Source organism: Indicator indicator, chromosome 19 (genome assembly GCF_027791375.1).
Source record: "Indicator indicator isolate 239-I01 chromosome 19, UM_Iind_1.1, whole genome shotgun sequence".
NCBI lineage: Eukaryota > Metazoa > Chordata > Aves > Piciformes > Indicatoridae > Indicator > Indicator indicator.
This window is the reverse complement of record NC_072028.1, coordinates 8,845,123-8,967,018: the sequence shown is the minus strand read 5'-3', so window position 1 is coordinate 8,967,018 and position 121,896 is coordinate 8,845,123. Positions and strand designations below refer to the sequence as shown.

General features: G+C 46.4%; 3 protein-coding genes across 3 annotated transcripts; all 3 read left to right on the top strand.

The window, feature by feature from the left end:
• The first annotated feature begins 838 nt into the window (after positions 1 to 838).
• Positions 839 to 21,386, top strand: CA5A (carbonic anhydrase 5A). The gene is made up of 7 exons (XM_054389617.1): positions 839 to 959; positions 10,240 to 10,437; positions 15,377 to 15,495; positions 17,162 to 17,257; positions 17,411 to 17,473; positions 19,579 to 19,734; positions 21,207 to 21,386. Exons 1-7 carry the CDS (start codon positions 839 to 841, stop codon positions 21,384 to 21,386), a joined length of 933 nt encoding a protein of 310 aa, XP_054245592.1.
• An 8,332-nt stretch (positions 21,387 to 29,718) lies between these two features.
• Positions 29,719 to 67,379, top strand: SLC7A5 (solute carrier family 7 member 5). Its single transcript, XM_054389554.1, has 10 exons — positions 29,719 to 30,325; positions 44,311 to 44,436; positions 57,354 to 57,459; positions 58,142 to 58,186; positions 60,336 to 60,459; positions 62,151 to 62,254; positions 63,043 to 63,139; positions 63,605 to 63,754; positions 65,058 to 65,235; positions 67,324 to 67,379. Exons 1-10 carry the CDS (start codon positions 29,719 to 29,721, stop codon positions 67,377 to 67,379), a joined length of 1,593 nt encoding a protein of 530 aa, XP_054245529.1.
• Positions 67,380 to 92,218: 24,839 nt separating this feature from the next.
• Positions 92,219 to 119,205, top strand: KLHDC4 (kelch domain containing 4). Its single transcript, XM_054389755.1, has 12 exons — positions 92,219 to 92,317; positions 93,718 to 93,809; positions 94,758 to 94,836; positions 95,785 to 95,883; positions 98,840 to 98,976; positions 106,152 to 106,244; positions 107,101 to 107,260; positions 114,251 to 114,332; positions 116,189 to 116,397; positions 117,718 to 118,120; positions 118,594 to 118,710; positions 119,007 to 119,205. The coding sequence occupies exons 1-12, from the start codon at positions 92,219 to 92,221 to the stop codon at positions 119,192 to 119,194; spliced, it is 1,758 nt and encodes a 585-aa protein (XP_054245730.1). The 3' UTR covers positions 119,195 to 119,205.
• Positions 119,206 to 121,896: the final 2,691 nt, after the last annotated feature.

The following is a 121,896-nucleotide window of genomic DNA, read 5'->3' as shown; positions in this document are numbered from 1 at the left end:
AGATAAAGTTACTGGAACTGCATGTGGAAATTAAAGTAACATTCTTCATGCTTTCATCCCTAAGAAACATCGGTCAGGAAAACATTTCAGTCTGTTCTACCCATTGGAAATAAGCAAACACTTCAGCTGGGCCAAACTGGTGTGTGAGTGGGAGAAGTAATGATGGCTCCTCATACCTGTTTCTATTTCTAGTCTATACAAAATTATGGGATATCTAATAGTTCAGAAGAAGAAATTCCTCACCTGGAGGCTGCAATGATGTTAATTCTGGTTTAGGTGCTTGGAGCTATAACTTTCCTCTGCAGGAGGCTGCTCCCCTTCCTGTTCTCCTGAGGAAGCCTTTTGTATCTACAAGATTTCTGTGAAATCCTCAGTTCCAGCAGTGCCAGTCCTCAGAACTGCAGCTGCTAATGACAGCAGTTCTTAGCTATCAGTAATCAACTACACAACTATTCAGATTCAGAGCATGTGTGCTGCAAGAAATGATAAGATATCTCTCCTTGCATACAAAAGAGTGATTTCTACAGCCTTTTGGTGTGCCTGGAGCCAGAAGAGAAAGAACCTGTAAAGCATAATCATCAACTAGCCAGTTCCCCAACAAAATGTAGAGGCAGTGAAGAAGCCAGAGCAGGGACAAGTTGAAAATTAACCACTTGCTTAGCTCCACCTCTCCAACCAGAAAAGGGTGCTCTCAAAATTTTTCAAAGCTAGGTCTGGAGACCCCCTCATCTTGAAGCTGTACGTCCATAGGATTGTTTTACTCTGCTTTGTGTTGATAGGTTGCTAGACTCTGGAAAGGTCCTTTGGCTGGTTGAACTGAAGATTTTTAGAGACAACAATGAATAGTGTGAAGGCAAATGCATTGGTGCATTTATACAAGCAGCTGAAAGCAATCTGGAGTCCACCAGCACGGCTCTGCAGCCTGGCCGCCTGCACCAGTAAAAGCAGGAATGCTGCATGTAAGTGTACTGCATTTTAACCCCCCAGTAGTACTGGATACCTCTGCAAGAGAGAGGCAGAGGTACAAAGAAAGGGGAGTGAAGTGTTGATGCTCTTCTCAGCTAAACAAAAAGGGAAAATTGAGAGTGTGGCTGAAAGATTAAAGAGCGAATGGACTGAGATAAATTAGAGATAGAAATACCTTATGGAATTGCATGATTTATCTCCATGTGCAGGATGAAAACATTGTCCTTCGTTATCTCTGCTATGTTAGTGTTGCTGGGTTGTTTGTCATTTTCATTTGTAACTACAATGAGGAAATAGGCTAAGCAACAATTAATTTTCAGTGTTGTCCTGCAAGGTTTTGACTGGTTTCAATGAAAACAGTATTTGCAAGTGTAATTCAAAGCACACAGAGCAAATTGATTCAGAGTGACTTTGAATTTAACAGACACTACAATGTTTAATTGTGAAAATGAGGCCTGACAGAAGTACAAACCACAAACCCCTCCAAATGTGGTGTAAGGAGAACTACAATTAATCACCCCCTGAGCTGCAGGATATTGCTGGGAGATGTCAAAGATGTAGTTATTTAAAATATTTATTAACTTGTCTACAAATAAGATGAGGACAGCCAGAGATTGTCTACTCACCTGTCTGCAGATAATGTCAGCTGGAGCAACAGTGATTTTTTTACATCTAGGAAATCTTTTTGTTTGCTATTTTTTTTCCCTCAGAAACGTATTCAGCTTACTCAGTTTTCTCAATGAATAGTCAGATCCCTCCTTGAATTCTGAGATCTGATTCCCTTCTGTTTAAACTTTATCAACTGACAAATTTGGTATTGACTTAACTGATGAGAAAACAGATGATTTTGTGGCAGATGTACACCAAAGCAGAATGGAGACAAGCACAAGGCTTTGTTTCTGTTGAAAGCTAGAAGAGATATTCAGTAGCTTTCAGTGTTGAATAGCTCTATACTTGTAAATGCATTTTTGAAGAGGACACCAAAATAGTTTCTGACATTGAGTGACCAGACCTGGTGGATCAGCTGCCAAGTACAGCATGCAATGTTGTACATAGGCCTAGACATGGAGGCTCTATGCAGCATCTAGCACACAAGCTTGCCTCAGCATACTGGGAGCAAGTCAGAGCAGCTCTTATCAAGATGACTGTGTTACTCTAGTTGAAATTGTTTAGTGGAGTAAGGAGGTAAACTGGAAAAAAGCTGAGATCATTCCCCTGTATTCAGCAATGGTGAGGCCACACCTCCAATACTGGGTTCAGTTTTGGGCCCCTGACTCCAAGAAGGACCAAGGAGGTGCTGGCTCAGGTCCAGAGAAGGGCAGCAAAGCTGGTGAAGGGTCTGGAGAACAAGTCTTGTGAGGAGCAGCTGAAGGAACTGGGGTTGCTCAACCTGGGGAAAAGGAAGCTTAAGGGAAAGATTTTCTGTCTCTCTGTAAGTCCCTGAAAGGAGGTTGGAGACAGGTGGGAGGTGGTCTCTTCTTCCTAGTAACAAATAACAAGATGAGAAGAAACAGCTTCAAATTGTCAGAGGAGATTTAGGCTGGATATTCGGAATAATTTCTTTCCCCAAAGGGTTGTCAACAGCTGGACATGGTTTAGTGGTGACTTGGCAGTGCTGGGTTAATAGCTGGACTTGATGATCTTGGAGGTCTTTTCCAACCTTAATGATACTATTTTGAGAGTCTCTCTCTAGATTCCACATGTGACTGTGAAACTAATTATTTTATGGCCACCTATGGTCCATCAGTTCCCAGTAATGGGCTACAAGATACTGTTTTTTGCTGTGAACATGTGGAACTGTACTGAGAAACCAAAACTCAATTCATGGTAACTCACATTCTAGAAAGAGACCACACAAAGCTCTTCCATCCTAAGACCACTGCCGATTAAATTCACTGCAATTGCTATCTATCTCTTTTTACTTGCATTCCTCTTTTCAATTGCTATTTATTACTTAAATCTCTCTCCACTCCCTGACATTCATGCAGGAAATGCCAAAATAAACTGGTGCAGGAAAAGCCTATCTTTGGAATGGCTGGCTTTGGCTGCCAGTGAATAGACACTTGCTCTGAACAAGCCAGTCTGTGGTGGGTTCCTCCATCTGGTCTCTAGACTCTGTACACAACATGCAGCCAAAGAAAAAACACATTCAGTTCAATTCCTCTGTTCACAGCTGACACTACAAACAGCCCTTTCAGTGACAAAAACTTGATCAAAGACATGGACTTTTGGGCTCTTGGATAGTGTCTTCAGTGTAAAGGTTTTCATTTTCCCCAGCTTCATCTCGTTTCCCTTCCCACATGCAGAACTGGTCTCTTGCTGAGCTGGGTGGTGATGCTTTCACTCAGCAGTTACCTTGGCTGTGAGGTTAAACAACTCAAAGGCTGACACTTTCTAGTGGCTTTTCTGGATTTCCCTTGTGTCCTTACAAGGATTAAAGTGCCCTTCAGTGGGAAAGAAGTGTAGAAATCTTGCTGGCATGTATGTAAACATTTCTTGTGATGTGGACTGCCACAGTGGATGTCTGCACTGAGCTCTGTGATATCACAGAGCCTGTGGTTTCAGACACCTTCTAATCCAACAGAGAGGGACTTAGTTGCTGGCAACGGTCTTCATAAGGATTTTAAGTCTGTGGAACATACCCTCACCCTAGTAGTTACTGCCAGAGCAGACCCGAATGGCTTTTTTCTTTCTTATCCTTTCAGAAGTTACAAGAAAAGCAGAATCCTTGGAGGGGTTTGTAGAGCACTGTGCAAGTTCAGCAATGACACACGATCCAGGTGTGCCATCTCCAGGACTGCACGTACAACTGCAGTAACTGCTCAAATTGTCCATGAGATAGCTTCTAAGCCCTCTCCAGGCCGAGTTACTAAGCCTGCATGCATAATTTTAGCAAATGTTTTTATATAGAAAAGATAAAGCCTCTGTTTGCTTTACCTTGCCAACTGGAATTGCCTCCTCCTTATCTGGACTTAGCCTCAGCCACTGCCTTCTCATCCAGGCTCCTATCGCAGCCAAACATCCTGGAAGCAGAGAAAAGCTCAGCAATTCACAATCTGCTGCTGCTTTCCTGTTGAGCTTAGAGCACTCTGTCACTTACATCCGTTTGATAAAAAGCACTGGGCTGTTTATCAATAAACTGGCCTACATCACAGTCCAAATCTGACATCAATTCAGCAGAGCTTTCAACACCTTGTCATGATGGACCTCAGCCAACCATCGCTCTTATCCTCCAAAATCTTGATTCATATTAAAAAGCTTCAGAGAAATCAACCTATCTTGGATCTCCTCTGCAATGTTCAATCCAAGAGGCTGAAGCAGAGCCATGCTCCTTTAAAGTTTAAAATGGTTCATTATTGAGTTTCAGGAATAAGTTTGGTTTCATTTTCTAATGCAGAATATGTTGCTATGGGAAGCACCCCTGCTCAGCTGAGGAAAAAACAACCTTTGCTTCAAGCAGGTGGGGCTTCTCCACTAGTGCCACTATCCTGTCCTCCTTGTTTCACCTCAGAGCTGGGTGAAGCTTTGTTGTGAAGTTTGAAAGTCCTTGTGCAAACAAATCACAGTGCTTTATTCAACAGGTCTTGTTTTTAAAAGATTAAAACCATAAAGAACAAAATCCACTGATGTCAAATCATTTTACCTTCATTCTTACTTGACAACCACCTGAATTAATTTTCATACTCTTAATTTTGTAGCCCACATGTAAGAACTCTCTCCTCCCCAGGGATCCTTACAGGGAAAACTGAAACATTGACAAATGTTTTTGTCAATTTAAATCAAGTTTACAGCAGTGTAAATTGGCAGCAAAATCCTTTCCCTTAACTGAATTTATCTTGGATTTTGACCATAGAACTGTGGCCTTCAAAATATTTTCCTGGAAATCAAGTTATAAATCATGATAATCCAGTAATATACACACCCTGTATTTTCATTTGGATCTTGAATCTCACCTCAAAGCTTCTGATACTTATGTAATGCTAAACAAACACTGTAACAATTATTCCAAAGGGAGGAATTGCACAAAGAATTGTTAAAATAACTATTTAACAATTACTCCAAATTACAGAAAATAATCTAAGACATTGAGACTATTTTGGTGTCTTTATACATCCACTTCAGCTGGGAAAGGTAGGAAAACCCCCACAGTGCAACTGTAAGAAACCCCAAAATTGTATAGAATTAAATGCAGCATCGCTGTGTCTGTCTGGAAGGTTTAAAATAAATCAAGCACAGATTAGGTCTGTTGGTGGCAGATCTCTCTTCATAGCTGACTCACATCTTGGCCATGCTTGTTATATTCCAGTATTTACCACAATGGGCCTGACAATACTATAGAAATGCACATCAAAAAGGGAAACAACAACCAGACCCTTCCTCGGTAAGCTGACGGTGAATGAGGTATGGAGAAAGCACAGGGTGCAACCCACTCGCTGGCTGAATGCTCACTGTATTTGTTTAATGAATTGTAGAATGGTTTGGGTTGGAATGGACCTTAAAGATCATCTAGTTCTAACCCCCTGACATGGCCAGGGACACATCTTACTAGATTGTTCAAGGCACCATCCAACATGGCTTTCAACACTTCCAGGCTTGGAGCCTCCACAGCTGCTCTGGGCAACTTGTTCCAGTGCCTCATGACCCTCATGGGGAAGAATTCCTTCCTAATGTCTAATCTAACTCCAGCTTCTTCCAGTTTGAAGCCATCACCCCTCATCCTGTCACTCCATGCCTTTGTAACAAGTCTCTCTCCAGCTCTCCTGTAGCCTCCTTCAACACTGGAAGGCTGCCGTAAGGTCCCTCTGGAACCTTATCTTCTCCAGGCTGAACAACCCCAACTTTCTCAGCCTGTCTTCATAGCAGGGGTGCTCCAGCCCTCTGATCATCTTTGTGGCCTCCTCTGGACCTGCTCCAACGAGGTACATTTGAAAACAGTCCTATCTGATGAGATTTCTATTTCTCTTTCCACCCAGATTCTGCATTACTTTACCTTATCCAGTAGTAGACCAAGTGCCAGATGTCTGGTTTTGGGGCTCACTGCATGCAGAAATCACTCTCAGTTCAGGAACAAGAGCACAGCTGAAACCTCCCAGATGATCCAGAAACGTAACCACTTTGGAAAAACACAAGAACAACAGAGAGATTGTAAATCTGGCTGCTGTTGTTCCCTCCAGCTTGCTGCATCAGAACCACGTCTTTCTTGCATAAACCACCATCTCTAGCTGGGACATGGCCAAGGAAAAACTCTGTTTCTGGAATGGTCCAGAAAAGAAGATTTTGGCCACAATGGCTAAATGCTGGGAACAAGGTTTAAGGCTTATTTTTCCTTTTGCACAGGTAGGTTTTGCACTCCTGTTTGCAGTTGAAAACAAACCATCTTACTACAACCAAGCTCGTATTTTGTAGGGTTTTCTTTAACCCCCTAGAGAAGAAAAGTTTTGGTTTTTTTAATTAAATGCTACAATTTTACTGAAATGTATGCTCTGTAAGAAATAGCATGTGCACCTTAAAAATGGATGTAGATTTAGTGGATGATTCATAAGGGAAACAGAAGTGTTGTAGGTCATATTTCTCTTTATTTTTGCACCTGAGCAGCCCACCATTTCCGAAAGCCTGCACCATAAGAACTTGCCTTTGGTTGTGCTCTTCAACCCACAAGGAATGACTCATTCTGTTCAGCTTAGTAGTTTTGTAACTATAATAAACTTCACATTTTCAAAATCTCGCAGGATCAAATCCCTAAAAAAGCTTCCCAAAGTCTGGTGATCTTAACGTTTCAGTAGAGTTTGAGGCTTTTTTTTATGGTACAGAAAAGTGGCAGAAAGCAGGTTACAGAATCATATCTGAGAATCATAGAATGGTTTGGGTTGGAAAGGACCTTAAAGATCATCTAGTCCAGTTCCCCTGTCATGGGCAGGGACATCTTTCACTAGATTAGGTTGCTCAAAATCCCATCTAACCCAGCCTTGAACAACTCCAGGGAGGTGTTGCAGTCTGCAACTGTAAGCACCTATACTGTGATATAGGGCATACATACATCTAAGTGGCCCAAGCTTATCAACTGTATTTAGAGGACACATCACAGAACAGAATGCGAAGGAAGGACAGTCCAGTTTTGTTAGTGGATGAACACAAACCCTATTATCCCCTGTTTTTTGAATATTAATATATATGAAGCTATCCCTGCAGTCCCTGCTGCAATTGAGCTTGAGGCTTATATGGGCTGTCCTCATGACTAGGAACTACCTGTTGCTCACAAGCAGCTTCAACAACAGACTGTGTTAAAGACAGTTGCCCAACCATGATCAATAGGCTATTAAACTGTGGTTATGCCTGAATAATGTCTATGGCCAGCAACTGTTTTCCATTTCATCAAGTACCTGTCTCTTCTCTCTAAGTTACAGGAATCTATATGTTGAGGATAGGAAATTAGCCATCCTGAAAAACATTGAGAGTCATGCTAAGAATTCATTATGTCTGCAATTGAATCCTGCCATACAAAACAAGACCATGCTTTAAAGAAGGCCTATCTCGGTGAGGAAGAAGTAAAATGAAATTTAAACCCAGTTAAACACCCTGTTTGTCTTTGTACATCTCCTAATGACCTGTTTTCTGGTCATGTAGCCACTCAAAGCAATTCACTTGCCAGATTTCAACCTCCCCTTATTCAGCTTAGAAGTACCTTAAATATGTAATACTTAAATATGTTATACTTATGAATGCAATGGAAACTTCTTACACAATGTTGTAAGCCTGAGCAAACACTTCTTGGTTGACTCTGGTGGAGTATTTAATCTTGTCTCCAATAACAAGGGTTATGTCAGGTTCCTCATAGAAATTCAGAAATACTCATTCTAACAGGAATGAAAATCCTCAAAAGGTACACACAGATTTGCAAAATGATTTTAAGAGAGTAACCAAGAAACGTGATTCAAAGCAGGTGGCAAGATGAAGGCCAGGAGCTGAGGTGTGGTGTACTGCTCCTGGCCACCCAACAGACCCAGCGAAAATGAGGGTGCTTCATTTCTGTGCTTTCACTGATGCTCTCAGCTTTCTACAGGCTTCCCTTTTTGCTCTGTGTTCCTCACTAGCAGGTGAAGCACAGGAAAGGTGCAAGGAGTAACCAAGGTTTAGTCAATGTCATCAAGGCCTCCCTCAGGTGATGTCAGACCTAGATGAATTGGTCCTTGGGTGGGCCTCCAGCCTTTGGGACAGCTTCAGTCAGGTGACGTGGCCACAATGTTAACTTTTCCTAATTCTTCTGTGGGATTCCACTGCTCTAAGGCCACCCACATTTCTGTGGGAGAGGGATCACGCTCCAGCTGGGAGAAACCAAAACCTCCCGCTTGAGCTAAACGAACCAGACGAGTAACTGCTGATGCCCTAAGGTGCATAAACAATCTCCGAGGCTATCAGTCTGAGAGGAATCCCGTTTGTGGTGTGAGGCGGACGCTGGGACTTTCCTGACCATACGCACCCATAGTGAAGAGGGGTCTCTTCTCTAAAGGTGCCACAGGAGGACAACTCAGGCTAATGGCCCGTCTCTGAGGGCAAGGCTGCCGCTGCCGCACTCCCCGCCCGCTCCCCCGAGGGAGCCATGGCAATGGCAAGGAGGGGCTGTGCCGGAAGAGGCTGTGCTGGGCTGGGCTGGGCTGGGCGGTGGTGCCCGGCAACTCCGCGGACAACTCCGCGGACTCCTCAGCGATGCTGCTGCTGCCGCCGCTGCTGCTGCGCCGGGCTTGGGTGGCCGCTGCCTCCCGGTGGGGGACACGACGATGCAGCTTGGGCGCCTGCTGCTCTTACCGCCTGCGAGACTGCCGTGAGTGCCGCCGCGAGTGCCGCCGCCCTCCCGCGCCGCTTACCCTCAAGGGGGAACCGCTGCCCTCAGCGGCTCCCTCAGGCCGGGGCTGCCTTCGTTCTCCAACTACCTGAGGAGAGCAGGGCACTGTCCCAGCCCCTTTCGCGTTCTCCTCCTCCCCCATCGTTCCCTGGTCCTGAGGCAGCCCTACTGCCCACCCCAGAGCCTGGCTGAGGGGCCTGGGCAGCGGCAGCGCTCCTGTTCCGCGGTCACTTCCAGGCCCCGGAGCTGAGGAGGCTGGTGGTGCCGCAGAGGTCTGTGTAGAAGAAGGGACGCCAAGTTTAGCTTGGCTTTGCCCGTGACAGTTTCTCTGCTGAAGCATCAGGAAATGGCAGCAACAATAACAGCTGTGGCACTCTTGGGGAGTGTTTTCTTGCCCATCTTGGCCTTACCTGCGTGCAGCAGCCTTGTGCTGGTCCATAAAGTTTGCCCCTTGATGTGGAAAATGAGGGGGAAGGTTGTTGAGCCACTTCTCCTGTGAGTGGTTTGTTAAAATATTTAATTTATTATTTCCTTCCTCTTTCAAAGGCCCGTGAGCAGATTAATCTAGTGAAGTACCAGTAACACAGTGCTTCAGAGCCTCTCAGTTTGGATTCGGTGGGTGGACAGGGGACAAAACACCTTCGTCTGTAGGTCAGTGATGTTGGGGACAGCAGGTGAACAGGTCCTTCTTGTCCACAGAGGTCTCAGTTCTGGTTTTAAACAGCATAAACTCATATGAAAACTACATTCATGCACCTGTGTTGCTCATGCCAGCTTGAGATGCCCAAGCTACCCTCAAAATTGGTAGTTTGGGACTTCACAGGTGTAAGCTTAAGTTGTAGGATAGGTTAGGTACTTGCCTGAAGTAGTCAGTATTGGTCAATATTGGTATGAGTGCTTCAGGAGTGGTGTAACCCCTAAGTGCTGCAGGCAAAAGCCACCATTGCAGCAGTGGTGTAACCTCTGACCACACACAGGTGAATGACTGGCACCTTTGACAGACTTTTTGCTTTGTGGTGGGAGTTGTCTTGTGTCTGGTTCCATCTGACATCAGTTGATGCCATGTGAGGAAATCTGAAGTGGTGTGATGAGACTGGCAAACTTGTAAAAATAAAAGCTGCTTTAAAAATCATCTGGTAATAGAAAAAAGACAAATTTCTGATAAATAAATTCTTTTCAAAGAATTTCTTTGAAAAGCATTTTGAAAATAGAAAAAGGTATCAACGCAGTTTTGAGGCAAACTACTGCACTTCCCTGTGTAGCTCTGAGTCATGCAAGTGGAATGTATTATTATTTTACTTGTCATCAGCTGACTTGAATTAGCTTTTGGAGCCAATATGCTACAGCATCTTCTCTTGCCAAAAAGTTCTGAAGTATTTTGTTGGAAGTTCTGTATCATGCATTAGAGCTTGACTCTCTTCCTCATCTTCCAGTGCATCCCCTTTGGCAGAGTCCACTTACGATTCCGGGGGGCACCCGGCAGTCTCCTATCAATATCGAGTGGAGAGACAGTGTTTATGACCCCTTTCTGAAGCCTCTGAAAATCAGCTATGACCCAACAACATGTCTTCACATCTGGAACAATGGATATTCGTTCCTCGTTGAGTTTGATGATTCCACTGATAGATCAAGTAAGCAAAACTCATTTAAAAAAATTCTATTTAATGTCTTATGCATGCTTAGAGAGGAGAAATGTTTGTGTGATGTAAAACCTCAGGAGAAATGTTGAAACAGAATGTATGGTAGAGGAAGATTTCAGGTAAAAGTGGGTTTATGAGGATTGGACTTGTAGTGCAGAAATTCTACCTCCCTTTTCCTATGTGATTTTTACCATGGACATTTTGCCCAAATCTTCGTTTTTGGGTTGAAACTTACTCTTACTGCACAAGTCTTAATGCCCTTCCTTTTGATTAGGTGGTGTAATATCCCAGCTTTGTCTACCTGAGTCAATTTTTAGTCATAATTCTATCTACTTAATTTTAAATGAGATTCCATCATTACACATTAATAAAGTAATCTGCCACTTAATCTCTTTTTGCGGTGTTAACAGATGTATTTAATGCATTTCAGATAATCAGCAGCAAAATGACTTTCAGTAGGAAAGCATACATACTTATCTCAGTCAGCTTTGGAGAGCTAAATAATTCTGAGCTGCTACCACAGGCAGCAAGGTGCCTGTGTTCTTCTTGCTTTAATAGAAGCAGGAGTCCATGCATGTGAAATCCAATTATGTGTTCCAGGAGTTTGTTGTGAATAAGTGCACTGAGCTGAGCAGCTGAGTTTTTTTTCAAAGTGCTTAATAGAGTCAAGTGAGTAAAAATCAAGATATTGCTACCAAATTCCAAATTTCTAGTATGTTGCTCCTTTAAAAGGTTGAGGAAGTACAGGTATGGGGCTGATCTGCAGGAGAGCAGCTCTGCAGAGAAGGACCTGGGACAACACGTGTCTGTGACCCAGCAATGTGCCCTCATGGTCCAGAAGACCTGGAGTGCATGAAGAAATGTGTAGGCAGGAGGTTAGAAGCTGTACTCTGCCCTGTTGAGGCCACATCTGGAGTACTGAGTCCGTTTCTGAGCTCCCCAGTTCAAGAGAGACAAGGAACTACTGGAGACAGACCAGTAGAGGCTACAAAGATGCTGAGGGGACTGGAGAAGAGTAGCCTGGGAGGGGATGGTCTCAATGCTCAGCAAGAGCTAAAGGGTGTGGGGTAAGAGGATGGGGCCAGCCTGTTGTCAGTGGTGTGCAGCAGTAGGACAAGAGGCAACAAATTGGAACCCAGGAAATCCCATGTGAAGTTGAGGAAGATCTTTGCTGTGAAAGTACTGGAGCCCAGAGAGGTTGTGAAGTGTCTTTCTCTGGAGAGATTCCAAGCCCACCTGGACATTGTGATCCTGGGCAACCTGCTGTGGGTGATCCCTGCTTTTGCAGGGGGGCTGGACTAGATGATCTCCAGAGATCCATTCCAACCCCCACCATGCTGGGATTCTGTAAGTTTACCAAAGGTATGTATAAGGAAGGTGTTTCATAAAGGCAGGTGGACTTCAACAGGTATCAGTTGAATCATGTACTTCACAATACCTGTGACTCTGGTGATTACTCAACTTCTCCTGGAGGGCAAAGTTGAGGGACCTTGGACAAGTTGGAGCTTGTTTGATTAAAATAATCTGTGTTATATCTGGTTGCTTATGATGAGAGGTGCTAGATCCTCATAGGGATGTAGTAACACTCTTGGAAAGCTTTCAGCATGCCAATAAACAAATGCTTTGTCTCCACAGTACTAGGATTTTTGGTTGATGTTTGCGAAGAGGCTGATAAAAAAACGGAACAAAAATGGTAGTGGTGGAATGCATGGAGCTTTCAGGGGTTTATGTGGCATTTAGGGAGTTTTTGTTTGGTTTTATTGTTCACCCAGAATATTGGCATCCAACCCAGGAATATTTTTGCCATTGTTCATTTGAGTATTGTGATATGTGAGGAGGAAACCAAGTTGCACCCCGCTGTATTTACAGTTCAAACTGCTGTTGCTTTGGTGAGGTGGGGTAGGGGAAAAACTGAGATGGAGATATCACTTCTTAACTCATCAGTCATTTTAACTTACTAACTTTAGTAAGTTAAGTAAGTAAGTACTAACTTTTAACAATCTAACTTTATACAGTCACACCCCACTGTCTGTTGAGGATGTGTTCATGAAAACGGTTTGCACTTTGATGGGTAACAAAGTAATTGCACTTCCCTGCATGAGTTGATGTAAAGGAGAGGGACTGTCGGGAGGAGATTGAGAAAAAGGCAGTATTTAAATACACAGGGACAGGTTTTATGACACAGGCAAGCATGGAATCATCAGAACTGTCAGTTGGAGGGGTGATGGTCTTTCAGAGGTTGGCTATTCAACTCTGAAAGGTCTTTCATGCTTCATCTGTAAGACTGACCAGGTAAATCTCTTAAGTGTGAGCATTCTTGCTGCCTCTTTCTGCCTTTTCATCTCTGTCATCTTCCTCGAATGAATTCAGGTCAGTGAAGGATTATGATGGCTGATGAAATATGCCGTTAAACTGACAGGGACAGGGCTCCAAAATGACAGACTGAGAAACGTCAAGACAACAGGGTGTTGCTGTGTAAATGGACAGGTTTTCAACTGTGTGCCTCTCTCTTCCACCTTTTTCTTTTTACTGTTGCTATTCCTGATTTTTCTTTCTGCCAGCTTTTGTCTAACAATAATAGAAATCCTGAGAAGGAAGCTTATGAATAAACAAACAAGCAACAAAATTGAAACAGAGGATGAAAAAGACAAAATGAAACATGCATCTGCAGTAGACAAAAATGCTCAACTCCTGAGAGGGGTAAAACAAGACACGGGCAAAAGATGATGGTAGTGCTGCCATGGGGTCCTTGCTTATGAGCAGAGCAGGAGGATGAAGAAGAATGAGGGTGTGGGGAAGGTATGTACAGAACGTGGTCTTGTCTGTGTGCATGAATGCCATCTGCTGCAAGTCTGAAACACAGCTAGAGCTACAATGAAAAGCTGATATCATTCTGTTGATTGGTTGTACTTGGAGTCCCTTTAAAGCTCTGTTTCATTTGCAAATTATCCAGGCTGGTAAACAGAGAGAACATGAAATGGCAAAAATGTTTGTAAATTCCTGTGTGTTTCTTGCCACTTTCTAGGGTCCTCTATAGGACCCTGATTTCCTGCATTTGTGTGTCTGTGCCTAACCATACTCACAAGGCAAACATTCCAGTCACTGTGATTACTGACATCAATGTAATCACTTGGAGGTTTGCATCATCACATAATCAGGATTGGATAGTGTTAGAACCCAGAAACTTTAATTCTGAAAGACTTTGCAGTGGGGGCCACATCTTCATCCCATCCCTCAAAATTGCATCATTTTTTGTTTTTTTAGTGCTAGTCAGTGTTGTATTTATGCTAGGAGCTCAGCAGCAGGGGGTGAAGTTAATTAAATGCCAGTTTGCATAGCTTGTTCTTAGTCTTTTTCTCACAGGCAGGCCTTTCTAGTTAGTTTCAAAACTGCTGGCTGGCTTTCAGGGAAAAAGAGAAAAGACAAGAAAAAGCTCTTAATGCCTCTCATTGTTTTCTCCTTAGTATTAAAGTGATTAAATTCTATTCAGAAGTAGTGATGGGGTTATGTACTTCATACAGTGGTTCACTGAAATATTTAACCATGATGTACAGTTCAGTAAAAATCAGCAAATGGGTCTCTACTGCTATTTTTGTTGATAGCCCTTCAGAAGTGATTATTGTCTCTCATTTACCAGATGCTGTGATATTAACTAGCAAGAAGACTTTGCAGGATGCTCCTGGTTCCATTAGGAGGAAATGAGTACAGCCCAACAGTATGCAGAAAACTAGGCAAAAACTTTGTCATTCATGTATTTGCAAAATGATGAGAGGTCTTCTGAAATCAGGAGAGCAGACTGACTGTTTCCTTGGCTACAAAGAGCATTGTGGCCTGTCAGTACTTGAGAGTCCTATTAAAAAGGTTAGGACAGACTTTTAGCAGAGCCTATAGTGACAGGATGAGGGGTGATGGGTTTAAACTAAAAGAGGGAGATTTAGACTGGCTAGACGGAAACATTTCTTACACTGAGGTTGGTGAGACCCTGGCCCCGTTGCCCAGATAGGTGAGAGATGTCCCATCCCTGGAACCATTCCAGGGCAGGTTGTTTGGGGCTCTGAGCAACCTGCTCTAGTTACAGATGTCCCTGCTGACTGCAGAGGGGTTGGATTAGATAGCCTTTAAAGGTCCCTTCCAATCTAAACCATTCCATGATACTACAAAAGCTTCCAGATGTGGATAATCTCCCCATAGGCAGGTTGTATGTTTAGATATTCTGTCAGCTATAGTTTGAGCAATTTAGAGCAGCCACAATATGAGTGTATTCCTGGCTCTGCAGAAGATCTGTTACCATCAATTATGCAGTCTGAAAGCTGTGTTAAAGCAGAATAATATATTTGGATCTTTGTAACTTGAGGAAAAAAAAAAAAAGAAGAAAAATTGAACATTGGACACAATTTGCTGATTTTTCTGGCAAACTTTGATTGTTGAAGTCTTGTATTGTTGTGGAAATGTCAATGTTTTTCATAATGAGGTTATGCCAAGATGTCATGCATTAATTCCTTTGTCATAATTCATTCTTTCTTCTGGTAAGACATTTCTCATACACCTGCTCCAAGAGAAGAGTGTAGAACATAACACATAATCACCACAGCTCTGCCAAACTGGATGTGGATGGGGAAAAGAACCAATCTCTTGAGGAGAGATGGATGAGGGGACTGTTTAACTTATCTTCAATTTGATAGTTATCTTCAATTTGCTATGGCTGATTCACACTGCAGAGAAAAGCAGTGATGTGTTTGCTTGGACAGCTTTGTCATAGCAAAGTGTTAAAGTAGCTGAGCCACAGGGGACTGTTTCAATCAAGATAGTTGCTCCACTTAATTTTATTTTTTTCCTGGGCAAATTTGTTTCAACAATGATCTTGCTGTGTTGCTTCTCTAGACAATTCTGTATTTATTTATTAATGTGTGTTTCTTGTTTTGTTTTTTAGTAATCGTTGGAGGTCCCTTGGAAAACCAATACAGGCTAAAGCAGTTCCACTTCCACTGGGGAGCTATAAACGACTGGGGTTCAGAGCACACAGTTGACAACAAATTTTATCCAGCAGAGGTATGAGATAAAACTCTGAACAAGGCTAATATTTGTGGGGGCTGGAGACTAGATCTTGGGCTGTCTGTGCTAGAAAACTCCCAGTGTGAGGAACTGCAGCTTAGAACAGACCTGGCTGGTTCACAGCTCATCTCCTGTTTTATTAGTAAGTTCATATTCACTGTGTTTTCTGGAGAAGAACACAGTCTTAAAACTAACCATTGGCCCCATTACTGAAAGCTTCAGGAGTATTTTCTTCTCCCTGAATGACCCTAGGCAAGCCAGTGGCAGGCAGCAAAATATCATTGCTATTCCAGCCCTGCATGGAGTGGCACAACTCTGCTTGCCCTTCCTCCTTTTAAAGGGGAAAGCAGACTGAAGGCACAATCAGATCTTAACATCCAGGTGTGGATCAGGTGGACAGCAAGTACTGAAGTAAATGTGTAAGATTAGATTTCAACTTAAAAAAAAAGTGCTTTATCTCCAAGCTGCAGCAAGGTAATAGTTCACCTGAGGGATCAGATCTGTTCTTGGGAGTGCAGTGCACAGGCTGCATCTTGCCTGCTGTCTCATGCACCTCCAAATCTCCCAGGCCTTACTGCTTTAAAATCACCTGGTTTATTACTACTAAATGCTTGCAGAGAAAGAAAGAAGATGCTAACTACTCCTCAGTAAATATATTTGGAGAGGAAATGGAAGATTATTTAATTCCTACACTCATACCTGTAACTCAAGAAGCCTTGTCCTGTTTACCATGTATACAATAACTGTCTTGTGTGTGTGACCCTGGAGCCTCAGGTCTTGTGTGTGTGATCCTAGAGCCTTGGCTAATGTTAGAAAGCTTATTCCAGTTAGCAACAATTTTTTTGTGTGTGTGTGTTTCTGAAGTCTGTGAATAATGTACTGCAGAATTAGTGTGATTATCATGATCACTTTATAGTCTCTTTTCAATTCTTAAGCTGTTACTAAATTAGCAGAACCATTGTGATTAAGTGCAAAGGCAGAAAAAGTCAATAAAAAGGATGGAGCCAACAGGGAAGAATATAGGTTAAGTTGCTCAGAGAGGAAAATAAAACAGATAGGAACACAGTTATATGCCAAAGATGGGGAATTTGAAAAACGATCAGTGCTTATTTTTGAGAAGATGTTAATCACCTGTTAATGTGTTCATAATGATGCCTGCCAACTTGGCAAAGTATTTATTACCAGCAAGACTGTTTTGGGGCTGGTGCTGGCTATCTATTTAATGCACAAACCCCCTCAGTGGAATTCTCTTGCAAGCAGAGCTAGGGGAGCTTATGTTCTGTGCAGGAGAATGTTCCTTAGCAGAATAGCATGCTCTGTTCCTCCTTTGGAGAGATAGAAGAATCCTTCAGTTCCAGATGTACTAAGCTTATTTTGTGCCTTTAACTAGCATTGCAGTAATCAGTCTCTCACAGGCAAAATGTCTTTCATATGTGTGAAATACCACTGGGGGAGTGCTGGCTGTTTTTTATAAAAACACCTCCCAAACAAGGGCAGTACCATCATTTTCCAGTAACATTTTGGTCCTTGGTTTTTCTGGTGTGTGATTTCTGAGGTGTCTCAAAATTGCCAAGGACCAAATGTAGCAAAGATCAAAAGTGAAGCTTGTTGCTGTCTTTTCTGTGCTCTGTGTGTGTTGGTTTCTCACTCATTTGTATTTCAGTTGCATTTAGTACACTGGAATGCTGTTGTGTACCCAAATTTTGAAGAAGCTGTAATGGAAGGCAATGGTTTGGCTGTTATTGGAGTGTTTTTAAAGGTAATTTCACTTTGTGTGATCAGCTGTAATGACGCCTTTTGAATTTGTTAAAACCAATTTAGGACAAAATACCTCTAGACTGTAGTTTTGAAAAAAAAATCTGATGCAGAATGTCAACTTAATGATTCTCTGACTCCCACCCATCTTTTGCAGCTAGGAGCACACCACAAAGGGCTGCAGCCGCTGGTTGATGCCTTGCCAGCAATTAAGCACAAAGTAAGTACTTTTTGTGTCCCACTAGTTATCACTTAGCAAAACTAATGCAGTCATTCAACACAAAGAATACTCTGAGAACAGCAAAACCCTAATAAATACTTTCTGCCTAAAATGTCAGTATGGGCCTGATTGACACCTTGGGCGAATTGATTATGCTGGAGCTGGGAAACTAGTTTTTAAGGAGGAGTTCTATGCTTTAAACTTTCACAACCTCTGGGTTTAAGAAATTGGTGTTTTTGGGCTTGTATCCCCTTAGAAAAGCATGCACATGTTTAATATTTGCCCTCACTTGAAGTCTGCCCTTCTGCTTCTATGAAAAGAGGTGCCCCTGGATTTGTTTTTGTATGTTAACTGTAAGGAGCTTTTGATGCAGTGTAAAGTGCTGTTTTTTTTTCTTGTGGCATTAAGGCTTACTTATTTTGATCTGCTTTTTGAGGTGGAGATTATTGTTTACTTTTGATTTTTTTTTTTTTTAACCACTAAATCTTCTACTAGGGGAATGGGGAATTTCTTCATAGCTGATTTCTGACTTCTGCCAGGAGAGGGAGTGCTGTGTCTCTGGGAGTGCTCAGAAGCAGCTTCTGCTCCTCTAGGTGCCTCTGTCTTTCTGAAGTATGCACAAAAAATACACACCAAGAATTTTGCTGCCTTGCAAGCACATCCAGATGAAGTTGCTGTGACATTAGTTCTCACAGTAAGGGCTTTAAAAAAAATCAAATCAAATAAATATTTATGGCAGTGCAGTGAAAATTCTGCTATGTATTAGTCAACAGCTGGCTGAAGTTGAACCAGTGTGTCCCAGGTGGCCAAGAAGGCCAACGGCATCCTGGCTTGGTTCAGAAATATTGTGACCACCAGGACTAGGGCAGGGATTGTCCTCCTGTACTCAGTACTGGTGAGGCCACATCTTGAGTACTGGGTTCAGTTTTGGGGCCCCTCACTCCAAGAAGGACAGTGAGGTGCTGAATCACGTCTAGACAAGGGCCACGAGGCTGGTGTGAAGGGTCTGGAGAACAGGTCTTGTGAGGAGCAGCTGAGGGACCTGGGAATTGCTCAGTCTGGAGAAAAGGAGGCTTAGGGAAGACCTTCTGTCTCTCTACAACTCCCTGAAAGGAGGTTGGAGGCAGGTGGGGGTCAGTCTCTTCTCCCTAGTAAAAAGTGATAGGATAAGAGGAAACAGCCTCAAGTTGTCAGGGGAAGTTTAGGTTGAACGTGAGGAACAATTTCTTCCCTGAAAGGATTGTCAAGGCCTGGCCCTGGTTGCCCAGGGCAGTGGTGGAGTCCCCATCCCTGGAGGGGTTTAGAAGATGTGGATGTGTTGCTGAGGGACAGGTTTTAGCAGTCGACTTAGTGTGGGGTTAACAGTTGGATTTGATGACCTTAAAGGACTTTTCCAACCTGAGCAATTCTGTTAGTTTCTCATTCTCAGTGAGAAACCAATAAAACCTGTCTAAGGAAAACCAGGGTCTTCCTTTCCTGCAGTGCCAGTATATCCTTGAAATGCTCCCGAAGTGAAATGTTTGTGTAGGAAATCATGGGCTCTGAAGCCCCTATGTGCTGTCTGATACCTCATTTGTGAGAGTTCACATTCTGGAGACTTGTGATTTAAGTAACATTTTAGTCCTCTTCCCTCTCCCTGCTGCCTCAAATCACATGGTGAAAAGCAAAAGCACTATTGTTTGCAGTCTGTTAAGGGTATCTGGCACAACTACCTTGAACTTATTCCACCATTTATTCTCCTTTTCCTGTTTGCTTCCAGCTCCCACAAAGACATAGTCAGTTGCTCCTTCACACTCCTTTTTTTTTTTTTTTTTCCTCTTCTTTCTGCACTGGATTCCTGATGGCTTGGGGGGTGGGGGCAACAGAAATACTTAGTTTTGTCTACTCATAGCTATCTCTTCTGCTTTAAATCCAGCTTAACGTTTTTGTACAAATTTTGGGGGTTTACATTACTGTTTTCTGTAGATCATTATTAGTACTGACAGCAGCTCTAACACATACAGGATTTTTTTAATCTCATCATTAAGATTTTTTTTAATCTTCTGTCATTCTTTTCCTCAAGATAAGACTTTTAAAAAGATTTTTTTTTTTCCCCTGGGGTTTAGGATGCTGTCATCGAGTTTGATGTCTTTGATCCCACCTGCTTGTTACCTTCATGTCCTGATTATTGGACCTATGCAGGCTCTTTGACTACTCCCCCACTGACTGAATCAGTCACATGGATTATTAAGAAGAAGCCAATAGAGGTTGATGAGGATCAGGTAAATCTTACACTTAATTTTCAGATCATGCCATATTTGTTGGTCTCTTCTCCCAAGTAGCAAGTGACAGGATGAGTGGAAACAGCTTCAGATTGTGTCAGGAGAGGTTTAGGTTAGACACAATGAGTAAATTTCTTCCTCAAAAGAGTTGTCAAGCCCTGGAACAGACTGTCCAAGGAAGTGGTAGAATCCCCATCCCTGGAATTATTTAAAAGCCTTATTGATGTGGTGCTGAGGGACATGGTTTAGTAGTGGATTCAGTAGTGTTAGGTTAAGGGATAGACTCCATGATTTGAAAGATTTTTTTTTCCAGCATTAACCATTCTATCCACAGAGGTAGCTGCTTACCAATAATTGTCTGTGAAAACCTGGAGATCAGTGGCTGCTTCACACGCAGTGTTTGTTTGGAGAGGAATCCTGATGTTATCAGCTAATATTGAAAGACTTAAGACCTCTTCAGTAAGCACTTAAAGATGCTTGCCCAGCTCTCCCTTTATCTTGATGTGTTATAAACAATGTCTTATTCTGGAAGTTACCACTTGAAAACTTTTAAAGCTGTTTATTGGGACACTGCATAAATTTGGTCCTTACAAGGATGGAGCCCAGACAGGTAGTTGAGGCTCCGTTCTTGGAGATATTAAAAGTCAGGCTCAACACAGGTCTGGGCAACCTGATCTAGTGGAGGATGTTCCTGCTGACTGCAGGGGGCTTGGACTGGATGACCTTTGGAGGTCCCTTCCAACCCATCCAACCCAAACCATTCTATGATCTTAATGCTTTAGTTTGCAAGAACAGGATGGGAAGAACTGAAGATCGGTAACAGAGCAGAGAACCAAATGCAGAGTGTTGTTCATTCTTCTTTTCAGCTGAAACTTTTTGTCTCCTTGACTCTTTTTCACTTTTATTCTTTTATGACATAGAAAGGCTCATTGTTTACTTAAGGTTGTAATGCCCTTGTGAGCAATAAAAGCTGATCTGCTGCATTCTCTATTTGAACCCCCAGTTACAAACAGCTGAGAAAAACAACTCTGTAGATTGCTGCTTGTTAAGGTTTCCTCTTTGCTGGGTGCAGCATATGCATGTCTGTAAGAGAAGAGAACTCCAGGAAGAGTGTCAATTAAAAAGATTGGAGAGACTTATTTAAAGATAGCATATGAGACTTACTTAAAGATAGCATATGTTCCAGTGTCTGAATGGGAATCAGTTCTGTCTCAGACATGCCACGTTTGAGATTTAGTTTGCCTAAAGCTGGCAGATGACTGACACTTTATTTTCTGCACTGATAGGGGTGATGGAATGATTCTTACAAGCAGGTGACAAAAGAAGTGCCAGAAGGTCATGCAAAAATTCCCCAGTATGCAAATGCAGCAGTACCTTGGACATACTTTCCAAGCCTGAATGAATGTGTGTTGTCATGAACTTCAATAGTTTTCTAGTTAAAAGTCACAAAATCGGACATTTCTCTTTCTCAGCTGGAGGCATTTCGGATGCTGCTCTTCACGTCAGATGGCGAAGAAGAAAAGAGGATGGTAGACAACTTCCGCCCTCTCCAGCCACTGATGAACCGAACCATCCGCTCATCCTTCCAAAGCAGGCATCTCTTGAACACTGAAGGGCAGCCCAAGGACCATGCTGAGCAGATCAGGCCCTAGATGGCCCATGAAATGTCAGTCCAGACTGTGGCACCTGGATAAGTGACGTTCTTTTTTAATCATTTTTCCTTTTCCTGCAGTGTCTGTGTGTGCTGTACCATTTCACAGCCAGTTTCAGTTCTGCTAAGTGCCTTTTGACCCTCAGTAGAGAAGATGTGGGGTTTTTAATTTGCTTTTCTTAAGAAGTAAATAATATAAACCCTTAACGAATTGACTTGCTTCAAAGCAGGGACTAATAAGGAATTATTTTGGCAGTTAAAGGGAAAATAAGGGCAGGAAATCTTTTCCCTTGCCTCTTTTCTGAATTGTTCTGTGTTTCTTCAAATGCTCTTTCAGTGACCTGCATGAATTAATAATCCCAACTAAACACATGTTAGCAAGCAGCAAGCATGGAGAAGTGAAAAGCATTCATGATGATCAGGTCCTTTTGTGGAATTGTTTCAGAGGTTTGGGAAGAGAATGATCTTCTCTAGTCACATATACAGGGGTATTCTGTCTGGCTTTTTTTCTTGGTGCTTGAGACAACAGGAGAAGGGAAAAAAATTACTTGGAGACTACCCTTTTGCCATTCTGTTGACTGCACAGTCCATGTTTGACGTGGATGCTGCGTAATGTCCACTCTACACCACAAGCAAGAAGCCTATTTCTGAAACATTACATTAAATGTAGAAATGTCTCATCTTGGCAGCTTCTACTGTTCTGTTTCGGTTACGTACCAGGAGGAGACAGCAGAGAAGAATGTCCAGTATCTCAAGGTTGGCAAGAAGAGCAAATTAGGTGAAAATGTCCAATTGATCCCAGGAAACTGATCACATCAAGGAAAGCAAAATTAGATAAACCTCAGCTGTGCTTCCCAATGGGATTTGGTGGGGGGGAAAAAACCCAAACCAAAACCAGTTTCTAGAACCTAATCCAGTGCTAGCAGAGTGTGGACAAAATGCAGCATCCAGGTACTTGAAAGGCTTCTTTGCAGTAAGTCAGAGAGCACCATTCTCTTCAAGGTTTTGTCTTCAGATGTACTTTCCTTTAAAAAATGAGTTTCTTAGCTTCAGGACAATTGGAGACCAGATTGTATTTATAGCACCTTAAGGTAATGAAGTTAAGTGGTGGCTGAAATTTATTTGTGGGCCAGAATTGTTGCATAAGCTGCCAGCGTGGAGCCTTATCTTAGTCCAATTGCCACAAGTATTATCTACCTCTGAAGCATGCTGCTACTAGCCATGATTGCCTCTCAAGCACCTTTTTCACTGGCTTTTTATCCTTTATTGTATTTAACAGTGCATGAAATTCATGTACCAAATGTATGGTCAGACTTCCTGATGAGGAGCAGGTCTAAACTCATGATGTGATCTTGATGTTACTTGGTCTGTTCCTGCCAGTGAGGAAAGTCGCTGGTTGCTGGTGTGATTTATTGCAAGTGAAGCCAGCACAGAGCTTGTCAATACTATATTAAAACATTTTAGAATCTATACTTTTTGAAGTCCCAAGTGTTCCATTTAAAAGCACTTGAACACTTTTTTTTAGTGCGACCCTGATATTTTAAGACTTCTGAATATTCTTGTTCAAGCAATTAAGTGCCCAGGTCCTGCCTTTACTTCCTTAATAGCTCTACCTCAAGCTGTTGCGATGTTGCAATGGCTGTGCCTTTCTCCTTTGGCAAGTTGGAATGTGGCCACTTAATTATGTGGTAAATGTAAGAAAACCTCTCTTCTGTCCCACTGCAGTGTACCTATTTTTACAGTGATTTTCAACATGGCAGTATAGATCTTCAGTTTGATATTGCTTCTGCCAGGCCCTTACTGCTCAGTTGAACTAACACCTTGGTTAACTCTGTAGAACAATACTATCTCTACCAACTTGGCTGCACTTTATGATCTCACTTGAGCTTTACAGTCTTTGGCATCATCAGCCAGGCTTTTTACTGTGTTCCTGGTCTGCAGAACCACATCAGTGATGCTTTTGCTAGAGAATGACAGGTTCCAGAAGAATTTTGGAATGGACATCTATAGTTCTGGCAAGAGGAAAGGAATTCTTTTACTATTCTGCCTGAGTGTACATGACCTGGTCATTGTTAAGCTTCTGCCTGAGTGTACATGACCTGGTCATTGTTAAGCTTGAGGATTCTGTTCAGTGCTGTTCTTGCAATCACTTTTCTGAGGATGACCCCATAGAAAGATGGCAGTGATTCAGACTGGCATGTGTCTTGTCTGTCTTTGAGGTCTTGGATATTATTAGCAGTTAGGAAAAATTGTAATATAAAGTCGTCTTAGTGTTGCCTTTGCATTTAAAAGTGCAGATGACTTGGCACTGAGCTAGCTGTAGGTAGCCCATATCAATCTCCCTGTCATATGTGACTGGGTCTATAAAAAAATCAAAGCTTTTTAGTTGACTTGCTAATTTTTACCAAGTTATTGTGTACCTCTCATTCACTGAGCTTGTTTCACTCTTCATTCTTTCACTCTTTCATTCTTCTTTCCTAGCAGATTCAAATACAAAATACATATTTTGTTCATAGGGAGCTACTGTGGTATAAATATTTAATCTCCAGATTAATTGCTCATCATCATGCCTCCATCAGAGATGATGCTGACTTCTATTTTCAGTGATCTACTTTAAATTCTCATCAAGATTTACTTTGTTAATGTATTATCATGGAAGTCTTATTAGAGAATAGATATCAGTCATACAGTTAACTGTACTCCATGCATATTTAGATAAGATCACATCTAAGTATGCTGATATAAAATTAATCAATTTAAGTATCAACACTGATTGTTTCAAGTATCTGGAAACAGGGTCAACATAAATTCCTGTGCTACAGAAAAAGCTTTAGATGGCTTTTTCTGTTACAGTTATTGTGGTGGTTTGAGTCTTGCATTCTTATGTTAGTGTTTTAGCATCTCTGGTAAAGGCAGGTAGTATCCCAGTTGCAGGGTGGATTGCTGTTGAATTAGCAGTCTGGAAATGAACAAAAAAAGGGATTTTGTTTGGGCTTTTTTTTTTTTTTTTAAAGCTTTTGTGCTACAATTATTTGCCTTGCAAAACCCAACTTCAAGAATTCTGTGTGCCTGCCCATGTGTATGAAACAGGAGCTGGGATATAATTTCCTTTTGCCTTATTCTCTCAGTTGCTTGGCAAGGGAGAAACAATTTGATTGTCAGACTAGAACTAATGTTTGTAATGATTTTGCACAATTAAGTTTAACTCTGAAAGGTGTCTGCATAGGAATCTTTAGGCTCTTTAAGATGCTTAATGGTCACTTCTGTCACTATTGCACTGGGAGGTGTTCTGTGGCAATGAGTACTAGTAGATAAAGACTGGAATAGAAATAATTTTGAGGATAACTCACTGGAAAAGGAGTAGAAGGGATCCATGTTAGTCTAAATCGCAGCTGCCAGCAGTATTCCTGTTAAATGATGCCCTTATCAGAAGTCTTGTTCTTGGTGACTTCATAGTTGGAGAAACTTCATCTGATGTTTGAATGGTTGATGCTTGTTCCCACATACCAGTGCACTTTAGGTGTTCCCCACCATCTGTGCCTGACCAATCACAGAGTCCCTGCACGATGAATGTTGGAAGGGACCTCTGGGGATCATCTAGTCCAACACCCCTGCTAAAGCAGAGTCACCCACAGCAGGTTGCCCAGGATCACAATGTCCAGGCAGGTTTGGAATCTCTCCAGAGAAGGTGACTCTACAACCTCTCTGGGCAGCCTGCTCAAGGGTTCTGGCACCCTTCCAGCAAAGAAGTTTTCCTCCTTTTCAGATGGACCTTCTTGGGTTCTAGTTTGTGCCCCTTGTCCTGTTGTTGGATACCTCTGTAAAGAATCTGGCCCCTTCCTCTTACCCTCCTCCCTTTGTAGCCTCTGCTGAACTCTCTCCAGTAGTTCCTTGTCTCTCTTGAACTGAGGAGCCATGAAGGACTAAGTACTCCAGCTTTGGTCTTACCAGGGCAGAGTAGAGGAGGAGAGCCTCCCTTGACCTCCTAGCCACATTCTTCTTAAGGCATCCAGTTGTTTGTCCTCTGTCATGAGTGGCTTGCATTGGTATTTTTACCCCAAATCTGACATGAGTGTAGCTTTTGGCTTCGTAAGCTGTAGAAACAGAGATTGCTTTGATCTCATAAAAACCTACTGGGGTTTAGAGCACTGGAATTGTACAGGCCTCACTTTGGAGGAAGGGTTCCTTTTTCTGCTCAACTTTAAAGCCAGTACTATTTGCTTGAAAATTTAAATGTCTTAATTTTGAATGTCTTAACTTGTATTTCTTGGCACTTCTTTGTGGTGTTTTTCTTTTTTTTTTTTTTTTTTTTTCCCTTTGTGCCTCTTGGTTTTTGTGGCCATTACTACATTGTGTGTTTTAATGGATGCTATCTGCCTAATCATTTACTGAAATAATTGTCTTTGCAGACAACATATGTAACAGGGAATGCCTTTTGTTCTCTTTGCATCCAGGCCTTTTCCCTCAATTCTTACCTGATGTAAGGAAACTTATAGCTAATGTTACGTTAGTGACTGTGCAATAAAGCCCCACAGAGAAACCTGCGCCTGTATGTCATTTTTTAATTAATTAAGCTCTCCAAGCTAAAAAGTAGATTTTTCTGTCAAGAAAATAATAGAATTCCTCCTTGAGAATGAAGCAGTTCATTATGAGCAGAGTCTAATCAGATGTCATACATTCTGTGATATTAAAAGCTATGAAAGAGTCTCTGCTGAGCTGCATTATAATTGGAATGAAAGAACAATGACCCCTCTGTTGCCGCTGCACTGATGGAAAGATATCTAATTATTTGTTGCATTCAGCTAGATGCAGCATGCCTTCCAAAATGGGATTCCTAATGTTGAGGATCTTTGCTAGAACGCTTCATTTGACCCTGATCATTAAACTCGACCTGACAACTAAACTCCTTTTTCCATTGTGAATTGGTAAACCTCAGTGTGCGTCTGAGGTGTGGTGTAGCTCTTAAGAGTTTCGTGTTCAGTGGTTGTGGCTACCAGAATCTTACCAACAAAAACTTTTCAGTAAAATAAGTCTGCCAATTTTTAATCAATAAAAATAATTGGTAGAAGTGTTAAATTCTCACTACTTAGCCACGCTTAGTGTTTAGATGTCATTCAGCCTAATTTATTATCTGAATCTATTTAAACAAGTTTCTTGTGATGGGAAAAGTAGGAGATGAGCTCCTCAGCTAAGGAAATCACTCCTAAAATAATTGCAGGCAATACTTTCATGTGAGGCCTCCTAAACTGTGCTATTAAATACCCTTTGTTTTTAGGCAAGCTATTTCAGCATGAAGAAAATGGCATGGGTGAAGTGTGGCACAGGTGAAGCATGGTATGGGTAAAGAGTGAGGCCAGCTCCACCTTTACTACTCTAAGTGTTCTAGAAGCTGCCACCACTTCCATTTACCCAACAAAAAAATACTCCTAATCTTTTGCATCAGTATAGCTGAGGTGTTTGCTAAAGAAATGGTGTCTTTGGTTCCAGCAGGCTGGCTTATTTTATTCAAAGCAGCTTTGCTGATAAATGGTGAAGAACATACACATGACTTGTAACAAATGGCCAATTTACTTCTGATACTGGTAATTATTTGTCTTTCTGACAAATAATTCTTTCCCTCTTTCTTTTTGATGTGACACACTCGAAGTGCCTGAGTATTAGCACATGGAGAACTGATTGTATAATCAAATAGTCTTCAAAGATCCTGCGGAATAACTTGGGGGCCTGAAGTGAGTTAATGTTCATGGTCAGAGCTGATAATAATACTTAGCATTTGTGGAGTGCTTTGAAGATACAAAGCACTATGTGAACACACCCTAACACCACAGCTGCAATCAGGTATTTTCTCAGCCATACACATGGAGAAACAGTTGCAGAATTAAATGGATTAATTTCCAAGACAGTCAAGTATGTGGTTGGCTTCAAATATGGCAGTTCAGTGGCTGCTCCTCCACTGCTTCTTGATCCCAGGATTTCCAGATGGAAATGGGTATCAAAACTGAGTCTGAAGTCTGCAGATTCTTAGCTGTCAATCTGTTTTTAGAAGAACTGGTGGAAAAAAAAAGAAAATTTGGTCCCATTCTTGTGGTAGTTAAAAGAAAGTTTCTGCGAGCTAGGTCAATATGTGTTGAAAATTGCCAACCAAGCCATTATTTATCTTAAGGCAAGAACTTAGTCTAGAGCACTGGTGAAGTAAATCCTCTGATGAGTAATTTTCTTCACCTGAGTTTGAGCATTCAGCTGAAAATATCTGAAGCATACGTCTTCAATTCCTGCCTGCTGGATCCTGACGTAATGAGGCCACCAGAGACAATCCCATATGTTGCAGGTACCTGGGGTTTTCTTCTGATTTTATTCTCCTGTGAACATTTTGCCAAAGACAAAGTCAGAAATATTGGTAAATCTTAACTTTGAGAAATAACGGGTTTACATTACAGCCACATAGCCTCTGCAGTGAGGCTAATGCTAAACTAAAGAAAGGCTTTGGGGAGTTCAGGAAAATTGTGTGATAAATGTTTTGCTGTTTATTTATAATTAATTTTCAGTCATTGCAATCTTTTCAGGATCCCGTTTCTCCTTGAAAACTAAGAAAACATGCTCGATAAAAAGGTAATTTTTGTACTTCTTCCTAGATACTGATGCTTACATAAATCGAGACATAAACAGAGTTTGAAGCCCTTGGGCTGTTGTGGCTAACAGCTGACACTAGGTGTCAGGGTCTGATTGGTACTGCAGGAGACCGCTCAGGATTCTTGCAATGGTTGAACGTAGTCATGTCCATTACCAATGTGAGGTACCTGAAAATGCTAAAACGCTACCATTTTTCCCCAAAATGCAGATCTGAAGTTTCTCTGAGGTATCTTGCAGCAAACCTCCTGACCCACCCTACTGACTGAAGCATGCCTGAAACTTGCAAAGAAGAGGATAGTCCAAGGAGGAAGGACACGGATCTTGGGTTTCAGAGCTTGGGCACAACTTCTTGGGTGACACCAACTACTCATATCCTAAGAAAAAGCTCTGCAAAGGTAATGCTTTCATCTCTTAATAGGAATGATTGTTATTGAGAACCAGGGCTTCTAGGCTTTAGCATCTGAACTCATCTCCTGTTCCATAAGGACAAGAGAGAGTCTGAATGTGCAGAAGGAAGGGTTCCTTTAGGCACTGTTGTGAAGTATCCAAGTATCTCCTTGGACACAAAACCATTGGGTTTTGATAAACCAGTGGTAATTGATAAAAGTTGTTCGTTTGCTGCACAGTTGCCAGATTGGTGAATACTTTTTTTTAATTTTTTTTTTTTTTTTAAGCAAACAAGCCTTTGGGGTGATCTTGGCTTCCTAAATGACAGGCAGATTTCTGCAGTGCCTCTGCAGAAACACAAATGATGCAGTGACTGGGCCTTGGACAGTGCTTCTGTGCGTCAAATAGACGATTAGAGTGAGTGGGGATCTTTGGGGATCTCAATGCTCAGCAAGGGCTGAAGGGTGGGGGGCAAAAGGATGGGGCCAGACTCTTCACAGTGGCCTCTAGCAACAGGACAAGGGGCACAAACTAGAACTCAGGAATGTTCTATCTGAAAAGAAGAAACTTATTTGCTGTAAGGCTGCTCAATGGAACCCTGGAGCAGGCTGCTGAGAGAGGTTGTTGGTGTTTCCTTCTCTGAAGAGATTCCAAACCCAGCTGGACATTGTGATCCTGGCCCAGCTGCTGTGAGTGCCCCTGCTTTAGTTGGGGGGTTGGATGAGGTGATCTCCAGAGGTCCCTTCCATCCCCTGCAATTCAGTGATTCTGTGAAGTGGGAGGTAACCGTGAGATGCAGGTTTTGCTGAACTTTGTTTACATACGCAGAGACCCATTCTCCTTTTTATGAAGGGACCTGAGCCCAGGCAGGAGGATGCATGGCACCGAACCTCTCCTCCTGGAAGCTGACAGTGAGAAGCCCCCCCACAACCGGCGACGAAGGAGATGTTGAGGGCCACTTTTGATCCCTTTATTCTCCAGCACAGGGAAGGCCGGAGGGAAGGGGATAGCGTGCTCAATAAGATAAAGGACGAGGAGGAGGGGGTCTTACAACACCGCCGGCTCCCAGGGGCTTGCTGTCGGCATTAGCGCTCCACGCCCCCCTTCCTCCTTCTTCTCTCTCGTCTGCTCCTGCTCCTCCCGGAAAGGAGGCCGTGCCCGCGCTCCCCGCCTCGGCGGGAGGCGCTCGGTGCTCGCCGCCCACCGCCGCCGGAACAAAAGGCGCGGCTGCATGGTGGCTGCGGAGCGCCTGGCCGCGCCCGCGCCGCTGCGATCCCCTCTCCGCTTCCCGCTCCCCCGTTCCCCTTCCCGCCACCATGTCGGGCAGCGGCGGCGGCTGCAGCAACAGCAACAGCGCGGTGAAGAAGAGGAGCCCGGCGGGCTCGGCCTCCTCGCTGGCGCAGGAGGAGGAGAAGCAGGCGATGGAGAAGATGCTGGAGGTGGCGAGCGGTGCGGCTCAGGAGAACGGCTGCGCCCGCTCGCCATCGCCCTGCGGCTCGGCCGAGGGTGAGGGGGTGACGCTGCAGCGCTCCATCACGCTGCTCAACGGCGTGGCCATCATCGTGGGCACTATCATAGGGTCCGGCATCTTCGTCACCCCTACCGGCGTGCTGCGGGAGGCCGGTTCGCCCGGTTTCTCGCTGGTGGTGTGGGCTGTCTGCGGGGCCTTCTCCATCGTTGGTGCCCTCTGCTACGCTGAGCTGGGCACCACCATCACCAAGTCCGGCGGCGACTACGCCTACATGCTGGAGGTGTACGGCTCCCTCCCCGCCTTCCTCAAGCTCTGGATAGAGCTGCTCATCATCCGGCCTTCCTCACAGTACATCGTGGCTCTGGTCTTCGCTACCTACCTGCTCAAGCCCCTCTTCCCTACCTGCCCGGTGCCTGACGAGGCTGCCAAGCTGGTGGCTTGTCTGTGTGTCCGTAAGTATCTGCAAACCCTCTCCATGAGCCTGCTGTCCTCCTCCCCCACGTGGCTCACCGCCGCCTTCCCCAACAAGTCAGCCCAAGCAGCTCGCTGCCGTGAGCCCGTCGCACCACCTCTCCTGTGCTACACTGGTTCCCTACTGGGGCTTTGGAGGCTATTTGGAACAGCAGGTGTAGGAAATGTGGCCCAAACCCAAATAAACTGAACAACAACAACAACAAAAAAAAAAAGCCTCTCTGATTTCTAGCAGTGCAGTGAGCAGCATGCAATAAATGGAACGTGCATTTTGCCTGTGAGCTGGAGTGGGATCTCTCGTGCTCTTCCCACAGGATTCTCTTCAGGCAGGGTAAAATCTCCAGTCCTGCTGTGCTGTGGTGGCTGGAATGGGTGTTTTATATGCAGACGTGAGAATAATGTGCAGTTGGGAAATTATCTCTCACGAGCAACTGGTGCTGAACGTGGCCTGTGCTGCAGTGCATGGCAGTTTTCAGCACCAGTTTGGAGATGAGATGTTTCTCAGCTGTATGTCTACTGATACCATGCTCAAAACCTGTTGGTTGTTGGTTGTGGGGGTTTTTTTTGATAGCAAACCTTATAATACCTCATGAGACTTGCCTTGCAGAGAAGTTCAGTCATGCAGGGATGAATTTAGGGCTGTTGATGTCTGCCATGGCCCAGATCTCTCCCCTATGCTGCAGTTTTTATCATCTTTGGTATTTTTCAGGTCTGTGGGTTTGCTGGTGAAGCCTCGTTTTCCATTCCTCTGGTGACTGCAAAGTCACCCTATCCAAATTCCTCATTCTCTAAACGCAGGACCATTTTCTGCCTTTTTTTATTTCCTATTCAATTTATGCTCTGCTCCATTGGGTGGCTCTTGTGCCACTGCAAAGATGTGTGTTGGGGAAGGATATATATTTTTTTCTGGTGAGGGCTTTACAAAGCATTTGTTTGATGTATGAAGTTACAGTCAGGTGATTTACTTGTTCATTTTGAGGCTGTGAAGAGAAGTCAGCTTGCTTGTGCTGTCCAAAGGGAAATTGTGTTAGATTCCTTCACCCTCTGAGGCTCGCAGGCATTCAGAAGTGGCAGCACATGGTCATTATGGGAAGATAGATTGTCTGCAAATGTCTTCATACACAAACTGACCCAGGCTTTGGTAGATACATTCTATGACTAGCTAGTAGATAGACTAAAATAAATAGCAGGCAGAGCAGCAAAGTGTACTTTCTTTGGGCAAGATTGAAACTTACTCATTCCCCAGATAAATGGTGCAGATCATGAGGGCAAGCAGACAGGCATGTGGACTTCACATCTGAGTTCTTAACAAAGTGGAGTGCCTGTGTTAGGGTAGTGTAGTCACCTAACTGTAGCAGGGTTAGGAAATAATTCTATTGAGGGGTTTCTTGTCTTGAGTAGAGCCTTGTGAAAAATGTTTTGGACCTTTCTTGCCAGTCTGCAATGTGGTTTCTTTGGTCACACAGAGAAAGAGGGGCATGCATGCACGCACGTGGCATTCACATGTTTTGCTGAGAAGCCAGCAGAGCATTGATTAGATGGACTTTCTGACTGGTTTATGGCAGACTTTTGCTGTGCAGGAACATGTTGTGGTTGACAAACCCTTTGGGAACATGTTTCTAATAATAAATAACTCTTCATCTGCAGGATTTTTCCCAAAACAGGGATGAGGTGCCTCTGTTACAAATTTACTGATCAAGAAACAAATGCAGGGATAAAGCAGACTTGCCTATGGCGAGATCTGTTCAGTGACAGGATTGCAGCATAACATTTCTTGATGCCAGGTCTCAATCCCACATGCTTCTCCAATAAGTAAAGGGTCTCCAACTTTCTTTTGCTAGCAATTAGTAGCGTTCCTGAACGGAGAGTTTGCTCTTGAACCTTTATCTTGACATGCCAAGGATAAAGTGTTGCTAGTTCCCCAAACCTGCGTCATGTCCATGTGTTTCTTCTTTAAAATTTTCTACCCCCTGCACCCCTGGCTATTATTTTGTTTATGCTTTGAGTTACAATTTTGTTTGTCTCCTGTCCTACAAAAGGTTAGTTCATCATGCCTTGCCTCCAGCAAGTTAGGGTTTTTTTTCTGACTTTGATTTTTGGAGTTAGCTTTTAATCTGTCTTGTGCCAAAACCACATCATGAACTAGGAACAATAAATGAAGGAAATGTGGTCCAAGGACTTAGCAAGTCACACAAAACTTCTGTGGACTAACAAGTGGCTTTGCTAGGTGATTGTGCCAAACGTACCCCTACCCAGTGAGATACTCTTTTTTTCCAGATTAGGAAAAATGCCCTGTTTGTGCACATGCCCTAGAGTGTATGTGAACAAGTTATCTCAGAGAAGGGACGAGTGGTTTGGGAAGCAATAAGGGAATTTGGGGCCCCAGGCTGGAGCACAGTTGACTTATTATTCAGCCAAACCCCAGCCATTTAGAGCAGCACCAGCTGGGTTCTTTGCAAGGTTTGTATCTTAACATAAAATGCAATTGGCTGCATGGTTTCTAGTAAGAGAAGAAATAACTTATGTTATTTGCTTCCATTTAGAGTGTTACTGGTGCTGAAGAGTTGAATAAATAATGTGGTGGTTGCCACCATGAAGTAGAGGAAATTGAACTCCTGGTCATTAAGATAATCAAAATAGATCACAGACTTGGAAGAAAGGAAAACTAGTTGGAGTAGGGAATTTTGTTCCCTTTAAAGTGCTGAGGAGAACAAGGTGGGTGGCAAGAGGAATTTAACTACAAATAGGTATTTTCTGCTCTCAAGATTGTAATCTACAGGCAGGCAGTTGGAATGCAAGACCTCTTCCGTAAGACAAAGTGAATGCTTGTGAGGGTTGCCTAATAAGTGTGGGAATTCACCACAGGGAAGTCTTCTGTAGCAAGATGGGTCAAGCTGTGCATCATTAGCATGGCTTGCTTCATGTTCACCACAAAATGGGCAGTGCCCTCAGGTGTAAGAATTTGCAGGTATTAATTAGTTTGCAGGCTTAATGCTTTCAGGTTACTTGGGTAACTCAAACTGCACGTTATTTTGCCTGTAAGATTGCATGGCTGGTACTTTTAGAACATTAAATCACAAAAGCAAATGCTGAGGGGTAACAAACACGAAATCTACCTGGTGTCCAAGGAGTTTTGAACAGGAAAAAGCACCTGAAACTGAGAATTTGTGCGTATGCATGAAAACCCAACAGTAATTTAGATTCCTCCAAATACCATCTCATCTAAACCAACTTTACCCCATCTATAGCAGTTGGAAGGCCAGTTACTATGTCCTGCCTTTGCATATTTGATTGCTAGGTCCTGATTTTGCATGGTTCATTAAGGTTGGAAAAGACCTCTAAGATCATCAAGTTGGCCACCAACCCAACACCACCATGGCCACTAAACTGTGTCCCAAGGTGCCATGTCTACATGTCTTTTGAATTCCTCCAGGGATGGTGACTCCCCCAGCTCCCTGAGCAGCCTGCTTTAGTGCTTGGCTGAAATCTGGTGATGTCTACCTAAGAGCATCCTCATTGTACACGGCAAAGAATTAAACTACTAAGGATTCTGTACTCCGTATCTCAGGTGCACATACAAAGCTCCTGCCAGAAGATAAATGACAATCCATGATAAGAGAATATTTAGGTAGCAAGTGTAGCTTGGAAAAGGCTTTCTTATATATGTTGTAGAGCCATCTTCATGTAGCAGAAGGATAGTGTGCCAGTGTTTAATCCTGTCTTCTTTCGTCCCCACTGAAGAAGCGGTGTCCAGGTAGTGGCTGGATCAGTGTCCAGGTGGAAGTTCATCCTTGATGTCTTACAGTGAGAGTAGGCCAGAGTCTTTAGCCACCTGTGTCAACATTTCTTACATTTGAGATGATGAATCTTGCAGAAATCATTAAAAATATCACAGAGCACAACCTAATAGACAATGTATGTTCTAGAGAGAGGCTCCAGGAAAGTTTCTTCTTGCTCATATATATTCCTTGTGTCCACCTGTTCTTTAGCAGATTTTCTACATGTGAGAGGGCTCTGAATTGTGAATACAGTAAATTCCCTGTAGATTAGGGAGATAAGGGATAATGCTGCTTCCAGACCTGAACTGGTTCTTGCTTGGTGTTTCACCAGTTCCTGAACTGTTCTTCCCACACACATTTTATATACAGCCTATGTGCTACATGGCAGGTAATTTACTTGTTTCTTGACAATATAATCTGCTCCAGAGAAGCTTGAGAAACCCTGCCAATTGCATATAATTTTACTCTTGATCTTCAATGTCAAGTCAGTGGTTTGATTGTTAGCTTCTGAAGCCTTTTATCACTTGTTAATTATAAATGCTAATCTGGCACTAATAACCCCAATATTCCTGCAGCAATATCTGCTCCTTTCCAAGCTCTGGCATTTTAATCTTCTTTAGCATTTCTTTAGACTTCCTTTGCTGCTCCTGAAATATTATTTCCCTCTGCAAGTGTGGAATTCCAGTGAAGTGATCACCTGTTCTTCATGGGTCTCTTTTGTTACGAGCAGTCTAATAGTGAAAGAATTGGTAGCAGTCAGTGCAGAGTTGGGTCATACCTAATAGCAAATGTTGCCTGACATTCCCATGAATACACTGAGTTAAAGGAGGAGAATGATCTGAAATCCAGGGTTTGGCAAAAGGGAGGGGACAAATGCCTTGAGTCCTTGCCAAATTACAGCCACAGTCCATTGAGTTGTCAGCACTTCACCCTGAAGTTGCCTGTGTTGAAAGCAGGAACATCTTTATTTCGAATCACAGAGTGGGTTGGGTTGGAGGGGGCCTTAAAGATCGTCTACTTCCAACCTGCCATGGGTAGGGACACCTTCTAGTAGAGCATGTTGCTCAAGTCCTCATCCTGTCTTTGAACATTTCCAAGCTTGGAGCCTCCCCAATTTCTCTGGGCAACCTGTGCCAGTGCCTCACCACCCTCATGGTTTGAAGCCATCATCCCTCATCCTATCACTCCATGCCTTTGTAGAAACTCCTTATTGAGCTGTTCTGTAGTCCATTTCAAATAGTAGAAGGCTGCAGTAAGGTCTTCTCTGAGCCTTCTCCAGGCTGAACAACCCCAGCTTTCTCAGCCTGTCTTCATAGGAGAGGTGCTTCAACCCTCAGATCATCTTCATGGCCTCCCCTAGCCAATTCCATGTCCTGTGGGGAGCTCCAGAGCTGGATGCAGAACTCCAGGTGGGGTCTATATGAGGGCAGAGTAGAGGGGGAGGATTGTCTCCCTCCTCCTGCTGCCCATGCTGCTTTTGATGCAGCCCAGGATACAATTTGGTATTGAGGTTTTTCTTCAACTCTAACAGGTTTGGCTGTTTGGCCAGTTCTTGAAAGTGAGGGTATGGATAGATAGCAGGGATTAGGTGGCAGCAAGGCAAGCACAAAGTACATCTTACCCTTGTCTGTTTAAGGTGGGTTTATTCTGCATCATTGCTGCTTGGAATGTAATCTTCCAGGACAAGCAGGCTGCGAAGCTTTGAAGATTTTTCTTTCTTGCCTTCTCCTCTAGGAAGGTGAATTAAATGACTAAACTGTATCAGTAAATAGAGACTTGGTTGATCAGGGTGGAAGGAAAGGGTCTGTGTAGAATCCCTGCTCTGTGGCTACTGTTGCAAGACTGATGTTGGTTTTTTAAGCCCACATTTAATTAGAGAGTAGCATGAATGAAAGCAGCCTCTGACACTAGCAGGACTGTACTGAAATGGATGAAGGTTTGGAGGATTCTTGAAACACAGCAAGCAACTGCTGCATTTCTTGGCACCCCTCTCTTGGCTCTCACAACAAATGACCCATTGGATTTTATGGTCTTTGAAGGATTTACATGATTTACATGATCCTTCAGTCTTTCTTTTCTGACAGGGACAAATTGGGAAGGCTTTTTCAGAGTAACTCCATCATCAGTCTAATTCAGAGCACCCTCATTAGGTATTTCAAGTATTCCAACAGTCTCATCGTCCCCGTGTCAGTAGATCAAATACAATGGATGAGAAAGCAGTTTCTTGCCAGTCATCATGCAGAGCTGAATTCTGACCCTCTGCATGGCACAGGTGGCATGAATCAGCCTAAAACCTGCCTGGAATTTTTCATTAGGTTCATTAAATTCATGACCCATGACTCAGTGTTCAAGTTCAGCCACCATCTCATGGACTTGTGGAACCTAATTCAGTACAACCATGGAAAGATTCTTCTGGGTAAGTGTAACATCACTGTGGGCCAGGCAAGAAGCTGTGTTTTGCAGGTGCAGAAGCTGACAGTCTCTTTGGCAAGGATGGTGACATTTAGGGGCTTATTGTGTGTCTTCAGGTGTCTTTTTAGTTCGCTGGCAATGGAAGAAAAGCACCTTTTTCTCCCAAGCAAAGTCTGCACTGTTTGTCTTGCTGTGGTAAAATGACCTCTTTTATGGAACTGCTCCATCGTGTAATCTAGAAGCTTCGACAGGAATGATACAAGCTCCTTTCTAAGGAGACAAAATAGGAACTCCTACCACAAGCTAAGAGTTAGCTTCCCTAAAATTACTCAGCTCTTAATTAAGTTTTTCGTGTACCACACAGTTGGAATAGTGTGAACTGTATCACTGCTGTCACCTTGGTACCACAGCAATGAGTACGTCTGTCTGTGCTCGAGATCCAGCCTCTGCAGTATCTACAAACCATGAAAGTCTTCCCTGAGCCCTTCCTTGGTCAGCCCTGCTGCTGCCTTTTGGCCCTGGCTGTGCTGCACCGGTTGGCACAGCTCTTGAGAGAGAGAGGTGGCAAGTGAATGCTTGTGAATTTATTCTTGCCAGAATTCTGGAAGCTTGAGGGTGTGGATGCTTCTGGGATCTGTGCTGCATGATGAAATGGTACCATCACCCCACTCTGCACTAACTTCGCTGGCTCCCAGCTCAGAGCCTGTTTCAGCACCAGAGGCTTCCTGGAGCTGAAATCCAGCAGAGGCACGAAGCTGTGACACCTTCAGGGTGTCTGCAAGCATTTGTTGGAGACATCCAGAGCTCGTGGTCTCAGTCAGGGGCTGGGGCTAGAGGTGATCCCTTTTCTTTAAACTCAGTTTAGGGCAGCCTTTGCTTTCTACTTTCGTCTGTCATTTGTTGATGCCCCCATCCCCTGATTCCTCAGCAGCACTGCTATTTTGGGAAGACAGATACAAAGGGAACTGTAAAATGCTGTCAGGTATGTTTATTACTGGACAGACACACTTGCTCTGGAGCCAAGTGCTCGTTCCAGCAGCCTCATGTGCCATTAAGCATTTCCCTTCTACAGACTGATTGCCCAGGCTGTTAAGTTTCTCCAGGGATTTGTCCTCCAAGAAGTATCTGTAAAATTTTTCCTTCTGCTTAGTCTTTTTAGCACCTTGCAAGGCACAAGTCTGCACTTAAGACCTATAAAGCTGATTTTTCTATGTCCTTGTAGGTTTGTCTCCTGTTAGATTGTGCTATTAGAAATAGACACCTGAGACTATTGAAAGACACTGTGGTGTCACAGCCACTTGAATATAAATTGGGATGTTTTTTGGCCTTAGTGAATTGATTTTTTTTCCCCTGGGTTTAAAGCACTGTAGTCAGTGTAATGTCATTCCTTGGTTTTGTACTCTTTATTTTCACCATGTCTAACCTCTGGTGAGCTTAGGCAGCAGTTCTCTTTAAATCACGTGGACCTTTTGTGTCTGTGCCATGTGCTGCTGGTCATCCCTGCAGTGTGTTTCTTGGTGGCTCTGGGTTCAACTTCTCTTGTCTCTGTGTGAAACCTGGTTGCACTGTCTGTGGTAGAAGAGAAAGATGCTTGTCCATCATCTGCACTTTCCAAAGGGTGAGAGGAGAGCAGCCTTTGCTGCAGGATGGGGAAATGTAAAGGAGGTGAGAACTATAAGTAACTATGAAGAGAAAATTAACATCTGCTAGCAGATGGTAAATGGAAGCATCATCTTAAAATTGTAAGGGTTTAGTGCTTTGGAAGTGTGTAAGTTAGAAAAGGGAATTGTTGCATCATTTATCCTCTGTGTGGACAGTGTTACAGTCCCAGTGGGGAAGATGAAGTGGAGGATTTCCCTTCATTTTTCCTTTCCTTCCTACAGGTTCCCTGTCCTATTACACACTTTTGTTCTGGTCCTGCAATGCCACAGGTAGCAATCCTTGGGTAACTTGTAGCAAGTTAGTTGAGTTTGCTGCTTCAAAGCAATCTGCTCAAGCACACTTACCCTTGTTAGAGAGGTACAGACTGAATTATTTAGGAAACACTACAGGAAACCTATGGGAGATGAAACAAAGGAGAAAAGTGACATTGTGCAAGGCTCCCCAGGTGTGTTACCTCACAGGGAGCATGAATGCAGCTGTGCTGGTCTCTCAAGAATTCCTACACTTACTGCAGACATTTCACCTGAAAGGCTGCTGAAGGTCTTGGGTTGAGCAAACTCCCATCACCCCATCAGCAAGTTACATCTGGTGCTGGAACTGGATCCTTTTTTCTTCTGTGATTGAGAGATGAGAGCTGTGGATCAGCTGTTTGTTTGCTTTTTTTACCCAATAAAGCCTCTCTGAGCACTGTCTTTACTCCATCTCTGATCCTTGGCCACATTCCATTACCCCAGGAAAGCTGCAGCCCTGCCTTTTTCTGTATGATATTTGCCAAGATCATTGCATCATAAATGCCAAGCCTTGGGTTGCTTGCTTTAGGGCTCCATTCACATGCTGTTTGCTTTGGGCAGAACCACGTGCCCACAGGGCAGCTTTACTACATCCTGCCTTCCCTTTGTAGTCACAGGAGCTGTGGTTGCTTATAGTGCTTGTCATGGACTTGTTCTGTGTGGGCATTCTCATGATCCCTTTCAGCTTTGTAGGGATTTATTCCTTGTATCACCTAGAAATCATGGTTGAGAAAAATCTTGGCACTTGAGTTCAAAGGAATATGCCTATACAGTGTGAATTGCTGGGGGGCAAGGTTCTGGGTCTTCTGTTGTATTTGTCAGTTTATCCTTGTCCCTATCAGTAGCAGGGAAATTACCTGATTGTGCAGGTGAGTGCCAACAGAGCAGGTTCAGTGACATGCCTGAAGCCAGCTGGGACTCCTAGGGCCAAGTAAATGATTGAAGCCATACCCTGCTATTCTTTTCTGAAAGCTGAACTTCTCTTTGAAAGGCTTTGGCTTACCCTGTGGCTTCAATATCTTCAACTATCTTAGACTGGATATTAAAAGAAATTCTTTACAGTAAGGGTGGTGAGACACTGGAACAGGTTAACCAGGGAGATTGTGGATGTATTCCCCCACCAGAGGTGTTCAAGGCCAGGCTGGACAAGATGTTGAGCAAACTTGTCAGTGGAAGGTGTCCCAGCCCATGGTGGGGGGGGATTTGAACTAGATGATCTTTACGGTCCCCCCTAACCCAAACCATTCCATGATTCTATGAAATTAAACTCTCAGCCAGGGCGAGCAGTCAGCAGAAGACATGAAGGGGTGAACAGCACCTTTTGAACATGTTCTGTCTATAGCAGCCAAAACTGCTATCATTCCTGCTTCTGCCAGGAGTAAATACAACCACCCCCTCTTACACTGCAGCTTTCTAGCTCCTATTATGCCCATTAATGTAAAACCTTTGGAGAGGGGCTGCTGAATCAGACAGGCAGACAGGGTCACATCATGTCTTGCTGAAATCCTTATTTCTAGAATGATTCCCAAGAACAGCCCCAATGGCTCACTCAAAAGGTCTGCCTGGCTGCAGCGCTGGCTTCTGACAGCAGCCAGTGGCTGTAGCCTGAGGAAAGGTGCTGCAGAAATTAGGGCAGTGCAGTCTCATCTTGCCCTGCATCGTATCACTGGCCTGATTCATAGTAAAGCCCTGGCTGTGCAGCTTTCCCCCGGAGCTGATGTGGAGCAGTTCAGCTGAGGTGACCAGAGCTGTGCCAGCAGGAGTCCCGCAGCCCTGCTTCGCTGGGTAGCATCTTGGATCAAGAATAAAGCTTGCTGCTTTAAGAAGCCCTAGCCCTCTGCTCTCCTGGGAAACTGAGCAGCCACTGGAATTTGTTGTGGAGTTTTCAGTCTGTCTTCTTTCCTCAGTGTCTGGAGGGTTCTTTTTTGGTGGGTGAGACTGGGTTGTTTTTTGTTTTGTTTGGGTTTGTTTTTTTTTTTTAGCCCTTCCTACATTGAAAGCATTTAAGCGTAGTAGTAACTCCACCACACTCCTTTAGGAAAGACAAATATTATTGCACAGTGGGAAAAGCAGAGGAGGGAGATTGTGACTTGAAAGGCTCAGCATCATGACTGGTTTGGAAGAAGCTCTCAGCCTTGTTCAGAGGCTCTACCCCAAAGTGTTTTCTTATTTTTATGGGGCCTGTTTATCTGGCAGTGATGTTTTTAAGGGCTCAGTACAGCTGCTTCAGTTGTTTTTTGGTTTGAACTACAGAGAAAGCTTTTGCCTTTTATGTCCAGCACTGCTGTCCATGGAATCCCTGCAGAACATGAGAAACGGCCCTGAGAAAGTCAGCATTTCATGTCGGGGGGGCTGAAGCAGCTTTTGTCAAAGAAACAGAATGCCTAAATGGGGAAGGGAACATCACTGCCACACCTCTGAGGGCTGCCTTCTCTTGCAGGAGCAGTGTGCTTTTAGATGTGTTAGCTCATCCCTGAAATATCCCTCTGTAAACAAGGGCAGGTTTATTTTTAGTGTAATTGCTGCTCAAAGCGAGTCCTGGATCCTCTGCTCCATCCTTGTCCTCCCCATTAGGATTCACCAGAGGTGCTTTTTGCAGGTGAATTGTGATCAGTGCTTGGTGACAGCTCACTGGGTTTTCTTCTCTCCCCTTCACCTCCCCCCTGTTGCATAGACATTGCCAGCTGACCTTGCTAACCTGTGTGTTCTCCTCCCCTCTCTATCTGGACAATGTCCCTTTTGTCATGCTGGCTGGAGGCAGATACCTCCCAGCCTTCTGCAAGGTGACAGAGCTGTGACCCTGCAAGCCCTCGATAGTGCTGGCCTGCTGCTGGATGCTGAAAAGCCTCCAAACCCAGGCAGGCTGTGTCTTTGCAGTCAGATGCACCATATCTCCCCTGCACAGCACGGGGTGGAGGGACCCTGGGGCAGGGGGAGGTGGTGTGGCAGGTTTGTCAGCTCTGTTCCTCACTGCTTGTTCTGGGCTGCTTGCCGAAGCAGGTCAGCCAAAGCCCAGCTCCTGCTGTCCTGTGACCCGTGTGGGAGCTCATGTGTGTCCTTCCCAATGAAACACCTCTGGGTCGTTTTGAGCTCACCCACTACAAATGCCCCAACAACCCCCAAGTGTTGGGGGTTAGAAAGGTATGACACAACAAAAAAAGTGAATCTGAAATTCCTCCTTCTGCTTTCATTCTTGTAGGGCATGCTGCACCACACGCACAAGCACTTCTTTGTGAAGGCTTCCATCTCTTTCTCCAAACTTCCAATACTCTTGTCTTAAGAGGACACCAGTCCCTGGGGGGTTGGTGGTGGCAGGGGGAAGCCAGGGATCCTGAAAGCAAACATCATATTCTGGGATGTGTGGTCTGCTGCAGCGGGACTGGCTTTGCTCTCCCCTCCCTGAAGATCCCCCACAAGCAGCCTTTAGCAATACAGACGCTTGAATCCTCTCAGCCTGATGCATGTTGCTGTTGTGCTGAGGCCATAGTGGGGTCTCAGACCCCTGTGAATGATGCAGCTCATATCCCTTCTGGCCTGCATGTGCTCTGAGGCACTGGGAGCTCCTGTCACTCACTTGCTTGAGCAGGAACATGAAGTCTATTTGTTGCTGTTGGACCCAGATACTGCAGTGCCCAATGACCAAGCTCTCTGAAGCCAGTCTGTGGGTGCATCTGAGCTTGTCTGTGCCCATATGTTCTGGGAAGGCTATTCCCAGCTCTGACGTGGGCTCTGAGTGTAATTCCTTGAACTCGTACCACAGGCATGGCAGGATGCAGGCTGGCAGTGCACCAGCAGGACCCTTTTAAATACCCAAATACTCTTTGTCTTCTCCCATAGTTTCATTTCTCAGTTTGCAGCTTATTGTACCCTTGCTGGGAGGCAGGGGATGAGATTGCAGGAATGTGCCTTTGCTCTAAGCTGATGAGACGTGGGCAGCTCTGGTACATGGTCCTGTCACAAGCCAGAGAGCAAAAGCAGGCACTGCTGATCCTGCTCAGCTGTCTCAGGTTGGAGGTGAGGTAGTGAATGCGCAGTGTGCTGGAGCCTGTGTCCTTCACGTGCCTGTGTGTGCTCAGGGTGCACCCAGCTTCAGAGTAGGGGTGAGTTGTGCTTCTCACTGTGATGCTCCATGTGTGTTGAGGGTCTTAAGGCACGGGATGCTCTTGCTGGGCAGTACAAACCATCTGACTAATTATCCATCCCTTTTCCTCCACTGTTCTGAAGCATCCCATGTGGCTCAGCCCCACTAGGGCAGGCTTGTGGTCAGAATCTCTACTGACAGTCTCCTGGAGACATTGATGACTCAGTGAAGGTGCTGCTGATCCCCCTCATGCTTCTGGGGGTTTGCTTACAGCTGCAGTATCTACATCAGATGCTCTGGGCTTTAAACTGTCAGTGTAGCTACTGCCTGAAACCTCAGGAAAAGGTGATCTGCCTTGAAGGTGAATATTTTGGGGAGCAGCTGTTTGACTCTGCTTGAGGCAGTGGGATCCTGTGAAAGTGAACTGCAGGATGTGGGGAAGAGCCTTTGCCACAGGGGCAGAGGCCAGCCTGGAAAGGATCCCACAGGGAAAAGCCTCTAACAAAAGAAGAAGGGTTGAGATCTGCTCTTCCCCAAGCTGCTCAGTGACTGGTTGGCTCCAGGGATTGGCGACAAGCTGGTGTGGAAGCAGCAAGGGGTGGCTTGGTGCAAGGGACACAAGGAGAGGAGGGCATCCAGCACATGGAGCACTGTCATTCTCTGTGTGACATTTGCTCATCTCTATAACAAGCAACAGGCTCTGGGGAGCAGGGAGTGAGCAGGACACAAAAATAGTAAGTGATTTGGAAGAGCAAGAGAGGTTTTAGCCATTATTTTCTTCAAAGCAGGTAAAACTTGTCCAGTCAGCAGCTTCAGGGCTTTAGACAGGCCCTAGTTCATTCTGTCCCTTGCCTGGTAAGAGTGCCACACTGCATGGTGGCAGGAGAGGGTGATATAAAAGGCAGTAATGAGGGAAAAGAGGGGGGGGGAAAAAGGAAGTGGGAAAGGAGGCTTTATTAGTTGCATTAACCACTGAGCAACTTGTAAGGAATGGGAGCTTCCCAGCAAGCAGAATGCAGCATGGGGATGCTGCACGATCCAAGTACAGGAGCAGCCACAGCAAACCTGAGTTGCTGCTCTGGCCTGCTCTCTGCATCCCTTTTGTCCATCACTGTGGTGTGTGGCTGTGTGAGCATCACTGAAAGCCTGCACCACCCTCCCTGGCACTGGGGGTCAGGCAGGGGATGAGGGTTACCTTAGATCCAGCTCCTCCTTCCATCTGTGCTGCTGACCTGCAGGTCTCAGCTTCCCAAACGGGTCAGGACAGGGACATCTGTTTATGCAGCAAGCAGCACACTGTGGCCTCCATAGCCTTCTAGGTGCTATTGTTAGACAAATAACTATTTACCAGCTCTGGAAGCTTGGTCTGGCACTTCTGTGGTGTTGTCACACACCAGTGGCATTAAATTGGATCAGCTTGACAGGGATGGAGGCCAAGCACTTTGATGCTAAGTGTTGCAGTAAGCACTTCTATTTGCATGCCCTGAGATGTGTGGTTTGCAGTGGGGCAGGGCAGTTGTCCCAGGGAGTGTATGCACTGCCCAAGCCACCTGTCTGAAGGCAGAAGAGAGAATTGTGTGCCCACAGAGCCTTGCTTTGGAAGGGTTTCTGTTTGAGGAAGAGACTCTTTGTACTTGCTTAAGTTTTAGCAAAAAAGCAAATTCCAGTTTGTTATCCTTTGCTTTCTGGTTTAGGTGTTTCACTGGAAACTGATGTGGCTCTTCTTGTCCTTTTCTCCCCAGTGCTCCTCACAGCAGTGAATTGTTACAGTGTGAAAGCTGCTACTCGTGTTCAGGATGCCTTTGCTGCAGCAAAGCTGCTGGCGCTGGCTCTGATCATCATTCTTGGCTTCGTGCAGCTTGCGAAGGGTGAGTATGTTGCCTTTTGCTTCTGAAGGTGGTGCAAGCCCAAGAGTTCCTAACCCAAGCATTTCAGAGCTAGCAGAAGTGCTTTACAAACTCCTGAGCACTTGGGTGATCTTTCCAGCTTGTGCTTTGCAAAGGGCTGAGTGCTTTTGTGCATTTTCTTTGTGGGATTTCCTGCTTGCCTTGCTCCAGTTACGGTGGATTTCATACTGCTGGAACCCAGTATACAGAATTTCAGGTTGGTTTGGGTTGGAAGGGACCTTTAAAAGTTACCTAATCCAACTCCCCAGCAGTCAGCAGGGACATCTGCAACTAGAAGGAGTTGCTCTGAGCCCCACACAACATGACCTGGAATGTTTCCAGAGGTGTCTCTCACCTCTCTGGGCAGCTTGGGCTGGTGTCTCATAACCTGTGGTCAGTGTGAAAAATTTCTTTCTTTTATCTAGTCTAAATCTCCCTTCTCCTGTCAGAACAGGCCCCAATGAAAGTCTATCCCTAGCTTTTTTCTTGCCCCCAAGGCCTTTTCCATTTAACTCAATCACTGCAGCCTCTCCCTTTGCAGAGCTTCCAAGTCCACAGGTAGTGAAAATTTGGGTGCTGTGGCTCATGGAAGTCTTTTCTTTTAACTGTTAGCTGGTCATGACTGCTCGTTGCTTGAGCAGCATCTGCACATGCAAACCAACCCCCAGTAACTTCCATTCTTTCACACACTGGCCCAGCACATTTACCTTGTTCCTGCTTTGGGTGTGGAAGAGCTTGGTCAAGTCCTTGGGGTCACACAGGGAAGCTGGGGTGAGGCAAGGCTGCAGAAGCTGCGTGATGAGCAGATATTAGGACTGTCAGCTGACACTGGCACACATCTGTCATCTAACACCAGGAAGGAAGATAAAAAAGGGAAGATAATGCAAATTTTGTGGTGGCTTTGCTTGTTTTCTTCATGAACATCTTAAAATCCTCTCAAACCTAGGGGAATATTTTGTTCCAAACCCATCTGATGAATTAATCTGCACAGATAAGCTTCTTTGTGTGAGTTTTGTGAAAATAAACTTTTCTTAGGGAACAGTAGAGGCCCTACTGGTAAAATGTGGGTAAAAGTCTATAGATACTCCCTCCAGTCTCTGCTGGGAACTCTGTTTGTGTGCACACATGGGTCATTATAATTCCTGTCTCAGCTCTGGGAGCTAGTGCTGTCTATGCAGAATTTCTTGCTTTATCAGAGGGTTTATTTTCTTCCAGCTCAGTGGCTACACTCAACAGGACCATTGTTTGAGGCTTATCACAAACTATACCTCCTTCCTCTTCATAACTCCCCAGACTGCTTTGCTAAACTTTTTTTCCTCTCTTAGAAGGAAGAGGATAAGTAACCACAAATCTCTGACAGTGCTTTAGCATTTTACCAATAAAAGAACTTTACAGTTGTTTTTTTTTTTTTTGTTTGCAGGTAATAATCTTAATTGCTTCTTCAGAATCTCCTTCCCTCCCTCTATGCTCTTCTTTTGTCCTCCTGTGGAGGGTGAATCACTTTCTACCATGGTTCCTCAGGTATAAATACACATTATTTGGGAGACCTTCTGTGGCTCTCTTTAAGTCCTTGAAAGGAGGTTTGAGCCAGATGGGGGCCGGTCTCTTCTCCCAAGGAACAAGTGATAGGACAAGGAAATGGCCTCAAGTTGTACCAGGGAAAGTTTAGATTGGACAATTTCTTTCCCCCAAAGGGGAGGGTTGTCAAGGCCTGGACCAGGCTGCTCAGGGCAGTGGTAGAGTCTTCATCCCTGGAGGAGTTTTAAAGCTGTGGAGATGTGGTGCTGAGGGTTTAGTGGTGACCTGACAGTGCTGGATTAAGGGTTTGACTCATTAATCTTAAAGCTCTCTTTCAAGCTAATCTTTCTGAGTCCCATACATATGAATTTTGTATTTCCATTGATTTAAATCTGTAACCAAGAAGAGATTTCAGTCTATACTGAAGCCATCCTATACTTTTCTGTCTCGGAATCTTCTTGCCTCCTGTGATACCAGTTTCAAGTTTTTGGTAGGTCTGGAGAGCTTCAGCTATGACTTGTGTGCATCTTGAAGTAAATGTCATCTTCAGGTGACATTGAGTTTCCTGCTGAACCACCTGGCCTCTTCAGACAGAGTGAAAGATAACAAGATCCAAAGCAACAGTTAGATGATAACAGCTGAGGCAAAGACCTTTTCCTCCTGTCTGTGCCCACAGCACCCAGCATAAAGCAGAGTGGCTCAGAGAGGGAACCTTGTGTGCTACAGACATTCCTTACAGAGCCCACATTTACACCTTGTCCTTAGTGTCACACAACTGCTTGTCTGAGCTCCTCTTTTACCACACACTGCCTGGGATTCTGCCTGTGCTCTAACATGGATTTTATTAATCTCCTTATGGAAGTTGCAAGCTCTCTGATAAGTCCCTAAGAATGCACAAGCTCCTTTTGTTTGCCCTTCCTCAGCTTCCATGTACATTTTGCGACTTTCTCAGCTGTTCTTTACATTCTCTTGGATAACTTGATGCTTTTATCTACCAGGACTACATCAAGAAGCTGTCTTTTTCCTTCTTTTTTTCTTCAAGGGAAGCTTACTAGCATCACTTAACACACACCAAAAATGGAAAGGCACTGCACTGTTCTGCATCTTGCTTAGGGCAAGAAATGATGGCTACAAGCTGCGAGCTCAAAGAGGTTGCCCAGGAAAGTTGTTTCACTGGAGATTTACAAAAACAGGTTAATAAACACCTCTGGGGAATGGTTTAAGTGAGTTGAACCTGCCTTGGTTCAGGGGGCCATACCTGGTGCACCTGGAAGCCCCCCTGTGCCTGTGCTCCCTGGGGTTGTGCTGTGTCAGCAGTGAAGCACTGAGCTGCTGGATCATCTCCAGGGGAAATAGTACAGACCCAGTCTTATCAAGTGCTGATGCTTCTAAATGTGTCACTTTTCTCTGAAGTTTGTGTAACCTGTGAGTAGATCCTGGGTGATCCTGGGTCCCATGCCTCACCACAGTCCCATGCCCTTACTGCTCCTCTGTGTGCCCTTGTTTTCTTTTATACCCGTTGGACAAAGAGGACTCTTACCACTTCCAGCTCAATAAATTCAGTCCCAGGCCAGCAGCTTGGGCTGAAATCCATGCCAAGTGGATTTGTGTAGGGCTGCAGTTTCAGCAGTGAAGGGCTTGTGTGTTCCCATGACAGCCTGGATAGTGCCTGAGCAGTGCTGATTAACTTCTTTAATGGTTACTGTCCCATTGCTGCTTTATGTTTACAGTATCCATAAACAAAGGAGGAGCAATACCACAGTTTCTGGCTCAAATGTGGAAACTTCTGAGACTTCACAGAAATGCATCTGACCTCCTGCCTTGGCTTTCCTTTTTATCCTTTCATTGGGTATTTTCGTTTCTTTTCAGAAGAGCAGTAACATCTCAAGCAGGACAAAGAAATCTGTGGCAATGTTAGCAGACAGCAGACAGCAGAGATCCTTGTGATGTCTGGACAGCTGGTTTACATCACTTCTTTCATGCAGCCTCAAAAGGAGGGTAGAAGTTGGTTTCCTACTTAGAAAGCCTTTCAACTTCTTGAAAGTTTGACTCAGTATAGCTCACCCACTTGGGGTGCAATGATTTTACTAATACAAAGTCACACTTTTAAAAGGCTTTTGGAGGCAAAAGCTGTGTTGCTTTAAAAGTTCAGTGTCCTGATCTTAGTGTTTTGGTGTGTAAAACAAGTGTGACTCAACTGCACGCTCCAGCAGTCTGTAGCACTTGAGTAGTGTGAAGAACTTAAAGCATAGACAAGGTCAGGACTTTTTCCACTTTAGTTTTATAGAAATTAGGCTTAGTTTTGGTTCTGCTGTTTTCCCAGCTCTCACAAATTGTTTTCCTGGGTATTTTGTTCTTGATCTGGTGAGCAGGATGCCTGGGACTATGCTTATAAATGTTAATGCTTATCAATATTTGAAGGGCAGGTGTCAAGAGGATGGGTTTAGATTCTTGTCAGTGATGCCCAGTGACAATAGAAGGGGCAGTGGTGGCAAACTATAACCCAGGAGGTTCTATCTGAACGTAAGGAGAAACTTCTTTGCTGCTAGGGTGTTGGAGCCCTACAGCAGGCTGCCCAGAGAAGTTGTGGAGTCTCCTCTGGAGTGATCCTGGGCAAGCTGCTGTGGGTGACTCTGCTTTAGCAGGGGGTTGAATGAACTCAGTGATCTCTAGAGGCCCCTTCCAAGCCCCACCATGCTGGGATTCTGTGATTAGATTGTGCAGCCAGTTTTGACAGGGGCTATGCAGGTTTAAGGATGTTTTCTGCACACAGAGATCTGTGGTTAGGTTTGCAGCTGTGTTCTTCATATCCCATCACCCTGCACCTCACAGTGCCTTCAAAACTAATCTAGGGATAAAATGGTCACAAGCTGTGCTGATCTTTAAGGACACTTCCATGCTTTTTACATGTGAGGAAATTCAGGAGAGGTTTTGGTGTTAAAAAAAAAAAAAAAAAAGATCTAAAACTCCTGATACCTCAGATATGTTCTTTTCTGTTGTTGATGTCCTAGGATTTCTTAAATATTCATCTGCCCTCAGGCAGCTGTAGCAGTGGGGTGCTGTTCCTGGCTGCTGCATGTCTGGGGAGTGCTGCAGTGCTGGGCTCCAACTCTGACTCTGCCATTCCTCACCTCCAGCTCTGCTTAAAAAAAAAAAAAAAATAATTGGGCATTTGGAACTTGGGGAAATAGAATTTAGCACTCGTTTTATTGAATTATTTTTATTGAACTTACTTTTTCCCTCTTAATGCCTGATTTCTGTTCTTAAATTTCTCCTCTGTGGTGCCTCGAGTGCCTCTTTGATGGCAGCAGCATTATTATCTCTAACTCCCTTCATGGGCTTGTCAGAGAGCAGCAGAGTGGCATCTGCTGAACAAGCATGGGGTGAATTAAGGACAAAGCAGGCAGGTCTGTCTCCAGACCTTTGCTGTGGGGAACTTAGACTAGGCAGAGAATTTTGGTTTAATGGTGGGTTTTGTCTTTAAATGAATGTGTACAATGCCAGCCAGCACTGGCACCCCCCCCACAATACTGTGTGCTTGTTGTAAGAAGGTATTTAGAGGTATAGTGGCTGGCAAATGGTCAGCTCCACACAGAAGAGTTTCTGAAAGGCCTGGAATGAAAATTGGAACCTTCGGTTGTTGGTGTGTGCTTAGCATGTCTGTGTAAGCCTCCTAAAAATGTCATTGAGGTACACTGGGTATGAGGCAGCATCTGGGGGCTGAGGGTGTGTGGGCACATGTGGGTCCTGCTTTTATTTATTGAATCCCTTTGTCCTTTGCTACAAAACATCTCTTTGGTCTCTCCCTTGCTCTCTGAGGATTATTTTACTAGTTCCCTACCCAAAGTTTTCTCTTTGGTCTCTCCCTTTCTCTCTGAGGGTTATTTTGCTAGTTCCTTACCCAAACTTTTCTTTCTGGCTTTTTTCTTTTGAAAAACCCCATGATGAAGAATGATCTGAGGCAGGGAAAGTTTACTCACTCTTCCTTTCCTCTGAAATGTTATTCTCTGCTGCCAGTGGAAAGGTCAGTTGAATATCCCAAAGAAGCCCCTTGAGCCAGCTCTGGAGTGAGACGGGTGCTAAGAGGCTGAGCTCTGCAGGCAGCAACGGCGAGGATGCAGCTGTAAGCATGGGGAGGGCAGGGCTGCTCTGGAGGGGTCCTGCTGACACAGCAGGAAAACTTGATTTTCTGGCTGGTAATCAAAATCTCAGGCTCCATCGGGTCTTGGAGCACAGTGGCACATAGATACCCAGAGAAAAGAGAAGTGACTCTTGTCTGAATTCTCCTGGGTTTGTACCTACACTTGATCACACTCAGCCAGCCAGAGCTGAACGAACACCTAGCATAGCTAAAGAAATGTGCCAGGAGTCTTCCTTTGACTCGTTTTCATCCTTCATGTCCATAAGCTGAACCCAGGAGTGAACCTGATCAGCAGGTCAGTGTTTAGGAGTTTGGGTTTTTTAGCCACATCAGTTTCTGCTAACAGAGGGTAGATGCAGCAGTGCCTTTGTGCACCCTGTGTGGCGTTTCACACAGCAGGGTAGTTGTCACACTGCTGTCTGTGCCCAGAGGGAATGGCTCACCCAAGGGACTCCCTCTAGAACACAACCTGGGATACAAGAATCAACTGGTGGTGGAGCTGTAAGTGTCTGAGAGGAGTTTGGAGGCCAAAGCCAAACTAAACGGGCGTTCACTCAGACAGCCCATGACTAACTCCCACTGAAGATCCTCTTTGGCAGAAAAGAGGCAAAACCTATGGATAGTAAATGTCCCTCAGGCTTTGAGTGTGTCCCTGCACGTTGAGGCTGAGGCTTGTGCAAAAAGGATGGGAAGAAAAGCTTACCCTGCAGCTGCCCGTGCTGTTTCTTGTTACACTGGCATCCAGAAATGCCACCACAATACGATTTTACAACAGTGAGCTTTGAAGGCAAGTTACTGTGCTTCCCTTACTCACCCTTTTGTTCGTGGAGCACAGGGAGAGTGGAAGACTGTGCCGCAGGAGAGCATGAACAAGGAAGCTGGGAAAGCTGCCAGCATCCTGCACCTCTAAATCACATCAGCCACATGTTGGAGATTAATCAGGCATCTTAATGCTGGAGGGTTGATACAACACAATTATGTTTTATGGGCCTCTTGCTCTATAATCTTGCATTGCTTTTGGAGCCAAAGGTGGGTGCAGATGCTGAGGCCAGGTGGGCATGGCAGATTAGTGTGCTATGCAGCTTGCCTGCTCTGGTTTGGAGTCAGCAGCGGTTCAGTTCTGCTCAGACAATTTTTTTCTTGCCCTCTCTGCCCAGAATTTTCTTTTTTGGCAATTACAGATTCAAGAAGAGAGTTCGGCTTGGTGAGGCTTCTGCGTTTTGCAAGTGTGACGTTACCTGTCCAAAAAGAAAAGTAATGCATTTAATAACAGCAGAAAATCCACCCAAAATACAGAAACAGTTGGTCAGTGACCTGTGCTTGTTAAGATCACTGTGTGCACACTCTGGCCTTTAATGATGATGGGAGCTGTTGTGTGTTTAACACTGGGTATGGAGGCTCCTGGCTGTGTTAACTCTTCAGGGTACAGATGTGCCCTGACGTCTGACAAGCTGCTTTAGCTGAGGAGTTGTGGATTGTGGCATGCTGTACATTTTCACTACCCTGAATGAACTGCCAAATGCTAAGCTAGATATAAGGTAGGTGCCTTGCACTAGCAGCTGAGGAGTACATCTCAGACCTGCCAGAGCAGACTGTGCTCACCACTGCTGTGGGCTGAGTGGGTTTTAAGGCAGCTGAGATGGGAGGCTCTGTTGGCTTCTTGTTTTCCCAAGTGCAGCTATCCCAGCAATGCAGACATTTAACTGGAGAGCAGCTAATACTTTGGTATTTGCTTCTTTGGATCTCATCTCTCTAAAGTTTTTGGTTGCAGCAGAAGCAGTGGTTCATGCCTAAGGTGTACCAGTTTAGCTCTGTGTGTGTTCATGTGCTTTTGCTTGTGTTTTATATTGTGATCCTTTCCCACAGCCTTCAGCTGAAGTTAATGGCCTTGCCTGTGGTGCTCAAGGTGTGGGTGACAGGTAGGAGGATCTGCTCTCCCTGAATGTTCTTGGCTCTCCTGCATGTCAAGCAGCTTGGCTATGCTTGTCCTCTCCAGAGAATTCAGGTGGCTCATTCTTTGTCATTCTTAATCATAAGCTCCAATGGATGTGGACTGAACCTGCTGTGCAGATATAGAAAGGAAAAATGAGCTTGTGGGAGTGGCTGGAAACCTCTGGGTGGTTTGTTTAGGGTTTGCACCTTGCTTTTACTCTGCATAGACAGAGATAGAAATGGAGACTCCACTACCTCTCTGGGCAGCCAATTCCAATGCCTGAAAACACCTTTCCATGGTGTGCTAAAGATCATCCAGGGTCTTTTCATCCAGGTCTCAGAGCTACCTCTGTGCTTTCTGTATCGCTGTAGGGTTCACGTGCTTCTGATGTCTGCTGCTTTTGGGTCTGCTTCTTTCTTTCTCTTCAGCAAACATGATGCTGACAGACATAAAAGTGGTGAAAATTGAAAGGTGTTTGCTCAGGAGTGTAAAGTTTTATGGTGATACCAGCAGGATGCAGAGGAGGTGGAAAAGATCTCTGTGGCCCAAGTAGCGTCCTGGTGGACGACTGCAAAAGAAGAAGTTGTGAAGTTTGAGTAGTGTGTAGGGTGGAGTGAATACAGGAGCCCAGACCCTTGGCTTCACCCTGGAGGAGAAGTAATAGTTCCTTGTAAACAGTCTTGGCAGGAGTTCCCAGCACTGGGAGAAGAGCTTGTCCAGAGAACAGAAGGAAGTACTTGAAATGAGTTGATGTGTCACAGCTTGTCCTCAGCCAGTGCTGCCAATTGGGATGTAATCCCGGAGCTCTGGCTCCTCCTTGGATGCCCTCTCTGCTCTTCCAAAGTTCCAGTAGTGTCTTTCAGACTCATCTGCTTTGGGACCCAAGTTTCATAGCTGCTGCTCAGAACTGCAGAGTGACAGTGATTAAAGATGAGCAAAGAGGTTTTGTGGCTGCCAAGTGTGACCTTCCTGGGGAGCCATAGGCTGAGAAGATGTTCTCCTAACCCTGGCCCCTGTGTGTTTCTTGCTGTCTTGTTTTTCTGACTCAGTTGATTGAATTCCCACTGCTTTTCTCAGGAAATGGCTCAACAGCTGAGTGCATCTTCTCCTCTGGGATTTTTCATGTATACAACACATTTCTCCCTGGCTTGGTTTCCTCCATGAGCAAGATGTGCTGAGGGTCCCCCCCCCCGACCCCGACTCTCTTGCTGAGCTCTCTAGATGGCTGTGTTCCCTCTCATCACTGTTTAGGCAAGTTAAAAATATTTAATTATCATTAAATGCTTTCTGCAAGAGAAGATTGCTGTGCTCTTAAAACTGGACTGGACATGCTTGGGGAGCAAATGAACATTTTCAAAGGAAGGGTCTGAACATGCAGCGCTTGGACCCAGGGTAGGTCCCTCCTGCAGGAAGGCCCCAGGTGACCCATCACTTGCTGGCACAATTACCAGAATCTTGGCAGCTGGCAAGATCAGCAAATGGGGTTTATGTCAAAGCTTGTTATCTTAATTTGGTTAATTGTAGAGCAGAGTGCAGCGTAGCAGCCAGTTCAAACCAGGCTTCAGATCACTGGGGTTGCCGGGCATGGGCAGGGCATTGCCTGGAGAGCAGCTGCGTTGGGCTGGGGAGGATGGAGGAGCTGGGAGGGTGGGCAGAGCATGGCACCTAGAGACCTCTTGTTCCATGGGAGCAGTCAAGGCTGTGCTTGGCAGCCTCACCAGCCGATTTGTAACCCTTGATTTGATGCAAACTCTTGCAGTTCAAACCTGCAAGAGGCTGGAAGCGCACATTGAGGTTTGAAAGATGCAGGGTCTGGAGCTAAGTTTCCTAACGCCAGGTTAGGAAGGTCCTCAGGAGTGCTTCTATTAGAGGAAAGAGGTAGGAATGAGCTGAGCCATCTGCCCAGTATCCCCAGTCTCCAGCTGGGGCCAAGAGCAAGCATTAGTAGGTAAGTGTAAGAACAGGAGGGGCATGTGGTGTTTCCTGGACACTTTGACTGAAGAGCATTGTGGTGATGCTGGGGGAGGACAGCTGCTCTGCTTAGATGTGATCTTTGGGGTGTGCTTGTTAAGGAGCCCAGGCTTATCCAACCAGGTAGTGATAAAGCATGAAAGAAGCAAAAGTTGTGGCAAAGGGGCATTGTGGACACTTGAGAACATGAGCTTGTCCCCTTGGAGTGGGAAGAGAGAGATCTCAGCTCCGCTGTTTTTTAATCATGTTCTGATGTGTTGCTACATCCATTGCACCATGGGAGCAAAGTGAAGTTCAGCAACTTGCTGCAAGTTTTTGGAGGGCTAAAGCTTTTGCTGGGTGAGGCAGGGAGAGGGCAGGGAGATGTCAGCTCCTCAAGGATTGTGGAGAACAAAAACACCCCTTTCTTCCTACCTAGTCTCTCTTGGCTGCCTCCACCCTGACTTGCCACTCCTTTGCCTGTAGCTGCATTGTGGTGCTTCAAAGAAATGGGTTAAGTGCATGCCAGGGCGGGTACAAGGAAGAAGGGTGTGAGTAATTAGCTCTGTCCCAGCCACCCATCCCTCCATCCATCCACCACTCCTGCCCACCCACAGAGGAATGAGATGCCAGCCTTTAATTCCTTAGTTTGGGTGCTGGTCCCATAGCAATCCTACTTCCCTCCTCTTTACTCTTGTGTCCTGGAGGGCAGCAATCTTGACACACAGCCAAAGTGTCTCTACAGCCTAGCAAGCCACCAAATTTGGCTCACACCCTCCTTGTCTGGAGGCTGAAGATGCCTGTGCTTCCCAAGTGGGTGGCACATCCTGAGTTGAGGCATACGGTTTCAGTCTGGGGACCACTGATGCTCTCCTGGCTAGCTGGGTGAGGGTTGGCAGCTCAGCCCTTCCTCTGCAGTCACCAGCACACAGTTTCTGCAGGAGGTTTGGGAAGGAACAGAGTGAAACCTCCAGATGCTTCAGAATAAGGAACATTTTGCCTGAGAGCTTTTTGCCTGTCACAAACAGAGGCTTTTGGTGAATCCTGGTGTCCAGCTGTGGACAAGAAATGGAGGTGTGAGGATGCTCCTTGTGTTCTGGCTTCTCCCAGGTCTTAGCATCCTCCTGACACATTGAAGGTGGTGATCCCGTAGCCCCAGTGGGAGCCAGGCTGCTGGCAGAGCACAGGCAGACCTTTGAGGTGTCCCAAGGGGTGTTTGAAATGCCTGGGGAGCTTTCCCAGTCCATGCTGTGCTGTTCCTGTAGCTAATTGCAGTCACTGTTAACAAAAAACATATCTTACTCCCGTAACAGAAGACCTGGAAAGAACTGGACTGGTAATTATTCAGGAGAGGCAGAAAATAAACTCAGGAAAGCTGAGCCTAAGGGATCCAGCAGAATACCATGCACACCCACCTCCTGCTCAGCCTTTTTGTTCACAGCCAGGCCCAGGGCATTAGTGCTAAATTAAGATTGTATGACTGAACCTATAAGCCAGGAATTAGGGTTCAACTCACAGCCTTGTGTTGGTCTTTTTGCATTTCCTGGCTTTCCTCTTACACTCCCAGGTGCATTTTCTAAACCTGCTTTCCAACAGCAGTTGGTGCCTTTTGTTAAGGAGATTCACTGGCTGAAGGGGCACTAAATCAACCAGCGTATCCCGAGGTAGATTCACAAACTTCCCTACTTGCAAGGGGCTGTTAGGAAAGGGGCAAGGCAACACCAGTGGAGAACTGCAACCTGCAGTGGGATCAGGACAAGTAGACCCCTGGAAAATTGGTACTTCCTGACCTGGTTCCCAATGCATGAGCTGCTGTTGTGGTCCTGTCTGTTTTGCGACTCACACCCACAGCATCCCTCTATAAATGGGAGAGCAACCAGGAAGAGAAAAAAGCTGTTTGGGTTTTCTGGGTAATTTTGGGGGCAGAGAGCATCATAGATGCCATGTTAGGGAATTTCTTTTTGTCCTGGTTAGGACTTAGCGGGAGAGAAAGGAGGTAAAGGGAGCAATGCCCAGGGTGGAAAGGATGGGGATAGACAGGGTGAAAGACAAACTGTAGCTCTCCCAGCTGCACAGGGCAGCACTGTGTTACTGACACAGCTTTGGAGCAGTCCCTTCTGAGGCCCTGTGGATGCAATTTGCACCAGCAGATCAATACTGCCATCAGGAAAGCCCTGTTTCACCAAAAAGGTGACTGTGAGCATGCTGCTCTGAAGGGTTTGTGCATCCACATTTGTTACTCAGCCTCTGCAGAAGTGCCTTTTGGTGGCACAGGAGAGTGAAAGTTTTCAGTGTGAGTTTGGAAGAGGCCATCCAGAGGTAAAATGCCTGGTGTGATAGCATCCCTATCCTTTCCCCAGATGCAAATCCTGGGTACCTTGTGCTAAGAGCTGAAGGGTTAAGCTGCAGGCCCTGCTGACTGCCATGTGATGCAGCTGCTGGGCGATTACTGAAGGTCTGTGCCCTAAGAGCAATCACATGGGCCTCCCCTGGGCTCCCTGCATGCAAACGTGCCCTGCTCAATCCTGATCGCTCCCCGCTTCCGTCCTCACCGAGGGGAGCGCTGGGTCTGGGAACGGGAAGGTGGCTTCACCATCCCAGGCCTGCACCCAGGCTCCACATCAAAAGGCAGGGAACAAAACAACTGCAGAGAATTTTAAAGCAAAATAAATAAAGCCTTGGCTGCTCGGGGTGAGTTCTTACCCAAGGTACAATCGAGTTGTCTATTTATGGCTTTCCAGTTCAAAAGCAGATACATAACAGGAACTTTGGATATTCAAGCCCTAAAGAAGCTAACTTCTGGTCTTCCAGCCCCAGAGAACCTGACTTCCCACAATCAAAGGGATTGCCATAACCCTCTGCTTTATCAGGTGGCTGGTGGGACCAGAGGAAATCCTGGGTTTCTACTTTTTTGAGTGGCTGGTGGAAGTGGAGGAAATCCTGGGTTTTATCGAGTGAAAGCAGCTTTCAGTTGAGAGGACAATGTGTGACAATATCTGTTTGCGTAGCATCTTTCAGCAAGAAGGTCCCCAGAACGTTTTCTTCACAGGGTGATGTCTGGGAGATCATCTCAGTGATAGCAGGTTGAAGTGTGAGAAAGTCTGAGTGCTCAGTGTCCACCTGTTGCTTGGGACAAGTGAGTTTGGGGCTGAGGATTTGGTACATTACTCCAGATGAATTAAAAACTGGAAACCTGGAGCAATCAGCCCAACGGAAATATGTGCACATGCTCTCTAGCACAACCCCAAGTGCTTCAGACAATAATTATCCAGAGCAGCTTTTGCCTCCAGGTTTCTCTGGTTTGACACCCACAAAAGTCATTCTGCATCAATCCTTTCTTGGTTTTGTTTTCTGCAGGTGATGTGTCAAACCTGACTCCTCAGCACTCCTTCGAAGGCACAAAGGTTGATGTGGGGAACATTGTCTTAGCTCTGTACAGTGGTCTCTTTGCCTATGGAGGATGGTAAGATGCAGCTTTCTTATCTTCTTTTCCAGTGCTAAATACTGCAAACCATTCCTTTCGTCCCCAGGTTGCGTTTGCAGGAAGAGTGTGGTCCAAGGCTTCCCATCTTTCTTGTAACAGCCATACTTCACACCCCATTTCCAGTCAGGATGCAGAAGCGGAGTGGAGATCATGGGGTTTAGAGGAGGCAGCAGATGATGGGTGATGATGCACCATGGTGCTTGGTGCATCTCCTAGATGTGTTAAGAGAAAGCAGCTGGGGGGGCTTGGCTAGCAGAAAAAAGAAAGTGCTGCGTGCCAGCAGATGACTTGGAGCACCAAACTGAAGCTCCTGGAGGTCTTTTTTATCGATCCCTTTGAACATTTGCAAGTACGAGGAGCCCACTCAGTTTGTTATGAGAAAAAGGCCAGTTACAGACACCCTGGAGGGGTGCTTCTGTCACTCCTGGCTCCAGCTCTTCACCTCCTCTTGCAAGGAAGCTTGCAGCATGGTGTTCTAGATCCACCAGCACCATCCAGGACTTGTGCTGTAGATCGTAGACCAGACATCAGCCACCATGAGTTCTACCACAGGTGTCTGTCTCCCTACCCCTCCTGAAATTCCCCTGCATGGGAGTGAGTTGAAAGGCTTCCTTTATTTCAGGGGCTAACCAAAATTAACCACTTTGCTTTTAAATTGCAGGAATTACTTGAATTTTGTTACAGAAGAGATGATCAATCCTTACAGGTAGGTGTGTGTCCTGTGGTAGCTTCCTTGGGAGGAAAACTTGTCCTTGGGAAGGCCTTTCCTGTGGTGTGTCCCAGGGGTTGTTAATCAGCCCAGAAGCCAAGGTCTTTTTCTGGGGAAGTAGAAAATGAGATAAAATAGTGACATTGTTGCTCCCTGGAACGGGGAGAGGGGAATAACATCTTTGCATGAAAAAGGCTGTTGCTTACACTGCTTTGCTGAACTGATCCTATCAGCATTGTTGGGAAGTGCTGCTTCCTTGGTAGGGCACCTCTCTGAGTTAGAGGTGAGAAAGGAGCACTTGGGACTCCGTTTCTGTCTTGTGTAAGCTCTCACAAGAGAACTTGTTGCCTGCATATGTTTGTCATGTGCTCTTCCTCTTCTGTTGAGCAACAGCTGCTTTCTGCACTGCTGGAGCCCTTCAGGGTTGTGCAGAGGAGCTGGTGAGATGGTCCAAAGCAGGGCAGGGCTGATAAACCATTTTTGCTCATAGGGAAGGTACTTCTGAGGCACTGTCAGTATGAACTTCAGGGTCACTTGTGCTAGAACCTATTGCTGGCTGACCCTGGCAGTAGTTAGTGTCTGCTGGGAAGCACAAGATTTGAAATGCCCTTTCCTTGACAGAGTTCTGAAAAAGGGGGCTGCAGTTTGCAATTATTTTCGTGTCTTCTGAATGCAGTCATGGTATTTGACTCTCTCTTCCTGTGGCTTTGAGCTCCACTAGACCAATTATACATGGCATCAAGCAGGGTTTCCTTTTTCAGTTCCCATTTGCAAATGAAGTCAGACTGTTTGGAAAGGCAAATTTATCCCAGCACAGCCTTGTCTTTGCAGACCCACTCAGCCTGTGTCCAAACTAATTTTCTTGGAGTTTCATCAGTCCAGCCAGCTGCACAGAGTGACAGCCTAAAAACTGCCCAATAAATCCTTGAGCTTTCCACCTCCCACAACAAACCCAGCAGCACAAATGCTTTTTACAGAATCCCAGCATGGTGAGGGTTGGAAGGGACCTCTGGAAATTTAGTCCAACCCTCCTGCTAAAGCAGGGTCACCCATAGCAGGCTGCCCAGGATCACAATGTCCAGGCAGGTTTGGAATCTCTCCAGACAAGGAGACTCCACAACCTCTGTGGGCAGCCTGCTCCAGGGCTCTGGTACCCTCACAGCCAAGAAGTTTCTCCTTATGTTCAGATGGAACCTCCTGGGTTCCAGTTCTTGCCCATTACCCCTTGCCCTGTCACTGGGCACTAATGGGAAGAGTCTGGCCCCATCCTCTTGCCCCCACCCTTTAGGTCTTGCTGAGCAGCTCAGGCTGCTCTTCTCCAGGCTAAACAGCCTCAGCTCTCTCAGCCTTTCTTCCTCACAGAGATGCTCCACTGTCCTCAGCATCCCCTCCACTGGACTCTCTCCAGTAGTTCCCTGTCTCTCTTCAACTGGGGAGCCCATAACTGGACACAATTCTCCAGATAGGGCCTCACAAGGGCAGGATGGAGGGGAAGCAGAACCTCCCTCAATCTGCTGGACTCATTCTTCTTCATGCCTTCCAGGAGACCATGGGCCTTCCTGGGCCCCAAGGGTATGTTGGTGACTCACAGGCAACTTGTGTCCACCAGCACTGCCAGGTCCTTCTCCACAGAGCTGCTTTCCAGCAGGTTAACCCCTCACCTGTAATCACCTCCATGGAGGTGTTAAAGAAACATGTAGATGTGGCACTTCAGGATGTGGTTTAGTGGCCATGGTGGTGTTGGGTTGACAGTTGGGTTTGATGATCTTAGAAGCCTTTCCCAACCTCGGTGATTCTGTGAATTCATGTGCTAGCCCACTGACTAGCAAGAGGCATGGGGGGGTTATTTTTAATTAATTGCAGTGATCTTGGCTTAATGATGACCCAGACAGCCAGGATCACTCCATGCAAAGTGTCCCTTCTGCCATAATCCTTCACTCTGCCTCTGCCAGCCTCCAGGCTGTGTCCATGTGGGCATCTTCTCTGCTAGGGAGAGCACCACGTGCCTGGGAAACTAAGAGCCAAAGAATGCTCCAAGCCAACTTTGAGTCAGCACAGGAGTGCTGCAGCATGAGCCACTGATCCCTGGCAACAGCAGCTCGCTCTGAGCTGCAGCTCTCTTACGAGTTATCTTTTTTCTTCCTAGAAACCTGCCTCTGGCTATCATCATCTCACTACCTGTGGTCACCTTGGTTTATGTGCTGACAAACCTGGCTTACTTCACGACCCTGTCGACCGAGCAGATGCTGACGTCCGAAGCCGTGGCTGTGGTAAGAGAAGAGCTGTTCTGATGTGACTCATCTGATTTCTGGGGCTGGTTGAATCAGGCTTGGATCTCTGCACACATCCCCCTGGTTTGTTCCTGGCTGGTCATGGCTGCTTACAAATAAAAAGGTTGATATTAGACAGGAGATAAAGAGCAACTGTGATGGGAGCAGGGAGGAACAGCGTTGATGCCAAGTGGGATTGCTCACAGACAGCAGTGAGGGTGAGCACTGCTCACTGGCTTTCTAATATTCATAAATATTCAAGGTTGCTGCTGGCCTCCTGACTTGTCCTCAGTTACCAGAGTATGGTATTAATGGGAAAAAGTCATTCAGTCAATACTGAACCAGATTGCTCTTGCTCTGTAGCTTCCTCAAATTTAATCAAGGGAAGGGAAATAATACTTCTATTAATTAAAATGCCACTGCAGACAGAAATCCTGATTGCTTCAGAACGGAGCAGTGTGGTGTGACCCTGCAAGCTGGGTATGACCAGGATCATTTAGTGCTTCAAGGGGAGTCTCCCAGTCCAGGATAAGATGGCCTGGGCCATTCAGGTGACAGTGCTCTATCCTTTGGGTTAGTACCAAGCCTCTGCTCCAGCCTGCATCTACACAGTGCAAGGTTACTTGCATCATAGAATCATTAAGGTTAGAAAAGACCTCTAAGATCATCAAGTCCAACCATCAACCCATCGTGGCCACTAAACCATGTCCCACAGTGCCATGTCTACATGTTTTTTGAACTCCTCCACTCATGGATACCAGCCTGTGCTGCATCACTCTGGCTGTGTGCCTCTGCAAGTCTTGAAATCACTGTGAAAGTGTTGGCACAAAACTGCAGTGCAACCACAATTTGTGACAAACCCCCATGCCTCCAGGTCACTGCCTTCCTGAGGGGCTGTGTCCCAGGTCCTTGCTCAGCAAGTGGCAGTAGTTGTATGTTTGAATAGTTTTTGGCCCACTGCAAAAAGGACTTTGGGGTGCTGGAGTATGGCCGAAGAAGAGCTTCAAAACTGGTGAAGTGTCAGGAGAACCAAGTCTCATGAGGAGCAGCTGAGGGAGCTGGGGTTGTTCAGCCTGGAAAAAAGGAGGCTGAGGGGAGACCTTCTGACTCTCTACAACTCCCTGAGTTTGGTGCCAGGTGGGGGTTGGTTTCTTCTCCTGAGGAGCAAGAGACAGAACAAGAGGAAATGGCCCCAAGTTGCACCAGGGGAGGTTTAGGTTGGAGTTGAGGAACAGTTTCTTCCCCTTGAGGGTTGTCAAGGTGTGGACCAGGCTGTCCAGGGCAGTGGTGGAGTCCCCATCCCTGGAGGGGTTTCAAAGCCATGGAGATGCAGTGCTGAGGGACATGGTTTAGTGGTGAACTGGCAGTGCTGGGTTAAAGGTTGGACTTGATGATCTCAAAGGTTTCTTCTGAACAGAACAATTCTATGATGCTGTGAATCTTGTGGCAATTTCTGTTTGATCCTGAACTGTTTGGGAGAGCTGTTCTGATAAATGTTGTGTCCTGCCCCATAAAGTGTTTTTTTCAGGAAGCAGAAGCAGCAAATGGCAACATGGAAAACTCTGTACCAGCTCCAGCACTAAGCCATGTCACTTGTTCAGATATCTACAAATATTAACTCTTCATAGGTAGCTCTGAGTTCTTTTGGACATTTTGGGTGTGAAATGTCTGTCTTGTTGCTCCTCGTGTAGGACTTTGGGAACTATCACCTTGGTGTCATGTCCTGGATCATTCCTGTCTTTGTTGGGTTGTCATGCTTTGGATCTGTTAATGGATCTCTCTTCACTTCTTCCCGGTAGGTTTTCTTGCACAGTGTTGTGGGGTTTGTTTCCAGGTCATGGTTAATGCTCTTTCTTTGGAGTTGTCCTCCAAAGAGTGGCTGTGGGTAGACACAAAATCTACAGGGTCTGGAGGCCATGTGGGGGAATGCAAGGGGAAAAAAAAAAAAAAGTGGGACTTGAAAACTGTATCCAGTTTAAAGGAAAACCTTTCATTGGTCTTAGTCTTCTGTTCCTCAGGCAAAGTCCTGCTGAAGTTATTAGAATATAAACAAACACAGGCTTGGGGCTCACTCTCTGATGTTTCCTGAGAAAGTGGCTTTAATGAAAAGCAGAAACTTATGAAACTTCAGGGTTGAGAATTCATCCAGAATGGGGAGAAAGGACAGGACAGGACAAGGACTGAGATGGTTCCAATGCTGACACACATCTCCTGGGTTGTCTTGGGACAGTCACTTCATTGCTTTCTCTGGCAAGGAATATTCAAATACATGTTGGCTGGCATTCTTTGATGGCCTCCAGCCTTCCTTCTGAGTCAGGGACTTTCCACTCTGTATGTGCAGCATACCCCATGCTGGGGTCTGATCCTGGAGAGCCCTGCTCCTGAACTCCATTGACTGGCAGACGGGCAGAGCTGGCATCATGCATGTCATCACCAAGGAGGAGAACCTTGCATGGAGCCTGGGCGTTTCTGTATTGCTGCCTCAGCACTGTCCAAGCTGAGCTTGGGCTGGCCACACTTGTGCTCAAAACACAGGGATTGAGGGCTGAAGGGTGATAACTTGCTCTGTCTCCCCCACCTCAGGCTGTTCTTCGTGGGATCCCGAGAAGGACACTTGCCTTCAATCCTGTCTATGATTCACCCCAGGCTTCTCACTCCCATGCCATCCCTTGTCTTTACGGTAAGGACCTGGGTCTGTGGTGATGAACATCAACTTGGTATTGAGAAATGGGTTGTGGGTGTTTGGAGGGGGCCCACCTCCAGACACAGCCATTCCTGCATGCACCCACAGGAGACAAGAGACCCTTCTGTTCCTCATCACATCCTCATACTCCACTTCTGGTTTGAAATCGTCCCAGGCACCAATTAACAACAGCTTGAATGAGTAAAAAGTAGTCAACCTGATTCTTTCCCTGGCTGATAGTTCTTAAATGCCTGTATTTATTTCCCTGGAGGTATTCAAAAAATGTGGAGACATGCATTTTGGGACATGGTTTAATGGCCATGGTGGTGTTAGGTCAACTGTTGGACTTGATGATCTTTGAGGTCTTTTCCAACCGAAGCAATTCTATGGTTCTATAATGTTGTAACCTACATGGTTTCACCTCCTGCCTTTGCTAATGGATTTTTTTTTTTCTGGTTGCAGTGCATCATGACCCTGCTCTATGCCTTCTCCAACAACATTTTCTCAGTCATCAACTTCTTCAGCTTCTTCAACTGGCTCTGTGTGGCTCTGGCCATCATTGGCATGATGTGGCTGCGTTACAAGAAGCCAGAGCTGGAAAGGCCCATCAAGGTGAGAACAAGGTGGTAATTGCACAGTGGGTTCTCCTTGAGTTCCTTCTCAGCACCAGAGGGTTCACCAAGTGTGGCTGCTTGTCCTGTATGGAAGAGGGACTGGAATTGCAAGAGTGCAGGGGAAATGTGCTGGAGTTCACAGAGGTGTCCCTGCTGCACAGAAATCTGCTGGATGAGAATTGGTGCAGGAGGCTGAGGAGCTGCTGTGGATGTGGGCATACAAGAGTGCAGGAGGCTCTGCATGTCAAAGATGTGGGGTAGCCAAGTGGGAAGCTCTCACTGACTAACCCACTGCCCAGGAGAAATCATGTGGCTCTCAGTGAAGCACTCTGTACCACTGTGGAATTCACTTAAAATAGGTTTTTAATAAAGCAGACAAACCCCTGCCTGCAGAGGAGAACTTTGTTCTCTTTGTCCTGTACCGTGTCCCATCTGGGAGGAGGCCAAGATCATGTCTGCCTTCCTCAAAGGAATGCTTCTCACTCATTCCCCCAGCACACTCAGGTCTCTGCCAGCAAGCAGGCAGCCAGAGAAAAACAGACTCCCAGACCTGTACCAGAGGCTTCCCAGGGAAGCTCTTTGCAGGGTGTTTCCTTTGGGGTTTGGTTTCTCTTTCAAAAACTGGGCTGGTGTCAGCAGGAGTCCTGCTCAGAGCAGGGTAGCCAAAGTCCCCTGAGAAACAGCCATGAGGCTTCTATGGCTTGTGCCATGGTTGCTGCTGAATTTGGTGCTCTTGGTAGAGGTACTTTTTTTAAGGGATCATTCAAGGATGGAATGGGAGCAAAAAAAGGCTGCTGAGAAGGGCTTATGGCTCTTGGCAAGTCAAATCTCTGAGCTTTGTTTGCTGCTTTTAAGGTACTTGTTAGGTGTCTGCCTACACCTGTTTTGTCTGGGATTGATGGAGAGCTCTGCCTAAATTGATGCCTTCCCCACGGCAGCTCAGGGTCATCATCCCCTTGTTCAGAGCATTGGAACAGACAGGAGCCAGGGTGGCAGAGCCCTGGATTAAGGCTGCCCAGGAGCCTTCTTCTCTGCAGAGATTCCTAACCCACCTGGATATTGTGATCCTGGGTAGCCTGCTGTGGGTGGCCTTGCTTTAGCAGGGGGGGGTTGGACTAGATGATCTCTACAGGTCCCTTCCAACCCCCCACCATGCTGGGACTCTGGAATTCTGTGAGCACTGTCCATGGTGAACATGGTCTCTTTCCCTCCTTGGGCTCTACAGCAAGATAAAGTTCACTGGGAACTGTTCCATGCTCTCCTGATACAACTTCTAACCTGTTGTTTACGACCTTGTGTAGGTGAACATCTGCCTGCCCATTTTCTTCATCCTGGCCTGCTTGTTTCTCATTGCTGTTTCCTTCTGGATGACACCGAAGGAATGCGCAATCGGCTTTGCAATCATCTTCAGCGGGATCCCAATTTACTTCTTCGGGGTCTGGTGGCAAAACAAGCCCAAGTGGGTCCTCCAAGGCATCTGTAAGTACTAGCAGTGAAGGGCAAGGGTGCAGGTTGGCTTTTGCTCCAAACAGAGCAGTGAGCATGCTGCAACTGGTAGCACTGGCTCTCTTTTGTGGGGGTTTCCAGTGTCTTGGCTCTGATCTGTTCTTCTATAATGGCAACAAGTTTTAACCTGGTGATGACCTGATCTACCAGGCACCCAAAACTCACCCTGACTTGCAATGATTGCAAAGCTTGGGTCTAACATCAGCAGCCCTTGCTTTTTAACCCTGCCAAACAGATTGTTGTTACACAGTGGAGCATAATTCTCTGAGCACATTGCTGCCTTTCTTTTGTAAAAGCACAGGGTCAAGCCTTCTGTCCCTGTCTGGTGGTGTAGGAAGGGAAAATAAGTAGCACCACAACAGTCTGAGCACAGTTGGCCTCAGGCTGGCTGCTGAAAATTTGTAATTAGTCCCAGTCCATCTCTCAGCCAGTGCTAACGTTCCTGATCCAGACAGAGCTCTCCTTGGCATCAAATCATGGCAGCAGAGCAGGGGGAAATCCCTGGGATGTTTTCTCTCAGGAGGTTTATTTTTAAGGTGCCTTTGTAGAAGGTTTTTCAGCAGCTGACACAGCACCACAGTGTGTTCGGAAGGGATGTTGAGGCTCTGCTTGACACATGGAACCTCTGTCTGGAACAACTGAATCCAGAAAGTCACTCCCTGTTGCCCCAAGTAACTGAACTCTACCATCTGCTTCCCAGGTCTCATACAGCAGGCTGACCTAGAAAAGCAGACAAGTAGAAATGCCCAGCCTTAGCTGGGTGCCTTTTATGAGGAAGAAAGAGGCTTTTAACAGTGCTCGGTACTTGTTATTCTTTTTTCTTCCCCCATGTCTCTCCTTCTCTCTTTCTCTCTCTCTTTCTCTCACTTTTTTATTCTGAGTATTAGGCTCAGTTCTTGGAAGAGCCATTTTTGCAGTGCTTGGGTGGCAAATTATTAATTGTTTTCCACCACCAAAGGCTTTTAAGGAGAAGATAGAAAATATTCTGGGAGCACAGGATGATAATCCTGCAGGTGCCCATTTAGAAACAGGGACATCAAACACTTCATCCATTGCAGATAATTTGATCACCTCCAACCAGTCTGAGTTTGTGTGGATTTGGAATTCCCGTTAGTTATACCTGGAAAGACTATCTGGTGATCTTCCAGACATGCAGTGAAGCAGCAGAAAGCACAAGTTTTCCAAATTGGAAGTAAAAGCATCAGCTCAGATTTTTTGTTTGTTTTTTTTTTATGCCCATTTCTGCTGTGATGCCTGACTCAGTGTTGGCTGCTTGCATTTCTGGCATCCTAACGTGGTTACCTTACCACCCTGCAATTAGCAACTGGTGTCTAGAAGTCCTGGAGCCTCTGTCAGGGCAGGATTTCTTCTGTGCTGCAGGAGCAAAGCTCTCAGTGGTACATGGTTTAGTGGGCATGGTGGATTGACAGTTGAGCTTGATGATTTTAGAGATCTTTTCCAATCTAATGATTCTGTGATTCTATGTTTAAGTTCTGGGTATGAGTAGACAGCAGCCAGTGGCCCACTGGCTTCAAGACTTTATTTGTGTTTGGACTAACGTTGCTGAGGAGCAGGGTGAGGAGGCAGATGGGTCAGTCTTTTTGAGGCAGAGTATCGTGAACCCAAGACCAAGATAGATAGGTAGAGGTTGTTTAGTCTGGAGAAGAGAAGGTTGAGGGAAGAGCTCATTGTTCTCTACAACTCCCTGAAAGGAAGTTGTAGCGAGGTGGGGGTCGATCTCTTCTCTCTAGTGTCTCTAGGACAAGAGGAAACAGCCTGAAACTGTGCCAGGGGAGGTCTAGGTTGGATTACAAAATATTTCTTTAATCAAAGAGTGGTCAGGCATTGGAACAGGCTGCCCAGGGAGGTGGTAGAGACATCATCCCTGGAGGTGTTGAAGAAACATGTGGACATGGCACTTTGGGATGTGGTTTAATGGCCATGGTGGTGCCCAGGTGCCCATGCTTGGGCTTGATGATCTTAGAGGTCTTTTCCAAACAAAACAATTCTACCGTTCTCTGTGTGCTCTCTCTGACCAGTGCTTTGCTTTCTTCCCCAAAGACTCTGCCACAGTCCTGTGCCAGAAACTGATGGAAGTGGTTCCACAGGAATCCTAAGCAGGAGAAGCAGAGACATGAGCTCGAGGAAACGCACAATCCTGTTCTGAGATGACACAAGGAGAAAACGCTTCTGACCCCTCGTAAATGAAACCTTAGGCACTGGAGCACCCCGGCGGAGCCACCTCCTGTCTGACACCCTGCCTCTGGCTCTGCCTTGTCTCCTCCAGCCCCTCCATCACCACCCTGTGACCTGGCACATGAGCACCCCTGCAGTGAGAAGTTCTTGGCACGAAGGTGGGCCAGGAGGAGGAATTCCTGCTGGCAGCTTCATAGGGGTCCTGCCTGTCCAGCAGCAGCAAGTCCCATCGGCATCTGTGTGTGTGTGTGGTACTGAGGGCTGTGCTCCAGTTCTATGTAGGCTGACCTGGTTTGGGTCAGGAATCCTCCAGATGACACTAAATGAGCCCAGTGTGAGTGTTGCCAGGTATACAAATGTGCCTGTGTCTGGAGCTGGGACTGTCACAGAGCTCTGCAGGGTGGTCCTGAGCCTGGCCCACCTGCCTTAGCTGGTCAGGGAGAGAGGGTTGGGAAGCAAAGGTTGGCTGATGTTGACTCACACACACACAAACTCATACCAAAATACATGCTGCTGGATGCTTTGGACTCTGTCCACTAGCAGTGACTTAGGTGAGACAAGGCAGAGCAGAATTAGTGTCAGAGAAATGATGTGGGGAGGCCTCATCTGACCTTCACTGCATTCCTGACTAGAGAGCACTTGGGGCCTCTGCCACTGCCTGGCTTGTAACTCTCAGGTCCAAGCCATTTCCCTGCTATTGAGCCAGTCCTCTGGAATGCTCTTCACCAGAATGCCCCTCCATGGCCCTGTGACTCAGGCCTGGGGCAGGTGCAAGCCTGGGGGTTGAATTTTCCTGAGAAACCCAGGAAATTGCAATAAGCAGAAGGCCAAGTCCTTCACTTGCTCATTCCATGTTTTTCTGTAGATCAGCTACTGACCAACATGGAATGAGCAATGTTACACTCTCCAGATGACCCTTTCATTGCCCACAGTATGGTTCATATTCTGCCCCCAAACAATTTGCAAAGAGAAAATGAGGGTGGTGGGATTCCTGTGGCTCCTTCCCTGGGGTCTCTCTGTGCACTGCCTGTCACTATGCTCTGCATTATGCCATGCAGTGGAGATGGGACCAGCTGGGTCTGGGGGTGTAGAAGGGGCAGATGTTTAATCTTGGTCTGCTGTAGATGGTCTGGTTTGCTTTAAGAAGCAGGGCCTGGTCCTTCTTAGTGCAAAACTGCAGCATCAAGTTTGGCTTGGTGAGATGCCCCACCAACATCCTCCCCTTCAGGGAGGGGTCTTGGAGCACAAACCACAGCCCACATGTGAAATCTTGGTCTGCTGTTGTGGGGTAGTCCCATCCCCTGGGCCCACACACAATTCCTCTACTTCCCAAGTAGTCAAAACTGTCCCCTTAGGAAAATGTTACTTTGTGTGGTCAAAAGTGTCACCTCTTCAGCAAAACTGCAGTTCTTGAACATTTTGCTCATTGTGCCTCTGCACTTCAGGTGATAGTTGGAAATCAAAAGCATCTTGTCCTCACAAATGAGCTTCAGTTTCTGCTGCAGATCTTCTTTGTGCTTGTGCTTCGTTCAAATGGGTTGTTGAGCTATTTTTTCTCCTCAGTATTTCTGTCAATTAAGCTGTTGGGAAGCCAGGATTCCCCAAGAGCTACAGCTTTCTGCTGGCTTCTCCTTGTAGCATAGGGTTATGCTGGATGACAAGGCATTAAGGACACCAATGGTACTAGCTGATGCTTTGTCCTTTGAAGAAGTTCTTTAACCACAAAAAGTGTGTTAGAGCAGGTGGCAACTTTTCTTCTAGTGTCTGTGACAATGATCGTGGCCATGTCTACGTGCAGCTCTTTGCCATTGCTTCACCAGCCATGTGTCTGCTTGGAGACAGTGCAGGAGGAGTAGGTGAGACAATCATCACACTGAAAACCTTTGCTGTCAGGTGGCTTATTCTATGGCAGCTTAGTGTAGAAATACCCAAACCAGCTCCTCAGGTGCTGCTTTACCTGTGTTTAGTGTTGAGCTTTCCTGGAGGTCAGTCATCCTGTGGAGAGCTGCAGCTGGTTTGGGTGTATCTACAGTGCAGAAGAACCCAAAGCTTATGGCCAGTGCCTGGCTCTTCAGGGACCTATGTGCAATGAATTGGAGCATCTCGGATCCAGTGCCTGCAGAGAGGTATTCACATAAATAAGGTTGTGACACATAAAACCTGAACTCAGTGTTTTGAATCCTTCTAGATGGAGGTTGAGAAGTTTAGGCAGAGTTGTCATGGGAAATCACTGCTTATGCTGGGCCTGTTTCATGGAGAGAGAACCTCTGTCATCTTCCACTTGATCAGCAGATTTTTGGCTCTTGGACGTTAGGATGAAGTTTTTTACTATGAAGGTAGTGGAACACAGGAACAGGTCACCCAGGGTGGTGGTGCAAGCCCCATCCGTAGAAGTATTCAGGGTCAGGCTTGATGGGGCTCTGAGCAACCTGCCCTAGTTAAAGATGTCCCAGCTTACTGCAGGGGGGTTGGACTAGACCACCTTTGAAGGTCTCTTCCAGCCCGATCTATTGAGTCTGTAACGATCTGTGAGCCAGTTCCTGTAGGATTCAGCACAGGGGCTCCCAGTGCTAACACACACCAGCAGAACTCCTTGGGATGCAGAGGAACAGGATTTTAACTCACAGCCACCTCAACCCAATGTCCAGTCCAGTCCTCAGAGCTCAGAAAAGGACCCAAATCTCCCAAAGCCCTGGGGGTTGCCTGGTTTGGGCACAACTGAATGAATCCTATCAGTGATGAAGACCATCACTACACAATACCCTCTTCGTGAACCTTCCACATTGGTTTTAAAGAGGAAATGTCACACTGAGAATTTTTTTTTAATTAACAGATCTTAATTAAATCCTTAACTGGCTTGCTTGCTTTTTATGGATTTCCATGGGTTTTCATTTGCTGCTCTCTGGTACTAACCTCCTGGCTCTGGTGTTGATGTCACATGTGTCATTGGTGATCTTGCCAGTGTCTCCCTGACAGCAGAAGTGTAGGAAGGAACTGAACCAGGTACCAGCACAGAATGACAGCAATGCTGAATTTGCTCAGCCACAGCTCACATCTCAACTTTTACCGTTCCAAAACCTGATTTCTTTTCTCCCTGATCATTGACCCTGATACTTCCCTCTACAACTCCCTGAAAGGAGGTTGTAGTGAGGTGGGAGTTGATCTCTTCTCCCTATAATCAAGTGATAGAACGAGAGGAAATGGCCTCAAGTTGCAGCAGGGGAGGTTAGGAACAATTTCTGTACTGAAAGAGTGGTCAGGCATTGGAACAGGCTGCCCAGGGAGGTGATGGAGTCACCATCCCTGGAGGGGTTCAGAAACATATAGACATGGTACTTCAGGACACAGTTTAATGGCAATGGTGGTGTCAGATCAACAGTTGGACCTGTTGATCTCAGAAGTCTTTTCCAACCAAAACAATTCTATGATTCCCTTCCACCAGTCTGGTGACATGGCTGTAAGAGGTTGGGTTAGGGAGATGAGGAGTAAAGGAGTAAAACTGACTTTTATAAAGCAAGCACAAAGTCATCTCTTCAGTGAGTGGAACTGCTGCTAACAGCATCTGCTGTCCAGCACCACAGCTTGGAGCTGAGATCAGCAGCCTACAGTGGTATTGCCCACAGGGGCTTGCCATGTTCAGCTGGGTTGTAGTGTGGTTAAAAAAGAGAATAGATCCCCAGGAACGACCTCCCTGCTGCCTGCTTTCCTCATATGTGGAGTGAGACATGTCCTGGAGGGCAAGGGGAGACCTCATAGAAAATTCCTTATAGTTGCCAGCCCTGGATGTGGGATTTTTCTGTTGTTTCTCTGTTTGCTCCTGCTCTTTGGAGCCCATGATCAGGTCATGCCTGTTGTGACCCACTGCAGGAGATAAACCCTTCCCACAAAGGACACTCACAAGTGCAGTGACCGTGAGTTTGCTTTCCTCAACAGCAGCTACAGTTAGCGAGGTACCACATGGATCTGCTTCATGTGACAGTGCTCCAAGTGCAACCAGAGGCCATGTCAATGGGATCAGAGGCATTTAGCTTGGAGAAGACCTTTAGGGTCATGGAGTATTTCTGCAAGCAGTGGCTGTGCTGCAGACGTCCCTTGGCCCTTGTACCAACCCACCTTTCAATTATCACTCTTCTCACCTCATTTTCAAGTGTTCAGGCTCCCAGGCAGTCTGTTGCTGGGGATGTTGATGGAACAGGATCCTGCAGGGATTGCTGAACCGTGGGGCACACAGAGCCAGGTGCTTCCTCACCCATTGGGTTCCTCTTTCTAAATGAGAACCTTCTTCCCAATTGAGAGGGGGACCAGCCCTGCAAAACACTCCCCACCAAAATCTTGGGGGGATTTAAGTCATCCTGGGTGAATTCTTTATTTTTTTGTCTTTATTCTTGTTAACTTTTTTCAGGATTTGCAGGGTTTCCCATCTCAGACCCCGTGTTAAACACACTTTTGTTTTCAGTGGCACCCTCTGTGAATACTGAGTTCAAAGGGACTCTGTCACTGTTGAACAAACTTTAAAGACCCTTCAACTGGATTAAAACTCACAAGGAGTAGCTTTGTTGTTCTCCAAGCCCCTCTCCCTGTGGGTGGCTCAGGCAGGGGAATAAATTAGGCCCCTGCATGAGCTCTTCTGCTGTGGGTCAGCCCAGGAGCAGAGCCCTTGAGAGGTAGGAGCGTTGCAGCCAAGCACTTCCCATGGCCACCACTTCCCAACCATGAAGAGATGTTTGCAGTGGCAGAGTCCTGGGCTGGCTGCAGGGAATGGCAGGGAAGGCTTCGTCTCAGCCTAGGAAGGAGCCTCTGGCTTCAGCCGAGGCTGCAGTGTTCTGGGGCTTTAATAAGAAATAAAAATAAAGAAAATAGAAGGAAACAGCCACATGTCATTACACAACGTTCTGGCTGTTTGGGGCTTCTCCTGTGGGGTGCCAGCTTTCCCATAACTGGCTGCACAGCTCCATTTCCAGTGACATCAAAGGGGAAAGATGACATTGGCCTTTGAGAAAGGGCTGGAACAAAGCTTCCTCTTGGAGCTTGGGAAAGGGCAACCCAGGGCCGAAACAGCTCCGGTTCCCCCTGGGGCTCAGATTGAGGTCTGCTGGCCGGCGCCATGACCTCAGCAGAGCTCCACGGACTGAAGCACAGCTTTGTGCCAGCCCTGGGACATCTCCATGAGCATCCCCAGAATGGCTGGAGCCGGCAGCACTTGGCTGCTAACCAGGGATTGCGGCAGCTGGCTCCTTGCATCCATGGGAATCTGCTCCCATGCTTCCACTGGGCTCCTGCCCCATGCCAGGGCATCAGCAAGACCTCTGCAGTGAGGGATGCTCAAGGGGCTTTCCAGTTCTGGTGGCAGTCCTAAGTTGCAGCCAGCCAGCCTTACGCTGGTTTTACCCATACCTGAGTAGTTTCTTACCAGTTTACGTGGTCCAAACTGGAACTAGCAGCTGGAGTGGGGTGGTGCTGTGTGTCAAAGCCAAGTGTGGTTCAGCTGCAGGTAGGAAACGTGGCTTGGATTAGGTCATCGCCAAGGAATCGATGTCCAGAAGATCCTTTCTTTGCTCTTAGCCCCTGTTCCTTGCATGAGAAGGGGTGTGGCTTCCTCCAGCTGTTGAAGTGTTAATGAGAAGAAAACAGAGTATTTTTTTAAATCTTTAATTCGTTTTTAAATGGCCTAAAAGAGACTTTATAGCTACGCCTAAATTGTCCCCTCTGGGTGACGTCCATCCCAGCACTGGGGCTCTGCGAGCACTCACGGGACATGGTGCTGCAGGGCCTGCCTGTGGCTCCTGTGCTGGGATGAACGCCCCTCTTTGGGGGGAAAAAAAGCCTTATTTGTTTAGAGGACAGGGTGAGGTCTGTGTCCCACCTAAACCCTTGCAAAGGGAGAATTTTAAGTGGTACCCAGACCTTGCACCACTGGCCTGTGAGACAAAAGGAGGGTGGAGTTCACTTCTGGTGAAGAATCTGACTTTCAGAGCCACCTTTCTTCTAAAGTTTGTTGGGTGGGCTTTAGTTTTGTTTTGGTGTTTGTTTTTTTTTTCTTAAACACCTGAAAAAAAATTCTTAACGGACCTGATTGACCATTTTGTTATGTTTGGTTGCTTTAAAACTATTTTACTAATTTAAATGTTGCTATAGATGACATTCTATTTATTTTAAGGGGTTAAATATCTTTTAGTCTTAATACTTCTACAGTCGGCGCTGTCTCTTTACAACGTTTGTGGTCCTGTCCACACAGCTACTCCCACTACTGACCAAGTGCTGGTCAGGCACTAGTAACTTAATCAAATTGCCTTGTAAGACAAGATGTCTCTTGCAAAGTCTGTTGGGTTTTTGTTCTAGTATTTCTTGATTCTTTTACGTCTGTGGTTAACAAATCTGTTACATGTTTGGGTTGTTCTATATTTTTGGGTTATTGTTTTGTTGTTTGTTTTTTTTTTTTTTAACAAAGAAAGCTGGATTACAACTCCTGTGTTGCTGTTTTTTGCCTCTCAAAACTTTTCATTCTCCAAAGGGTCGCCTGGTTTATCCCACAGCCAGCACCTCACCCCTGGGTTTCCAATCATTCCTCCCGCAGATGGCTCCATCACCACCATCCTCTTTCAAAGTCTAGTTACCATTTGTGGGTGTTAAAACTAAGGGAATGTCCCTCTGGGGAGAGGCTGCAAGAGTTGGGGCTGTTCAACCTGGAGAAAAGAAGGCTCCAGGGAGACCTTAGGGCAGCCTTCCACTACCTGAAAGGGCTTGTAGTGATAGGACAAGAGGGAATGGATTGAAGCTGGAGGAGGGGAGATTTAGACTGGATTTGGAAGAAATTCTTTACAGTGAGGGTGATGAGACACTGGAACAGGCTGCCCAGGGAGGTTGTGGATGCCCCATCCCTGGAGATGTTCAAGGCCTGGTTGGATGAGGCTTTGAGCAATCTGCTCTAGTGGCAGGTTCCCTGCCCATGGCAGAGGGTTTGGAACTAGATGATCTTTAAGTTCTCTTCCACCCTGAACCATTCTATGACTCTGTGAAAAGGGACAAGAGGTGGGAGCAGAAGATGGATGTCTTGGTTCCTACAGTGTATCAGCATGGTTACCACAGGATCATTTAACTTTAGATACAAAGTGCAGGAATGAGAGTGCAGTTAGAAGGATAAAGTGTGTGACGTGGCACACAGGAGCTCCACTACAGCGCTGGAGGGACTTCTGGAGATCATCTAGTCCAACCCCCCTGCTAAAGGAGGATCATCTAGGGCAGGCCACATAGGAACATGTCCAGGTGGAGTTTTGAAAGCCTCTCTGGACAGCCAGCTCTAGGGTTCCTGATGAGGTGGAACTTCTTGGGTTCCAGTTTGTGCCCTTTGCCCCTTGTCCTATCACAGGGCACCACTGAAAAGAGACTGGCCCTTTCTTCTTGCCCCTCTTTCGATACTGATTAGCATTGAGAAGATCCTCTCTCAGTCTTCTCCAGGCCATTCTTAGTGGAGGAATTAATCTAAGAAAAACCTCTAAAAGCCAGCAGGGCTGAAGAGCAGAGTGGCCTGTGCCATCAGCCATTTGAAAGAGCTTGTTCCACAAGTGACAGTTGTGGCCAAAGAAGGAGAAGTGAGGAGAGCAGAAACTCCAGCAGATCAAACATAAAACCTGAGTCAGATGAGTTGACAGAACAGTCACAAGCAGGATGCTGGCAGTGCAGGGAAGAGCGGGGCTGTGACCCAAGGAACTCTGCCAGAGGCAGGATAGTGGGCCCCATGCTGAGCTGTGAAGTGCTTGAGCCAACAGATAAGGCAGTAGCAGAGAAATGAAGTCAGGAATGAGTCACTTGCATCCATGTTTGCTACAGCCTTGCTTGGAAAAGTTCCCTCACTGGAGCCTTTCTTCAGAGGGAGTGAGCCCAGGGAACTGCTGCCAGATAAAGCTTTGTGCTGGAAAGCAGCACTGTGGAGATGGACCTAGCAGTGCTGGCAAGCAAGCTGACCCTGAGCCAGCAACGTGCCCTCATGGCCAAGAAGGCAAATGGTCTCCTGGGGTGCATTAGTAAGAGCGTGGCCAGCACGTAAAGCAGGTTCTGCTCCTTCTGTGCTCTACCCTACTGAGGCTACATCTGGAGTATTGTGTCCAATTCTGGGCTCCCCAGTTCAAGTGGGACAGGAACCACTGGGGAGAGTCCAATGGAGATTAGGAAGATACTGAGGGGCCTAGAGCTTCCCTGTGAGGAGGAGAGGCTGAGAGACCTGAGGCTTGTTAGACTACAGATGAGAAGACTTTGAGAGGGGGACTTATAAATGCATGTAAGTTTCTAAAGGGTGGAAGTCATGAAGATGGGGCTGGGCTCTTTGCAGTGGTGGCCAGTGATAGGACAAGGGGCAGTAGACACAAACTAGAACCTAGGAGGTTCCATATGGACAAGAGAAGAAACTTTGCTGTGAGGATGCTGGAGCCCTGGAGCAGGCTGCTCAAAGACGTTGTGGAGTCTTCTTCCTGGAGAGATTCTAAATCCACCTGGACATTGTGATCTTGGGCAACCTGCTCTGGGTAACCTGCTTTAACAAGGGGGTTGGACTAGATGATCCCAGAGGTCCCTTCCAACTCCCACCATGCTGGGATTCTGGGATTTTGTGTTAGAGAGCAAAGCTATGGGGCTCAGAGAACTTCAAGAGCTCCACAGCATCCCAGATCAGATTAAGTGCTACCAGCAAGTGTGTGCAAGCCACTGCACAACATGGCAGAGATGTTTGTGGTGTGGGAGTTGGCAACCAGGATGCTGGTGCAGGTAAAGGGTCCAGGAGTGTCACAGACTGGTTGGAAGAAGATGCTGTAGAGCCTACTGTGAGCAGAGAGATGGTGAAGAGCATCCTAGGGAGAAACATGAAGCTTTCACAGAGGGAGGTGAGTCCTCAAAGAGGACCAAGCTTGTAGTGCTTTTTGTCTTTTGAGTTTCAGCAGGCTCAGGTCTCTCCATGCTTCCCATAGGATATGAAGGAAGGCATTAATCTTGGTAATAATTGTTTGGGAGAGCAAAAACACTGGCAGAAGCAAATAGTGGAGGGAGCCTGTGTGTGGATCTTCTCTTAGTTCAAGCCAGTTCAGCACAAACCATCTGGAAAGGAGATGGACATGGGTGAAAAAATCTCTTCAGAACGAGTGCTTTTCAGGCTCATCAGAGACAAAGTTGGTTGCAGTGAGGGATCTGCTGGTAAGGCCATGAAACTGCAGGTGAGAAGAGTGTTAGGAAGTGAGAATGAAAAGGAAAACTTGCAGTGACACTGTCACACCATCCCGTGCACCTGTCCTGAGCCCTGAGCTGGTCCCACCACCCTGCCCAGGGCTGGGGACTGGGGGAAGAGGGAGCAGGAGAAGACTCCACGGGGTGAGGACTCAGGCAGGTGGCCAGAAACAAAGGCAGGAAGTGTCTTCTCCCATGACAGTACTAAATCATGTGTCCAGTGTCAGGGGATGTTGTTGAGACAACTTTTCTGTGTACACTGGAGTTCAAAAAGGGCTCAGACAAAAGTGTTTGTTATTATCTGCAGGAGCTCTGGTGCAGCCTCTGCCTGCAAGAGCCCTAGGCTGAGTCTGAGGCTGGGATCAGACCTCATGTTCCATGTGAGTTCACTCCCTGATGGCTGATGGGTGCTGGAGATGTGTTCTTTCGGCCATGTGTTGACTCTTGGCTTTCTCTCCATTGTCCTTTCTTTTGGTGTCACTGCACCAGCCATGTCTTTGTGGCTGGAGGATGAACACTGATTCATCAGCCCTGGCAGAAGAAGCCCCATGGTGGTAGAGGAAGCCTCCTGCTCGGCTTTGCCCATGAAGGACTCCCTGTGTGGGAGCCACATGTGGATCCAGCACGGTCTCAAGGCAGCACCAAGCTGTCTAGACACATCTCCCCAGCTTCAGTCTTGTGGCTGCTGGTCTTCTGTCCCAAGAGCTGGAGGTTGCAGTGGTGGTGGGAGGGGGCAAGCATGGGACTCAGCCCTTCTGGCACCAAGACTGACAGGTTTCCACCCTCAAACCCCAAACATGGCATTTTTTCCCCAAACCCAGGAGTGCCTGTGTGTTTGAACAGCACAGAGCAGGGGGAGGTCTGCCACCAAGGAAGGGTGAACCTTCAGCAGATTGAAAGGTCTCTGCAGAGCGGAGGCCAGCCCAGCACAAAGCAATAAACCCCTTGTTTATTGAAGATTGGTGTGAAAGACAAAAGGGTCTAAGTATGTTTGGGTTGGGAAGGAGCCACCGAGGGTGGGGAGTGACATGGGCTGGGAACTGCTTGAAGGGTGCAAACAAATGAAAGCAAGGTGGCTAGAATTGTGGCTGAAGAAGAGAAATGATTGCTCCAAAACCAAGAGACAGGGGTGGGGAAACGTAATCAGAGGAGAACTGATTGGAGTAGATAACCTTAAAGGGTCCCTTCCAACCCAAACCATTCTAGGATTCCACGATCCTACAATCACTTGTCCCTGTGTCCTTCAGGGCTGGACCTCATCACAGGCACACACAGAGGTTACAAAGCAGCTTCAGTGTGTAGGGATACACTTGTCCATGGCTGCCCTCAAGCAGCCCAGTAGAAAGAATTTGTATGTGCTCTGCAACCAACATACCAGTTGGACTCAATGATCTTAAAGTTCTTTTCCAACCCACATGAGTCTGTGATTCTCTGTACCTTCTGCCAGGCTCTTAGCACAACTCCAAGCAAGCTTTGAGCAGGGTCTCATCAAAGACCTCTACAGAGTTCTGGAAATGAGGTACTGTCTGTAACAGCATGAAGTTATGAATCTTGTAGCCTCCAGAGCTGTCAGCAGAATTATCACCAAAATGAGCAATGAAAAGAAGAGGCAGAGGGCTTTGTGCACACCACAGACCGTGAGCGATCACAGGGATGTGGCAAGAGGCCTGTTCAAACCCTGCAAGCACAACTACATGTGTTCTCCACTTTGGACCAGTTTTCTGGCTGGGCTGGTCAACACCTCCAGGAGCCTGGCTCTGGATTTCAGTGAGGTCATTTCTGCTCTAACTTGCCTGGGAAAAGCACAGGCTCCCCCCTCCCCGTGCAGCTCCTCGCCTTGCATAAGCACTATGTGCTGCAAGGGCAGGATAAATGGTCCTCAGCCCTTGGCTTTGCAGAGCTCCTAAGTCAAGTCCTGGCATCTCAGGTATTTGTGAGGTTTTGTGGTGTAACGAGCTGCATGGAGGTGCTGGTGCATGTTGTACCTGAGAGCAATGATGCTGCAAAGACAGCAGATCAGTTAAAAGAAAGAAGCCCCGGTGTCTGGAGGGGATGTGTTACCTCTGCCAGCAGCAGGGCGGGTGGTGAAGCTCCTGCTCGCTCAATAGGGACTAAAGCTCTGCAAAGTCTTTGTGTGATAAAGAATATGCAAAGCATATTTGGGCCTGCAAGGACTTGAAATGAGGTTGGTGCTGGCCCTGGCTTTCATTAACCAAAAGGCAGCAAAGCAATTGCACATGGATAATAAAACCAACAGCACACAAAATCTTTCTACATCGAGTCTTGACAAAATCAAGCTGAACATTTTGTATTGTGCCAACAGCAGCTGGCCATGGGGAGATCTGGCCAGCCAAAGAGTCCTAGAATGGTTTGGGTTAGAAGGGACCTTTCAAGGTCATCTAGTCCAACCCCCATGCAGTCAGCAGGGACATCTGCAACTAGAGCAGGTTCCGCAGAGCCCCAAACAACCTGACCTGGAATGGTTCCAGGGATGGGGCATCTACCACCTCTCTGGGCAACTCAGCATGAAAAATTCCTTTCTTCTATCCAGTCTAAATCTCCCTCTTTTAGTTTAAACCATCACCCCTTGTCCTGTCACAACAGGCCTTGCGAAAAAGTCTGTCCTCAGCTTTCTTGTCAGACCACAAGAAGGTCCTTCTGATTGCAAGGACCTCAGTTTGCAGCTGGACTGAAGGACTGAAGAGGGTGTCCAGACTTGGCAGTGCCCCCTGTCCTGCCCCTTTGCCAAGCACTGGCAGCCCTGAAAGCTGGGACATGGGCACTGCTGGGAGAGACCTGCCTGGATTAAAGAGCTACTGTGTGCCACAGAGATGGAAAGGCAACTCACTTTGGTGAGCACAAGCTGCTTGGAACACTGAGACCTGCAGCTGTTTAGTATGGAGAGGAGGAGGCTGAGAGGGAATCTTATCAACATCTATAAATACCTGAGGGGTGGGTATCAAGATGAAGGGGCCAGGGTTTTTTTTTTGTGGTACCCAGTGATAGGACAAGGAACAACAGGTACAAGCTGTAACACAGGAGATTCCACCTCAACATGAGGAGATGCTTCTTCACAGTGAGGCTGATGGAGCACTGGAACAGGCTGCCCAGAGAGGCTGTGGAGTCTCCCCCTCTGGAGAGTTTCAGTACCCACCAGGATGTATTCCTGTGCAGCCTGCCCTAGGTGATCCTGCTTTGGCAGGGGTGTTGGACTCAATGATCTCTGGATCTAACCCCTACAATTCTGTGATTCTGTGGCACGCTGGGCAGTGCCCCCTTGGCACTGATTCACTCTTTGAAGTCAGCTGATCATTTGGAACTTTAAAAGATCTTCCACATGTCCTCATGATCTTCAGGAATTGCAGGGCCTGGAGTGCTCATGCCAGGCTGAGCTGCTGGCTGTTAACTGCAGTCTCCTAATGCTGCAGCTGCTGTCTGTCCATCTGTCCATCTGCAGCTCCACTCCTGCTAAATGGGTTTGAGCCATTTGCCAGCAGTGTGTTTGCATTAGGAAAAGCAAAACAAATATTCCAGACTGACAGAGTTGCTGGAAACGGGCTTTCCACCCAGGCCCTGGCTTTCCACCAGGCAAAGAGTTTAAGCCCTCACATGACACCTTGGGTTGTACAGAAGTCAGCAGTGGCTCCAGACAGCATGGTCACAGGGGGGAAAGCAGGAACCTGGAGAGCAGCAGAACAGAAGGGTCTGGGCTGAGGAGCTGCTAATTGGACAGTACTTCCTCGGGTGGAGAAAATAATTGCTTCAAAAGAAAAATGCCAGTTCCTGAAGGAAAGCTATTTAAAGCCACAATAATCCCAGTGCAGACCAGACCTGCTCAGTAACCAAAAATTACTATTTATGATCACATTTTTTCTTTAGAAGGTACATTTGGGGATGGAAAAAAACCTTCTGATGCTTGTTCATGTTTGTTTCCTTCATATACCTCTAAGACTTTCTAGGGAAAAAAAAAGTTAGAAGCCTGCTATTACCTACTCAGAAAGCTTGCAAGCCTCAAACCCCTCTAGTTTTACTTTGGTTTCCATGTTAATTAAAATTAACACAGAATCCCAGAATCACAGCATGGTGGGGTGTCAGAAATGGCCTCTGGAGATCACCTAGTCCAACCCCCCTGCTAAAGCAGGGTCACCCACAGCAGTTTGCTCAGGATCACAATGTCCAGGTAGGTTTGGAATCTCTCCAGAGAAGGAAGGTCCACAGCCTCTCTGGGCAGCCTGCTCCAGGGCTCCAGCACCCTCACAACAAAGATTCTTGTCATGTTCAGATGGAACCTCCTGGGTTCCAGTTTGTCCTGTCACTGGGCACCAGTTAAAAGAGCCTGGGCTCTCTCTGCTGGTTCCCTATCCCTCTTGAACTGGGGAGTCAAGAACCGGACCCAGTACTCCAGATACAGCCTCACCAGTGCAGGGTAGAGGGAGAGAAGAAATTGTCCTGCTGGCCACATCCTTCCTCATGGTCTTCTTCCCCAGAAGACCATTTGCCTTCTTGGTCAACTGGGCACATTTCCAGCTGTTCAACCCCTCACTTGTACTGATGCAGTGGTTCATTCTTCCTCAGGTGCAGGACCCTACACTTGCCCTTGCTGAACTTCACAAGGTCCCCCTCTGCCCAACTCTCCAGCCTGGCCAGGTCTCTCTGGGAGGCAGCACAGACTGATGAGGTGTCAGCCACTCTTCCCAGTAATACTTTAAATTAAAAAATAGAAAACTTAAGCAAAAATAATCTGTTTTGTAGCACCCAGTAGAGTCCCTGAGCAGGTGCCATCTCTGCTGAGCAGGAGGTTTTGCCTCTTTTCATCACTAAATCAAACCTGAGAACCTCCTGCACCCAACTCAAACGGGATAAATCCCAAAGTCTTGCAAAATACCCTCTATGGAATTTTCTTCTCCCTGTATGAACCAAACACCATCTGGATTTCTTCCCTGCCCTCAGCACAGAAAAATAAGGCTGTAAAACCACTTTTACACCCGCCTAGCTCTGGCCAGGACCTTCCAGCCTCTGTCTGATGCAAGACCCTACCAAGGGCTGTTGCATCAGAAGAAAACAGCAGGACCCATTTTACAGCCTGCAGGGTGGGAAAGCACCCACAGAGGCAGAGCTCTGCCTCATCCTCCTCCAAAGCTAGGGACTCTGCTTCCTTCCTCACAGGAGGCTCTTTTTTTTTTTTCCCAATTTCTTTTCAGGAAAGGAGCCTTATTCTCAAGCCAGAGAGGCTGTAATAGTGCCTCAGAAACAGTCTGGTCTGCCACAGAATGAGAAACTTCTATGGCAGCTACTGGTGATTTCACCTCCTTCTTGTTGTGGCCTGTTCTCCCCTGCCTGCTGGGCAAAAGGCAGCAGCCTGAGAGCTTTTAGGTGCTGCAGCCAGCTCGGCTGATTCACACAGAGGGTTGGAGGGACACTTTCATTTGGTTCTCCTTGCTCTTATTAAATGGATTCCAACCTTTCTGTGGAGCTGCACAGCATGCTCCGTGTGCCATGGTGTCACAGGCACAGGTCCTGGTGCAAGTCACGGTGGGGCAAGTGCTGTGTTGATGTTTCAGGGTGGTTTGTTCCAAGAGCTGCAAGGGCTGACCTGTTGCATCCTCACCCCTGAAACCCTGCAGGGATGGGGATTTGCAACCAGCAACCCAGAGCGACTGCATGTTCAAACCTTCTCAGGGCCTGTGTTGGAAATAAACCACAGGCATGAAGGAAAATCCTCTCCCATCCACCTCTGAGAAAATAGCATGGAGATGAAAGGGCACAACTAATCTCAAGTCTGGTTAACTGCAGCCAGGTGCAATGGGACCAGGGATTGAGACCTGGAGACAAAGAGGGAAAATGACCTGGAATGAAAAGGGGATCTCGATCCTGCATTAGATCAAAGAGCAAAAGGCACATCGGGCAAAGCTTCCCTGTTGGGTCCATGGCTTGAGGCAGGAGGAAGAGCTGGCAATCCTCTTCTGGACAAGTAATCCCAAAGGGGTGGCAGGAAGAATTGGGCTACAACATTTCATGCTGGATCACAGCACTTTGACACTTGAAGGGCTCTGGATACTGCTGCTCAAAGGCCAACCCAAACTCCCTGCACCGTTTGGGTGAAGTTCTGCAGGTTTTCAGACCGTTGGAGTTATCACCCAGAGCTAAAGGATTTTTCCCAGCTGGGCTTGGTGAGGTTCTCCTTGTGGCCTTGGGCGCAGGTTGTGCCCAGCTCACTGCCTCTCTCCAACAAATACCCATCAGCTTGTTCCAACCTCCCCTGCCTCCGGGTGCAGTGGAGAAAGGTGAGGGATTTGGTAGGAATGAGGAACCCCAGCACCAGCCCATTCCTGTCTCCAGCTGAGCCCTTCACCAGGCAAGTCTGTGCCTGGGGAGAGCTGCTAGCCTCTCCTGGTAGCTGCTCTGCAGTTCAGAGCATCACCATGTATTTGTCTGACACAGCCAGTTCCCACTGACAAAAAGCTGTGAGATGGCTCATGTGCAGAAGAAATGACCTTCCTGGACCTCTTCACTGGTTGTCCCACAGCACTGGTGTGGTACAGAAAGACTCACTGCCCTGTGTGGACTGTGCCTCATCTTTATTTCATGGTGTCTTGAAATATCCATGCTCTTTTTCAAGGACTGGCATCCCCCAGTGCCATCAGTGAGCAGGAGGAGCCTGTCCATGAAGGCAGCAGAGGACAATGGGCATCTTCTGCAGCTGGTGTTGCACAAACACATCCCCTGTGTCCTCCTCTTCATGGTGCCTGTCTTGGTCTCTCACTTTGCACTTGTAGAGCAGGGAAGAGTGATTGTATTAAATCAGAACCAGCCCTTTGCAGAGGGCTATAACCCACCATTGCTGGCTGGCTGCTGGATGGACACCCTGGGCAAGAGGAACCACACAACAACAGGTGTCCTGCAGCCCACCAGACCCAGGCACCTGGCCATGATCCTGTTTCCTGCCTTCTGCTTCTCACCTGGGTCCTGCAATGTGGCAGTTTATCTTGTGGGAAAGCGTGAAGCTGTCCTGAGTGTCAACAGCCACCATAGAAACCCTGCTGAGACTGCTGAGCCCTGCCAGACAGCGCTGCAGACCAAGCAGCAAGTAGCAGAGTCAATATTGGTTTTCACCTAACTCTCATCTGCTTCATCAGCAGAGTGGATCATGTGTGGTGTGTCAAATTGTTCCTCATGTGATTATTTGTTACCTCATGTGGTAACAAAGCTGTGCTTTCCATTCAAACAGCACAGAAGAAAAAAGCCCATTTTGATGTATCACCAAGATCTGGGGCTTGCCTTCCTGTGTGATTCTTTCTTTCCTACTAAGAGTCATCACAGGTCAGGTTATTTCCTAGGGAAAACAGAACACAGTGACAGAGAAAACTCTTCAGGGATACCACTTTCACTGGGATTGCAGCTTGAGGCTGAAATTAGACCTTTTCTTTTAAAAAGACTCAGTCATGGATAGAGAGATATGGGACAATCACCTCCTACAGCACATCTGCAAAAACATCCCAAAACGAGTTCAGAAGTGGGTGTGATGTCATCTCTGAAAAACTAATCATACTAATTGCTGGAGTTTGAATCTAGCCAAACAGCCAGTGCAAGAGAACAGTATTGTGTGAGGTGGTGGGCTTTGTAGATGACACATGGTCTTCTGCTAGAGGGAACAAAGAAAGTCTGATCTGCGTTTTGTGGTCCTTAAATTGCTAATCATCTTTAGAGGGGCTGCTATGCTTGCAGGGGTTCAAAGGGAAGACTGACAAACAACTCAATTTAACTGCAATCACAGAGCATGTTTCCCATGTCTCCTCCTCCATGCGTGGTTTCTCATGCTCAACAACAATCTCTCACAACCAACAAAATCAAACCAAAGGGCAGATCCTACTACAGCATTGCCACACTCCAGCTCCTAAAGGCTAATGCTTCAGCAGAACATTTCTGCTCAAGAGAGTGCTTAGTACACCCAAGTGTGCCTCTTCAAGCCATTGAGAATGAACAAATATTTTCTTTTCTTTTGCAAAACCACAAGGAATCTTGCCAGGGTCAGCATTTCCTGAGGGTAAACGTTTAGCATGATAAGGGATGTATGGAGTCATCTTTCTGGAGTGGCTAACAAAACCAGACTGAACTGGAGCAGGAGAACACACCAAATCCCTCCCCAGTGCATTGCTCAGACTGGTAAAGCCTTGTCAAATCGAGGTGACAGCAGCAGGGACAGCAGTAAGTAGATAATCTGACCTCAAGAGCTGTCACAGCACTACCAGGAAAAGCAAATGCCAATCACTTCTGGAAAAACCTACCCACCCATCAGGCCAGCATCAGTGGGGTTTTGTGAAGGTAAACCAGGATTCATTTCATTAATGTCACTCTTACCAGGACTGAGGTGGTTCAAAACCAAGCACTAAGGGCCAGTCCTTGTCCCTTCTCAGCTGTGAAAAATGTAGAAGTTAGGCATGGGAGAACAGTGAGAAATGAGCCATGTCACTCTTGCCACAGGGCAGGTCAACTGGCTCCAACCATCTTTGGCCACTGTGGTCTTACAGGGTCTGAGGCATGTCTTTGGCAGTTTCACAGCCATCCCAGACAGTCTCTTCTCATGTCTCACTCTCCTGGCAGTTACTGAGTTTTCTATAATGTCTAAATGAAACCTGTCTCTGCTGACATACAAATCTCACCTTACCTGCCATGAGATGACCACAAGGTCTCCCTCTTTGAGAGCAAGCCAGGGGAGCCACCGAGACAAGGTAGATGTGCTCCCCTGTGAACCAACAGAGGTTGAGAGCACCTGAATGAGAGCTTTGTATCCAGCCTGGTGGCTGCAACAAAAGCCAGGTGAGAACAGGCTCTGCCAAGCCTGTTCTGCCTTCATATTGCTGGAATATCATCTACCCCTAGTATTCCTTCTCTGTTAAAGTGAAACACTCCCCTAAAATATTCTGAGGTCCTGCGAGGAAGGGGTTTGTGATGTGAACTGAGTGCTGGCTAGGTGTTAATAGAGCACTGATTGCTTTCAAGTCAAATCGTGTCTGCCTGCCGAGGGAAAGCAGGGCTGATAACACATCCCAGGGAAAGCAAACCCCCTGCAGAGCTGCAGCTCTGGAGATGGTGTGGCTCAACAACCAGGGCTGCTCAGGTACCTGATGGCAGGAGAAGTGTCCCTGGGTGAAACGAATGTGCTTGGGCTTGTTCTTAGGCAAACAAAACCACGGGATTAATACTGAGTCCCTGCTGGAACCACTTTCTCTGACACTTAATTATTGAGTGTTTAAGCAGAGAGAGGGAGGCACTACTTGACTCAGTGAGAGATGGAGAACCCAAAATATAGAGGATTTCTTCACCTAAACAGCCTGTGTTCACCTGAGTACATCGTGCTGCTCTTCTCCTCGCATCCTGAAGCCTGGCCTTGGGCTTGGTTATTCGTTTGCCACTAGCAAGAGCTCTGCAGCGTCCACAGATGATGCAACGTCTCAGCAGTTCTTGCACCATGGTGCGGTGGCAGCCGGCTCAGAGCCCTTCTCTGCAGAGGAGCTGACATCTGGTGGGACACGAAAGCCATTACAAGTCTTACTACATCCCAGGCCGGGTTGCATCAGAATTAAAATTTGAATAATGGGGGGTGGGGAAGTTGTGCACGGAAGGGCAGGAGATTGAAAGGTGGTTTTGGCTGCTTTGGTTTTGCAGCATGACCTTCGCTGTCCAGAACTCACTTTGCACCCTGGGTCTTTCTGGGGTTTCCCTTTACTCTTTTCTACCTGCCTTATCGAATTAATTTTAGTTCTCTTTAGAAACAACAAAGTGGATTCAAAGACACCCAGGGTGCTGTGACTGGGGCTGAGCCCCAAGTCTTGCACCTGGACCCAATCTCTCTACAAAGCCCTGACCCCAGGCTGAGGTGAGTCAGGGACCTGTACACTGGCACTGAAGTGTCTCTGTGTCACCTGGGTAGATAAAAGAGTGGAAAAATATCTAAACATGTTCATAAATTAAACGGGAATAGAGCAAAACAAGCCTAATGATGGATAAAGAAAAAGAGTTCCAGCTGGTATCAGCCAGACTTCATCCCTGATATTGTGAACCCTCCTGTCTCAGTGAAGATTAAGCATCTCTAAAGAAGCTTAGGCAGCCTAATTAATGGTCCACTGGCCTAATTAGTGAAGATCCAGGACAGACATAAAAGCAGTCTAAGATTTCTGCTTTCTTATCACTGTTCTGGGAACCAGCATGCTGGCTCGAGCAGATTGATGGGGGCCAGTGTCACAGGGAGATGTGACAATAGCTGGACAGAGGTTTTCTGTGCAGCTGCTGGAGCATTTTAATCAGGAGCAGCTTCAAGGCTGGGCTGGTAAATACTGCCACGGCTCAGTGCTACCACAGACATTCTTCACACTCAAAATGCCACTGTCAAAGCTGCTGTGATAAAATAACAGAGGCAAAGAGCACTCCCTGCAGCAATCCGTGATGCCTGGAAAATGACAGGCAAAAGAAGGCAGTGACATGTGCAGAAAAATCTTGGCTGCTCGACGAGGAAGTTTGCAGAGGCTCACCAGAAGAGCATGAAAATTGATGTTCCTCCAAGAGCCCTGTCCTCCTGTGCTCACTCACATATGCCTGCATGCACCTGTGCTTGTGTTGAGTTAGCAAAACTTTCTTTGACAGGAATTTGTAGATTCTGGTGCTTACCAGCTTGGTGGTGAAGCTGGAAAGCCACATTCGGTGAAGAGCAGAAGCAGACCTTTCTCACATGGCAGCTGCTCATGGGGAACAGCTGAAATAATCCAGTGGGCTTGTGCTGCTGGCTGGAAGAGAAGGTGTGTGCCCCACAAACAGGATCCCCTGGCAGTGCCAGGCAACCAGCAGTCACTCATCACCCTCCTAGGCAGTTTCAGCTGTTTTACACAAATCAGAAAGCACATATTGCTCCCAGCACCTGGCCATTCTTACAATGCTGCTCAGCCTTCCCACTGAACTGAGTATTTTACTAGCCTGAGAAGGCTCGGCTCCTCTATCCCATCTTCAATGCATCAGCTGGTGCTTGTGCAAAGTGACTTTGTTGTTAGACTTAGAGCTACCTCCCACAAATGAGCCTGGCATGAGGCTGAAGAGTGAAACATTGCAGCAGGAAATAAATATTAACGTTTCCTGCTCTGTATCTGTGCCTCTCATCCTGGCTTTGTGAGGTAATTAATTACAAACCAAGCAAGCACAGCCAGACTGGGCCAGCTTCACAGCTCAGTGGAAGGGCTCAGTTTGAGGTCTACCCCAAACTTACTATTTTAGGCATTAGCTGTTCACACTGGTGCTGAAATGGAAGCACCTGCATTTAAAACCAGAGCTCAGAGAGGGAAGAGGCACATTCATTTGCTCTGGCTTAGTGGTAGAGACATTCTTAATTACCTCCTGTAGCTCAGTGGTGAACTCAGGTGAGAATTTATTTTACCATGTCTGTGGGGTTTTTTGCCTCTTGGTGATTTCTATATATTAACTGGAGATTCCATTCTCCTTTTTGTTGGTTCTGATACTAATAATTAGTGCTATAAGACCACAATCCTGTAACATCCTCATCTAGAATATGTAAGATTGATGCATCATTATTAATGATCAGAAATGAGGATTTCTAAACCACTCTTCTCCTCTGTCTTGCTTTTCAATACCATCTCTGCAGTTTTCTTTTCAAAACCTCAGAGAGCTCAATAAAGTCCCACTGGAATGGCAAAAGTAAGGGCTTTCACAGATTCACTGGGAACTTGTGGCTTCAAGTGTGACAATTTGCTGATAGATTTAGATACATGTCTCTTGGGATGTGTATCTGAATAAAGCCACACTTTGTACTTCCCTCCAGGGAAGCCTCTGCCTTCCTCCACTTCCTCTGTTTTCAAGATATTAAAGCACCAATTTCAAAACAGAAAATTCAGGAAGCCAATTGAATGGCCATGAGATATTATCAGCTTCTGGTTAGAAATGAGCCTTGGATGGAGCAAAGTACTGTCGCTGGCTTGCAGCAGCTTCCTGCTTGGTCCAAATCCAGTTTCAGGTGCTGCAGATGTAAGTAGGGGCTGAGGGGCCTCTGCTGGATACTGAGCATAATCAGGAGAGCCCCAGACTTTCTGATACAAGGGATTTTGCTGAATCCAGTTGTCCTTCCTCCCAACAAGCTTCTTAACTCTTCTCCAACACACTGGTGTTTCCAGGGGTAACACAGGTATGGCTTTGTGTTCCCTTGCAGCACTCTCTTCTCACTCTGCAGGCATACCACAAAAATCCCATTGTGGTGGACTGTAGGACTGGGGTTTTTCCTTGGAAAAGACCCTTAAAATCATCAAATCCAACCATTCTCTAACTCTACCAGGCCTGGTGCTAAACCATGTCCCTCAGCATCATAACTCTGTGTCTTCACAGAGATTCAACCACCTCCCTTGAAAGCCTGTTTCAGTATTTGAGAACCCTTTCAGTGAAGATGTTCCTTCTAATATCCAACCTAAACTTCGAAGCCCAGGTGTAATTTGAGGCCATTCCCTTTCATCCTATCACGTGTTACCTGAGAGAAGAGACCCAAACCCACCTTGTGATAAGCAAGAGCAAGAAGGTCTCCCCTTAGCCTACCAAAGGAGCCCTCGTTCCTTTAGCTGCTCCTTATAAATCCTGTTCTCCAGACCCTTTGCCAGCTTGGTTGTTCTTCTCTTGATTGGATCCTACCAACCTGGCTGAAGCAGTCCCCACTCAGCAGGCCCACAGTTGTCTCTGTTTGCAGAGCTTATCTTCACTCTCATCTTCCTGTGCAGACAGTGTCAGAGAACTCTACCACACCAGCTCTTCCTACAGTCGCAATGTGTTTTCGGTTGATTTAGTTACTGTGCTGTCAGCATGTCCTCCCGCTTCATCTGCGGCATTAATTCTTCCCTTGCTACTGGCTTCAGAAAGCATTAACAAGGGAAAAATAAATCAAGTGTTAGAGCACAAAGACGACTTGTGGGAAAAAGCATTTGAGTCTTTTCTGAAGCTTTCATGCCTGTTATTCTTCACTTTGCTGATACAGCTGGATTTACCATCCTGTTGAATGAGCATATTCCAGACCATAACAAAAAAAATAACAAAGTAAACCCATGTGCTCTTTGTATAGGTCAGAGCTGCAGAGGGGCTGCCAGATAGAACAGCACAGGACTACTTCACGGCGGTAGAATGAAATGTGCCAGCACAGGCAAAGCAGAGCTTATGCATGTTCCTCAAAAACACAGTGGAAACAAAACGGGAGACATCACAGAAATGAGAGCGTGAGGACATCTGCGCGTGGGAGCACGTTGTGCGTGCCCCGTGTTTGGGAGCCCACATCAGTCTGCCAGCTGGGTGAAGATGTTTGTGTGAACGTGTTGGAGTACATCCGTGCGGGAATGTGGGGTGGCCTTCCCCATTCAGCCCTTGGAAGGAGCTCACCTAAGTCAGTTTTGGAGTCTTAAATTGATGTTTTGGGGCATCAGTGCTCTCATGTCACAGTCTTTAGAGTCGCCTGTACAGTCAAGGTGTCTATTGGATCCCTTTAAGGAAGACATATCTATTAACAGTTGCCATCACTGATATACTGTGGTGGAGTGGGGGTACATTTGTTCCTGTGAAGGGGTATATTTCTCCCTGAGAAGTTCATGCCCTGTTTCATGCTTATATGGTGCTTTGTATTTTCAAAATGCAGCACTAAGTTTTCCTTGTCCTTTCATCCTCTTTTTTTCCACATAACCCATGAGAAACTAGACTGTATAGTTCAAGAGATCAGAGAACTCACACCAAGAATGTTCTACCCCACGCAGTTCCCTACATCAGCTCCAAATGACCCCAAGCATCTGAAACTACACTCGGAAATATGGAAAACAAAGTTTTGAGAATACATTTTGAGCTCAAAGCGCCAAGGATCTCTGCATGCTGAGTCGTGGAAATAATCTTGAATAATGCAGCACTGAAATCCATGCAATGGGGACAGGTGAAGGGGAACATGCAGGAGGTGAAAGACTCCTTGCTCCCCCAGTAAACTGTTGCTTGGTGAAGGCTTCTAGAGTGGGTTTCACAAAGATTCAGCCTTTTTCATTTCAAAACCTTTCTAAAAAGAGTTAGTAGAAGATCAATCCCTAGAGGAATTGGTGACCACACTCCTGCAGACGTCAGGAGGGGATGTATTTTTACACACTGGTGTCTTTCTGAGGTTAAAGCCCAGGAAGCAGCAGGAAGACTTCCTAGCCTATGTTGGCTGAGAAATTGCCCCATTCACTTGACCCAGTCTCTCCCTAGCTTTCTGTTTGCTTCCTACACATAAACACTGACACTCCGCAGCTTTAATTATAACCGCAATGTTTTCAGAACAACCAGACAAACAAAAAGCCTGGTCGGGATGTACTTTGTCTGCAACCTCCAAATATTTTCCCAGCTCTTCCCTTTGTGCTTTGAGGCTGTGTTTCCAAGATCTGAGGTTCAAGTGTAGGCGGATATTCAAAGCACAGGATCCATCCTGCAATTTCCACAGCTCACACTGGATGTTTGGGTTAACTTGGTGGGCGCTGAGCTGTACCCTCAGTGGATATCCTCACTGATTTGGGGTTAGGTGGTGGGTTGGGCAGTGATGAAAATCACCCTGCTCCCAGGCAATGGGAGGTTTTGTGGGAATTCAGTGAAAATTACGATCAGACTTCTTCCCTGGGAGTGAGAAACAACCACCAAGGCAATTTTGAAGTGCAGGGGATGAAAGCTCAAAGATGTATTTCAAAGATGTATTTCAACTCATATTTACAATGTACACGCTGGGTAGGTGTTTAAAGTAGGTGTTCTCTCTGAAATTTTACATGGGCTCAGCATCTGAGTGAAATACCATGTAAAAAAATCCAGCAATTGTTCTTCTTTCCCCACCGTCTATGGAAGAAAGTAGCTGCCTGGCATCACCCCCCAGTGCCCACCATTTCATTCAGCTCTCCAACACCTCAGGTCTCTGCGACTGGCCCTGATAAACCCAAAACTTTGCACACACACATGCTTGCACAGCATACTGTCCCTGAGGTATTCAGCACGTGGTTCATTTCTATGCAGAGCCTGCCCCAGGACTGTCTCATCCCTCCAGATGACCTGCTAGGTGCTTCAGCTCCCCAGGAGGGGCCATTTTGTGTGAGGGCAGGGGGCCATTTTGTGGGTTCAACAATCTCCTCAGGGCACGGGTACATAGCGACGTGTCAACAGCAGCGGGGACTCTGACGGCGGGTGACAGGCAGTGTGAGAAGCCACATTAAGGGCTTCTCCCCGGCCTCGCAGGAGTCACAGGGCCGGGCCAGGCCTGTCCCGTCCCTGCTTGCAGCATTCCCTCAGCCCCGGCCCGGAGCTGGATAAACCGTGGGAGGACGGGCGAGGAGAGTGCAGAGCGGCCGCGCCGATTCCTCCGCGCCTGCAGAGGGCGCCCGCGGACGCGCTGCTTAGCCAGGAGGCGGGCCGCGGCCTAGAAGCGCCGGGCCGAAACCGGCGCCGCTGCCTGCCCTGCGGTGCGCTTGGGGCGGCCGGGGCGGGGCGGCGAGCGCGGTGCTGCCGGAGCGGCCTAGCAGCCATGGGGAAGAAAGGGAAGCGGGAGAAGAAGGGGAAAGGGGCTGAGAAGACAGCTGCTAAGATGGAGAAGAAGGTGTCCCGCAGAGCCAAGAAGGAGGAGGTGAGGGGTAGGAGCAGGGAGCTCTGGTAGCTCCAACCCGCGGGTCTTGGGCCTCCCCATGAAACTTAGTCAGTCTCGGGGCGTTTTGTGAAACGGAATCCGAAGGGGAAGCCGGTGGTAGAGAAAGAGGCGTGGGGAGGCTGGCGGAATGGGTTGGAGGCAGAGGTATTTCCAGTAGAAACTAAAGAGAATTTACGCAGATGCAAGCAGCTGTAACTTAGTAAAGTGATTTAGGGACTCGCAGGTCATCGGCTGGGTACAAGGCGTGCAGGCACAGAGATTTTGAGGTCAGCGCATATCTCATGAAACTTTCAGGGTTAGTTTAGGGAATCCTAGTGGAAAAGCGGTGCCTGTGGTCACGGCTGCGGGTCAGCGTGTGGCTGCGGAGTCATTAGCGCCTGTGTGTGCGCGAGGGCACTCGGAAAAGAGGGTAAGGGGTGAAGAGAAAACTGCAACCAGGAAGATTTGCCATATGGCTAACAGCTGGATGCAGCATGTGACAGCAGGTGTAAAAGGACGACAAGATAAAGGATGATCAGTGCAGTGTAAGGGTCCTTCTTACCTTCCATCTCTCCCCTCCTTTTCTGCTGCACATCAAACAAAGGTTTGTTTCCCTCATTGCTAGAGTGAGTGTTTGTATTTAGACCTCAAACCACCTACTTTTAAATGGTCAAAATGTGATGTTACCAGCATAATGCAAAACTTCAGACATAGGAAGTGCCAGAGTATAGCTGCAGGGAGAGTTGGTGGAGCTGATGCCGTGCTGCAGAGACAAAACCCCAGATTTTGGAAATCTCTGCTTTGACCACACCTTCAGAGAGGTTAACTGAAGGGAGGTGGTGAGTAGTGGGAGTTGTAAGAGAGACGGTGGATCAGAAAATCCTTGCTTCTGCCCTTGCAAATTGGTGTATCTTTGCTTTTGGAGGCAGGCAATTTTTATTTGACAGAAGTTGAAAGGGAATAAAAATTATGTTCAGCTTTCTTTTCAGCTGAATAGAAGAGAGTTTCCAGTTCCATTTAGTCATTTTTCCCTTGCAGACAAGAGGACCAGCTGGGCTGTAGCATGTAGTTGCTCGCAGTTCTGTTAGGATTTAAATGATTTGCATTTACTTGCTGATTTGTGCAGTGATTCTGCTGCAGGAGTAACAGGTGTGCACTAAATGCACTTTACATACCATCTTTTTAGGACACTTCTGAGCAACCCAGTGTTTTAGGGGAGACTAATCTTTGGGGTTTATGTGTGAGTACTCAACATCCATTTCTCGTAACTGAGTAAAGGGATGCTAATCAGACAACTTGTTAAACAAAGAGGGAAATCGTGAGAGTGGCTGCTGGTTTCATGTGGTGTGCAGGTTGTTTTGTGAATGTTAAGGAACTCATGTCTGGCTTTTTAATTTCAGGAAGATCTTGAAGCCTTGATAGCAGAATTCCAGAGTTTAGATGCTAAAAAGACCCAAGTAATTGAGTCATCCTGCCCACCCCCCTCACCCAGGTAAGAGATTGAGGCTTTGGTAATCAATTAAACAGTGGCTGATGATGCTTATGATGAAGTTTATTTATTTAAAGTTACTTCCTGAGAATGCAAAACATAATGTCTGCCATAGGGGATATCTGAAGTTACAAAACATCTAGTATATTGTCTCTTTGGTTAAAAAGGGAGCTAAAAGCTTTTTCTGGCCTTAAAATCCACTTTTTTAATCATCCCATCAGCATAAGGGAGGCAAAACAGCTTTAGACTATAGGGCTTTGAGGAAAAATAGAAGTTGAAGAGGAAGTTTTTGATTCAGACTAGAAAGCTGAAAGGATTGAAGAGGCAGAAGGATGTGCAATGAGATATAAGACACTTTATCAAGCATAGCTTTAGGTCCACATACTCCTAGGTTCTGTATTTCTTTTTACTGTGGCTTGTTAAATAAATCCCTTTCTCTGTAATACCTGCTTTTGTCTCTGGTCAGTACCCTACTGTTAATTTCACACAGTTGTTAGAGTGGTCACTTAGTTCCTCCTTGGGAGTGTCAGAGATCTGTCTCTGCATGGTGGTGACTGCAGAATAATGACGCAGATAAGTTGATGTGAGACAGTTCTGCCCATCATTAGGTGCCCTCATAAAACTAATTCTTGTTCCTGACACACCAGCATTAAAATTCAAGAGCTCACGTCAGAAGGCATGTTTAATGAGGGTGGAACGTGTGCTCCTGAAATAGGAGAGGATTTCAGACACTGCCAAATTAATCTTGCCAGAAGTTTTCGAGAAGTTAATTTCTTTGAGAAGTTTTTAGCCCTGGGGGGAATATCACAGCCTTGCAATTTGGCAGATGATGGAGAGACCTTTGTGGCTAGAGGGCAGAGGTGCTAATGTGAGTTAAAGGCTGCAAGCTTCTGAGTTTTAGACGACTTTTGCACATCTGCTTTTTTTTGGCCATCCCTCTTTGTTTTACAGGCTGAATGGCTCCCTCTCTGCTCACCCTGAGAAAGATGAATTGATCCTTTTTGGAGGTGAATATTTCAATGGCCAAAAAGTAATGTATACTTCCTTTTTTTTTTGTTCTTTCTTTTACTCTCTCCCTTTTGCTGTAATTTGCATGAGTCTCATTTGAAGTGAAATTCAAGGCAGAAGTCATAAAATATGTATTTGTCCCTGAATGAGAGCAAAATAGCCTTTTAATTCTGCCATGATACTGTCTCATGCCTGAACAGTTGGCAGGAAGGAGATATGTTAGAACTCATTAAGGAGTCAGAGTGATTGTCTCAGCATCAATATTTCAGGGCTTCATGATTTCTCCAGACTCACTTGTACCCATATCTGCCCTTCATTTTTTGATACCTATTGAAGAATCTCCTATGTTCCATCTTTCAAAACAAGATACTTGTGCAGTTTTGCTGCTGGCAAGGCTCTGCCTGCCTTGGAGATGGGTACAGTAGCAAATGTTTGTAACTTACTGAATTTCTGCAAGTGTTCATTGTGCTTCTGGAAACAAACTGGTCTTAATAACTCTTAAGAAGTTGTACGTACTGTAGCTTGAAAACTTGAGTCTGCCAATGATACTTGGCTGTCTTAGGATCACCCAATGTGATGTGCTAAGCTAATTCTGCCTGCTTCACTACCTCAAGCTGTTCCTGTCTCTGGAGGTGAGCAGCAGTTTGGGCAACTTTAACCTGCATATTTGTGTTAAGCTCCAACTACTTAAGTCCTCATGCCTCAAGCTATCAAAGTCTTAACCAAGGGTTTGGGAAAGAACAGTCCAGTCCAGTGGATCACTGCAAAAGTTGATGACTCCCAGTCTAATGGAGGACGTTGTTGTCCTCCTACCCTGCCTGATGAGGCAGATGAGCTGGTGCTTTGCGAAGCTATTGCTGTTCTCCTATCCCAGACTCACAGCTAACCCTCAGGGGTTCCTGTGCTTGGACAAACTGACCCCATCCAAAGCAGGGCTGTGGTGATGTGGTTTTCTCTTCCTCTCTAACAGACGTACCTGTATAATGACCTCTATGTTTACAACATCCGGAAGAGCAGCTGGGCTAAAGTCGAGATCCCCAACCCACCTCCAAGGCGATGTGCTCACCAGGTACAGTTCTGGCTGCCAGAGCAGCAGCTGGAGTGGTTCTGACACTGGGCTGAAGGTGGATGGGAGTTGATCTGCGCTTTTTTTTTTTCACCCCTGTGGGTTTTTGGCTTCTGTGCGTTCACCTTGTAACGAGCTGCCAGTGGTGTCACTTCACCTCATCTGCTGAGGGGACCTGTACAAGCCACTCCAAGGTGCTTGTGGTGTCTTATCACAGGTTGTCCTCTGGAAATGTTCAGTGTGGAATGAAGATTTGAGGTTGTATCTGTTGGGTCAGCAGAACTCAAACAGGACTTATGAGGGAGACCCTCTTTCTGAAGAACTCTCTTTGCTGCAGTTTGTGGGGACCAGCTCAGACATCCCTAATCCTAGGATGGCACTGAACTTTGAAAATGCTGATCAGGGTATAGCTTTGAACTTGACCTAAGTGGTCTGAATGACCAAGTTGCTGTGCACAATGATTTCCTTAATGCCCACAGGCATTACAGATCCTGACATTCCATCAGTGTGAAAGCCTCACCCATTCCTTTAGGATGTCCCTGTTGACAGGTAGCAGTTGGGCTTTGCCAAGTGTCCCAGCTGTATGATGGACCACTAGCACTGACTGTGTCCTGCCTTTGGTTTGCAATTTCCTTTTTTTCCTTGGCAGATGGGCTGGTTTTTTGTTGTCTGCAAAGGCAACAGACAAAGGTGTTTAAATTTTCTCTGGGTTATCATGACACTCCCTTAGAATTCACCTCTCTGGTGCCTGTATTGTTAAGCTCACTGGCTGGTTGTGATGATGAAGGATTTGGTTTTGTTTACTCTGATGTGAACACCTGCGCTTTAGAAACTGGACCAAAGACTTGTGTTTTTTGCAGGTCTTTGGCCCTCGCCAGCCTGGTAGATTATCTTACCTGTTGCAGCAAGTGGCTGGGTGACTGGTACAGTTCAAAAGCTGCCATACAGGATGCGAATGTTATTTTTCATCCCCATGGCCAAAGCTCTTTAGAGCTTCCTGGTAAGATCCAATACCCTTAGGTATTGGTTAGGTTCATATACCTTCGTTTTGTTACACCCTGAATGCTAGTCTTGCTCTGAGCTGTGTGTTCTTCCTTGAACTGAAAGGTTCTGTCTTGATTTTTGTGGTGCTTAAAATAGAACTCGATTTCAGAGCCTAAAATCTAAGGAGATTCAAACGCTTTAGGTAAAAAGGAGGTTGCTTGGTGGGTGTGGAGTTGAGAGGTGCTTGTTGGGGTGTTAGTAGCCAGCAGGTGGCTGTCTAGCAGCTGAATCTGAGCTGAGCAGGCAGGCTGTGCCTCAGGGAACTGCCACTGGATCACAACAGAGACAAAATGAGAATCCTGCCTGAGGAGTCCTGCTTCAACAGCATTTTCTGTCTGATAATTACACTCACACAGGAAACAGTTCAGCCTCATTAGTTCACCAGTTTGGTGTATTCCTTGTGACTTTATTTTAAATTCATTTTTTGCATTAGCTCAGAGGTGAATAGAAGCATGTCTGTGGCTTTGTATGTGCACATTTTCAGTCTTATTTGTCATCTCTGGTCTCTGGCACATGATCCTCTGACCTACCCTGGCTTCATTACATCAGTTCAAACAGAGCTGAGGTGAGAATAACCATGGATGGGTGTTGTCAGTTAAGGAAAAGGTTTGGCTGTAGAGTGAATTTCAAGGCAGCTCTTCAAAAGGTCATACACAAGTATGAGCAGGCTGTTGTGTCTACCTTCTCCTTAAGTTTTTAAGCAGTAGATACCCATGAAAATCAGGCATGTGTCCTCTTTGTTTAGGTAGTTTCATGCTCCCACAAGTCCTGCTTGCAGACACACCCCATATTGCCTCGTGTTTAATTGTTGCATGTTGATGTCAGGGCATGGTCAGATGTCTGATACTAAAAAAATCATCTTTGCTGGGAAGGATAGGCAGGTAATGAAGCCCTTCTGAAGGAGGAGGTCATTGTCCCAGTGTTGATCTGTGATGGGTACCCTGGAAAAAAGATACATGGAAGAATTTGTTTATAGCATGAATGTCCCAGGAAGTCCCAGTCAAGGAAGAAATTTACATAGTCACATAGTTTCCTTTTGGGGTTTCTTCTTGAGTTCTTAGGCAGATAATTTTAATGAGGTAGAGTCTTGCTCTCTTTGCTTTTAAGTGTCAGCTTGCAGTGTTTTGGTGCTGCTCTGTGTACAAAAAAAATCCAAACAAACCCCTTTGATACTCTCCTCTGCTTTTTGCTGTAATCAAAGCAGTAACAGTCTCCTCTTTTCCAAGTACTGCACATTTCCTTCATGGTTGGAGTTTTTGTGGTTGGGTTTTTTGGTTTTGTTTGTTTTGGTTTTGTTTGTTTTCAGAGGGAGCAGTAATGCTTTTGGGGTCTCAGAGTGTAAGGTTTGGACTTGTGCTGCAGCTTGGCTTCTCTACTGTTTATTGTTTATAATCAATAAAAACTTCCAAGGGCAGTTGTGTGCTGTTAATGGCCTCTTCTAAAAGACTTTTCCCTATGTTACTCTGCCTGCCTGTTAGGTATATTTTGGGGGCAGGAAGTGTCTCTGTTCCTCCCATGGCTTCCCAGTTTGTCTTCTGCAGGATGCTTTTTATGTGACTAAAATGTGAGTGAAATGTTGCTGAGCCTTAGGTCTTTGTGAACAGAGAGATTTGAACAATTGTTAAGCTAAATCCCGAAGATGTTTTTACAGGAGCTTTGAATTTGTAGAACTGGAACTCAAGCTGCCAGGAGGTGGGGGAGCCCAAATCCTTGGCCAGCTTCCCCTTGCTGTAGGGAAGGTCTGCTAAACCATGAGTAGCCTGATTTAAAGTTCCCCTTCCTTCATTCCCAGAGAGCTGCTGTTGTCACTTGTCTGTTCTCTGGCATTTGGAGGAGGCTGCCACATCCGACTGAAAGTTCTCCTCTCTAGTTCCTGAACTCTCACCTGATCCAGCTCTTCCTTCTTTTCCTGCAGGCAGCAGTGGTGCCCACAGGTGGTGGGCAGCTCTGGGTGTTTGGCGGGGAGTTTGCATCTCCCAGTGGGGAACAGTTCTATCACTACAAGGATCTCTGGGTCCTGCATTTGGCTACCAAGACCTGGGAGCAGATCAAGTAAGTGATGGACTATCTTGTCTAGGCTGTGCCTTTGCCAAGAAAGTTTAGACCAGATGATCCTTGAGGTCCCTTCTCACCTGGGATTCTATAATTGGGTGATGTGTTCTGAAGTCAGTGGTGTTGACCTCACAAGGAACTTTGCCAGCATGGTCTGAATTTGATTCCTGGTATAATGCTGTGATTTCCCAGCTGTCTGCTCATCTGTCCCCTGAGTATAGAGGGCTGGACTGCTCCAGGTTGGGCTGGGCAAGGCTAATATGAGGATCTCCGAATTGTACCATTGCTTGAGAAGACATCTTGTGTCTACCCACAGAGCCAGCTTCACTCCTGATAACTGGCGTCTGCTGCCTCAAGAAGCCAGTAATTCAGACCTGTCAAAGTAAATCAATGCCAAAAGCCCTGGGAGTTTTTGACGTGGATTAAGGTGTCAAAATACATTCTCTGGGTCTGGCCTGAAGTCCTCTCCTAATGTTTCCTTAACCTTTGGCTTGTTTTTTTTTTTGCTGCTCGTGGTTATATTTGCATGAGAGAAGGTCTGGTGTGTCACCCAGTGGATTGAGAGGCAGGAGGTGTGGCTTTGGGTCTGGCTTTGACATAAACTTTCTCTTGGACTTTGGAATTGTCTTGCTGTGGGATTAGTCAGAGCACAGCTTTGGGTGGGCTGGAACTCCAGTACTACTGACCCTTGGGCTGGCACTCGGGAAAGCAGCAGGTTTGAACTCTTACTCGTGTAACGTGCAGGTGGAAATATGGAGCCAATGTTCAAAACCCCCAAGGATTCTAAAACTGGCTGGACTGAAAGTATGCTTCACAGCACAGGATCCTGGCAGCTCTGTGAGAATCCAGAAATTGTCCTTTTGAGTGGCTCTGGGAGGCTGAGGGAAAACTGATTCATAAGTGAATGTTTCCTGCCCACCAGTATGGTTCTTGGCTCCAGACCTGGCGGTGTTAGTTTACTAACAGCTGTAATTTGTTGTGTTATAGGAGGCCAGGTTTACTGTAGTGAGCCCTGCTGGTCTTTGAGGAACCCTCCAAAATAATGGAGGGCTCTTTAAGAACAAAAGACCTGTCACTGTGCAGGCTGATCTGCCTATTGCTGTTAAGGCAGAAGCTGACGTAATGACTGTGACTGTACCCCTCCCAGCTCCCCCAAAATAACTTCTGAATCCTTTGCTCACTCTCAGCCAAATAAAGGGGATGAACTCAAATGTCTCTTATCCCAACTGCTTCCATGTAGCAGAGGGGGGAGGTGGAGATGCTCACAAGTTGAAAAAGGGTTGGCATTTAAACCAAACTCCTGGTTGAAGTAATCCTCCCCAGCAAACAGTGTAAACACCCAGCTGCAGGGAGAGCGAGGGAGGGAGATTGGGTTTTGTGAGCCATTGGAGAATCCAAAGGAGGCTTCCTTAGCTCCACCGCTAATGGCACAAATTGCCCTCTTGTGGGTTTGCAGATGTGTTGCTGTAGAGCTGATTTGGGATTTTCCACTCCCAAAGCAAATGCTGTGGTACCTGACCTGCCTGGGGGGAAGGAAGTGAGGTGGTTGTGAAGCTCTGCTCATCCTGCATCTTCTCTCACATGGGACAGCAGCAGTGGGGATGCTGAGTGTAACCTACACTGCAAAGAAACATCTCTGGGGCTGCATCAGAAGCAGCGTGGGCAGCAGGTTGAGGGAGGGGATTCTTCCCCTCTGCCCTCATGAGATCCCACCTGGAGTACTGTGTCCAGTTCTGGATCCCTCAACACAAGGATGTGGAACTGTCCAGAGGAGGCCACAAAGATGATCAAGGGGCTGAGAGAGTTGGAGTTACTCAACTTGGAGAAGACTCTGGGGAGACCTTATTGCAGCCTTCCAGTATTTGAAGGGGGCCTACAGGAGAGCTGGAAAGGGACTTTCTACAAAGGCATGGAGTGACAGGATGAGGGGTGATGGCTTCAGACTGGAAGAAGCTGGATTTATATTAGCAGGAAGAAACTCTTCCCCTGAGGGTGATGGGGCACTGGAACAGGTTGCCCAGAGAAGTTCTGGAGGCTCCAGGTCTGGAAGCGTTCAAAGCCTGGTTGGATGGGATCTTGAGCAGCTTGCTATAGCCCATGGTAGGGAGTTTGGAACTAGATGATCATTAAGATTCTTTCCAACCCAAAAACATTTTGTGTTTCCTTCCCTAGTGCTGAGCATGAAGTTTGCATGTGCTGTGAGTTGCAGGATGTCCCCAGCAGTACCAGGTCCCAAGTGAGCTAAAACCAAGGCAAGAGTTTTTGTTGTGATGGCTTGTTACAATCAGTGAGGAGGGAGCCAGACTGCCAAGATTAGTTGCTTGTCCCACCTAAGGAGCAAGTTCTAGGTCCACGCTCTTCAAACCACCCAGAGCTACTCTCCATCTCTAGGAACTGGTTTTCACGTGTCACCTAGGTTGCCCTGCCACAGTGGGAGGATGCATTTGGAGACACTGATGCTTCATTGTTTCTTAATAGAACACAAGATAGACATTTTCTAAGTGAGCATCATGAATTATATGGGCAGAAGTGCCCTGAGATGATCTTTCTCTCTCCCAGCCCCATGCAAGATCCACTCTGTTAGAGCTTCCTGATGTGTCTGGGTGGATGTCTGTCTTTCAGCCTTGCTGGAATTTCACAAGTGCCTGTGCCCTGGTCCCAGTGTTGGAATAAAATAAAGTGCAACTCCTTCTCATCCTTGGGCAGAGCTCCAGGAGCTGCATTAATGAAGCATCTGGTGGAGGAGGCTGGGAGGGGACGTCTTTGTTTTAATGCTAACCTGACTGAGTGTGAAAATCAAGTTTCTGCTGCCTCTGTGCTTTTTCCATATGGCATCTTGATTACAGACTGCCTGGAAAGGGGAAGAGGAAGGGGCAGAGATGGTTGCTGAGTTGCATGAGGGACTTTTTTTCCTACTTCTTGGAAAATTATGATCATAACAATTGCTGCATTTCAATTCCTTCAGCATTATGCTTTTTTTCCCATGGAACCCCATTGCTGCTCTCATTTTTCCACATATGTTCTTCATGTCTGTCTGAAGTCAAGCTCTTACCTTATTTTGGTTTGCCATTAACTGGCTTGGTTGACTGGTGGCAGTGGGGGTAGGCTCGGGGGCTACTGAGAGAGTAAGCATGTCTGGGAAGGCTAAAGGGAAGGGGCAGATTGTGTAGGTTTGTTGGGTCATGGTGAGGCACCAGCCCGGGTACAAGAAGCCTTCACCCAGCAGAACAGTAATGCCATGTGTGCAGTGTTACCTGGACAAGTGCCTGGGGATAAGACATTTGGGGGTGCAAACTGGTAGGAAGTAAACTCAGCTGGATTTGGAAGACATCATTTTAGTGCAAATAAATAGAACAACTTAGTCTGGCCAAAAGAGAGAAAGCTTCTGTCTCTTCTAGATAGGAAGAATCCCATGTGCCCCTTTTCAGGTGGGTGTAAGTGTATTAGTTTGTGTGGATTTAATAGTTAAGATGTCCCTGCTGTGTTCTGAACTTGGAGTTCTAGGAAATTTAATTTATTCCAACTTCATAGCTTAGATTTCAGACCATTGTATTGTCCTTCCTGGCCCACACTTCATGCCACAGATTATCATGGTGCAGTAAGAGGCTTGACTATAAAACACTTATGAAAAGAAAACCTTGAATTCAACTCATCCCTGTGAATAACATCCTTGTGCTGTGTCTGCAAAGGGGAGGTGGGTCTCCATTATCTCCCAGCACAGAGCACAGTGGTGCCAGTCTGCTTGACAGAGTTCAAACCTGCTACATTTAGCAATGTTTAGCTATGTTTACTTGCATTTTGCGTGCACAAAAATTGTCTAAACACAGCAAATCTCAGCCTGTTAGAAGACTTGCCAGCAACTGACTTTGACTTATTGGAACCACCTTGTCATGTGTGTGATGCACAAGGTTTTCTCAGTGCATGAACTGTTTGTTACTCCACCTTAGAGCTAAGCCACGTTTTTAACCTAATTGCCTCGTTCCTTGCTGGAGAGGAATTATTATTATATTCAGCTCTCTGTGGCCCAGTGCACTCCTCAAAGAGAGACGGGGAGAGCATCAGGCTTTGGGGCTGTGCTTAAGAAGTGGCAGATCCCTCCTCCATGTAGCTCTTTGTCTTGCTGTGTAGCTCCTTTTAATGCTGGAATGTTAATGATCCTTCCCATGGCAGCTCTGAGATGTGGTGCTATAAATACTGCAGGGGAAGGTTTCACAAGCGTCTGTTTAACGCTCTCTGTTTACAGAGAGAACTGGAGCAGTCACTGTCGGGGGGGACGCCTGTCAGCACAGGTTTGTTTCTAATTGACAGCTCTGCTCTCTCCTGTGCTCTCTGTCACTGCAAAGATCAGGTCCTGCAGCACAAGGTGGAAAGGTGCACTGGTGCCTAAAGGAGGGTACTTTGGTGTGCCACTGAGTGGACTTCCTCTGTCAGCCCAGAAGTGACCCTGGTGAGCTTGTTGTTTGGTAGATCAGGGTCCAAATGTACAACTGTTGGTGGATTTTGCAAGGGATTCGAGGGGTTTTGTGCCTTGTGACAATTGTGTGTTTGCTTACGTGCTTCCTGACTATCCAAACCTGTGGGTGCACTAGCTGTGTGTGTGCCACTAAACAGACCTCTTGCTCTCCTTCCTGAGCCCGAGATGTAAAACTGGACACAAAGTACCTGGACTTCACCTGCCATGAATGCTGGAGGATAAAAGTGCTTTGTCCTTAAATGTTACTTTGATGTTCTATCACTTCTATTGTTATGGAAAGGCTCCAAGATTCATCCTGGGATTCCTTCCTCTGGATGAAGGAATGAATGAGGAGGTAACTCACTTGTGCAGTCTGTAGCCACTGTCTTTAATTTTTGAATCTGGGGGCTGACTTCAGGTCTGTTACGTTACTATAAGTCCCAGAGTAACTCCACAAGCAAAAGCAGATTCCTGCTGGAGCAGTTCTGATCAGGCTCATGCTGCTCATGTGGAGAGCTAGTCCTTACCCAGACTCATCTTTTAATCTATTTTTAAAAAAATGTCTGGAGGATTTACAGCTCCCTCCCACATGTCTGCTTCCTGGTGTCAACCCCATGAAGTAGAGTATTAATCATAAAGCCTGTGAAACCATTTCCAAAATGCTTGCTTTGGACCATGAGCAACGACACAGGTAAAAGTACACAGTCTGCATTTGGGAAAGAGGCTATGAAGCTTGCAGTAGCTGCCTTCTGGAGTGACACCGAGGGTATAAGTATTGCCATTCCTACCTGACCATGCCATTTGGTTTTTCCCATTGTTGTGTTTGGAGACTGGGGATGAAGGCAATTGGCCAAATAATTCCAGGTAAAAATAATTCTAAAGAGCAGTTGCTGCAAGTTTAGGAGGGTATGTCCTTACATCAAAAGCTGTCACCTTTCCTTTACAGCTGCTTCCTGTGATGTGTAGCATTAGCAAGGCCTAAAAAGTTGAGATGATACAATGCTGTGCATTGGAACCATGTTTCAGCATCTTGTTTTGCTAAGCTAAAGAAATGAGGAAACAGCTTTATGACTGAAAGCAAATGGTGCTGGTGCCAGTGAGACTTCTCTGAATTCAGATCAAGCCCCAGACTGGATGTTCTTTGTGTGTGACTTTGACTTAATTGTACACATGGGAACTTGTTTACAAAAACACACATCAATGAATAAACTTCTATTGTTCAGAATCGATCCCTGACTTGGAGGCAACCTGTCTGAGAAGGAAGGCAGAAGATGCTCTCTGAGGACAGGATTTTGTTGTTAACATAATTTTTAATTCCCTCTTTATTTAAGAGAAGAAATTACTTCCTTTGGAATAATAACGTGGGAGCTGTGTCAGAGAAGAGAAAGTAGTGATCTTGCTGAAATTAGTACTAGAGATGCTGTTCTGCAGGGTGACACTTAAAAATCCAGTAAATGCCTAGAAAACCCAACTCTCTGGGAATAAAAAGTCGAGACAATCAATACTAATTCAGTCTTCCCCAAATGCTGCTGTTCTGCTTGGAGTTTTTCATAATAACTAGTGTGAGATTGTCATTTTTGATGGGGAACAAGGACCCTCATTTTCTCTCTCCACAGAAATCTATCATCACACTTCACAGCTACCTGCTGCCAGTTCAAGTGTGGCAGCAGGGCTCTGGGTTTAGGTTTTGCTGTTGTTCTCAAAGGTGAGCAGCTTTCCCTTTCTTTAGGCCCTCATTCTGCAACCACTTCCCAGATGTGAACATTGCCTATTTGAGAAGGCTTGCTGAGTTCAGTGCTGCCAACCATGTGTGCTTTGGGAGGCTCCTCAGTGAGACTGAAAACCTGATGGATCAATCCGTAGGTTACAAAGAACACACAAAGCAAATCCTGTTTTCTCAGTGTTTTGGCCTGAAGTTGCCTTTGTTTTGAGAGTTCTTGAAGTTGTTTTTGTTCTCTCCCATCTGATGCTCAGTCTGTGGGTGAATATGAAGGAAGGTGTACCTTCATTCCCTCTCAGGAACGTCATTGCCAGCTGCTTGGCTTCACATGAAGCTTTTGGATGTGACAGATGGGGTGCTGTTGCTTGCTCCTGGAAATGGAAGTAGCACATTTAACTGAAAGGTCAGGAAGGGTTCAAAGAGCGGAAGAGAGATGTGTAGCTGCTTTTTAATGTGCAAAGATAATAATGAGGATTTGTTTTGCTGCAGTGCCTCTGTGCTGGGGGAAATGCAATTTACAAAGTCTTCTCAGTGGTTTGATGTTGTATCCTAACTGTAGGTAGATGAGTGAAGGCAGCATGGGTATGTGATTTCCTAAGGCACTGGAGGAGAGATGTCAGAGGCAAGCTCTGGCTCTTGGTACTTGGAGAAAGCACCTCTGTCTGAAGTGCCTTTCTTGTTAACTGCTATTCATTAAACTATGCTGAAAAATTATCTCTTGACTCATAGCAGAAGAGTCTCAAAGGCTTTGGGAGCTTTGGATACTAGACCCTTATCACTAGGAATAAAAGTGTTAGTGCAAAATGCCTGCATTGCAAGTACCAAGAGTTAAAGGAGGAAAGCATACAGGTGTATTAAGGCAACAGCGTTCCCCATGATTCCAGTTCTAGGAGAACAGAAGCTGAATTCAACCAGCCCAGCTGCCAATGACTTCAACAAACATGGACTGACGTGCAAATAGCAAAGGGAATTTTGCTGACAAGTGGAATTTTTGTGTTTCAGGGCATCAGGAGGTCCCTCTGGACGAAGTGGACATCGAATGGTTGCTTGCAAAAGACAGCTGATAGTCTTTGGAGGTTTCCATGAGAGTGCAAGGTGGGTTGCTGCAGGATAGTATTCAGTCCTCTGTAAAAAGGACAGCACAATTTCACCAGTAACAGAAACCTGGGCTTTACTGGAAGGATTATTCTCAACAGTACTGTTGCTGAACTAGTTTTATGTAAGACAAGTGATCTTGAGATAATGGTACAATGGTTTCTCAAACATTTGAAGACTTAGCTAATCACTGAAGTAGCTACTTACCCTTGTAGCTCAAGCTCAGCACATCATCTTTGGCTTCTGAATGTTGTCCAAGAGCCTTGTGTTTCTAGAAACATCTTCTCCAGTAGACTCTTACAACCTACAAGAGGTCACAGCTACACTGTCATGGGGACTGTGAAGAGAGCTGAGCTGTGGATGGTCTCAAACAGGGAGTCCCTGGGAGCACAGTGTTTGTTGCAGAGCCCACCCCAGACTTGGCTGTGGCCTTGGGAGTTTAACCTGTGCAGGCATTTTCCTCTAGCCATGTGTAAGCTGGCTAGTACAAGGAGAGCAGGGCATAGCAGGTATTTTTCCCACCCTCCTAGACAGACATAAATCTGTTTTGATCTTTCATGTTCTGTTTGAAGTTACCTTGGACCATGTTAACTGGAAAGAGTTGAAACCTCCTCAGTTGTAGTAAGGAATGACAGGGGTGAAAAAGAACCCAGAGAGGTCTTGCTTAAAGGAACTTTGTCAAGTGCAAATTGTTGCACTGAAGTAGTAACCTTCATCCAAACAAGTCTCTGTGTTGCTATGGAAGAAGAAAAGCCATAAATGTAAAGAGTTGAATAGGATGTTGCACATCCTTAGAGGTTCCTGGTGATAGTTTATCCTGTCCTAAATAGATGCTGTGTCAATTTGCTCTCCCTAGAGATTACATCTATTACAATGATGTCTATGCCTTCAACCTGGACTCCTTCACCTGGAGCAAGCTGGCTCCTTCGGGGATTGGGCCTGCTCCAAGATCGGGATGTCAAATGTCTACCACTCCTGAGGGCAGCATCATCATCTATGGAGGCTACTCCAAACAGGTAGGAGGGGCTTTGTGGTAAGCCAGTGCACTGTTTCCTGCATCTAAACTGAATAGTTGATGGAAAAGCTAGGGAGGTAAAGCGAAAACTAAACTGTGACAAACTCAGGTTGCCTAACTGGGGCCACTGCAATTGTCATGGCCAGTGTTGGCTGTGGAGGGAGACCTGTGTTTTGACTGCTTTGAGAGGCCAGTGTGCTTTAGAGCTTGGGAGAGCAAAACTGAGATCTCCATTCTGCTTCCACTGCTGGTTTTCACAAGTCTTGTCCCCAGTGCAAAATGTGGTGATCTCATCACATAACTGCCCACTGCTGTGCTGATGATGTTTCCACATGTCAGGCAGCTGCCAGATGTCCAAAACCACTGGTAGCCAAGGTGTGTGTTTGCCTGTGGTTATGCCAGCTTGGAGTGACGGTGCACTTGTGCCCTTGGGTTGTTCAGACATGGGATGGTTCAGGCTGCCGTGAACCAGGAGCCATATGGTCTTCTCATTGTGCCTTTCTTCATGTGATTGAGGACTTTCTCTTGCTTAAAAAGAATTTTGCATTTTCCTTGCTAATCTCACCCAGTATAAGGAGGTGATGTCACAGAGGTAGGGATAAACAGCTGGGAGAAATGACCGTTTTTAGCAGCAGTGGTGGTTACTGCCAGCTTAAAGCATTCTCAGGTAGTACTCATCTGTTCCAGCACTTGCAGGTTGATAGCAGCTGCCAGGAGAATTGTATTTCCTTGCATCAGTGAAAGGGTTAAGGGACCAGCACTAGTTAGCAAACTCAATAAGCCCAAGAAGAGTTTTGATGAGCACCAGGCTTCCTCTGCTCTGCTCCTGGCTCTGTTAATCATGGTAATTTATACTGGGTAGGCCTTTAGACCACACGTCCTGACTGACCAAGTATCCATGTCTCCACGCTGGGCAGGAGGAAGTAAATATTTCATTGAGCAAAAGGCTCCTGCAAGAGCTTTTAATGTTGTGAATGCAGACAGAAGAGCTGGATCCTGCTGCTGCTGTCTCAGTGGAGAGGCATCGTTTCCAGCAGCGCATCGCTGGGGGAGGAGGACACGTTGTTCTTCTGATGTGAATAAATGAACAAAGAAGAAAAGCAGGGAAAGGAGAGGGAAGATAGTCCAGCTATATATTTAGAAGCATTTGTGCCTCCTCACGGCCTGCGCTCAGGGCTCTAGCTCATCAGATGTGCATTTGATTAAATAGCAGTAACAATACAGAGGCATTTTCTACCCAAAAGGGCTTTGTCCTCTTTTCTTTCCCTATCCTGTTTCCTCCCTCTTGAGGGTGGGAAGGAAGCATGAACCTACATGGTATGCTCGGTGTGGATCTCTGATGGCTACTGAAAGCAGCTGTGTTCAAGAGCACACTGAACCCCCTTGGAAATACAGAAGGTGATGCATGTTTGCAGTTGGTTCTATTCCATTCCGCTTTACAAGGGTGGGCTCTGTCACACTGCTCTGTGTTTTGAGCTAATAAAGGTGAAGTAGAATGCCAAGCTGCCCTCAGCCTTTATGCAGGGCACTGAGCAAGGGTAAGAGCTGGGTCCAGTTCCTCTCCAGCTTGGAGAATGGTTTTTAGATTAGAACAACTGCTTCCTTTATAATACAGAAAGCTAAGTCTGCATCTCTCTGATCTGATATTAACAGAGACTTCACTTGTGTTACAGAACACACAAGTGAATTTTCAGGCAGGACCAGAGCACTGAACAGATTTTTTTTCTGCAGCTTTCTTGAGGTGCAAAGCAACAAACATATAAAACATCTGAAACTTTAGTTCAGCCAGATTTAGCCCCTCTAGAAGAAACACAACTTCATTAATGTGTGGCCCTTTAATTCTCTTCATACCGTTGCTTGTAGCTGATTCTGAGTCTCTCTGGGTTTACTTAGAAGTGAAGAGTGTGTTTGGCTTGTGTACTCTCCTCAGAGTCATTGGGTGGGATACTTGAGAGAAAGAAGAGGTAGATGGTGGAGGAAACCATACTTAATTGGTGCTGGGCAGGCACAGAAGACGACCTATTCCCTGTCTCCAATTAGAGAGGCAGGTGCTACACTCAGGAGTGCTCTGAAGATATTTTTGGCCATAGGAAGAAGACATTTTTACATATGACAGGTGTCCAATCATTCACCAAGTCATACAGAGACTTGTCTTTTAATAAAAGACAGGACTAAGTTGCATGTGTGCTGTAAAAAAAGGGTAGATTCGTGTGGAGGCCTCCTAAGGCCAGAGCTGCTCCCAAGCATGTAGATGTTGTGAATTGGTTTGGGGGAAAGAGGGCTGGAAATGGAAGTAGCTGCTCTATTTTAGCATCAGCATGATGTGGCTGTCACATTGCTGGAGGAGAGCTGTGATGTGGCAGGGCTGCTTTCCTGAGGCGGGCAGTTGGGATACATTCTATCCTGTGGTCCCCTGAGCCCTTGTAAATCTGCTTTGAAGTACTGTACCAAAATAGCTGTGTGGTCTGGTATAATGTACGTTGCCTAGGGCAAAAAGAGATGTAGGCCCCCAAGGTTCTTGGTTATGGGTGGAATTGTAGGCATCTTTTGTACCCAGCTGGTTGCTGGGGCTCTATAAAGCCTGAGGAACACCCTCAGCTTGCAGCTGGGGCTGTTGCCCTAATGATCAATCTCCCTGTCCTCAGTCTGGTCAGCAGATGTTGTGAGCTGGGAAGGCAGAAGCAGAGATTTGTCCCTGCTTTGATTTGCTGCACTTGGATGCAGAGCTGAGCCTGGAGGGTCAGTTTTCAGTCATGTCAGTCCAGGCTGTGTCGCTCAATTCCCTTCACATGACCTGAATGGGAAAACATTGTTCATGGCTGGGGCAGCAGAGGCAGAAAATCTCAGGTGACTTGTCTGAGGCACTCCAGTACTTGCATACAGAGCCAAGACAAGATCCTTGCTACCCAGACATGCCTTTGCCTGTGCCAGCCACTAGATTTTGCTGGCCGAGTGGTGAACAACCAGGATGGAGATGCAAATGGTGAGAAAGGAGCTTTACAACCCTGAGTGCAACTAACTTGAGATGTCAGTGTACAAATTGATAAAAGAGTGTGGCTGATATTCTAAAATGCACAATTCTTAGCACAGTGGTGTCCCCATGTTTGTCTCTTTCATTATCAGCCTCAAAACGATGAAGGCAACTTCTGCAAGCCCTTGCAGAAGGGGATGTTGTGGATGGTGTCAGCTCTGCCTAAAATGTACCTCTCAATCCCTCAAAGAGCTCAGACTTGCTCTTCTGCTGATCTTAAAGATGTCCTCACCTGTTTCTCGTGCTGAGGATGGGTCTTGCTGCATCAAGCTGAATTTATGGGTTGTGCAATGCAAGGAGCCCTCCCTATTGCTAGGCAACCTGAGTGCTCTGTGCCTGACTGGCTCTGAAGCGAAGCCAGGAGGTGTTGGAGGTTAAGGCTGCTCTACCTTGCAGGTGCAAGCAGCCTACAAGCCACGGGAGGGCTGGCCTTACACATGTGCAGGGCTTTTGGGTACCAAAGACTGGCACGTGGTGTTCTTTTGGCTTTTTTTTTTTTTTTTTAAGTGAAAAACTTTGCAAGGCTGAACTGGATTCTGCTGGGAAATTGATTGTGCGGCGGCTGAAGTGTTTTCTTGATTTGCAAGGTCTGGTGGGACTGGTTGCCTCTGTATTTGTGTCTGCTAAGGCCTTCTGCTGATTGTTGTATTTTGCCACCGTCAGTTCCTTCCAGCCTTCTATGATTCTATGTTTAGAATTAGGCATGGGGAATCCTGATTCCCCTTCTCAAGAGCAGCTCTCCATTCCTCAGTTTCCTTTGGAAGGGAGATAAACTGGCACCTTGCTCTCTGTCAGTGGAGCTGGGGTGTTTGGCTTTTTTTCACTAGTGCCTGAAAGCCCTTGTAATTTTCTGGTGTACCTGCATGTGCAAACATTAGGCTGTGGATTTCCAAGCCAGTTTTGTGCTCGAAAGCAAACACCTGGGACTTCAAGGCAAGAAGGACAGTGGAGGGCAACAGGAGCCTCTTGTGATGGACAGACTGATTTGCTCAGGACAAGCAGGTGCTCTGAGTGTGAGGGGATTGATCTCTCCAGTAACAGTGTACTGCTGGCTGGTGAAGTGCCTGCTTTTAAGCCAGTGTGAGTTGGGGAAAACAGGCATCTCTTTGACAACAAATAACTAACTCCCACTCTGCCTCATTGGGGTTTTCTCAGCCCAAGAAGCTTTGTCACGGTGCATACGCGGCCTGTTTACTACAGGGAGCCGTGTGGCTTTCAGGAGACAAATAATGCACTTACTGTACACTGCTTGGGTGGTGGCAAAGCCAGCTGCAGTTCCAGGGTTTGCTGTTCCCCCTCCTTGCATGCAGACAGTGCACATCTCACTGTGTTCCTGCTTCAGCCTGTGTGTCCCCCGCACATGTGAATGTGTGCTCTGACAAAGTGCAGCCTGCCTGGGACTGAGAAGGAAATAACCACAATTTCTGTCAGCACACAGGCATTTGGCAGACACTGGGGTGCACTTCAGTGCTATAAGGTGTGAAGGCTCCTTCCCTCCCCTCCCTCTCCTCCTTTTCCTTTCCCTCCCCTCCCTCTCCTCCTTTTCCTTTCCCTCCCCTCCCTCTCCTCCTTTTCCTTTCCCTCCCCTCCCTCTCCTCCTTTTCCTTCTCCTTTCCCTCCCCTCCCTCTCCTCCTTTTCCTTTCCCTCCCCTCCCTCTCCTCCTTTTCCTTTCCCTCCCCTCCCTCTCCTCCTTTTCCTTTCCCTCCCCTCCCTCTCCTCCTTTTCCTTTCCCTCACTTTCCTCTGCCCATCCATGACAGCTCTTTGCTCAGGTGAGGCTTAGAAGCATGCAGTGTTAAGGTGATAGACCAAAAAAGGCTGTTGTATCTCAACTGCCCACAGCCTGCAACGCATTGGTGACTTCTGCTGCTCTGGACCTGTGTGACAGCGACATGTGACATTGGCAGAGGATGGCACTTGCCTCGGCACAGTGACTCACAGCTCTTTGAACTTGAGAGCTGCTGCTCTAGATGCCACAATAAAGGCACCACCAGGCTATGAACTGGTGTACTCAATACTTGACAGCACCTTTCCTAGAAGGCATTTTTTTCCCTTCCTGCCCTGACAGCTCTGTCTCAAGGGTCTGTTCAAAGTGCTGCCCACTGCCAGCCCCTCCAACCACATCTCCAGCACCACATCTCCTCTAGTTATGCTCATAACCACTCATCAATACGAAAATTTGTTTGTTTCCCAGTTGCTGGGGAACTGGCAGGGGCTGAAGGAGTCCTCACTGTATAACCTCTTCTTGAGAAAACAGAGCTGTCACTGATGCTTGTTCCTACAGGATTGCTGTCCCTTGTGTGCCTCACGTTCTGTTGCTTGAGGACAGCAGGTTGAATAGTGCGATTGACTTCTCTGAAGTGGTTGCCCAGAACTGGTTCTCCCCAGTGTAGACATCCTGTCTTGAAGAGTGTGTGTTTCAGTTGGCTAATGGACAAGCTTAGGTGCATGTGGAGAACAAGAAAACACCTGAGCCACATCCCCAAATGAACAGTTTTTCTAAGACAGCCCTACAGATAGACCTCGATCCTTTTTGCTGCCTTTTTGCTACACTGTGAGCAGATTTCTGTTTCCTCTAGCACTTTATTATCAGCCTTCCCTGGGGCTTCTCAGCATTGTCCAAGTTACAGTGGTGTGCAGTGCCTCAAGCATGCTTTCTTCTACCTCTCTGAGAATGGAATACTGGTCCTTCAAACCTGTTACTGCGATGCAGTAATGGCACAACACACCCTGCAGCAAGAAAACCTGTCAAGTGCAAGGCACAGGGTTGGAGACAGATGTGCAGCAAGAGCGGGACAGCACTATGCTGGTGTCCTTTCAGATGTGCCCAAGCCCTGCTCCTCTTACTGATGATTGGACCCAACCCTCCCAGCTTCTGCTGGAAGCAGTTTCCTAGCTATCCCAGGAGGCAGGGAATTACAAGGATGTAGGAGCTCTGCATGAAGGATGGGTGGATAATGACATTATTAAAAGACCTACTCCGGTGGTGCTGTGCACGGTGCTGCTTTCAAATGCTGCATGTTGCCATGAGCACTGGAGCACAGGGGCTTACAGGGACAGGAGCAAGGGAAAACTGCATTTCATATGATGAGTTTAATGGCCTCAACTGAGGCTTTATCCTGCCCTTGCTGTTGCCTTTAGTAGGGGTGAAAGTGGGGCTTCTGTTCTTTTTCTGTTTAGGAGAAAAATAAACTATTGCCCAAGGCTCTGTGGGGCCCTGAGTACTAAAAATGGAGTTGGGCTGTGATGCAGAGAGAGAACTGTCACCTCTGCTGCTCTTGCAGTGGGACAGACAGACTTTGAGTCCTTGCTCGTCATAGGTCTCTATTTAAACTTGGATCACGCAAATGATGCGGCACAGACACTCTTGAGCAACTCAGCATTCAAGGGCAGAATCCCAGAGGGCCTTGCTAGTCCTGTGGAAAGTTGTTGTGTGTCACTTTGGTGAAGCAGGTATCTGCTCTCCTTTACAGATGGAGAAGCAGGGACATGGATAGGAAGTGGGTCCCTCAAGAGCACCTGATACTGTGGCAGAGTAAAAGGCAGGGCCATGGGTCTTCTGTTTCCTTGGTGCTGCTCTTTCTTTCCCTCCTTCCTTCCCTTGGTTTTCCCTTCTTCCCTTGGCTTTCCTTCCCCAAAACAATCAGCTTTCACTGCTTGATTTGCAGCCTTGAGAGCTCTGCGTGGTTGTCGGGGATGTGGCTCATCCCAGGAAGCGGCCCTGGTTTGAACACTGTGGTTGTAAGCTGCCTGATGCCCCAGAGCCACAGCATGACCACTTGTGTGGCTTTTCCTTGCCCTGTCACAGTCCAGAGTACAGATTCAGGCTGTGGTCAGGCCTGGTAAGTGAGTTCAGAATGGCACATACCAACATTTCTAGGCCTCAAGAAGTTGGACCCCCTGTGTTTTGGGGCACTGAAACTGTTTCACTGAGCATCCCCCTCTTTCCTTTCTCTGCAGAGAGTGAAGAAAGATGTTGACAAAGGCACTCTGCATACAGATATGTTCCTGCTGAAGTCTGAAGGTGTGGGCAAGGAGGAAGGTAAGCTACTGTTGCAGCTGGAGGGTTGTGCTGGAAGTGATGCTGCAGGCCTCTGTATGGAAATCCTCTCTCTTCCTTTGAAAAACAGACCCAAACCCCCCAAACTTAGAACAAAATTTCTCTCTTAATGACAAGTGCTACACCCCAGTGTTTGCTTTGGGGCTAAACACAGTAGAGGAGTTGATTTAAATATTTCTTCTTCTGTGGGGTGGCTTAAGTGTATTTGTGTAACTGTAGCTGAAAAAGAAAGGGAGCAGGTGAAGGAAACAGGGAGATGGATATTGGAGGAATTATGTCCTCTGTGTTTTTGTAGTCTGAGATGGACTCCAGGCTCCTTGCATAACTGTGAGAATCTCTGGCCTGCACAGACAGCTTCTAGAAGAATTACTAGAAAAGATGTTTTAGGGATTTTTTTTTTTTTGGTTTGTATGTGGGAGGGAATGAAAACACCATTTCACAATTCCTCTTCTCTGGGACATTTTGGTCGCTGCTCTTCTGGTTTACAACAGAAAGTCGTTGGGATTTCAGAATTCTTCCTGTTTTGACAAACTCTCTTTGAAGTGGTGTCTCACAGACTCTTAAAAGAGAAGATTGGGGTGTGATGTCATGAGATTACCTAGTGCAGGGATATTATCAAGAGTGGGTGTTGGTTGGCTGGTTGTTTTACCTCTGAATGTCCCCAGAAATAGGAAATCCATCATTTTCTTAAGTGTATTTCGTCCTTGGCTCATGGCAAGGGACAATCTTCTTTTGAGCTGAACTTCCCCAGTGTTAAAATTGGGATTGATTTCCTGAAACCTGACCCCCTTAAAAGTGGGATTTGGGGAGGAGGGTTGGTCACATACTGTCTGGCTTCCAGACCCTGCTTACATTATGTCCTATTTATAGTTCATCTTGGTGAAATCATACTTCTTCCAGTGCCTAGCCTAGTGCACAGGCTTCTCCCAGCCTGCACTGTAAGGATTTGCTCTAAATCCAGAGTAGAAGGGATTGGAAGATTTAGAGCACAAGCCTTCTGCTGCTGCTTCAAGTGTGGTTGGGTCTCCATACACTGAACTATTCTTGCTCTTGGGGTTAAGGCAGTGGTGCAAGTTAGCAGATAAGGTCCTCTGGAGAGAAATGATGTAGGATGGGCTTCATCGAATAACCGAGGTGCATCTCCTTGGTACGCAAAGTCAGGCCTTGTTTGACTCCATCATCCTGTAAAGGTATACACATCTTTCAAGAATCTCCTTGCCCCAGAAAGCACCCCCTGAATCATAGAAACATTCAGGTTGGAAAAGACTCTTGACATCATCAGATCCAGCCATTAACCCTCCTCTACCATGTTCACCACTAAACCATATCACCTAGTGCTACATCTAAAGAACCTGTCCACACCTCCAGGGATGGTGACTCAACCACCTCCCTGGGCAGCTTGTTCAATGCTTGACCACTCTTTCAGTGAGAAACTTTTTCCTAATCACTAATTAGCTGTGAGAAGACACCAGCATCTATCTCTATATTGACTTTTCAGGTAATTGTAAAGGGTGATAAGGTCTCTCCTCAGCCTCCTCTTTCTCAAACTAAATGGTCCCAGTTCCCTCAGCTGCTGTTCATAAGACTTGTGTCTTATGTGAAGATCCACCTTTGCTCTTGCTGAAGGCACGATGGCTTTCTGAGGGCAGAAGGGATGGAAATATGGAAAGTCAAGTGGTTCTGCTTTGTGCTGTCGTTGAGGGCACTCTGTGCGGTTCTGAGAATGTCCAAAACAGGTCCTTGAGTTACCTGCTGGAGTAGTGAGGGGCCTTGGAAGGTAGGAAAATGATCAGAACTCTCCTTTGCTGACGCTCATGTTTGCTTTTCTCTGTTACCAGACAAGTGGGCATGGAGTCGGCTCAACCCCTCCGGAGTGAAGCCCACTCCCAGGTCTGGCTTCTCGGCGGCAGTCGGTCCCAACAACCGCTCCCTTCTGTTTGGAGGCGTGCATGATGAAGAGGAGGAGGAGAGCATCGAGGGGGACTTCTTCAACGATATTTATTTCTATGACATGGGGAAGAACCGCTGGTTTCCTGGGCAGCTAAAGGTCTCATTTTAAAAATAACACAGATCTTTTCAGTTCATTCTCCTTGATCATTTGACACCTGTCCTTTGGACCTTTTTTTAGCCTCATGCAGCTTTCCTGCAGTGCAGAGCAGGCTAATTTCTAATAACCCAGGCTATTCCAAAGGCTGAGCCACCAAGTGTGGCTGCTGCTTTGATCTGTTACCCACTGACTGTGGAGAGGCTGTAGAACTGAAGCTGGGCATGTGCATCTCCAGCAGGTTTTATTCTCAAATCAGCTGAATTCTCTGACTTCATGCTGCCACTCTCCTTCCCTGCCACATAGCTCCTTGTGCTCTCCACACCCTGCTTCCCAGGTGCAGGTGCAGATTGTCACCTTTCTGGGGTAGACAGGAAGCCTGAGAGCCCTGATGGTTGGGCACAAAATGAGAGTGGTTCAGGAGGCAGTCTTCCTCTTCCAAGAACCAGGCTGCATGTGCCCCATTGTTGTGTAATGCAAAAGGAAGCAAAGCAGCCTGATGGTGTTTTACTGGAGGCCACTTTCAGGTCAGATGTATGAGTCTCACATGAGATAGTTCAGTAAAAGCTACTGTGAAGAGCTCTTGTGTTGTGTTGGGATCAATAAACCTCCCTATTTTCACCAGTGTTGATGAGCTACTAGAAGAGGTGAAATACTAGCCTTGGCTTGTAAGAACCTCATAAATGTGGCTTTCAGCTCAGATCTTTGATTTTGTTTGAACCACTCTCAAGGGACAAGTGAGGTACAATTGACCTGGCTGACCTTCTTTCCACCCCAACTGTTTCTGTCTTTGCTCTCAAAAGAAGTCAATCACCAAATAACAGGCAAACGTGCAATCAGATGTTTGCTTCTGCCTTCCTAGTTGACTGTTTTCCAGCCCTTCCTAGAGTACCTTGAAGACCTGGAGTGTTTCTTCATAATGCACTGTAATTTAGCACCCAGCAACTGGTTTGTTTCCACAAAATGGTGGGTTATTTTCTCTTGCTCCTGTCACAAACTGGTGGGCTCTGTGTGTTTGTGTGCACCTGCAAGGTGGAGAGCCAAAAAGCTGTTTTCTGTCTCTTCAGCACATGCTGCTGTTAATAGAGGAAACAACTCCACACTGTGGGTTCTCCAGTAGTTTCATTGCTCCTTGGTTTATGGTGGAAGTTCCTGCTGAGTGGGAGGTGGCACCTCTCACTTGAGGCTTACAATTGTAGTGAAAAATAACTGAATTCTCTCCCTTCCCTCCCAGCAGAATCCAGAGTGTTTGCATTAACTGCTGTACCTGCTAGTAGGTACACACAATTCACAGAGTCTCCTGTTCCTTGTTCCTGTCAACAGGGACCAAAATCAGAGAAGAAGCAGCGAAGACGTGGCAGACAAACCAAGGCACAGGGTGCTGGAGATGAGGAGATGGAGAAGCCACCTCCTCAAGGCCCAGTGGAGATAGTCAAAGAGGTGGTGGCAGAAGATGGGACTGTCATGACAATCAAGCAGGTGATCTCTGGACCTGCAGATGAGAAGGAGAGATCCGAATCAGAGGAGGAGGAGGAGGGTGGAGCCTTGGGGCAGCAAGTGGAGCCGTGCCCCCGCTCGAACGCCATGCTGGCAGTGAAGCATGGGGTTCTCTATGTCTATGGGGGAATGTTTGAGGTGGGCGATCGCCAGGTCACCCTCAGTGACCTCTACAGTATCGACCTGCACAAGATGGAAGAATGGAAGGTGCTAGTGGAGATGGACCCAAGTAAGTTTTGACAGTGAGATCTCTCTCTCCCTCTTGCCTTTAGTGTTGCAACACTACACTAGGGAAAAAAAAAAACAACAAGCAACTGTGGAGCTTCTTCAAGGGGTGGTGGTGAGCAGTGTACAGTGGTGCCTAAGTCATGTCTTAGGCATTGTAGAGAGACATTAAAAGAGGATGTCCCTGCCCTGGAGCTCCTGGTCATGGAACGGTGAAGTGCTAGGGAGGAGAGTTGAGCATCAGTGCTAATCAGCTTCTCCATAGCTCTTCTGTGCTGTTCAGTTTCTCCTGACTGTATTTCCTCTCTACCCACTGCTCCCCATCAGAGCCAGGCCATTTCACAGTGGGTGGAATACAGCAGGGCTCTTAAGGAGCACATCTGTCTGACCTTGCCCTGGTGTCCTCCATGACAATTCTGGGTGCAGGAGTGGGAATAAGCTTGTCACTTACTACTTCTCTTTGCTTTCCCATCAAAGAAGCACAAGAATGGCTGGAAGAGTCTGAGTCGGATGAAGAAGATGACGATATCGAAGGTGCAGAAGGAGGGGAAGAGGAAGAGGAGAGCTCTGAAGAGGAGAGTGAAGATGAGGAAGGTACCAGTTAACATGAATGTTGTTCTCATACTAATATCAAGTGAGTTTTAGTACAGGCTGGTTCCACTGCCAGCCCAGAAGGCCTCACTGGCATCCAGGTGAGTTTTCCAGCAGAAGCAAAGTGCTGCTCTCAGGCTAGAAGAAACATTTCCTTGGTTGCTGAGAGGTTCTTAGCCTCTTCCATTTAAAGACATAAGCTGAAGAGCAGTCTTGCCTGGCTTGACACATGGAGGAGCAGATTGCCTTCATTAGCTGTTGATGACCCCTCTTTCTGTCTCCCTCTCTTTGTGTACCAGGAGAGGAGCAGCACCCATCTGTTCAGCCTGGTGAGAAGCATGCAGACTACCTCTCCAGGACGGAGCAGTACTGGATTCAACTGGCCCGCAGCAACATGGGCCCGGATGCCAAGGAGAAGAAGGTGGTAAAAGTGGCACATGCCATGGCAAAGACTGTCTATGAAGATTTAGTTGAGACTGTTCCATGAGTGAAGAGGAATATTGGGATCAATGGTTAGAGCCACTGACCTCAGCCTGATGGGCCAGGCAGTCAGCATCTCCAGAAGGTATCCTGACACTCCATCTGTGAGTGCCTCTGGGCTGACCAGTCTCAATATGCCCACTTGAGCAATGGTCTGTGCTGTTATTGCTCTGGAGGTCATGGGAGGGTCTTGAAGAATAGGATTGCTGTTCAAGCACTTGTTCTGCTGAGGCTGGTGTGTACAATATTGTCATTCTTGGGTTCAAAAGTTGTTTGGACTCTGTAAACTCAAACTGCACGTCACAATGGTTCACTCGTCCCAGATTCCCTACCCCAGCCAGGGCCAGAATGTGCTCCAGGGGTTTCTACAATAAACTACTCTGGTTACATCATCTTGGCTTTCTCAGTTAATCCTATCCCAGCTTTTCTACTTCTTTTTCTCCTGCTGTGGAAGATCTCTTCCTGATGTGAAATGTGCAGGTAGGTGGTCACAGGCTGCACTGACAGCCCTGAGGTGTAGCTGCACTGCCTGGAGAAACCTGGGAATCCTTTCATAGCTTATCTATGGGAGAGCCACTGTAAGCCCTGATGCAGGGTACAGCAGGAATCTCTTTTTAATGTTAGCTGTTGCAAGTTTTGCCTTTGCTTGTAGTCTCCCCCAGTTCAGTTTCTGACTTGTTGGCCAAGAAGGCAGATGGCCAAGTGAACTCATTATGACCAGTGAAATGTCCTACCATGAGACCTGATGGCACATTGAGGACAGGAGGGAATGGGATGACACTCTAAAAACGTTTTGAGGGTTTTGTATTTTTTTACCCCCTGCTTCCTGACTCAGCCCCTCCTCAAGGCATCACTTTCTTTCCAGCAGAGCAGTGCTGTGGTCTGTAGGGACAACAGATGGATACAAGTGTGTCTGTTGCAGCAAACAACTGCTGACTTGAACTGACACCAGAAGGCACTGGCTGTCCTTGTGCAGAGAAATCCAGGGTGCCATGGGTATTGTTCTGGCAGGGGCATCACTGGGGAGCCAGCTCTTGGGAGAATAGTGTTAGGTTCTGCAAGGCTAATTAGAGTGTCATCAAGATTAAATAGAGCAGGCTGCCAGCATGGTTTAATTGTCAGGATGGGGCCATGTTTGACAGGGAGGTACCTTCCATGCAGGGTAACAGGTAGGAGGTAGAAACAAACCAGTTAGTGATAAGCTAGGAAGGATCCATAGCACTTGCTTGGCTAATAGCATCAGTTGCCCTCTTGTCCTGTCTCTTGGGTTAGTTTACAAGCCCTTGATCTTGTTGATACTTGATCCTTTGCGTGTGGGTGGCACCCATGGCTCTCTGTGCAGAGTTCTGGGAAACTTGCATGTGCAGATTTAGGGTTTAAAAGGCCAGCATCTGTGCACAGGACCCCATCCCAAAGGCCAAAACAGGGAAGGCACACTTTCTGCCAAATGCGCTTTATCATTTTCCCCTTTCAGTGTGTTTCCCAGAGAAGCACCCTGAAAGAATTTTTTCCCAGAGCTGAAGCTGGCTTGCAGCAGTGCCAAGGATGAAGGATTGTTTTGTACAGTGCTGCTGCAGCCACAAGAAAAGATTCTCCTTCCCCCTTGCTCTGGTAGAAAGGCTGCTGGATGAGGGAACTGGATGCAGCAGATGAGCTGAAGTGTCTGCAATGATAAGCTGAGCTTTTTCCTTTCATCTTTTCCTCAAGGGCTCTGCAGTCTAGTCCTAGTTATGCTCTGTGCCAAGCTGAGTACGACTGGAGACAGCATAGACTGGAAGAGACACCTCCAAGGAACCTGTGAGTCAGGATGGGCCAACTGTCCCACTGCTGTGAGAGGCACAGCAGCATGTTCATGTGTCTCTGGGAGAGAGGAAGCTTTGGGATGAGTTGCAGGGGAGATGTTGGCTTCCAGGGCTGTCATTGCTCTGCTGGGAGGTTGGGCTGACCTGGCCATACCACTTGGTTCAGTCCTTCCCAGAGCTGGGGTTTCTGGGTGAGCCAGCACAGGCTGTGGGTGGTTGTATGGCATAGTTCAGGAGGCTCTGGTGGCCATCCTTAGGTTGTGTGATGAGAGCTTGCTGCCACAGCAAATTGTCCTGGCCTGAAAGTTGCCAGCTCTGACAAAAGGAGGCTGTAGTACTGTATCTGGAGCAGCCTGCATGGGGACAAACCAGCCCAGTGTCCACTCACTGAAGTGTTTACAGCTATTGGGCTGGCGACAGAAATTGATTGTGGTGCATCTGCAGCTGCTGCTCAGCAGAAGGAATGAGACAAATGCAGAATTCCCTTGGCTGTCGCTGGCTGCAGGGCCCAAAGATCTGTCTGGCCACCCCAGCCTATCTCTTGGTGTAACTGTGGAAGCTGTGGAAGCTGCCACATGTTGGTTGGTAAAACTTCTCACCCAAGCAGGACTGGCTGATTATTGCTGCTACTTTAAGAGCCTGCAGAGGAGGTCAGAATGCGATGGGCTCTGCTAAGGTCTTAAGAAATGCAAACTGGGATAGTTTGAAGTCAAACTGTGATGGTACCTTGCTCTTCTGAGCATTGGTTGAAAGTCTCCAAATGATGCCATTGACACCCCCAGATGAGGAACATGCAGCACTCTGCAGCCTTTTTAAGCCAGATGTCCAACAAAAAACTTCTGGGCAACACCCAGCATCTCTCAGCTTCCAGAAAGCATCTCTCAGCTTCCAGAAAGAGGTGGTTTCC

What these genes read in the sequence shown, in the direction of transcription:
- CA5A (XM_054389617.1), top strand. Translation starts at nt 839, where the DNA reads ATGAATAGTGTGAAGGCAAATGCATTGGTGCATTTATACAAGCAGCTG. An exon ending in TAAAAGCAGGAATGCTGCAT is followed by an intron (nt 960 to 10,239) that starts GTAAGTGTACTG and finishes CTCATCTTCCAG; the next exon opens with TGCATCCCCTTTGGCAGAGT. An exon ending in TAGAGGTTGATGAGGATCAG is followed by an intron (nt 19,735 to 21,206) that starts GTAAATCTTACA and finishes TCTCTTTCTCAG; the next exon opens with CTGGAGGCATTTCGGATGCT.
- KLHDC4 (XM_054389755.1), top strand. Translation starts at nt 92,219, where the DNA reads ATGGGGAAGAAAGGGAAGCGGGAGAAGAAGGGGAAAGGGGCTGAGAAG. An exon ending in TGCCCACCCCCCTCACCCAG is followed by an intron (nt 93,810 to 94,757) that starts GTAAGAGATTGA and finishes TTTGTTTTACAG; the next exon opens with GCTGAATGGCTCCCTCTCTG. An exon ending in CAAGGCGATGTGCTCACCAG is followed by an intron (nt 95,884 to 98,839) that starts GTACAGTTCTGG and finishes CTTTTCCTGCAG; the next exon opens with GCAGCAGTGGTGCCCACAGG.
- SLC7A5 (XM_054389554.1), top strand. Translation starts at nt 29,719, where the DNA reads ATGTCGGGCAGCGGCGGCGGCTGCAGCAACAGCAACAGCGCGGTGAAG. An exon ending in GAGATGATCAATCCTTACAG is followed by an intron (nt 58,187 to 60,335) that starts GTAGGTGTGTGT and finishes TTTTCTTCCTAG; the next exon opens with AAACCTGCCTCTGGCTATCA. An exon ending in GTGGGTCCTCCAAGGCATCT is followed by an intron (nt 65,236 to 67,323) that starts GTAAGTACTAGC and finishes TCTTCCCCAAAG; the next exon opens with ACTCTGCCACAGTCCTGTGC.